At 44.5% G+C, this 144,179-nt stretch overlaps 1 protein-coding gene across 1 annotated transcript; it reads right to left on the bottom strand.

The window, feature by feature from the left end:
• Positions 1 to 8,105: 8,105 nt before the first annotated feature.
• LOC131259011 (protein D3-like) lies at positions 8,106 to 8,770 on the bottom strand. Its single transcript, XM_058260421.1, has 2 exons — positions 8,343 to 8,770; positions 8,106 to 8,256 (listed from the first exon to the last, which is right to left on the bottom strand). Exons 1-2 carry the CDS (start codon positions 8,768 to 8,770, stop codon positions 8,106 to 8,108), a joined length of 579 nt encoding a protein of 192 aa, XP_058116404.1.
• Positions 8,771 to 144,179: the final 135,409 nt, after the last annotated feature.

Raw genomic sequence — 144,179 nt, 5'->3', positions numbered from 1 at the left:
GACGATGATAAATCACGGCAAATATTTCATTAGAAACCGGCAAAGTTCTTTCGGGTCGTCGATTTTTCCAACGGCAGGCTATAGGTTCGTCGTGCGGATGGGAAAAGCAGCAGGAAGTGGCAAAAGTTTTCCACCCGCCCCTCCTCGAACGCCTCTTCAAAGCTTTCGCTCCCGCAAACCTTCCCACCGGTGGCGTAACGGAACGGAGAAAGCGTAGGAAAAATCGAGCCGCGACCACGAAGAAAGAAAAGCGCCTACCGGCACAAGCAACGTCCTACTTCCTTCCGTCCCACGGCAGGCCGTTAAGGGCCGTTCCCAAGCGACAATCGTGCACCATTGAGCGTGTCAATGAGCAGCAGCACGGGCAGGCATGGGCGCTTTCCTTTGTTTTCCCACGATGTTTCCTCACCCGCTAAGTTTCCGGCAAAATTTTGATTGACCGTCGTTGCTCATTGTTTTAGAGGCTTTTTTGTTTTTGTTTTCTGTGTCTTGTTTTGCGACCTCCACAAGAGCGGGATCCATGCTTTCAGATTGTTTTTTCGCCTCTCTCAAGGGTATAAATATAGTTCTCGTGTCTTACTCTCGCCGCATGCCCGTTTGGCCGTATCAGTTCTGCCCTTTCAACCGCACACCATTGGTACAAAGGCTATTCCGACGTTCTGGTGCTATCGGGTAACATCGTCCTCCGAAGAGCATTGCTGCTTTTTTATCCGTTCGCATCTAGAAACGGAACCACCGAACAACGGTGCCCCTCTAATTGGATCGATTTGGGGCGAATTTTAATCGAAAACAATAGCACGGAATAAATGATTTTCTTGTGATAAGCACAGCACCAAACAGTAGCACGGAAATGATTAAGCGAATAGCTCTAGACCTGTTCCCTCACAAACCATGGACCGTAAAATTAAATCCCATTTGTTGTTGGGCTGATGGCACTGTTGATTGCATCAAGGAACACGATACCGTAGCCATTTGGACGGTTCGGTTTGTAAAAATGAACACGATTTGAAAGCTTAACTGACCTAAATTTCGCTAGTCAAACATTAGGAAAAAAACATGAGAATTGTCCAATACATGCAAAGCCCCTTGTTCAGTTTTAAATATCTGCTACAAATCTTCCATCACCTTTGACACCGACAGCAACTGCCTATCAATCTCTCAAAGGACACCGCAAAACCATCCCGCCATGACAGATGGTTGGTCCATCCTCATCCGGGCCAGCACGTAATTAATGTTTTCCAGCCATAGGATGATTAATGGATCCACTTGGAGGGAGGATGACAAATATTTGATTTGTTTAAGAAAAATTAATTCCTATCATGAACAAACATTGCGAAACGGGTGTAGAAACATGGCAGACAACAACATGAAGAGGTACGAAACCGACACAAAAGGATCGATGGATTTTCCTTTTACACCCGCCTAGCCTAGGACCCTCAACCACAGCTTATTAGTTCTCCGGTGGATTAGTGCAGATTTGCCATACAAAACCTCGCTCGAGGATGGGAAAAACGGTTGCAGGAAAAATGGAAAACATAAACGGTAGATAATTTAATTTCTCACCATCCCACCTGATGCTTGTTTTGAAATCGTTTCTTAGAGCTGACTGTACGTTATACTTTTTTATTACATTTTATGTTGCATCCCTCGCTTGTTTGTTACACTCCTGCCTGCCTGAAGTGGCGTTGCCAAGGGGTTTACCGGTAGTTTGTAATTAAATTAATCTCTTTCATTCAGCGGGACACGCTCTGGTAGGCCGATTAAAGTATGGTTCAACTGTTTCAATGATCCCACCTGTAAACACGTTTGTTTGCCGTGCATTTCCCCCGAGTTCCGCTGAGTTTTCCTTTTTTCCCATGGCATTCGCCTAAGTTCTCTTTTTTTCGGAATCATTCAACGCTAGCCACCATGTTGTTTGGCATCGTTTGAAGTTAATCAACCGGAACGGATGGGCACGTCGAACACAAACTCTGCGCTTCAATAAATCTCCGATAGATGCCACCCGAGGGTTTTGTGCGCGCGGTGGCAACCGTGCGATGGTGCCGGGAAAGCGCAGACAGATGCGCCACCGGCCATGATTACTTCCGCCGGCCGGGGCCTAATTATGGGTAGAGATTATAAATTTCATTCTCGTTTCACCGCCAGAACCGCCCTGCCCGGTCGATGGATTCACTTTCCTCCGTGCACTGTGCGAAGGAAAAGTGATAGGGAATTTATGGAATGGGTTCACTTCCTAACAGCTTCGAACGTTCCCGCGATGCTCCGCACCATGGAGATGGGTTTATTTTTTCGTCCACCAGAGCCATTACTTACTCTGCGAGTTGCTTTCCAATGGTAAAAGCAGATGGCCGTGCCGGAGCAACCGGATGGATTTCAGGAGTTGGTAATCATCAAAATAATTAATTACGAACGGTAAAATTTTAATAATGAGTTCGTGCTTACTTCCGCTCCACTGTTCTGTGTGCCGGAAACTCCCCCCTTTTGTTAGGAAAAAATATGGAAGATCTTTTTGCCCCAAACAACCTTACCATACCTTGCTGGGAGCTGCATCGTGCATTTTAAATTCAAGCAAGTCCCAAAGGTGGCCACCAGATTGTCAGGAAGTCAGCTAGGCGCCAAGTGGGGCGGTGCTTTCTATTTTGCTTACCTTGCTTTCTGAAGTTGATGAGGACGTGAAATCACTCTCGATGGTTCGAGCAAAAGTTCGCTACTTTCCTTTTGCCATAGACCGTCTAAGGTGCACCGGGTTCTGATGAAACTTCCGGTCGTGTGACCGTACTGGAGAGCCTCGTCTCGCAAAACCAGTCGCCTTTCGTAATCCTCGAACGGGCTCACTCCTTTTGTTCGCACTATGTTTTCACCCTCTCCAACACAAGCAATCCTTTATTTAATTATTAAAGGAGATTTTCTTTTCGATTTTCACTTTTCGCAGTTGCACTCAACAATCGAAGCTTCCATCACTTTCCATTACCCGCAGGCATACCGCATACCACACACTCTTGCTTTGATTGTGCGCTACGGATTACGACTCACTTGCCTACCTTCAGGCGTAGCTTCATTAAAGCTCCGGTGCAAAAGTGAAGTGCCAGGCGCCTCCACCGCAACCGTTTGATATATTTGGCAGCTTCCTTGGTGAGCGCTTTCCTTTTCTCCTTGGCTCTCACGGCCCCCCCCGGAATACCCCCTTTACGCTTCCACCCACCAACCACAACAGACAAATAGATGGCACACTAATGACATTTGATTTTCAGACCGACCGTAATGAGTCGAGCCGGCATAAACCTTGGCCCGTGCCGGTACGCCCCGATACCGGGCCGCTTGGCAGATTGGCACACGTACACCACCGGCAAACACTGGCACATCGATGCGCCATGCTTCATGTAGCCCGCGTCGCAATCACTGCTTCGCTCCCGGGCGTTTTCTTCGGCATACAGACAAGCGGCAAGTAAATTAACGGAATGACAAGCAATCCACCACCGAGCGAAGTCAAGCCGAAGATCGAAAGATGAACGTAAGCCAGTGAGGCGCTCCCGGGAGTCTGGATCAATCGAGGTTCACCTGTGAACGGAACACAACTCGAGTAATTTTCATCCGGTAGTTCTCGGGGGGATTCTCTGCTCGTCGGATTTCCACGCACTCGGTGACGTTTCACTTTTTGTTTTGTTCCATCACCAACGGCGTCGAACGGAATCTAATCGTAGAATGAACCGATGTAGGCCAGCAGCTAACGACTTGTCTGTTAGACCTACTGTTAGACAATCAGTCGGTAAGCCACAGCATCGGCCAGACACAATCAATTCTCCAAAGGCGGCGAAAATGTGTACGCGCTCCTTTTGCTTCAAAACACACGGCGGCACGACGGGTCGACCTCTTCGGGCAAAGTCACGACGTAAACTAGCCGCACCGGATGCCAGTGGACACCAAGCCAGAAGGTAAAGGACGTCCCCGTCGTTTCCAAGCCGACCATAAGCTTCGGGTTCCGGAGTGACGGAGAAGCAACAACGGCACCAACAACTCGGCCAGGCTGGATCCCTTCGGCTGCGGCAACACTCCGTTCAATGATGATACAAAACGGCAACTTCGGCTCCATGTATTACCCCACGCGGAGCTGATGCGCATGTGCCAACGGGAACTGGACGGCAACTTCCAGTGTCGGTTTGTGGCCGGAGGAGTACGGTTTGTTTACAAAATTTCGTCCTCATCGGGATCCAGGTGTAGTGGTGTACAGCCGTCGGGAAAAGTGGCCGCCAGGCGGCTAGTTGCCATCTCCGAGCGGCTGTCAGTCAAAGGAAAAGGTTCATTTCATCCAGTGGATAACCAAAGAATTCTAACATTTGGTGGCGGCTCATCACCCCATCCGTCGACACGACAAAGATGGAGAAATATACTGAGCATGAAGTGTTCTTTCATTTTACAGTTTGACGTATTTAAAGTGATTCGACTTGGTAAAACGATTACCATTTCTAGATCAGTGAAGAAAAGCTAAAACCGAGGAGCATTGCAAGAAACAAATAACGAATTTTTGTTCTTAACCAAGGACAATAAATAAAATTTTAAGGATTTTCTTTGTACTTTAAAGCAGACAAAAGATAAATATCAATTAATATCATTTCTCCGAACGGTGTAAATTAAGATTAATAAATCCTGACAGTTCTGCTCCGAAACAATGGCTTTCCGGTGCGTGCCTTCTCCTGATAAAATGATGGATGAGATGCAAATTTCATCCGACTTTGCAACACTAAGGTCACCGAGTCACTCCAAAACGTTCTAGAAAATCGATGGCATCCAAACTTGGTAGAATATTTTTTCCCGATTTTCCGCAACTCAAAACGGTGAGACACATAATTTATTATTTTAATGTTACTATCAGCTTTCCATCGTGCAGATACATCCTCATTCCTTTCCAGTCCCATAACATTGACAGGGTGGTTATCGCAAGCGAAAGATTCTACACTGTTTCATCGCAGATAACTCGAACCGATCTACATATGCAAACCCGTGATAATGAACAAACACTCGACAGGTGAAAAACAGATCACGAATGGCAGCAGTGTGGTTCATGCAAACCCCTTGCTGAAAACTCTCGTTTGCATGCTCCTCCAATGGTTCCTTTTAAAATTTTCACTCCACCTTTTTTCCCCGGGTTTGGAACACGGTTAATAATTGCGTTGATGATGTTTAATCTATTTATTCGCCGGAATTCCGCGCTCGAGCGGTTCCATCCTGGATATTTTTTGTGCACAACCGTGAGCTGGATACAAACGATGCATGATAGACGGTGTGATAGCGATGAAGTACGAGGTAGAGGAGAAAAAAATACAAACAGCCCAGCCGTACCGGCATCAAATTTACGAAACATGTCATATCATCCACCGCATTCGCTAAAACGGGCTGTATTTCGCAGAGAACCAAAGGGTTTCTCTTTTTCTTTTGCACCCGGCATTCCCGGTATGCTGCAGGATTGGTCTAGGAAAATGTACGCTCAGCATACGGTGGAGGCAATGATTTGCGGTACCGAAATGGATCTTCATTGAAAGCGATCGCGGGCTTACCGCCAACCGGCATGGGGGTAGTAGTCCATCCTGTGCTAAATCCTAAATCCTGCACGATGACCGAAAAATTGCCCCACTGGTGACGAAAGGGACGGAGGGGAGGCGGGGACATTTTTCCATGAGCACCACGAGCGAAAAAGAAAGTGCAAGATCGCTATCCAGCCCAGCCCTAAACATACTTTCCCACATGACGTACGTACAGTCCATTCCATGTCGGTGTACGGCGTGAAGCAACTTTTCACTCAGTTTATACTTCCCGCGTTTATTTTGTCTATCTCGCTTTACGCTACATTTTTTTGTTGCAGTTTTTCCACCTCTTCTGAAAAGATCCGGGCAAATGGCCAATTACAAAAAGGGGCGCAAAAAAGACATGCCACGTTGGATGCCATCCAGGCCGCTCGCAGCGCGTCCGGCGCTCGGAAGGGATTAACATTTTAATAATGTTACTACATTGGAGTACAATCTGCGAAATGGTACCAATTGAATTTTTTGGCATACCAGAACCCGCACCACCAATCGTGTTCCGGGGTATGGATAAGCGAGGGTACATAGGTGCCTTTATTCGCTGTAACGTTTCGTCGTTATTTTTGATGCTCGATTTTGAACTCGCTCTGTAACGCCTGGGATTTCCCAAACATGTGAAATTACCATAAACGGAGTGTTGTATCATCTTGCTTACGGCTTGATGGTTCCACAGGCGAACTTTGGGGGTAACTAACGTCGGTTTAATAATATAATTTTGAAATTGTTCGGACAGATTATACTCAAAAGAGCTGCAATATAAATCCTTGGTGCAGCTAAACAAAGATCTTATAGTTTCCACTTTTCAAAGGGGAAAAACAACAGCTTAGATACAACCTGTAGTACGTTTAAAATGCGGTATCAATAATTTTACAATTTAGATTGAAAACTATCAATTATTTATATAATTTTTTGAGATATTTTACAGGTTTCCTCCGTGTACACTGTAAGATTACAAATAAAATACAAACTAAACTTAACTACAATTGTTTAGTTATGCAACAACGGTATGAAAAACACAGAGAAAAAAATTAAAACAAGTCGTTCTTAATTCACTTAAATAGTTGTGTTGGATTTGTTTTATCGTTAGCGAAGAAAAATCTTATGAATTTTTATGAAATTTTAGTTTATTATACATTTGACAATTGTGGTTACAGACACTTCTTGCTACACTTAATGCATGACCAGCTTCACATAGTAGATGAAAAAATATATTTTATTTTTATTTCATCTTATCCTACATCTTATCTATTCCTAAATCTTATCCAAAATCTTCCATTAGTTTAAAAAGAAAACGAAATAATTTTACGCGTATGATGTATCATTTCAGGCTCGCAGCCAATCGGGACCCCCCTTCAACCGCCTCCTTCCAATGTAACCTTGTCAATTTGCTAACTCAAAGCAATGGAATCCAATCGTTATACTCTAGGGAGCCGCTGCTGTCTCTTGTTAAACTACATACGCACTGGCGAAAGAACCACGACCCCCCGGCCCCATAGATTGCGTGTATAACGAGTGGAATAAAATCATCCAAATGAGAACGAAGCGCAACATTCGCGTCCCACTGGCGAATCCTCGGTGCTTCTCACAGGGTGAAGCAGATGAGGTTGTGCACCGTGCAATCATGACTCATTGCTGTAATTCAATCAGCGAAAGTGCAACGGTTATCCAGAACGGATGCGAACTCGGGTTGGGGGTCATGAGTGAGTTTGTGTATGTTTATTTATTTTTTTGGTTTTGAACGCACAAATTTGGACAAAGCGCTCGTAAGGTCGACAGAAGGACCTTTGGTGGCGCAAAAGAAAAGCTCCCAGTTTTGCTCATAATCAGGTCAGGTTGAACACAATTAACTATTCCACTCGCTCACCGGCGTTACAACGTTGCAAATCTACCTACAGTTTGCCAAACTTTCCCTGCCCGGCTTACGCAACCACCCGTCGAGCTGAAGGATAAACAGTGCTACGTCCTCATCTCTCTCGGGCGAACCTTGACGCTCTCGCACACTTCGGTCAATATTTATTCGAGTGTTCGTACGGGATTAAAGGTTTCACGATTTAACAGTTTTAATATTTTAACAGCTTGCGCACCGGTATTGAACGGAAACCGCTTGCACAATGCGGTCGATTGGCGAACGATACGAAACATACACGTGTGCCGTCGGTGTTTGGAATGGAAAGCGGATTTTCGGTGCTGTAACCGAACCGTTCGGCTTGGCTTGGCGAGCACTTGGAGCTGAAATGTCAACAGTGAAGTGGTTGTCACTTCACTAGCGCTTCAATCGAACTGTTGTAATGAGTTTTATCGCTACCGGAAACGATACGATCGACGTTCATCGATGCGGCGGCAGAAGGAAGTTTCGGAAACCGCAACCACACTATGAACACGCTGGAAAACGCTCCGCTCACCTCGGTTTGAAATGCACGCGAAAGGTCGAACACAAAATGGACGGCCGGTGGTGTGTTATTTGATCGCGATAATTGATTTCGATCGGTTGGCAACTCGGCAGGGAACTGTTCGCCGCCATCGAGGTCGTCAGTAATCGTCGGAGGGTGGAAATTTGGCCAGAACCACCGGCACGTAGTCGTCGTACTGCGCGATGAAGAAGTTACCGGCCACCGGCTGGCCTAGGCTGTACCGGCGAGCGAAATCTCGCGTGCTGAAGCGCACCCTCGGCGTCCGGTTGCTATCTCGAGGGTTGGGAAAAAGAATCAGCTTTGAAGGCAATGCGGGGTGGGAAAAGCCCCACCCCGCGGGCCACACCGAACATACTTGCTTGACGCGCGCGGTGCCTCGGAATAGTCGTTCCAGGACTGCTGGCGAAAGACGAGAAAGATGTACCGGTGGAAGCCGACGCCGGAGCGAGGGAAAACCGGCACGTACTGGAACAGCGTCTCGCCGTTCTGCACATGCCGGCCCGGGATGTTGCCGACCAGCCAGTGGGCGAACTCCCGGTTCGACGGCTCCATCCGGCTCGGCGAGTCCGGATCGATCATCACCAGCGTGTGCAGCGCGGTCGGGTCGGCGTACCACTCGACCTTCGGTTCCTCGCGCACCTCGGTCGGCGACAGCTCCTTCCCCGCGTCGACCAGCTTCTTCCCGCGGTACACCACCTTCGCGAACGACTGCGGCGCCCGGTCCACCAGCACCGGCACGATGTCGTGCTCGGCGAAGAACTGCCCGATGTCCGCCTGCGCCATCTTCACCGTTCCGTTGCGCGCGATACACTGAGACGGAGTTCGGACGGCGATAATCCAACCCTCCCCCTCGTCTTCGTCGGTTAGCAGGGAGAGGGAGAGGGAGGGGGGGAGCAGAGGGAGACTGAGAAGCGGAACTGCGCTATCGCCACTATCGCGCGATCATGGTGAAGGTTGCGGCCGACAAAACACCGAGCACCAAGTGTAGTGTTTACGAGAGCACTCGGGCGATGTCTGATTCGCCCGCCGGACAGACCCCTCCCCCCCCCCCCCGGGAGATAACCACGCAACCCCGAGCCGTGAGATGCAACGACTAAATCATCATCTTCGTGCGCTTGTGTGCGTGTGCGGGCCGTGAGAGACAACATTTACTTACCCGGAAAGGCGACTAGTTGAGCTGGCTGCAACTGCACTTGATGGAGCTATCCGGCGGAACGATGCGCCTTATCAGCGCTTCCGATCGGCCGGATTTTACGCCTCAATCGTAACCGCAGCCACGAGACAAGCACGGCCGAGGCACGGTAGCACGTTTGTTCGATTGGTTCTATTTTTGGCCCGGCACACCACGGCCAAAGGCGACACTAGCCGCACCGTAGCAGTGAACTTGCTCGGAGTGGACAGGTTATACCTCCAAAGGGCTCTGAAACAAAAACAATGAAATAAAAGATAGATGTTTAGTCACCTCACGGAATTTACAAATTAATCAAAAACCAAAATCAAATAAAATAAATGGTAGAACAAACAAGATTAAACTTTAATTACCATGTTTTATTAAAAAGTATGTTCGTTTACGTTCGGAACAACATCAAATACACAAAAAATATTTAACTACTAGCTTGACGACGCGCGGTGAAGAAGGGGTTGAGAAGAGATTTTTGGTTTTTACTCTTTACATGGTTTTTACCACTACATTTAAAAAATTACAATAACAACATATTTTATATGATTGATATTTAATCGATTTCTCTGTGTTGTATTTTCCCAGTGAACCAATTTACTCAAAAGTAGCTTTTTTGAAAAAAATCTTCATAAATAGGGAATTTACAGCGTCTTAAAAAGAGCGGTCAAAATGACTGCTAAAAGCATTTTTGCGATTTTTTAAAGCAATATATTTTAGTGTTTATCAGTAAACCGGAAAAGCTATACTAAAGCTGAAATTCACCCAAATAGATAGTTCTTGTTTTCATCTACCGTATGTAAATTTAAATCTCACATAGAAATACAGTTAAAGAGGTTACGAAGAACGACAAAAACATAATACATGATGTTATTTTATGATGTTCAACTATGAAAGTTGGTGTTCAAATGGATTGTTCCATCTTTATCTTTATGCATTAAAGTTATTAAAGCCACTGTAATAAATTTTCTAAGATTTGTCATTGCGTACAACTGCTCCAAAAGTCTACGACAAGCTGGAAACTGACGTTAAAGTCAATCTTCTATTTTTACCCCGAACCGATGTCGGTGTCAATATGGTCAATTTCCCATCGTGCGACAACTGCACAGCCGACTTTTTCGCTTTTCTTAATCGTACATTTCTGCCATCGCGAGGTCCTCTCGTCATTTTCCATCTTCTTCTTGTTTCATTCCTCTGTTTGCTTTTCACTTATTTTCGCAAGCGGCTCGCATCGATGGATTGCCGACCAGACCGCTTTACGGTGGCCATGTTATTCGATTAAAACTTTTACCGCCTGACAATACGCTTGTGATTCCGACTGCTTCCGTCCCAAACGTCAAACAGTCGTCGAAAAGTTTCTCGTCACATCTCGGTGTTTGTCCAACCGACAATGGCGATTAGCAGCAATGATGTGCCCAGTGCTAGAACGCGTTATTTTTACGAGATTATTTCCATTCCCCTCCATCGTTGTTCTTCGGCTGGCCGCGCTTCAAGTGGCCAATTTGTTGCATGCATATTTCCCACGGGGCTGCTTGGTGAAAAAACAAACGAAGTTAAACCGCAATAGTCCACCCGAAAATTCCACGACAAAATGGTCCATCCATGGTCGTGGAAACTGAAGCCGGTACCATTTGGGTGACAGTTCCTAGACGAAATAAACGAGTCGTTGCGGCTGGACGGAGGGACACCGGAAGGAAATGCCATGAAAACTCCTCGACGGCTCATAGGTAACTGTCGCACCAGAGCCCGGCACGGACGAATACTAGCAACGCCATGCCGACACAGCATAGGGCCCACATCAAAGAAAACTCTGACGCTTGCGTCCCCGTTCCTCCGGGCCGAGATAAGCCCCCGGAATGGATGCTGAAGGCACTTTTGGCAGTGGGACTCTCACCGACGGCAGCAGCAGAACTTCATTAGCAGTAGCACACAAATGCAGATGAGCGCACGAACCCGGACGTTGGGCCCCGGTCGACATCAACTCTGCAAAATTCATCGTACAAAGTAGACGACCAGGGCCGGGCGGGTGTGCTGTTTTCCCGTTTTCCCAGCAGCCCGCATGTTGTCGCAGTTTTGCGTACCCGTCCGAAACGCGGCACCATTTTCTCTGCATTCTGTTGCAGTGCGGTGCAACTATATCGCAACCCGTTGCCTGCCTGGTGAAATATTATTATCGTTGGCGAGTTTATTTTTGCACCGGGCCCTTTTCATGTTTCGCAGTACACTTTCGCCCAAGGGGGGCGGCCCCATTATGACTCAAATTGTTCAAATGGTCAGGAAAAGGGTGATTGCGCTGTTAAAATTATTAATTTCAAGGTAAGACGTGTGACAATTATGCGGGACCTATGACGTTGAACGTTTGTTCTGTAAAGGGTTGGATCCGACGCCTCCTGAAGGCTACTATAGGCTCTCCTCCCCAACTCCTACTCAATACGTCCGCGACGTACAGAACGGTAACTTGTCGCCTAAATATCCAAGCTTGGGTACACGGGGAAACCCACCCCCTTGGGCGGATGGGCGGCAAGGCTGAATTGAGAGGGGGAATGGACTGCTACTTGCTAGTAGTTCATCCCCGAGCGTCTGTTCTCCATGTTAGGAGCGGCTCGAACCAGCGTCTGTTCCCCATGTTAGGGGCGGCTGTACACCCTGTCCTGGCATCCTACGGGACGTAAAACAGCTAGGATGCGTTGTTCCACCGACGAGATAGGAGGCGGAGGGAGAGGCCTTGCAAGCCACCCTCTGTACAATTGCAACGAATAGTCACCACGAAGAATACCCGTTTTGGACCAATCATGCCCGACCCACGCAACGAAAAAAGGACTACGATTGGAAACTCGGTACATGGAACTGCAGGTCTCTTACCTCACCCGGGAGTACCAGAATACTCACAGAGGAAGTGAGAGCCCGCGGCTTTGAAATAGTAGCACTTCAGGAGGTTCGCTGGAAAGGAGTCTCGGAGCGCCCCTACCGTAGCGATTGCATGATCTACCAGAGTGGTGGAGACAAGCACGAGCTCGGTACGGCGTTCCTTGTTATGGGTGCTATGAGGAAGCGTGTGATCGGATGGTGGCCGATCAACGACAGGATGTGCAGGTTGAGGATACGTGGACGCTTCTTCAACCTGAGCATTATAAATGTGCACAGCCCGCACCTTGGGAGCAGCGATGACGACAAAGACGCGTTTTATACGCAGCTGGAAAGGGAGTACGACCGCTGCCCACAACATGATGTGAAGATAGTCATCGGAGATCTAAATGCTCAGGTCGGGCGAGAGGAGGCCTATAAACCTACGATTGGTAGCTTTAGCGTCCACCAGCTAACCAACGACAACGGCCTCCGGCTCATCAACTTCGCAGCCTCGAGGCACATGAACATCCGTAGCACCTTCTTCCAGCACAAACCTCGTTTCAGCTACACCTGGAGATCACCACAGCAGACATATTCCCAAATAGACCACGTTCTCATAGACGGAAGGCACTTCTCGGACATCATCGACGTACGTACGTACAGGGGCGCAAACGTCGACTCGGACCACTTCCTGGTTATGGTGAAGCTACGGCAGAAGCTCTGCGCTGTCAATACACTGCGTCACCGGCCTACCCCACGCCTAAACACGGATCGGCTGCGAATACCTGCTGTTGCCGAGGGCTACGCGTCAGCGCTTGGGGAAGCGCTACCGGACAACAACGCGACCGCCACGATGTCCCTCGATGACCACTGGCGTATGGTGGAGCGAGTCATCAACAGCACAGCCGAGCAGACACTGGGCCATAAGCCACGTAACCAGAGGAAAGAGTGGTTCGATGACGAGTGCAGGCGGGCACTATCCGAGAAGAACGCAGCGCGCGCCCGAATGCTGCAGCGCGAAACCCGTCAGAACGTGGAACACTACAAACGACTGAGGACACAGCAAACCCGGCTCTTCGAGAGCAAGAAGCGCCGCTTCGAGGAGTCGGATGAACAACTGTTGCAGCAGCTAACTCAGTCGGGGGAAACTCGCCAGTTCTACAGGATGTTGAAGAAGACACGAGGCGGCTACACGCCAAACGTCGCAATGTGTCGTGACGAGGAGGGCAACATTCTTACGGACGAGCGAGAGGTGATCGAAAGGTGGAAGTGCTACTTCAACGGACACCTGAACGGAGCGGAATTAGGGGAGTCCAGCAGCGGCGCAGACAGAATTGAGCAGCACATTAGCCAGGAGGTAGATGACGATGTGCTCCCACCATCCTTGGACGAAGTCACTAGTGCCATCAAGCAGCTGAAACAGAACAAAGCAGCTGGCAGCGATGGGCTGGTGGCAGAACTATTCAAGATGGGTTCGGTAGAGCTTGCCGTCAGTATGCACCAGCTAATTGTGAAAATTTGGGAGCAGGAAAGGATACCGGAGGACTGGAAGCTGGGTGTCATCCACCCAGAGTACAAGAAGGGTGACAGAATGGACTGTGCCAACTTTCGAGCCATCACAGTCCTCAATGCCGCCTACAAAATCCTATCCCAGATACTCTTCTGCAGACTCGCGCCCCTTGCTACAGATTTCGTCGGAAGCTACCAAGCAGGGTTTGTTGGAGGCAAATCCACCACCGACCAGATCTTTACTCTACGGCAGATCCTCCAGAAGTGCCGGGAGCACCAGATCCCGACGCACCACCTCTTCATCGACTTCAAGGCGGCCTACGATACCATAGACAGGATGGAGCTATGGAAGACCATGCGGCAGTACAGCTTCCCCGAGAAGCTGGTTCGGCTGTTAGAGGCCACAATGGAGGGGGTGCTGTGTAAGGTGAGGATTTCGAACATGCTGTCGGATCCGTTCGAATCCCACCGGGGTCTGAGGCAAGGTGATGGACTCTCCTGCCTTCTATTCAACATCGCTCTGGAAGGTGTCATGAGAAGCGCGGGCTTCGACATCCGTGGCACGATTTTCACCCGCTCTCTCCAATTCCTCGGCTTCGCGGATGACATCGACATCATCGGGCGGAACACTAGGACGGTGTGCGAGGCGTACACCCGACTGAAACGCGAGGCCGCAAGGATTGGACTAATGATCAATGCGACGAAAACAAAGTACCTGCTCGTCGGAGGCTCTGACAGTGACAGAGCCAGGCTGGGGAGCAGTGTATCAGTGGACGGCGACGAACTTGAGGTAGTAGAGGAGTTTTGCTACCTCGGCACTGTCGTAACTCCGGACAACAACGTGAGCTGTGAAATCCGGAGGCGCATTGTTCAGGGGAATCGTGCCTACTATGGACTCCACAAACTCCTGCGGTCCAGATGGCTTCTCCCGCACACGAAATGTGTCATATACCGCACGCTGATAAGACCGGTCGTTCTCTATGGGCATGAATCCTGGACTCTGCTCACGGAGGACGCCAACGCCCTCGCAGTCTTCGAGAGGCGCGTGCTCCGGTCTATCTTTGGCGGTGTGTACGAGCAGGGCGTGTGGAGGAGAAGAATGAACCACGAGTTAGCTGAGCTGTATGGCGAGCCGGACATCCTGACGGTGGCGAAGGCCGGCAGGATTCGTTGGTTGGGGCATGTCATGAGGATGCCGGACTCATGCCCCACCAAGAAGGTGCTCACCAGCGACCCGCCCGGCACGAGACGACGAGGAGCTCAGCGAGCTCGGTGGATGGACCAAGTGGAGCAGAACCTGCGAGACATCGGATGCGACCGGGGTTGGAGGGCTGCAGCCATGGACCGAGCTACCTGGAGAACGATTGGTGACCAGGCCATGTCAGCACGACGTGCTCAACTGCGAGCGGGCCATTGAAGAAGAAGAAGAAGAAGATGACGTTGAACCAGTTTGCTTTGTTTTCGTGGGAGGTAAAGTGACTTTAAGCTTATGTTTTTAAATTAATGACAACACTCAAGTAAAATAACAACAAACGTTTATGATAGACAATTTGAAATAAAATATTTGATAGTAACATATAAAAAATAATAATAGATTTTAACCGAACCTCTGTTACTGTTAAGGAATCACTTGTTCAATGTTAGCATAGTAATTAGTTATAAATGTTAACTGAAGATTGTTTTGTAAACTATTTGTTAAAACTGACGATTCATTGGGGTAATTCACCTGTTGAATCTTGAATAACGAATCTAATAATAATAATAAAAGAATATAAAGTGCTGAAATTGAAATGAAACATAAATTATTCGAGCTTGTACAGCAGATGACACATAAAGGCATATGCCACTGACACTGAAATACAATTAAAGTAATATCAGCACCAGTTAAACATTACGCATGATATGTATTAAACGGTAATGAAAACTTCGAAAATGATCGATTGTAAAAACAGACACAATGTAAATAGATCTGATGTTGGTACATTTAGTAATTTAAGTGAAATGTTTTTCATTCCATAAGATACGTTGATACGATCGCTGTTTTGCAGTTCTATTTCCAGTTTCTTCGCCAACACAAATTAACACCCACAACCGAAACATGCTAAAATTCACACTTATTACTGCAAGAAAAAAAAAAAATACACCCACCATCCAAAACACCTTATGTATACTGCCTCTGCTTCAGCGTTCACTTTATTGATGCTAATAATGGAAACACATTTTCTTTGCCTCCTTTTCCTTTCTTTGGTTTGTTCAAAATTGATCTTATTCATTGTCGAAATGTTTTGAAAAAAAATAAATAAAATACAAACGGAGACCCTTTTATAAAATATTTTTCCGAATAGCATGATGCCTAATCGCGTGGGATTCAGAAACGGGGAAGTGATATTTGTGTTTTTTCTTTGAGATTCAACGTTTTTTTAAAATCCGTTTCTTATGCATGCCGGTTCGGTTTCAGCTTAACGAGGAGTCTCCATTTGTGTAAAAAGCGATATGGTTCATCAAAATGCGATTCTAGAGCATGCCATTTTTCTTCAATTTCTAACGAACTATTTAGTTTTTCTCTTCCCTTCGTTTTTGTAGATTTGTATGTTGTTTTCGATATGCTTGCTTTCTCTTGACTAAACTTGAATAGAAAAAAGAACCATACACTATCCGCATGTATTTGTTGCCGCCACTGTTTCCGGTGCTACGTGGTCCTGTTTCCGTGTTATGCATATTTATTCATTTGTCTATTCCGCACCTCCCCCTCGGTGGCCTCATTCCGATTCCCCACCAAGAACCTGATTCCGTGCTCGAACTTGGCAGTGCCACCATCCGTTCTCGTCAGTTGAAATGAATTAATTTATTTTATCTATTTCCACCACCACCCAGCCCAGTCTCCTTCGCGCGTGTGCCACGAATCCTTCCTCTCCGCTGGTTCATTTGCCACACCAACGTCTCTAGTGCCGCCGGTTGGAGGCCAATCTTGGCAAACGGAACAAAACACCAACCCGGCGTGCCCGACTTGCGCCTGGAAATTGTATCAAATCATGGCGGCAACACATTCCCAGTTTTTCCTCAAGCGCGCTAGAGATCAGTCACGCCCCTCCATACACCACCACCATCACCACCGCACCTACACACAATGGTGTGGTTTGTCTTTGTTTAATATTAGTTTCAGAAAACAAACAAACATACACACACGGTCGCAAACGCATTACCCTCGCCGGAGGCTCCCTGCCACCGTTAATGTGGTCTGCAGTGCCACTTTCCGGTAGAGATCCTGGCACTGGTTGCTGGAAAAGAACACTCATCACTTGTTTGCCGAGCACACTGAACCCATTTGTTAGCTCGACCACCCTTCTGCCCGCCCCCCTAGGTCTTGTCCTCGTGTAATCAAATAGCATTAAAACTATTCCAACTCGAACGCCACAAGACAAGGTTGCTCCCGGGAACGGCCGGCAGGTTAGGGGGGCAACTAATTCCGGGCAGATGATGATGCTTCAATTATGTTGCTAGAACATTTAATTTATGATACATCCTACTAATGACCTTTTTCCACCATTCCGGTTGCGCTGGTTGTTTACGGAAAATGGCATGAAAAGACAAGTGGGAAAAGCGAAAGCACCTCTAGGGAGAGAAAGTCTGCCCAACTCAATGAGCCCTCCGTTCGAGGTGATAGCCGAGCATATTAAATAAATCTTGCAAATTCAAACCGAACCTGGTTGGTTCCGGTGCATGGCAAAGGTTGCCGAAATGTCGGCACAATGTGTTGTGGGCAAATATTTAAATTTGTTCCGAACCGGGCAACCTCAACCTCTTGTGAGGTCTTCAAGGAGCGACAAATGTGTTGGCCAAACTTGCACACAAATCTTTCGGCACAATATATCTCCTTCGTGAGAAAGGAACACCCAAAAAATGGGGGTTGGAAAAATATACGAGAAACTTAATATGTCCCAGGCGTCGTACTCTGAACGAGTTCGAATTGGGCATTGTCTACGCACCCTCACTGTGACACTCACCTGGTCGGCATAGACCCCGCTTCGGTCGGAGGCTAGTATGGGAATCATCATTCCGAACCGACGAGAGGACACCAATTTTTCCCACCCTATATTGAAATTCCACCTTGCGACAGCCTCCGCCTGAAGGTTCCCCGAGAATGTGGCGTCAACCAACAACCCCCTTCCCCCACCCTATCACTCAGTTCCAGTCGGTTCTAGTTCCATTCGATGCCAAGGGCAACCCTTCGCCCTAGCTCGAAGGCAACACCACAAAGAAAGCACACCTGGCCACACTTTGGCTACTGACTTTCTGTGGTGCCAGCGCGTTTGGGCCAACCGCACGAAACACCCTGGGGTGGGCGGCCGAAGCAGAAGGGTAAATATTTGACCGAGAAATTTTGCACCATTGCAAACATTCTTACATATTTATGCGTTCACGGTTCTCGTACACCGGCCCGGTTCCCAGCGGACCGAGCGGTGTTTTGTCGCGCGCGCCAAGGTTCTAGTGAGGCGCCCTGCACGACTTTTCCAACTTTCGGTGCGGCACGGGCGTTTTCCGTCAACCCGGTGCGACGGTTGACATTAGCGAGTGTAAAGAAAAATGCAAAACAACCGTAAGCTTTGGCGGTCGGCCGTGTTGACTTGTTAGGAGAGTTTGTTTTCAAAACATTCCATATTGTTTGTTTTGTTTAAGTTTTCCTCTCCCACCATCGCCTTTTTTCTCTACTTGTTCTTCTCTAACATAACTTATCTTATAATTTTTCGATTGCAACCATTTCGTGTATGAAACGCACGGGAGCACTGATATGCGGATTACACGCGTCCGCTTTCCAAACGGCTTCCTGGCCAACGCCGATGCTTCTGTTATTCGCTACCGGATAACAGTTGCCGTTCGAGCAAAAGGGACGGCAATTGATTGTTTCACTATGGTGCAAAAAAGAAACGAAAGCATATGTTTTCACGCGTCCCGTGTCATTACGCTGCTATTGTTTTAGCGTTTATCCGAACATCATGCGATTATGCAGTGACGAGTATTATGATTGCGGGAAAAAATTAAATCCAGTTTATTCGCTCCATTCAATTGTGCTAGGATTAGGACGGCGTGAGGTAAGTATACATTTAATGAAAACCAAACAAACTTCAAAAAAAAATAGTTCCACTATGAACGAAACGCTGAAATTAAATACTGGATACGGTGGACTAATTAGTATTTTGTTTCTCACATCATAGAATCGGTGTGAAATATGAGATGTAATAAAAAGTATATGTTTAATGCACCAGAAAAAAAGAACGAGGAAAAATTACATTTATAAAATATAAATCGAGCTATTTGAAACGAAACAAAGGATTAAATGGTTGGAGTTTAAGTTGTGTATGAACTATGACTCGATAATTAGCGATATTTAAAACTCCGGAATAGTGTTCATAGAAAGTTTGTAAACATTTGTTTGATTTAAAAAGCGTGTCATTGGTTTACTAACAAACAAAAATTAGTTTTTGTTTAATGATTTCAAGGCACTTTTTGTATAAAATTAATACAGTTCTTGCTCTTCATAGTTAGGACGCAGCAAGTGACGCCACACAACAGTGCAACGATAAGCATGCTTTCCCTAGCCATAAGCAAAAGAAATAACTTTTCCGAACAAACCCGCTTCCCGCCGAACCCTCATTTACTCCAAATGAGCAATGGCCGTTTTTGCATCTTGGTTTATAATCCGGTACGAAAATAGAAAAAGGAAAAATCAAACAAAAAAATCAAACACTCCTTGCGCGGGCAGGAAGGCGGACGAATGGGATCCATCTTACACTCGACACTCGACCAACATCACATAACCCGGCCGGGCGGAACCGGAAAGCACTATCTAGCACTAATCCTGCCGGCAGCACATTTCCCCCCCGCCCCCGTTCCACCGCTATTAGGATACGGAAACCGCCAAAAACAATCTATCCGGGACCTCCGGTACGCCGGGACCGCAGTGGCAACCGACGTGAATCAGGAATACTCGCAAGTAGCCCGGTCGGCTATATTTTATTCATAGCTTCATTCCGGAGATCTTTTACCGGTTCATTTTCCCGCCAACCCCGTCGAGTGTTGGAGCGTTACCCAGAGCAGGGTGGGCTGGGAAGAAGCGGAGGGTCAAAAAGAACATGAAATTCACGAAGAAACGCCGGGCGGAGGAAAAAGGGAAACGTTCCGCGTTATGGCTGGTTTTTTTGTTTCTGTTTGGGAGAAAGTTTTTTCTTTCGTCCCCAAAACTGTGGCCGGATTTGGATTTCTTTCTTTCCCATTTGCTCATCTGCGCCGCAAGATAACGACAATGGATGGCTGGCGTGACGGGTCCGGCCGAACCGATGACCGCTGTTTGCGTGGGATCCCACCCAACCCGGGAAAACCAGGGTCGTTTCAGGGACGCTGGCAGCTGCCTTGCCGAGGGTCCAGCGAAGAGTCAATTAATAGAATGACCTGACCTCATCTGCCACAACTTCGGTACCGGGACGCTGGACCGCGGCAACCTAATTGCACACGAAATGGTCCCGACTCACCAACGCACGCACACCCACCGCCTCCTGTCTACCGAACTCAAACGAGAATTCCTTTTGACGACCACTCGACACTCTATTATCATTCAATTAGGTGTGGTGGATTACGCTCGGGCCTGGCTAGGGTTTTGTAGGTGCCTGTCAAATGGTCGTACTTAGGCACGGGTGGCCGCGAAAATGGCGCATCAGTCTCTAGGAAACCACGTACGAGTGACCGTCAATTGCTTAATTGACGGCCAGTCCGCAGGTTCAGGTCAGTTAGTAATTTCGAGCGAACTCAATCGAACTTCCAAACGGCCACTGTGCAATCAAGACGGTACGTCAACATTTTATTCTGGATTCAAAAGTATAAATTTCTTCCGATTGTGGAACATTTTTAAAGTTTTCGTTTTCATGCTTTTTACATAAAAGAACTGTTCAATATGAGTGAACTGATGAACTAGGTCGAGGGTAAAATAAGGCATCTTAATCGTTCGTATGATAAAGAGCACAAATAAGGGTAAGGTTTCATACTTAACAGGTTACGCGACACAATCATTTCAATATAATGTCATGTTGTTAATGATCTACTAGTAGACGATGTTGTAGGAAATTGAATCAAAAAAGTAAATGTTTTATTGGGACATTCATTTTGCGATATGCGACTCGAAAGTGATTACGACTGTTACCCAATCGAAATTAAATTTAATTTTAGTGGTAAGCTTTAGAGCATCATACAAATGAATAAAACATCGGCACAAGCAAATTATTCAAAATTGACTAATGTGTTACAAAAATTGCAGCCGATTTTCGTCAGAAAACGATGTGTTTAAAGCATCGTCTTAAGGCAGTTGCACAACAAATTCAACGAACCGTGTCCCCCTTCCGTGCCGTCGACCTAGTGAGAAAATGAATTTTCCAGCGCACGTGTTTCAACTCGAGAAAAAACCTTATTTCACACGAAGTGACATTTTGTCAGTGTTATTCTTCTTTTTTCCGTAAATTGCAAAGATCGTGAAGCGATAGACCATTGCATTGGCGTAAGACGTGTGATCCACTTTTATAAAATTTGTAACAAGCCAAAATGAATAAAAAAATGGCGTTAAAATGTTGTTCCTTTTCTTTCAAAGCTTCCCATCACTTGTTTCGCCAAGATTCACAATTCCATTCCACACGTAGCCTTTGATCTATGCCACACCATCAGGTGATTTCTCAGCCGCGTCATCGTCTGCATGATGAAGCGCTTGCCACCACGACTCCACAAACACACATGTGAAAAAAGGCAGACCTAGTCGACGCTGACCAACATTCCTTTGCGCGCCATTCGTATGCGAACATGTCGAAAACATGACACCCTTCCCGGCCATTCCAACGTCGACCGAAAAAGTCCCCGAATCTCCGAAGATGTCTCCTTCTTTCGTAGAAGCTCCGTTGTTTCGTTCCGTTTCCGAATGTACCGTTACATGCCACCGTGGCCGGCTCGTGGCAACATTATTTGGACCATCTATATTCTCGTCGTCGGACAAATACGAACGCAAAGGGACCGATATCTGATCCACACCAAGAGACCGCTCCGGGGGATTTTGCGTCGATACCGGAGCTGTGCCAGCCTTCAGCATAACGAAACACAACCCTTTCTGCTTGACCGGGGTTGTTTTTGCATCCGAAAAACGGATGAGCTACGTGTTGTTGCGTTGTTGCGTTTGATCATCGAGAGGTCCGGTGCTCATCATACCAACACAAAACTCACACACATCTTCCACTATGCGATCCTCATGTGTCCCGCCCGTGTCCGGTTCTTCTGCTCGTGCGTCTCGAGGCGTACTTGGAATTTGACGAATTTGACCTGGTCCGGGCGTACCAGGGGAAAACTTCATCCGACCTCAATCGGATTCGAAATTCTCGCTCCGGCAAACTTGTTTTCTGCCATCAGTGGTACCATTCGATCAAAACACTACATCGATCCGATCCCGGTGCGATTTGAATTTTTGCTCACTCTTTTCCGTTTCAGAGTGAGTTTGGTTTTTCCTTTCGCATCGCGATGGATTATTTTTTCATCATATGATGGGCGTAGATTTAAACTTTTGTATTTTAGGTTTAACACGTTTGATCTCATCTGCCATTGCTACAGTTCTTTTGCGAATTGAGTGGGGTGGGTCTGAGTTTACTGATCGGTTTAAAGTTATAAAATACATATCTCGAAATCATTAGTAAAAGCACATATTGTTTTAAGAAAACAAAAACCTCCAAATAAACTTTCTGAAAATAGTATCAACTACAACTGTATCTACAATATTGATGTGTTTTTAGCAAATTAACATGTTATCTTGTTAATTTCATCTTGGATACGTAATAGAACAATCGTTGTTTGGCGATGTAAATAACGATTACACAAGACAACATGATAATGCATCATTGTATCCAACAGGGTTTCGACTGGGGAGTACACCGGGATAAGTCAATGTTACAATCAATTGACATAATCGGCTTACGCGTTGTTTCGTTGGTCTTTATTCAGTCGCACCGATCGATACCGGATTGAAATGGGATTTTATCGCACACACGAACACGTAATTGATAAAGCTATTACTGGGGGATGTAGTTTTAAACGCTCTATTACCATGGGAGGAGCCTGGTCATTTGTAACGAAAAGATAGTTAAAGAATATTTAATTTTCAAGCTCGTTTTATTGGCTCAGGTTTGACGACTGAAATTTAATAAATTTGTAGCTAAATTGTACTCTTATTTTTTTTCTCAAAAACCTTAACACTCTCCTAAAGTTGGTTCGAAAAAATATCTTATTGACTCATTTTGCATCGAAGCCATTTTGCCACACATTTTTCACCAGCTTAGAACTTTTGATGTTCGGTTCGTACTTCATACGCTAATTAACGAGCGCCCTGAGTGGGGAAAATAGAGTCCCACCTTACCACCACAGCATCAAGTCAGTGCCAATGTTTGGTCGAAGTGGTTTATGTCGCGGGGTGGCCCAACTCATACACCACCACAACCACCACCCACCAGTGTGTACTCTCACCACAGCTGTTAATTTAGCAAACAAAACAGCAGCTTCCCCCGGTAGGTTCAAAACTCTACAGAAATAGGGAGCTATTTCCATCTAGTGTGGGTTTCCCGTCGGTCCTTTTCCACGCACCGCTTTCATCGGTCGGAACTAAACGGTCACTTTTCACCGGGTACGCGCATTCTTTTTCTAGGCTCACCGAGGCTTTACGAAACAATCGCCACCGAGAGCCGGGTGAATCGTTCCGTTCGATTTGGCTTTTGCGTGCAGCACCGCACAATGAGCTGACCGCAAATGCCCAAACACACATACACACGCACGGTGCCTTTTTCTAGCACGTGCAAAATTCAAAACCGCACTCACGCTCCACAAAAACACCCGGCAAAACCAAAATATGGACGCCAGTGCTTTTGAAATAAAGTGCATTTGTCGTTTTTTTATGAATTGCTATCATGTGAAAAAACATAACAAAACATCACATGCAAAGTTATGTTGCGTGAACTAATTTCGGTCTTTTTAGTTTTTGTTTGGTTGCCTTCACCACAGCCGATAAATTGGCCAACAGGCTACTTGTCGAGATTTTTCTATAGTAACCCCATCGATCGATGAAAATGTGCAGTCAGTGCATACCAACAATTCATCAATACTACATGTGAGTGCAACCTGCAATTCAGCAAAATTCATATCGAGAATAATTAATAACGATGAAGCATCGTTATACATTTTTCGGATTAATGTCGCTCATTTCTATGGAATCAACAATACATCGGAAAACCACTAAAATTCATTTGAAATGGAAATTGTATCGCAGGTAAACACACAACCTGCGAGAAGAAAAAAGAGAAGGTGTTGCTATTTCTGAAAGCAGATGAAACAACACCTCAAACAGATACCTCCCGCTTTTTCTTCATATAAAACATCTCATCTGCAGCCGTTTCCGTGGAACGACGGTTCGGTTCAATTCTTCCGTTAGACTTCCACCACTAGAACACTGTCAGCTGCAGTCAATCGAGTCATCAGCCGGGGACCGGGGGATCTACCATCAGGCGGCTAACACAGCACAAAACCGCTCTCTTTTATCTCCTTCGGTGATCCTTCAGGTAACTTCTGGCATGACGAAGGCTGGACCGTGACTGTTACTATGACATACTTTTACCCTTCACGAGAAGCAATTCACTTTGCTCCTTCTCGATGCGATCAGTTTCCCGGCGGCATACCCAGCTCACCCGGTTCACCCGGGGAAAAAGCTCGCCCGGGGAGCCACACTGAATCCGCACCATCTGTATCGTACAACTCGTGTGCCTTTGATGTTGCCTATCACCGGCACATTACATCGTTAAAAGCACCCCTGGCGACCCGTCGTTCGGTAGCGGCAACCTTCTTCAAGATGCCTTCTAGTCCTACCTCCCCGGCGCTACGGCTCATATTCTCTCGCACTCGGTATTTGATTCCTTTTTTTTCAAACATTCCCAACGGCCAAGCTACATTGGCTGATAACAGGATTTCTTTGCCAGGAGCAAAGGGAAGCATCTTCTCGTTCGGGCAAACGTTCGTTGCGCAGAGCAGTTAGAAGCTTGTTAGAAATTGCGCCCCGACAAACCAAAGCTTCTGTCGAGAGCTATTTTTCTTCTTCTGGAGCGTGCTTTGATTTACGCCTCGTTTCACTCACTACCTCCCCGCGGTTTACCCTCCCCCCACGATGGAAGGTGGGAAATGAAAATTTAATTAAATATTTATCCGGCTTGCGTACGCCCGGTGTCTCCGGCCGGTAGCGTCGGGTAACATCTTGTAGCCGTTTCTTACTTACTTGCCGTCACACGCGCATACCAACCGACACCGTGGAGTGGAAAGTGTTGCGCTAAGAAGTGGAGAAAAAAAAAGTACTATCACTACTGCTTATCATTATCCGTAACTGCAAGCTCCTGTTGCCGGGGACGGAACGAACGCCGGGGAATAAATGAGCATCGCCGGGCGTCCCGGCACAAAGAGGTGTCAAAGCACACTGACGGACGAACTAACGCAAGCCATTGACTTTACGCTCGGCTTCAAGACGTTCCGGCAGTACGATCCATCCGGCGTAGGATGAGTTCATTATTTTCTGCACAATTTGTATTTAAATGAAGGCTAGGCTTGCGCTAACCCGAGCCCACCAGAAGCAAGTTATTTCTGTAAGTCCTTTTTACGGTTCGTCCAGCCTTTTTTTATGAGGCTCGTTGGTTAGTGCTCCGTTACATGGTAATAGTTTTAGCCCTTCTACTTCTTGTATAAATTCTTTTAGTAATTTTAAAATCTTTTCTCACTGAGATCACGGGCTGTAGGAATCGTGAACTAGAAACTGAACCACAAGGCGAACTACAACAAGTGCACTTTACTGGTTCTTGCAGTTGTTTGATTTTCATCTGCTGTAGTTATCATTGTTTTCTTTCGTTAACGACACAACCGCTCCAACTTTTCGACTATTTGGTGAAAAAGAGATTATAAAGAACTTTTAAGATGGAAAAAGAAATGGAAAACAGTCCGTTTTACTGCCAAAACAAACGGATTACTTTCAACGGTGTCTTCACCCGAAAAATTGTCCTCCCCGAACGAACGGAATGGTCGATTTTCCTATGTCTGCATTGTGTGTAAGTGTGTGTGTGTGTGTGTGAATGTTGTTTGCATTGGATGCACGTTGTTCGGTTTCGGGGAGATCGGAAGTGGCGGAAATGGATAGTATTGCTGAAAAGTGCGATATCCTGTAGCCGGAAATGAGCAGGCTCTACGGAAGGGACAAAAATAAACTTTTCGAAAACACGGCGTATCTTCCCCCCCCCCCCCCCCCCCCACCAGACTCAAAACGTAACAAAGAGGCTGCGAAAAAAGAAAGCATAAGCATTAATGTGCTTTTGGGAGTGGAAGGGAAAAGAAATAGGCACAACACAATGGTATAATGCAGTTTGTGAATAGTTGAGCGGAAGAAGGGCAGCTGGTCCGATGGAGTCACCGGTCTCCGGAGGGTCAAGTGCATCCCGCAGGAAATGAATCCCAGTAGAGGCACACTGGAGCGCCTAGGCCAGTGGGAAAACTCGGGCAAACCCTAGAGCGTCGTGGCAAACCCATTATGAATATCATCAATTTTCCTTTGGCAGTCTCTGCCGGCAGCCGGTTTCTGGTCGAGGACACTCGTTTTTGGGTTTTTGGCAACTGTTTTGAATTTTCCACAAACTGCCCCTCCTTCTGCCGTAACAAGCGCTAGCAGCTATAGGATCGGACACACCGTCAGCCCCGGGGAAGAAATAATGATTGTGAACAGCGAAGAAAGTAGTATGCATAATGCAACACTGCACCGGTGAGACCGCCTTGTGGAGGGGGAACCGGAGCGGAACTGTGGGTTGGGAAAACTCTAAATCTCGACCGCAAATAAATCATGTCTTGGTGAATATCGTTTCCGAAGCGGACTGGAGGTTTGGCACAGCAACTAGTTGTCGCATGAATCCCTTCGGTCGGTCTGGCTGCTCGCAGAAATCCGGAGAGATAATTGAGCGTTTTGCATTTATTATCTTCCCGGGAGACGCCGGCGTTGGATTACTGCTTCGTCTACTATTTATGAAGCTCGTTCATGGAACCGTATTATAGTTTCAAATATATTGTCCAAGGTTCATTGTAATGCTTCAAGCTACGAAACAGTTTGTTTAATTTGGCCTGACAACTCACAAAAACATGGAGCTATTGCATGCTCTTGTAGGTTATCTCTACTCGGTAAATCTTAAAATATTTAATAAATAAATGACACACTTATAAATAACTTTGCTCAGTTTCCATCTGATTGGTTAGACGTGTTTTTAGAGCGTACATTATCTCAAACATTCCATGATCATGTTTCTCGATGGTTCGTTAGTCACTGATTAAGGTCATCCAAAAAAAAACGGTTCACGAACATTCTAGGGTTGATTTTATTTCTTATCTGACCAAACAGATGGAAAAAAGTAAAAACTGCTGCCCTATACACCAGCTATAGGTCACTGCAATCGAAATCAGTATCAAATAATTTCAGCAGAAATAAAACAAACGACCCAGAAAAGAAACACCCTGTGCAAATCAAATGGAAAATAGTTGCTTACAAAAATAAACAAAAGAATGAAATACTCTTGTGTGTCAATATTTTATTCAGGAATCTTTTATTTAACCTCAACAGAAAACGGATTTTGCGCAGATCAACGTGCTTTCGTAACAGTTTTCAGTCTACCGTTGTGTGTTTTCGTTACAACTTGCAATCCAATGAACAATGAAAAGAATATCAAATTACTGTAGTTCCCTTGACTACTACTCGTTCGGCAGTGCACCGATTATTATAAAGCTAGTTTGTATGAAATTTGCAGCATTATTAGATTGTTTCATTAAGCGAACCATACCGTTTTTATTGTTTATTGCAAACAATTAAAGCATGAGTTTCCAACTCAAACGATGGTACAGGAATGTTGAAGCAAAAACTTCATACAGAAAAAAACTAATGACAATAGTGCAACAGTGCAATAGAGTAGTTGGGTGTAGGGAAAAATGTGTCAAAACGATTGAAACACCAAGGGAACGAATTTGGTGTTGTGTATTTTTTTGCGTTGCTTTTCTCCAAATAAATTCAGCCGGCACAACGCAATGCTCATCATCTGCACCGGACCGGAAAACAAGATGTTTGGTTTATTGTGTAGCGGAAATTAAATTTCGCTTGCCTTTCAACCACTCCCCCCGGAAGCGATTTGTGCGAAAAGTATTCCAAGAAATCCGCTTTCGATGGCAGTTTTTCCGTAGAAACACGGTGTGGTATTTGTGAAGAGCAAAAAAAAGGGAGATTAAGCAAGGAAAATAAAGACGATAAGATTCTAGCAAAAATTAATTTCACAAATTTCGTTCCACGGTGAACCGGTTCCAGTTTATGTTCGCTGTCCCATTCTGTTGGGTTTGGAAGCTGCAAAACGTACCGTCGAATACTTTCGTATCACAGTGCGCTTTTCAGATTGTTTAGTCAGCTGTAGTAGAAATAGCCGGGACAATACGTAAAGCGTTGCTGCAACTCTAGCTGGATGCTTCCGGACTGAAACCCTAGACGAAGCGCCAGAGTGTGTCATTAGTTTCTTTATTTATTTGCAAGAAAAAAAAAAGTGGATACTCAACCGCGCACCGTGTGCAGAGTGCTATGCATATATTTTAATCCGTTTTGTTCTTAATACTCAGCATAAGACGTCTTTGGAACAAGGGATATTTATTCAGCCATGCAATAAACGAGGCCAAACATAGCAAGACTTATTTTTGAGTCTTGCAATCTTGAGTGTTTTATATTTGTACTGATAGTTGCGATCTGGCACATGGACAAATGGAAAATGTTGACATTATGCAGAAAATATTTGCTACTACTCAAACGGTCCGATTGCATTGCAGAAATTTATTTAAAAATCTATAGTAAAAGTGTTAAGTCAAGTTTTTCTGTAAAATCACTACGGTTATCAACAATCGTCCATTGAATTTACAAAAACTGCCCAATGTTTTCAGGTGCTATCGGGTTCTCCCAAAGAAACCAATTAAAACTTCTATAGTCGAACCGGTAAAAATAAATTACATCGCCTCCACCACAATAAAACACATACCCACCACATAACAAGCGAACCGCAATTCGACCTTCCCGATGTGTGTCAGGTACGTACCAATCCATTGTTTTCCACGGGTTTTCCTCTTCCGTTACTCCGCGGGCAATCATCGGGAATATGCCAAAAACAAAACCGGAGTAATGAACCACGGGGTGTTTTCCTACTTTTCGTGTTCCCAACGCGATTCCCAAATGATGCGGGGTAAATTATCTTATCCCACCATCGCTTGTGGTTCGGTTTATGTGCCCTTTTCCAACCCCGAGCGATGCTGGAGTTTTATCAGTGTGAGAAATCACCGCCAGCGGATAAACCGGTATTGTTAAATGACGGTTTCCACAAACCGATTGCACCAGTTCACGTTGTTGATTACCGAGATGTGGATGAGTGGTGACGAAAATGTGGAGGTGTCCCACTGAGGACTATGCAGTGCACATGCAGAGACATGCATTCCGGGACGCTTGATAACACCTTACTATACAGCAGAAAGCTCAATCCGTCGACAATAAAGCAACTGCAGCGAAAAAAAAAAAACAGTCCTGAGCCACTGCAAAATGGAACTTGTTAATGCATCAACAAACACCTTTAGGTGCTGGGGCCTATCTCATTCCGAACCTGTTCCGATGCACCTGCTCCGATGGAGAAAAATGGGACATAGCTCGCTTCGAAAGGGGTAGTATCGTTGGACGATGGACTTTCCCTTACCAGCTGTTGCTCGAGGACAACCCCGTTCCGGAAATTCCACTCTCCATCGAACGATGCATGCTGCTCAACCGCATTCATGTGAACATTTTGGAATGTGAGCTTTAAGGTGGACTTGAATGAAGTAGAAAACATTCTAAGACCAATTGAATGGTGGTTGAAATAAGACGATTGAATATTTGAATAACGATTAAAATAGTTATGTTAAACCTCGATAAATAACTTCAGTTAAAAATAAAAGAATCAAATATTTTTCCAATAATCTGAATCTATTTTCTTTTGAAATATTAAACAAAACAGTTTAAGAAACTTTTGCGATATACCTTGACCATCACCAATTGATCCAATAAAACATGCTATCGTGACATCAAAAGTCATTTATTTACTTGTTTTAAAGAACTAAGAGAAATTGGGTTGATATTATATTGGTTTCTTCTTTTATATTATTAGAGAAAAAAACGATAAGGGACGGTTTCCGTGGCAAAAAAACAAAGAAAATCCCTAAGAACCCTTCGTCCGAATCCTCAGATTAACCCGTCCAAGGCCGCCACTATGGATACCGCTAACGGAACAATTGTTTTCTCAGGTCGCTGTCTAAAAGTTGAAAATTTGACGTGAACAAATGACTGAACGAAAACAAAAAAAAATCTGGGAAGGCAAAAGAAAAATGCCAAAAGCTGCCTGTGCGATGCTTGGAAAGCTGGCTATCGCTGTCAAGTGGTATTTCCTTTTCATCGGTTTGATCGGTCACTTCGGAGCGGGTGAACCCGAGCTGCTCCGACCCAACCGAACGCCCGGGCAGGGGAAACGGAAGCGGAAGAAAAAGAAAATCATCGGCATCCTTGCCCGCGGCCGAAGGCTAATGCGTACCGGATCCTTGGCACCGCATCCGGGCGAGGTTGCAAAAATCCAATTCGACATTCCGAAAATCGCTCGGATCCGTTCTGCGTCTGGCAGGCGAAGAAACCCGCGAGACTACGGCCACGGGTTGGCAGATTTTTCTCCCTCACCCTCGGTGAGGCCGGCGGAAAAACCCCGGGAGACATTTCGGTTCTTCGAAAACCTACGGGTGCCACATTTTTACCCAAAATCCGTCCGTACCGTTCCAGGTTCGTCCCAAGCCACCAGGCAAGCTGGCCGACAACCCGCCGGTGGAGGAAAAGAATGTTTTTCCTAGTTGTTTGCTATCGTTTCAATCGCACTGCCGGTGCATATTGGAATTTTGGGTCCGTTCCTCGCAAGGTAGGGCCCGGTTGCCACGAGTACGGTTTAAGGGGTTTCGAGATAGGGGGAAAAAGGGCACTAATGCCGCCACTAAAAACGCACGAATGTATCCCGGCAAGCGGACGAATCAAAAGCCCGACCCCGAGAAGGAATCCGTCCCGTTTCTTGGCTGAGAATTTTCACCGCAATTTAAATCTACAAATTCTTTGCCACGGCAACGAGCGTTGTTCCCGAACTGGCACAAATTTTCAATAGAAGCTGGAAAGAAAGGTTGGTCCATTTGTCGCACATGGAATTGTGCTTAATTTTATGTTGTCAATAGAAAGCAATTGGTCATCGAGATTTTGACTATTTTAGAGAAAATGTACTACTTAACGAATGTAGGAAAACGTTAAAACGATTTATGGAACAAACTGGTCATTCTATTATTGCACTACCAAAATTGCAAATTGTTTAAATAATTCAACAATTAATCAAAACCATATTTCGTTCGTTTCAATTTGGGGTTTAGAAACGATATCATTAGTAATTGAAAATTAATAAAAACACATGCGATCAGCAAAGCAACAGTTATAGAAATTATTTTACTTGGAAAACTCAACCAATATCACTCGACAGGAAAAGCGAAAAGTTGACACCAGTTGGACATTCCGAAATAACTCTTACCCTGACCCCCATTCATCCACCATGTGTACCATCCACGTTATTCAAGAATCCAGAAGCTGGGTTCATAATCATGCCGAAACTCGGTTTATCGGATGAGGTACAAAAAAAAACAAGTTCCGTATCAACAACTGCACGCATTACCCACCACGTAATGAGGGTTCGGGATATCACCGCAGGAAGCAACGGAACGCTACATCCGGAACACCGAAAGCTCCGGGTGGGAGATGATATTTTTTATTCCAATACCAACAAAAACGGACTTCAAGCTGCGTTACGATTACGATAGGATTCTGATGCTGACACCCAGCGGTTTTCCCTCTTCTAGTCCCGGTCACTGGCAGTGTGAATAAATTTGCTCCCATTTTCACAGTTTTGCTGGACGTCCACCGTTGCCTCAAGCAACCACTCGAACATTTCTCCCCGAAAATGTGTGTCCGAATGGTAAACCGTGCGGGGATGGAATGATTTTGCACGAGGAACTTTTTCTGGTTTGTTTTCTCGTTTCTTTTTTTTTTTTTTGCTATCCAACATTCCCATGAAGAGGATTACTGTGAATCCGTTCGAACGTTGTCGAAAAGTTCCATTTGGGTCCACCCGAAAGGCCCTATAATTTTCCTAATTTGAATGAGCATAATGATACCGTTTATTATCTGGGCCCTCCGATCGGTCGGCCGGTTTGTTTCGGTTCCGGAAAACCCCGTGTGATATGTTTCAGTCCTCAGGGTTTTTTATTCACGCAGACTGCTAACGAACCGTGCGCTATGGGCTCGCATGATCCGCTCGCTTCGTGAGCCTCAATCACCAGTAACAACTCGGCCTCGGCAGAGTCGAGCCGAAGTAGATTTCCTGCAAAACCCCTAGCACAGTGAATATCCTATGCAAATCCAGCAGCAAAGCAACCCAGGAAAAGCCGACAGATCACTGCCGTGGTTCGGTGAAATATTCGGGCTCATGTGCGGCCGATCCCAAAACACTCCGGTATCCTTTGGACCTGGCACTGGCTTTGTTTGTGGTGTGGATGGGGAGGGCAGGGGTGATGGGAAATAAATTTGATTCAGCATATGATTTGTGAGCAATCATAAATAGGCCGGAACGGCAGAAAGAATCCCAATTTGTCGGTTTGCGTTCTTTAAGCGCCTTATTGATACCCGAATGGTACGATGCCAATTCAACTATTATAGATGGCGGCACCGAACAAGGCGCACGAGAAGAAACAATACCGGCTTACGGGAGGATTTAGGGATTTGTGACTCGAAGAAAACGGAAGGCAGCTAGCTTTGTGCAGCCGGCAAAGAATTCAGTTGAAAAGCTCCACGGGGACGTATTATTGTTGTTGAAATATACGATTTTACAAATCGACCCTTCAACGGTGCGCCTCAAGTTGTTTGTTTTGTGCTGAAGGATATCGATTAGTAGATACCAGTGGTGGTCAAGACAGAAAAACATGTTTAAATTAAGCAGAATCGTAGGTAGCAAAATCTTTTCGATTGTTGATGATAGATAAATTTATATTTTTAAACAAAATATGAAGAAATGGTATACAAGTTACACGGCAGACGACGGTGAACACGTGGCAGGGCAACGTGACCACGCCAGCCAGCGACCGCTGTCCACCGTGGGAATCGACGACGAAGCAGACCACGCGCGGCAAGCTGAGAACCGGACACCGACCAGATGCTGACGCAGCGGATCTTCGTGCGCGACCGCACCACGGAATAGTTTTAAGCATAATTGTAACTTTAGTTCATTTCCAACCACCGACTTAAGCGGTAACAAAATAAAATTATATTTTTTTATAAATTTGTTACGAGTAAACTCATAACTGGCGCAGCCTAAAGTAACCTCAAGTTTAAAAACGCGTTAAAGGTGAACAGTGGTAAACGTTGCTAAAATAAATAAAGTGATCGTAAAGTGGTTCCGCGGAAGCATCGCAGCAGCTGAGCTACGAGTTGAGGACCCCCCGCCATCCAGAAGCCGTTAAAACCAGAGGAACGACCTACAACCCACAACCGCCGGAAAAGGAAATAGAACTCCAGGAATGAGGATCACAATCATCCTGTAAGTAAGAACAACAAACCTATCACACTTTTTTTTTCTTCTTCCGTTCTGTGCATAAGAGCGAAAAAGTGAAAATTTCGTGATTCGATAGTGATCGGGAAAAAGTTACTAATTTACACAAAGAACAATATAAGTTCCCTCTGTGAATAAGAGTGGAAAGCAATTATATTTTTGTACTTTACCTAATCAGAAACAAAAACCCGTGAAAAAAATATAACTTCCCTCTGTGAACAAGAGTGGAAAGCGATTATATTTTTGTTCTTTACTCAATCAGAAACAAAATCCGTGGAAAAAAAAATAACTCCCTTCTGTGAATAAGAGTGGGAAGCTATTATATTTTTCTACTTTGCCTAATCGGGAAAAACCGTTAGTCTGGACACGAGAGCCAGAAGGCATTCGACCTTTCAAAAAAACAGGAAAATGTCGACCAACGAAGAGCTTCTTGCGCACATCGCGCAGCTCACTAATAACCAGCAGAGTCTCATGGAGGAGATCAATAATTTAAAATCAGCAGCGGTACCGGACCCATTGTCTTACTACAAGACGCCGGACCCTATTAAAAACCTCCCAACGTTTGGAGGCAATAAACGCGAAACCCTCGCATGGGTAGAAGAGGTCGAGGACACTCTCGAACTTTTTAAAGCATGGCAGGGAAAGCCAATCTATCCGCAGCTAATAAGAGCTGTAAAGGGAAAAGTTATTGGGGACGCCCGGGAAATCTTGATCGCGGCAGGTAACCCAAACAATTGGGCGGACATCAAAGACGTCCTACTCCACTCATATGGAGATAAAAGAGACCTGGCCAGCCACATCCAATCACTGTTTTACGTGACACTTGGTAAGAAAACCATTACTGAGTATTATAATAAAATAAAACAGATTGAGACGTCGATCAGGAGTACGGCGAATTCGGTGGACGAATTTAAAGGCGCCACCAAACAGCTAGGAGCGTTCGTGGGCTTATTGAGTACCACCAGGTACGTTGATGGCTTAGGAGAGAATCTCTCCATGATTGTAAGGAGTCACAAGCCAAACAGCCTGGAAGAAGCATATAATTACGCTCTTCAGTACTCGAATGCTGCCTACAGGCAGAACTTAGAGAAAAAGAATAGGGAGCAGCAACCCTTTACTATTCAAAGGCCAACGCAACCCCTTCCGGTAAAGCAATACAACCCCCCAGCCAAACATTACACCCCCCCAGCTAAACAATTCAATAACAAATCAGAAAGGTTTAAGGCCACAGAAAACGCTAAACCACAAATAGGAAACGATGACGTATCGATGCGAACATACCGTTCAAAAGGGCAGATCAACAACCATGAAGATGGCGGAAATGATCCCCCGAACGAGGAACAATGCAAAGATGAGAGTTATGCTGAACTAGACTCCGACGATAACGACTATTTCGTTTCCGGAGAGCTAAATTTTCAGATGGAGGGAAGTCCAGGAAAAGGAAAATAAGTAAAGAGGAAAATAACTTCATCCCATACCTCGAAATTAGTACGACCAAAGGCCCCCTTAAATTTCTGATAGATACGGGCGCTAACAAGAATTACATTTCCTCGGAGCATGTAATTCTAGAAAACTGTGCAGACGAAAAAAACGTAACAGTAACAAACATTAATGGGACACAGAGCATTTCAAAATCAGCTAGTATGGACATTTTTGGATTAAAAAAGAAAATCAAATTTTACGTTTTTACATTTCATAAATATTTTGATGGGCTCATCGGATACCAAACCCTGAGAGACCTGAATGCCACGTTTTTTATTGGCAATAATACTTTGAAAATTTCTAGGAAAACCTTTCACCTAAAGAAAAAATATCCGGATACGCAACAAATAAACTTTATTGAGGCAAACCATCAGTTTGTAAAAATAAAAGTACCCGACACACGAGACTTTCTAATAGAGGAAGAACTCGATTTAAACCACTTTAAAGTGTTACCAGGACTTTACAGATCAGAAAACGGAACCGCAATTTTGGCAATTGAGCGGAAATCCGAACAGAGTTCTTGCATGATAAACACGCATGAATTAATGAGTCACGTAGACTCAAACGAATTCAGAGTGTTGAAGCAAATGAACTACACAAAAAAACCATTTTGCAATACCAAAACGGATAATGACCAATTGAACGAGGAAGAGGACAAGGGAATATCCGAAATCATCAATAAATACAGGGAAATACTTTACAACGAAGATGCTAAGTTAACTTTCACCCACAAAATAAAACATAACATCAGAACAACGGACAATATCCCAATCCACACCAAATCCTACAAATACCCACAGATCTTCGAGGAAGAAGTCCAAAAACAAATTAAAAAGATGCTGAAGGACGGGATTATAAAGGAATCGATTTCTCCATACACATCACCCGTTTGGGTCGTCCCGAAAAAAACAGATGCATCAGGGAAACGGAAGTTTAGGTTAGTCATTGACTACAGGAAACTTAATGAGAAGACCATCAATGACAGGTATCCCATTCCGGAAATAACGGACATCCTAGACAAGCTAGGAAGGGCGTGCTATTTTTCCACAGTTGATCTGGTATCGGGCTTTCACCAAATCCAGCTAGAGGACAAGGATTTCGAAAAGACAGCTTTTTCAGTGAACGGCGGAAAGTATGAATTTACCAGGATGCCATTCGGCCTGAAAAATGCACCAGCCACGTTCCAACGTGTGATGGATTGCATACTAAGAGAATGTATAGGAAAATTTTGCTTCGTCTATATGGACGATATCATCATTTTCTCCCCATCCCTGCAGCAACATAAAATTGACCTCTCAAAAGTATTTGAAAAACTCAAAGACGCCAACCTAAAAATCCAGCTCGAAAAGTGCGCATTCTTTAGGAAGGAAGTCCAATTTTTAGGACATACCGTCACAGACAATGGACTTAAACCCAATAGTGACAAAATAGCAGCAATCAGTTCTTGGCCAGTACCCCGCACCGAAAAAGATATAAGACAATTTTTGGGTATCCTAGGATACTACAGGCGATTTATCAAAGATTTTGCAATGTTGGTAAAACCATTGAGTAACCTGCTACGTAAAGATACGGAAATTATAATAACCCCAGAGATAATAACATGCTTTGAAAAATGTAAGAAAATCCTAACGCTAGACCCAATCCTTATTCAACCCGATTTCACAAAAGAATTTGTACTGACAACTGATGCTAGCGACTTCGCTATCGGCGCTGTCCTTTCACAAGGATCGATCGGCAAAGACAGGCCTGTAGCCTACGCCTCAAGAACGCTAAATAAAACAGAAGAAAGATATTCGACAATAGAGAAAGAATTACTAGCTATAGTGTGGGCACTAAAAGAATTTAGGCACTATCTCTACGGCAGGAAATTCAAATTATACACAGACCACCAACCGCTAACGTACAGCCTAACTAATGCAAATAATAAAATAATCAGATGGAGATTGAAACTAGAGGAATTTGATTATGAAATTATTTACAAACCGGGAAAACAAAACGTCGTTGCCGACGCCCTCTCAAGAGTAAAACCCGAGGAAATTAATTTCAATGATCAACCTTCAGACGAATCATCGGAATCAGGAGACACAACTGTCCACTCCGCGGACACAAGTGACGACTATTTCAATGACCTAACGCTTATTAACCACATTAACATTGCAATCGATATTTACAATAACACAATCCACGATGCAACTAAGGCAAAGCCAAGGGACATCATTTTCAATACAACTAATTCCACTAACGCTGAAGAAATTCTGGAAAAAAGTAATCAACTTCAATCCGCAGTGCGACTGGAGCTTAACAAGAGAAAAAACAAATACGAGGACCGTAACAAAAATAACGAAGCACCAAAACAATTTAACACTGGCGACGAGAAATACGCCAAAATAACACAAAGGCTAACAAAAGACAAAAACCCTTTCCGAATATTCACAGTAAAGAAAGATAACAAATTAACCTTTGAGGATAACAATAATATTAAGATACACAAAAATCGTGTAAAAAACTAACATAAATAAGCTACTAACAATTTACCCACTAACACCTTAACACATTTTTTCTAATTACAGACTACTAACTATTACCAAGCTAACACTTGCTAACAACTATAAGCAAATCTTTAGCAACAATGGAATCATAGCGTTTAAACTGAAATCAGTAAGAATCAGAGTTGGTTATGAAAGAATAATTCACGAAATAGATTTGGAGTCTATTGAACATAATTTAGAAACTCTTCAAAACATTTCGGAAACATATGAAAATACAAGCCACCTTAAAGACACTCTGAACCAAAAAATCCGAATAGCTAACGAAAAACTAAAGAGCCTCCAATTCAAGAGATCAAAGAGAGCACTCATCAATATCTTAGGATCGGCTATAAAATACATCGCTGGTAACCCAGACAGCCAGGACCTAGAAGCTATCGAAAAAAGCCTAAATACGTTGGAAAACAAATCTAATCAAATAATCGAGAACCAAGATAGGCAAATCAAAATCAATACTATCTTACAAAACAGAACAAGCAATATTTTGGCAAACTTGAAGAAGATAAACGCACAACTAACAAATCAATTAAACAAAAACCTAGCAGATTTGGATATAGTAAACTTAATTCTCAACTGCGACAATATCATAAAGATCGTTGAAGATATAGAGGAACAAATAGCTTTCGCTAAACTGAATCTGATAAACAAGAACATTTTGTCAACAGAAGAAAAGAACTACATCTTCAACCAGCTTAAAAATCAGGGCTTAGAAATCAATTTCGTAGACGAAATATTAAAGCACACAAGTGGCAGCATTTCTTTTGGCAGCAAGAGAATCATTCTCCTAGTAAAAATTCCGAAGCTAGAAGAAGACCCATATGATTTGATCAGATTAGAAACAATCAACAGCAACGGCACCACAGTCGACACCCAGTTCCAGCTGATCGCGAAAAATCACGACAAAATCTACGCACAGCCTGCCAATTGCGACATTTGCGAAAACTCCACCCCGGTAAACGACGAATGCATTTTTAACATACTTAACCACAAGTTACCAAAATGCCACACCACCAAGAGTAAAAATGCAACGACCATAAAAGAGATCAAAAAGGGCATCGTATTGATCGATACTAACGTTAGCGTCCTGATAAAAGACTCATGCGGAGAGATGATAACCATAAACGGCCCAACAATAGCAGAAATCACAAATTGCACGATAACCGTACAGAACCAAACATTCTCCAACACACCGCAGAAGAGATTCAAAACTGAATATCTAACACCACTGTACGCAAAAACATTTCAAAAGCTAGAGCCGTTAGTAAAAGATGAAGATCTCGAAGAGTTAAGGAAAGAAAACTTACGACATATCAGCAAAATCCAGACCTACGTACGAGAAACACAAGGAAGTCTCTTTGCTGGAATTACCATCTTCATTCTTATCATCATCATAGGACAGCTTTCCGTTAATCACTTTGTTTACAAAAAACATCATCAGCAGATTCCACAACCCGCAGGAATCTTCCCACAAAACAACGTGACAGGAAGCGATGAGCAACCTGAAACAACCTGCCCAATGGATCTCGAGGCTACGAAGAAAAAATGGACAAACCCTCACGGTCAAGCAATACTCGAAGGAAGCGGAAAGACGGACCCCGAAGGCTCAGCAACGAGACAAGCGCACCTTCCCAGATTTGCGCTCTACAGAAGCCAGTCGAGGACGACCGACAAATCCTAGGGGGGAGGAGTTACACGGCAGACGACGGTGAACACGTGGCAGGGCAACGTGACCACGCCAGCCAGCGACCGCTGTCCACCGTGGGAATCGACGACGAAGCAGACCACGCGCGGCAAGCTGAGAACCGGACACCGACCAGATGCTGACGCAGCGGATCTTCGTGCGCGACCGCACCACGGAATAGTTTTAAGCATAATTGTAACTTTAGTTCATTTCCAACCACCGACTTAAGCGGTAACAAAATAAAATTATATTTTTTTATAAATTTGTTACGAGTAAACTCATAACTTACATATGTGACATGATTTTAAATACTTAAAAATTTTCATTTTAATTGATATTTTTTATTCTCATCAATCCGTATATTTTGGTATAGAATATTTTTCATCATAATGTTGCAATTTTATGGGACTTTCTTTGGGAGTTTTCAGAGTTGGTTTTACGTGAAATAATACCTCTGTCGGGAAGACAATAAAAAGCTGTAAAAAGTGCTGCTGCGTTCGAAAGCCGTTTTGATCTGGATTATATAGTTTTGCTTAGCGGCAGTTAAAGTAACAACAGTATCCAAATATTCTAGAATTGAAAATTTGACATAAAAGCAGAAGACTTTTGTGAATGCAATTTCTCTGAATAAAAATTTCAAAACTCTTATCAATTAATCATATCTAATTGCTAGTTATAAATAAAGTTTTCATCATAATTTGTAGTGTATACATTGTGTAATATATTTCATCAGAAAACTGCACCATTTGCTAGTACAGATAACAAATTTGATAACATTTAGAAACATGTTTCCCAAAATTATACTTTGCTGGATCAAGTCAAGGAATATATTGTTCGATTTCAACGTTTTAAGTACACAACAAAATTTTAAAAACTTAACAAATAGATAAGGAATCATAAAACAAACTCCAAATGGCACAGGAGTTTTGTTCAAAGTTTCAAACACAGATTGGAATTGAGTTCATTCGAAAATGCATCGAAGCAGAAAATCGTGTTTATTCATCCTAAATGAAACACTTGTTTCTGTTTCCAGCCACAACTTATCCCGCAGTTTTCGTACACTTTGCGTTACTCGTTCTTTCTGTAAGTGAAACAATTGTACCGGGGCGTCGTTGCGGAAACAGGCGAACATACCAGACGCACCAGCTGATGCACTTGTCACCACGCCGAAGGCGGAGATCGGTGTAGAAAAAATATTGCTACAATAAATTCAGTTTGTAATTCGCCGACTTATTCGCTTCGTGCTGTTTGCAACTGTTCTGGCTATCTATTGGTCCACTCCGAGGGCGAGGATCCACTCTCCAGGGCTGCTAACAACTGCTAAAATGTTTGATACTATGCGCTTTTAGTGCGAGGGACTGGTGAGAAGGAACAGGATGCTTTCTTTTTGTTAGAATGTGCTTCGTACAAGGGTGGAAAGTGTAACGATTATATTGTGCAATCCTTCACCAACTTCTTACATTCGTACAAACTGCCATTTATGTAGCTCTGGTGTTCCAGAAGCTGGCGCCAGGCTATCCCACCCGATGCCTCCTTCATTCCTTTTTCCTTTTGTTGAACACTTAGAACACTTAGAACCATACACTTTTGAAAAATTTTGCCTCACACAACGCGCATAAGATGTTGTGCTATTGTTTATGGTTGTCAGATTTTTGGCTGCGATTTTTCTCAAAAAAGTGCCAGATTTTTCACTGCAACTGGTGAACTAGTTTTTGCCCTTCCTTCTCCCATGGTGTTGCACAATCATTGCATCGTTAAGAAGTTCTCTTGCGCAGCGTTGAACATGAAGCAAAAATAATACTACTTCACTGACAGAAGTCCGTGTAGCAGAAGTTTTTGAACACCATGCCCGCTCGCGGATGGTCTTGATTGCTGCTCAAACGGCATTTCGCCGATTATTTATGAACTTTCTCGACTCCATACAAACAAAAGCCGCTTGGGAGGGGCGCTGTGTGGAGGGATGGTTTCCTCGTTGCTCTTCGGACGCACTGAAAGTGGTCCAATTGGCAAAGAAGCCCATCAACTTGACGGGCGACAACGCGTACCAACCCGGAATGCGTGCGATGACCAGCTTTCTTAACGAGTTTAGCCATTAACATCGGCGAGAGGATCAATCAAAATGCAAAATAGATAATGTTTTATTCGCTTGTCTTTTAGTGATTGTGCGTCGAAATGCTGAACGAGAAACTGATTTCATTTTTCTTTGTGTGAAACGGGTTGTGAGAATTGAAAGTTCGCGTACAAACAATGCATTCTTTGATAGATTTCTCCGGGAGCTTTCATTTTCTGCTTTGTTTTTTTTTATATTCTCCCTGTATATTATTTAAAAATCCTTTAATTCATGATCGGTAAATTAAAAACATAAGGAAAAATATAAAAAAAGGAAAATATCTTAGTTGCAGAATGACATTCGTGAACATATCTTCTTTAACACTTGTTTTATTAGCATTGAAAACTTCCGAACAACTTTCTACCTCATGTGTGTGTAGATAGTGTGTATTTTTCGTACCCAAAGTTGAATTCCAAAATTGCCCAGAACTTTGCATGAGTACACTTTTATTTTCATTTATTTTCGAAAGTACAATTCAATTTCAGAATTCATATTGCCCCCCGTTGGATACAGTATGTGTACTCTTGCATTTTGACGGTTTAAGGCTATGTTTTATGCGATAAGTTTTGACACCCACATACTGTACCACAAACCATACAGTTCTCCTTCACAAGCGAACCATCTGCGACTGATTCCACCGCACGCCCACCCGTCCCGATTGCTAAGTTTTATCAAAAACGACATAAGATCACGTTCTCGCGGCGGAACAGTCTCATCCCAACGCAGGCAACCTCATTTAACCGAAGTACCCTTTTTGCCACGACCCATTCGCTTCTCCAGCTGGGCAACCTGGTTGGCTGGGAAAACGGGCTTGAATCGCGCCGTCTCGCGCGGGGCCAAACTTTTCCACTTGAATACGAAAGCAGCATCGCGGAGTGAATGAATTTCAAATTGGGTTCGCGACTTTGGCGCGGGTAGGGCGAAACTTTCAATTTGCCCGCTCGCGTCACAATCATGGCGCACATTGTTCCAGATGGATTTGTAAGCAGGTTGAGGACGGATTCGCTTGCCTCATTCTGGCTGGCCCGAGGTTGCGCGCGCGCGCGCGTGGGAAGCAGGTGGATACGGTTTGACTTGGTGTTTTATTATTTTGTTTTGAACCCAAAAAGACAAAATAGTTGTAAAAACTGTTCTCACATCGAAAAAAAAAGAAACCTTCAGTATGAGACATTTAAAAAGTAAACCTACCTTTACGGAATTGTTTCAACCGTGGATGCAATTGTTGCTCGAATGGTAGGGCAAGGGCAAATACTGGTCCCACTGTTACCTGGATGCTGGTTGGCGTGTGGTTCTGTATTTCCCACTCACCCGGTACACACTGTTAAAACTCCCGTCCTCTTCCGGCCGGTACCTGCCACGTTTCCTACGGTGCAAGTGTACGCCCTGGGAAGGTTTTTCTTGTTTTTTCTTCACACCCTATGCTGCTGCTGGTACCGCGGTGTACCTTTCCGCTTCATTCATGTGTACAGCTAATGACCTAAAGAAACCTACGGACGGCGGTGTGGTTGTAGTGGTGCATACTGTAGTGCGTTTGATCGTTGGGTGCAGAAAGCGAGTGCACAAGACGTAATGCAAACACACCAAAATGCACGAAACTTTTAGAATGGTAAAATATCGGTTGTTCAGGTGGATGTTGGTAACCTTGGAGACTAGAAGCTTCATGGGCATTCTTTGGTATTTACTTTTATCCGTGAAATCTTGAATCGCAAAGAGAATGAGATCTACAATTGGTGTATATTTATTTTTGCTTCCCTGTCTCCTAGAATTTTTGGATAATTTTTTCTCTTATATCAAAAATTGAATGATTTTAAATCGTGATAGAACCATAATTCTATCACTGCAATAATACTTCTAGCAATTAAACAATAATGTTCTATATATGAATTTAAGCGATCTGTATTCGAAAGTGCATGGAATTCATTTTATAATTCCGTTACTAAATTCAATTGCAAACAATTTTGTAATGATGTTTTTCAGCTTATGACCAAAAACATGGTCCGAAATTGACTAATTTCAATGTTGAAGTAAGTAAATCCCAAAGCGGGCGGCAATTCAGTCTCCTACAGCGAGCAACCCCATGCCCAGACTCCGGCCAACGATCGTACCAACACAGCCAACCATTCTCCACAATCTTCCGCCAAGAAGCGTAATGGGAAAGGCGGACAAGGGCCCTCCCGCAGAACTGGGTTGAACAGCATGGCCATAAAAAAAGAAAACTCTTTGCTATGCTACGAGCCAGCACGGTAACTTATTTGCTTATTTTTCTTTTCACTGCCCACCGCCTCCACGGGTGAGGGTTGGTTTTTTCCTCTGCTCACTCCCATAACATTCACACACACACACTGCCTTCAGCACTGCCAGCTCGCCAGACAACACTTTGTGATGGCTTTTCTTTGCGTGATTTTTCTCCTTTTCGCGTTAGCGCGCCATGGGTTGGGAGCCAACGCCGCCTTGGATGGCGGGTGGGGGATGCTGGAACACGGGACACTTTTTCTCACTGCCGTACCACAAACAGGCACCGGTACACATACAGGCACACTCTGGCGAGCGGAGGAAGGCTGGGCAACCTACTTATTTGGGCCACATCTTGGGCCCGACTTTTTCTCGGCTAAGCCACGGCTTTGGATCTCACGTCGACGTCAGCACCCCGACGGTCGATCGCCATTGCCACCCTCTGCCGCAAGGGGTGGTTTTCATCGATCACGATCACGTTTGCCCTCGGAGTGCTGAATGCCCAACGCCAACACAATCGAACACGGTTGGAGTGAACGAATTAAATGGCAGATCTCCACCAACATCACCATCAGCATCACCGTGATCATCACGATCGATGCCATAAATTGCTCCACAAATGCGCGCTGCCCTCTTGTGACCCGTTGCATTAATAAAAAAAAACGCACTTCACAAAACGAGTTAAAGTGGCGTGTAATGGGGAATCATTTAGCATTCACGACACCACCATAACACCAACTCGAACACCCGATCTGCTGCGGCCACCGACGTCGGGCGGCACTTGAGAGAAAACACCGAAAATTTCCGTTTATTGAACTCCTCCGAACGTTTCGTTTCCGCCGTTCAAGCCCCGTGAACCGTTGAACTTGGATGGCTTGGGATGAAATCGACGGACCGACACCGCTCGAGAAACCGTTCCGTCGACGACAGATCTTCGCCGCGCACTCCTCTCCTTCTTCTTCCTTCCTCCTTTCACTCACCACCCACCTCGATCGAGCACGTTGGAGGTGCGGTTTCGAAATGTGGCACGTATACGGCGCGACAACACGATCGTACCGCTCGAAGGGGTCCATCCGCGGCGGCCACAACTCCGAACTCCGTCGTTCAGCGGTTCAACTGCAACTGAACCAGCGGCGCAACGGCCATCAACACACACAGCGCTGATCGCGACGGTAACAAAAAACGGCTACAGCTCGACCCGCGCTACGCTGGTGCTCGTGAGTCAAGGCAAAACTTGTTTGGCAACTTTTCTCCTCGCCATAGCCAGTGGGTTCGTTTCTTTTTGTTTTTGTCTTCGCTACCTTTTTTTTCCTGTCCCCCGCTTCGAGGTGGCATTCAGCGGTGATCTTTCGCTTCCCAGCGAGCATCTCGAAGAAACTGAACAAGACACCACCACCATCACGATCACGGTGGAAGGGAATGAAAGGGCAAGGTGCGGTGGACACGGTCGACGCTGTTACAAGAAGCCATAAATGCCGGTTGTAACGAACCACGGCACAAAGCATGGAGTTGGCTAAGACTGGCAGATCATACGAGGAAGATGTTTTACGGCACAACATCGCGAGAGAGGAGAGATTATGAGAGAAAAGCATAGCGAGGCATGAAATACGGTGCTGGGAGTGTAGCATAAATTACATTACCCACAAACACTTTGATGCCGATGATCAACAAGCTGTACAATCGCACGCACACACTGATGGCCGCGACTGGAAGATCAGCTGTTCGCTGGAACTGATCTAGATCATACGACAGGTATGTTCAAATGGAGATAGGCAGCATAAAATGTGAGTCTTATTTCATTATTATTTTTTAAAAAGACACTTTACCTATAGAATAAATTATGTGCGTTTGTAAAATACGGATTCAAATGCGTTCTTATAAAAAATAAAACAAACATTTGTAAACAGTTGATAAAGATTTTTGGCTAAAGCAAAAGAAAGATTGTATCTTGGAATAGGTATAGATTTTCCTATTTGAGGACAATACAATGAAAAGGTAAGAAAACGAAATGGAAAATTGATGAGATACTTATTTTTATGAACTTACAGTTGGACGTCAAATGTTTACTTGCGGTTGAACGGTGATACAGAAGCAGTTGAACGATGCTTACCGGGGCTCGAAAACGGTGTAAGTAAAGGAATGATTTTCTCAAGATCAAAAATTTCAAAGCAAATAACAAATACTTTTAAGCACAATCGCTGCGTCAAAAAAGGTTAAATTGAGTTTCGAACTTGAAAGCAGATTATGTCATTACGTAATCGCTTCATAAAACCTCCAGTAGAAAACCAAAAACGAACCCTCAGATATGTGTTGCTTTCTCTATGGGCATGTTTACTTCTTTTAAAATGGTTCACTTCACTGTCGTCGGAAGGTTTCAGACGAAACCCACTCGTCTCGTTTCGAACCTTTCGGCAAGACTTTGTTCTTTTACGAGATGACCTAAGCTCTCGCAATCTTTCGCTAGATATTAGGTCGCTTCATGGAAATTCAATTACACCATAAAACCGACGCAAAAACAGCGTAACGAAGCAGCATTAAAGCCACGAAACGGAACGAGTAATGGCAACCTTTGCCATTCGACAAGTATGAGAAGAAGAAAATTAATTTACTTTATCAAGTCAAACGACAACGAATGGTCCTAATTCATTTGGGGAGGATAGAAGATCCCTTCGTCGGTCCCTGGGGTGGGCGGAGGGGGTTTGTATTTTTGTCTTTGGCGGACCCGACCTGACCCGGGCTCGACCCCGGGCGGAAAACCTGCCCTACCTTCCCCTCTTTCCGGTCCAGCTGACGATCAAGATATCAAAAAAAAAAAAACGGAAGGCGCTCGAGAGCCGGTACCGTGACGATGGCGCGTTTTGCCGTATGGTTCGTCGTGTTGCGTGTTCTTCCGGATCCTTTCTTCGGAGGAGCAGCTCGGCGTTGGGTTTTTTTTTCGTCCCATCTCCTGCGCGCAAAATAGATTTCCACTTCATTTAGTATGATTAATGAGGATACACACCCTGACCGGTCGGCCGACGACGGTTGGGTGAATTTTCCCTCATTACGATACGAAGGACAGGATGAATATGGCGTTGACCAGACTAAGTCGGTTTTGGGCTCAAAAAACAATTACTAAAAATATGGCGGGCTGCAACCGGCGGAATGGGATGGGGGTTGTCTTTTAGGGTAGATTGTATTTTCAACCAAACCGTACGATTGTTGACCCTGAATAAGAGATATTGGAAATGTAATCATGATTTATATTACCGGCCAAACATGCCGAGAGCAATGAGTTTTACGAGGCTGAAAATAAAAAAGGCCGTTTTGTAGGAAACCCGTTGGAACGTTGAATATCAGCGTATTTTGTTAGCCTTTCTTAAACTATCTAAACTAACAGTGTATAAAATTAGTACCAAGTAGCTTTTATTTTGACTGTTCAAATCTTTTAATCAGAGCTTATTATTATTTCTTGACAATTACTCGAAGAGGCTTAATAATTTGTTGCTAGGGATACACTTTTCATAAGGAATTTAAATAACAAATGGTAAACAAAACATGCACATGAAAATGGAACACAGTATTCGTCAACACAATAAACGAGAGATTTATAATTGAGTGCAAATATCTCACGTCGATACTATATGATCATTCTAGTAGAAAAAGTAGACAACTAATTTACCTATGTTTTAGCTTGTTTTATTCCAATATACACAGTTTGAAAAAAACTCAGCCATTTTGTTTAAATAGTATTACGATGAAAAAGATGTTAGAAGATGTTGGAAGAGTTCGTCATAGCACGTCTTGATATTACCGTTTTATAAAAGTGCATCCTTATTAAACATAGCTTTTTCAAATAATTTTGAATACTCAAAACATTCAATCGTTGGTACAAAACGAGAGTTCCGTTGATTTTATTTCAAAACAATTGAAAAACATTTGAAATTACGGAAAATCAGTGAAATTAAAAAAAATTCAACAATAACTAGTAAAACAATTTGTACTTGCCAAACAATAATTAAAGTAAAGGAGTTTTTACCCCTTCCTAAAAGGACATTTCTTCATCAGAACAACTAATAAACTATTCGCTAAGGAAAAGCCAACCCCTTTCTGGATTAATACGTTCGCGTCTTTCATTCTGAGCCATCATAAAATCACACCGAAGGCCCGAAAGTGTAAAGCTAGTTCGAGCGGGAGACAGAGGAAACAGGCACTGCCAGTGGAAAGCTTGATAATAAATGTTAAGTAAGCGCAAATAGAACACAGGAATACGTAATAAGCATGCAGATGAGTGTGCTTAGGGTATCTCGAAGGAGCGTGGAATCCAGTTAAAGCTTGCACCTCTAATGAAATCCTCGACTTTACGCTCAAACCTTCATCAACGGTCCGTTGCTTTTCGTCCTCGCCAGGGCAAAGCACAAAGGGTTTCTTCCGTACGCTGTTAAGAACTTTAGTTTGTTGCTCAAAGAAGATGCAAGAAAGGCTTAACACAGAAATGTCAACAATTTCCATCCCCTCGGTGGGGTGGGGGACGAGTTCGTTATGGAAAACATCGTCGGGTCTGGTCGGTTGCGCGCCTGGGTCAGCTCACGGAGGCGCTGGGATTTTCCACTGCTAACGGCGTTCACCCTTCGGTTAATTCCACGCCTAATGATGATGGAATGTCCATTTCCGGTAGGGAGGGGAAAATGGCGGATGGTCTGGGGGCTGAGAATTATTAAAAACTTGCTTTTGCTTACATAAACAGGACCAACCGCGTTTCCAGCGGTGACTTGCGCCAGGCCACCGGCTACATCGACCAAAGGAGGGATAAAACTTTGATGAGCAAATGGAGTGGAGCAAAGGATAGGATTAGCAGAATGTACGGCCGACAGGTGCTTGGCCGGAAGTTTCGGGGCACTGGTGGCGGTGGGCATTAGAATGGCCCTTTTTTCACCCATTCACGGCTACCTTTATTCGCTGCTAATGCTACCACGTTCGTATCGCGCCGCCCGGAAGGCGTTCCATCTCGCAAATCCAAGGTCCTCGGGAGCAATTAGTAGCAAATGTGGCAACGGGTTTTGGACTAGGAATGCCACCAAGGATAGCGATTAAAAGCGTGACTTAATGAGTGTTGAAGTGCGGAGCGTAAGGACTGGCTGTAACACCGGCCAGCTGGTTTGTCAGACGGGCAAGTTCATGAGACCGGCAAGGATGGTTAATGAAGGCAGAAATTAAATGCAGCTTTCCCCACCTTAAAGGGTAAGAATAAAATTTAAATTCAATTTTACATTTGATTTGCAGGAAACTAACGTTGAGAAGTAAGGAATATCTTGTGATTGAAAACTAATTTACAGAATGTTAAATTTTTAAGAATGTTTGGACATAATTCATCAGCATCTGCAAAATGCATAACTTCTGCATCTTTCTTTTTTCTCGAAAATTACCAAAAAAAGCGATCAAGCTATTATTCTTCCTAAATGTTTTTGTTTAATTAACGTGAAATTTAATGTTATCATGATTTCAGAAATTTTATAATTCAACCTTATGGTTGCGTTTTTGTTTTACGTCTCTCGGAAAACGCCAGTTCTAAGGGACTAACCTCTGCACAATTCGGTAGCTAGCCAACAGCTTTCGCCCACGTCGCTGTATCGTGCGGCAATAAATTCAGTGAATCCAATTAGGTCACAGTACTTTATGACAGTTTCCACCGAGATAAGCGCCCGAGGGCGAAGTGCATCACGAATAAAACCTTCCAAGTCAGCTGTTTCCAAGCTCCGAGCGCGTCCGTATTGGCGAGCTTTAAAATCTGTATCGTTCAGCGCAAAACTTTGCCATTGGCTTCGGCTTTCCAAAAACGGCGAGTCCGGACCGCCCGGTTCTGCATTCAGAATCTTGAAAATATCTTGGCATCACGGGAAAACACCGTCCACCTTTCACTAGACAGAAAGAGTGTGGGGGGTTGGGAGATAGGGGTGGGATGAGCAGGAAGATAAATGCGACTGTATCATATCCGGCTACTCGCCGTCGTCGTCCTGCGTCGAAATGTGGCCCGCGGGAAACTTTGGGCCAGCCAACAGGCACGTTGGCGCCGAAAGTATTGATGCGTTCCGATGATGGCAATGATCGTGCTTCGCGTTGCCAAAGGACGGCGCTTCCGGTGGGGTGCAAAATCCAACCCGGAAGGAAGCAGCGAAGGCAAAGATAAAACTTAATAAATTACCTTCACACCCGGCGGCGGCAGCAGTGGCCAGTTTTCGGGACGCTGGCGAAACCTGACGATGGCACAAGAAACACAAGAAATAGATCCGACCGAGGGATGCAAAAAAAAACGAAAGACACACTCCTTCAAATCCAATTCGGTGCATGCGAGGTTTCCCCAAGAACGCGAGGAAAAACGACGAAAAAAAATAAACGGTGAAAAACTAAAACGATTTTCGCTTTGGAATCGTTTTGCTGTTTCACTTTGATTCCGGCCAACGAACGTTCTATGCTGGGCGATCGAATAGAGTTTTTCTTCGTTTAACCGCGTTCGAGAGGAAAGTTTTTTGTGTGTATGTGTATTTTTTCGCCTTCCCGAACTCCCGGGTCAGGATGGTTCGAGGCGATAATGCCGGTTTCAATGGCACGAGTGCGGCACGGAGCGATTGATATGCGAAATTCCTCGACAGCAAAAGATGATCCGGGATGATTTTTTCACGTTCCAGCCGCCTTGACGTGCCAAAAACGAAGCACACAAAAAAAAGGAGAGTGATGCATTTTTCCCGGTTGGCTCCGGGGAAGCTATATATTCACCATCCACAGCTCCGTCCCGAAATGATTGATGAAGTGAGGATTTGGCACTATTATGAAATTTTCTTTTTTGCGTCTGTGCTTAAAATCCGGATGAAAAGCTTGAAAAAAAAACTATGCATTTCCAGTTTCTTAAGAAACCAGATTTAAAGTGAAATTAATAAATGTTTATGGAAAAGAAAAGAATTGAAAAAATATAAAAGAAAAGAAAAACATACAATATGAAATATCAGTCTTATTTGTTTACCACAAGAATAATGAGGAATAGGTTTGATGAATTTAAAGGATGACATCCATAGGACAACATGCCTTTATTTGCAGTCATGCTTAGTTAGCATAAGTTGTTGTGCCATGTTGATTTTAAACCCAAAAGTTCCGTCGACAATAGTAAAAATATCAGAAAAGTATAACGAAATGATGTTGTTTTCCATCATTTTCGTTGTACAGAAAAAAAACGAAACATGATCATGGGTTATCGTCGTATATCAGAGATAAGCCATACGCATTAGAAACATCCATAAAATAGAGAAAGGAATCGAAAACGTATGGTCGATTTGTCTCTATTAATTTTTGATTACATCCATTTGACGCATGTAGGAGCTTGCCGAAACACTGCCAGCTTGATTGGATTTATGTAGATACTGCTGGCGGAAACGGAGTTAGGTAAAAAAGGAAAAGCAAATCCCTTGCAGATGAACATTGGAAAACATGTCTGTTACTTCCGGCCTCCCGTCGGTCACCATCCTATTTTTTTGCGAAGGAAGATGCACACCTTCTTAGCCCCAACGCTCAAACAAATCGCCCAAACGTGAGTGGAAAATAGGTTGCTAAAATGATAGAAACGGTTGTAATCCGATCGCTGGGGTTCATATGTTGTGGTGGTTTCGGGGGATTAGGACCAAAAATTTGAAATCGATGACACTGTATTGCAAATTTTGTTCTTCTAAAGTGGCCTTAATGTTTGCAGTCGTGTATTCCAACACTAAATTCAAGACAAGCTGATATTTTTGATACTGTAAAGCAAGATTCAATCTTTTCGAAGGCCATGAAAAAGGGTCTAAATTTTATTTTTATGCTAGAGAATATATATTTTTGTTTGATTGATTTAAATGTACAATTTATATAAATAACATATACGTAAAGACATTCATAAAAGGTGTAGTTCGAATTCTTTCGGCGTACTTCAAATGGGATATTTATGTCATTCTTATTTGCTACGGAAGATCAATATCAATGGCCATCGTAATTGAAACGATCAATTGGAAATAAAAACTGTCAACATCAGAAATCAAATCCCCAAACCGGAAACACCTGCTACCAACAGAACGTGTGTACCGAGCGAGCTAATGACATCACGTGTTTTCTCGTACTACCCAAGGAGCAATAGAAAATTACATTGCAGTCTCCAATTTCAATCGTGTTTCAATATTGGTTTTCATCCTTTATTTTCTTAGCTTATGAAAAAATACTTGTGGAATCGTTCGGATTATTTTCAAAATCTACTGACTACCCGAAAAAGACGTCGTGAGACGCTGTTAGATTGTACATGCATTAGCTAAGCATTCAGTAATTTAGGTTTTCAATCCGCATCTGTGTTTTCCAAGAATGTGTGAAGTAGAATCCCCATGTCGGAAAAGAGAGAGAAAAGGCTTTGAACGCTGCCGGAAGCATATTTTGGTATCAACTGTACCAATTCTCGGCAAACGATCCCCAGGGAAGTGGGGCCGCCATTAACGGGCCGAGCAGCGCTTCAACCCGTCTTGGGAAAAAAAACTCCTTATTTCTTTTTCCGCACGCTTCCCAGGAGTCAAACCAAGAGAAAAAAATCCTAATCTTCCGAAATAGCTTACACAATTTGTTCAATCTACTTTTGGCAGCAGCAAGTTTTCTTATTTCTTTCCATTTACCGAGCGACAGTTACACGGTTGAGGGCAACCCCACATCCGGTGATCGTGCCGGTTGCCGCAAAGATCGGTTGACGACGTCGAAAAGTTTTAATTACTTTTCCTACCCTTCCCGATTATTGACTGATCCTTGGGCGGTGCGAAGAGGGTTAAGGACCAAAAAAGTGCTTGTGTTTTTCTTCAGGTAAAAAAAAAATCTTTGTTGAGAAATGGAATCAAATGTGGTATAAGTGTATATGAGAATACCATACCTACATGTACTATGTATATGTATACTACAGAGTACAAATTTGTTTAACTATTCAAGGTATATTTTTTGTGTTATTTTCCATCATCACTAGTGGAAATCGTTTCGTTATTATGAGTTTCAATAATGAACAATTTTAAATGGAATAAAATGTAAAAACGGTAATGGATTAAAATGTAGAACCGCATTACAAAGTGTATGACAAATGGTAATAAACAAAATTGAAAAAAAGTTCTCACAATGTATTCAGTTTTTCCAGATCGAATTAAGCTCCATTTCGCATCCGTTCTTTTCCATGGTTGAAAAAATACCGCATTTCAACTCGGTAAAGATGATTCATCCATGCCGGTTCATTCCACTCAATACTTTTCGCGTATCAACAAAAGACGCTTTCCTTGGTGACGAACGTCCCCCGGATGCCCTTCCCGCTTCCATCGCTTCATTCAACTCAGCCGGTACCGACAAAATTCGTCATTCTCGCATCTGTTCGCGGCGTGAAATTTGTTTGAGTTTGAATTGGATGGTTGGATCGCGGGCCGCCCGGTCGGAAACGTCTCTATTCCAACCACCGCTGTACCGGATAAACACAAATACATACACACACACACGCAAACACAATCCACTGCTAATGGCAATACCGAATTCCGGAGCGAAAATGCAAACGACCGAAGATCACAAACTCATCCCGCTGAGGGAAGCGGAAGGAAAGTTTTCCAATTGTTTGCCGGCCACCGAAGGTGGGGCCGGTGAGCGGGGGTGGGGGGGGGGAAGGTGCCGCTGCCACCGATTTTAATTTACGATTGCTTGCCACCATTTATTCATTCATTTGCTCCGGCAAACAATGAATACGTTTCGCCTGGATGAAGGTGAAAAATCGTACCATCAAAAGAGGAAAGGAAAAGTTTCGCCACCGATTTCTTGCCGCGCTAGTGGATTGTATTTTCTCACGGTTACTTTACGCTCATCAAAAACTCCGAAAAAAAGCAAAAGGGGAGCAAAAAACAAAAGTACACTGAAATACAAACAATCAACACATAGATTAAAAAACGTTGTACCTTCAGAAATTCATGACAGCCCAAATATAAATACGAGTTCCCGGGAGGCCCGCAGCGATGAAGCGCCGCTCCGTTTGAGCAAAAAGCTTCACCGGGTCCGGGTCGACATTAAGGAAACTTTTAATGAGTTTCCTTTATGCTGGACCAAGGGCGAAGGACCTACGCCGCAGCGTTCATATTCTACCCGTCGATGGCCGCCGACCGCGGGCTTTCGGGAACAATTGATTTCATTTTTCAACCACGCCATCCCAACCCGCCAGTGTCTCCGCATCGGCCGGGTGTAGAATTTTTCCCCGGGCAGCGGTGACATCCCTGAGTAATGATCCCGGGCTGAATGGAGGTCCCTGTTGTGGTTAAAAAAACACAACAACGGGAAGTTAGGGACACAATCTATTAAACGTCGGGCGCGGTTTTTCTCCGTTCACTTATTTTTTTTTGTTCTCTTCCCCTACAAGCAACCCAATTCTTCCCTTTTCAAGGTCTTGTTCCACCGTTTATTCGTTCGGTTACTGAAGTTAATTGTGGGTTCAGTGTTTTTCGGAATGGGATGGTATTTCGGTCGGTGCTTTGCGTCCAATTTATGCTGTTGGGGAAAAAGAAATTGACAACGAAATTCGAAACAATTCAATCGACCCCGGCGTCGTCGTCGTCGTCGTCGTCGTCGTCCCAGCGGAAACGGGGTCGTACCATTTTGAGGACTATAAATCTTGTATGAGAAAAACAACGCAGCAAGCGGGTAACGGGCGGTCTGACGAAAATCGTCCATCCATTTCAAACTGAAAGCCTACCACGCCATCTTCAGTCGCCCCGGAAACATAAAACAAACACTCGCGATTAGATATCGGTGACAGGCGAGGAGACGATAAATCCGCTCGGGATCTGGGCACGAGCTTGCCGGCAAACGCAAGCTTGTCACCAATGGGTTCGGTGTTTTCTTTTTTCATTTTTGCGTACCTCCGGTTAAATTGCTAGGACTGGAAATAACATGGCGGGCGGGGTAGAGGCGGGCACCGGAAGCACGTTCGTCCAAAGGGAGGTAATAGTTGATCCTGCCGCTTTCCAAAACCCGAACAGCCGATGGTGGATTGTTGTAAACATGAAGGATTCCGAAAGTAGGGAAAATTTCAACGGCCTTTTGTAGGGGCACACGCATACACACACACACACACACACACACAAACACCCACTCTGTTCCTCAAACACATTCCAAGGAAATCCAGCCTGCCTACATATTTTGCTAATACTTTCCTTTTCATTCAATCCTCCTCCAGTTGTTTTCGGTTGCTCGTAGCGCCTCATGGTGCAAATAGAGTGGAAAAAAGATTTATGAGCCCTCGAGTTCAAAGCCCATTTAGTCGTGCAGATCCCCCATCCCCCCCCTCACCGCATGCCGGGTTGCCGGGTGGACCGTATTCGGTCGAGGCGGCCAAGATCTAGGGCGGCCAAAAACCCACACCAAAGCTCCGACGTCGGTGTCAGCCTTAAAAGGGTGTCAAAAGGATCATGGACGGAAAAACAAAATACTGCTCCAATAGGCCAAGGAGCGGAACTGGAAGCACGAGGAACGGAGAAGAGAAAACAGCAGCCGCTGAGGAAGAGCAAAACACCAAAAGTATGTCCAATTTGTTACACAACCACGGGAAACACAATACGTCGAGGGCTCGTGGTGGGACGTGGAGGGGCTAATTTTTCCTTCACCTCCACCTACCCGTCTCTTCCGGCCACCCTTCGCTGGTGGCATGTTGACTTAAACAATCTGCTTCTGGGGCACCACTTGCGGCATGTGCAAGACACACAGTTGAGGTGACAAAATAGCCCCGACACTTGAGAGCGCCCTCCGGCCGGGGGGTGGGGCGACGCAGGGAGGCGGATCGTTTTGCTAATCTTTTTATTGCTCTTTTGGATCATTTTTATGGCACATTGTGTGAAAAGTGAGCAGCGACCGGGCGAATTGGCGAATGCATATCGCCTTTTCCTGGCTCTGGAGTCAATTTGCAGCCAATTTCATGCCTTAATCGTATTAATAGGTTCCCTGAGCGAATATCGTTCGGGAAGATTGATAGAATGGATGATTATGGTTTTGTTGGTTTTTTACGACAAGGTGTGATAAGAATTACTTGATTATTTCCGGCATGTTATCATGTGTTTTGAATGTGTTCTGAAATCATTTGTCAATCGTCGTTTCTGTTGAATCTGGATTGATTTCATAGATTAAACCAAACAATTATCATACTAATCGGTTGTTGTTTATGCATATCGATTGACATCTTTCTTGCACAAATAATTTTTACAGTTATTAAAATTATTATATTGAATATTGAACAGTTAACATTCCTACTTCTTTTTCTTTTGGCTTAATGATAGTTTTCGATAAAGCAGAGATCGTTAAAGCAAGCATTCTCGTTAAAGGCTTACTATTCTTTTTCTAAGTAAGTTGTCTCGTAGGAATTCGAAGACACGCCATCGCCAAAGGGATGCATCAACAAGCTGGTTAACTACCTGAATAAATTATTTTTGTATTTGTTATGTGGATCATTTTTACGTGCTTTCTTTTCTAATACGCATTTCCCGTATGAGGTAACCCTGTCAGTTTGCTACGGTCAACAAATTGGGTCGTTTCTTTGAATTGGATAGAAATTTTAGAGTAAAATCACGTTATTGTTAATCAAGCTTTTTCCATCATCGCAGATCCTTCGTCCTTTCGGAAATCAATGCTATCAAAAGCTTCAGTTGAGCTTTTGCCAACGTTCTCTGTGATATTTCTTTTGCTATTTAACGAGCTTACTAATTTTCGTCATTGATCTAAACACTTTTGTTGAGACGCATTTGGTTCGCATTTGATTTCATACTTCACGTTTTTCACGAAGTTTGAAAAGCTCGCCGTGAAAAGCGTTTGCTCAGTTTATTTCACGTGTTGCGAGTTTGGTTGCTGAAATGTAGGTTTGATAGCTAAATATACGAAGTTCCTTACACACTTTTTCAATGCTTTAAGCTAGTCAAAAAATACTGGATCTAAGCGCCCAAACAAAGAGTGTTACGAGTCTCCATAAACCTAGCTTGTATCAGAGACCATCACTTCACGGTTTATATTTTGATCGAAGTGGCACAATCAATCCTAAATCGTTTCACTCCTATTCCTAAGTTATACTATCGAGCAACTTTGGTTAACGTTATAGGATGCTGCGCATTACAAATTTTCGTAGTACACATCTTTCAAAGAGCTTGAAAATAAAGTTACTTCTATCCGCCGCTTTAAAGCTACGAAGTAAGCTCGGATAGCGGCCCAACGCGATGGAATACAGACATTCTTCTTGCTAGATTTGTTTTTGCGGAAGGAATTGGCGAATGCATATCGCCTTTTCCTGGCTTTAGAGTCAATTTGCAGCCAATTTCATGCCTTAATCGTATTAATAGGTTCCCTGGGAGAATATTGTTGATGATTATTATTTAGTATTATTATTCATTATTTATTTATTTATGGCCTTATTGTTTTTTTTACGACAAAGTGTGATAAGAATTACTTGAATACTTGCGGCATGTTATCATGTGTTTTGAATGAGTCTGAAATCATTTGTCAAATGTCGGTTTTGTTGAATCTGGATTGATTTCATAGATTAAACTATGCAAATATCGTACTAAACGGTTATTGTTAACGCATATAATAATGGTTAAAAACTCGAATAAATTGTGTTTTGTTTTATTATGTAAAACAATTTTACGTGCTTTCTTTTGTAACACGTAAGTCCCGTATGAAGTAACCCAGTCAGTTAACTACTGTCAACATTGAATTGGATAAAAGTTTTAGAGTAATATCACGTTATTTTTAATCAAGCTTTTTCCACGCGGATCCTTCGTCCTTTCGGTAAGCATTGCTTCCAAAAGCTTCAGTTGTGCTTTGTGCCAGCGTTCTCTGGGATATTTCAATACTATTTAACTAGCTTACTAATTTTCATCATGTCCAAAAATGATTCAATAGCTTTTGTTGGGAAGTTTTCGGTTCGCATCCATTCATGCATTTGATTTTAACACTTTGCCATCTACGCTTTCCACGAAGTTTGCAAAGCTCGACGTCAGGCACGTTCGCTCAATTCATTTCGCGTGTTGCGAGTTTGATTTCTAAATAAACGAAGTTCCTTACAAACTTTACCAATGCTTTAAGCTAGTTAAGAAATACTAGATTTAAGCGCCCCAAACAAAGAATGATACAAGTCTCCATAAACCTAGCTTGTATCAGAGACCATCACCTTACGGTTTATATTTTGATCGAAGTGGTAGAATCAATCCTGAATCGTTTCACTCCTACCGTTGTGTAAACGCTGAATCGGTAATGGAGCTTTTGCTCGGTAAACTTTTACTTAGGGCCAAATGTGGGTAACGTTATAGGAAGGTGAGTATTGCAAATTTCCGTAGTACACATCTTTCAAAGAGTTTGAAAATGAAATGACTGCTATCCATCGCTTTAATGCCACGCTTTCAAAACACTTTTTTGTCTTTTTTTTAATGATAGTTTTTGATCATGCTTGCTGGTTAAAGGTTTCCTCTCCTTTTTCGCTTTGTGTAAGTGGATAGTAAGTTCTCTCTTGGGAATTCAAAGACACGCATATATCAACAAGCATAAATCAACAAGCTGGTTAACTATCTGAATAAATTATTTTTTCAATATTTGTGTCAAATATTTACGTGCTTTCTTTCTAACTCCTATGTCCCGTACGAAGTAACCCTATCAGTTTACTACTGTCAACAAAGTGGATCTTTTCTTGGAATCGGATAGAAGTTTTAGAGTGAAATCACAGTATTAAAAACCAAGCTTTTTCCTCCATCGCAGATCCTTCGTCCTTTCGGTAAGCATTATTAACAAGAGCTTCTTTTGTGATTTTGCCAGCGTTCTCTATGATATTTCATTTACTATTAAACGAGTGTAGTCATTTTCCTAAAGGGCACGGTTAACGAAGTGTAATCGCTGGTCTGTCGTGTATCGTCGATATACGATACAACTTCGAAGAATATACGATTAAAGAGCAGCGGATTTACACATTTACGCTTCGTTTCCCGTACCTTTACTGTCTAAAAATGATTCAACAGCCCTTGTTGAGAAGCTTTCGGTTCGCATCCATTCATGCATTGTGATTTTAACACTTTACCTACTACGTTTTTCACGAAGTTTGCAAAGCTCGGCGTCAGGCGCGTTCGCTCAGTTCATTTCGCGTGTTGCGAGTTTGATTGCTAAATATACGAAGTTCCTTACAAACTTTACCAATGCTTTAAGCTAGTTAAGAAATGTTAGATTCAAGCGGCCAAAACAAAGAATGTACGAATCTCACGGTTTAATGGTTTATTTTTTTAATGGTCGAAGTGATGAACGAATCCTGAATCGTTTCACTCCTACTGCTGTGCACACTGAATCGGTAATGGAGCTTTTCTCGGTAAACTTTAACTTTGGAGCAACTTTGGTTAACGTTTTTGGATGCTGCGTATTACAAGTTTTCGTAATACACATCTTTCAAAGAGCTTGAAAATGAAATAACTTCTATCCGCCGCTTTAAAGCTACGAAGTAAGTTCGGATAGCAGCCCAACGCGACGGAATACAGACATGCAAGGTTTGTGCAAAATGATTCGGAAATGATGCTCACATCAATTAGAATGATTTCACTGCGTGTTCTTGCAACTGTGTGCATGTTTACCTTCATCTTATTTTCATCACCAATATTTTTGTCACCACTTGAGCTTTTATGTTGCATTTATGATTTTCCTGAATCTGTAAAACTGAATAGAAGCATATCTAAACTGAAAGTCCTTGTGCACAACAGTTGCTTTCAAGTGTTGCATGCAAATGGTTGGTGTCACGGCTCAACCTACAATGCAGTGATTCAATGTGATCTAGAGCAGTGGAACAAATTGATTGATGTTTAAAAAGTAATGTCATGGAGTTGATGATAACTACTGCTTTTATTATGTTATGTTTTTTTTTTTTTCCGAGGTTAATATGCATCTATTGCCATTTTCCGGTACCCAAACAAAAACTAAATACATGTTAACGGCTGACGACTCTAACCGCTTGAACGCTTGTTGAACGCTACTTGCGTACAAGAAAAACAATGTTATAGTAAAGCTTAATCGAAAGACATAAAAATTATGATTTCGATGTTTTCTGAAGATTTTCCCAACAATTTGCTTTTGAAAAAATACCGTTTATTGTACTTTTTGAACATTCATCGGCTACACAGTTACAACATCAAATTCAAAACTGCTTTCAAACACATTATGTGGCATGCTTTATCAAATGTGTTTGTTATTCTGTAATAAGGATGGGCATTAGATGAAGATTTATGCTTCGGTTTTATTCATCCTTCGTGTTTGTTATACTGAAAACGAAGCGCTCATTTCACCAAGCAATTCCATTCAAAGAATATATACTTCAGCTATTAAAACTCGGCTGAAATGATTAGATTACCCAAGGTTGTAAACTACAGCTATTAATTACTCGCGAGCCAGATGATGGTGCACAATTCACTGACAGTGGATCCCGTTGGAGGTTTGGCCATACTTTAGTGTAGTTTAGTCAACGTGTTATTAATTGTGTCACTGCCACAATGCTTATTGCAATTTGGACTGCATTGTAAATTTTGTTTTTTTTTTGTATGTTCTTGAGTGGCGTAAATTACAATATAACTCACGAACATGTACAACGCCCAAGAATGTATCACTTAGATCGATGATTGTTTGCACCGATCCCTTTTTATAATTTAAATTATTTCGAAATATTCCTGTTAAAAATAAGAAATAAAATGGCTCGGCTAATTTATTACATCGATAATCTGTGTTAAGCATGTTTTTAATCAAATGAATACAAGATTAACTCGGTAGATCGTCAACAAACTGAAGTAACAAATAACAGCATTGACTTTCCGCATTCCACTATTGGTACAAACGTACAGAAGAAATCCGTTACTGCACAAAGATGCACTATTTATCGATAGTCCATTGCCATCGATGCTTTCGCTTATCGGTTCTTCTTTGCCATCGATGCACGCTGCCTGGATCGCTCTATTGGTGTAAACCCGTGTAGTATTTTTTACTTTTTTTAATTAGTCAAATGGCTACCTCGAAACAGCCTCCGTTGAAAGGTACGGCAACGAGTTGCGTAAAACTTGCGCCCCGACTCTTAATTTACATTTTAATTTGCCTGATTACGACGATACTTTATCAGAAAGAAGTTGAGCTATGTTTTTGTTTCCTGCTTTTTTTTCTTACCGAGTTTTGTTTTTTTCCTCCTCTGCATTTCGTCCTTTTTTAGTGTCAACTGCCTCTCAGCATCTTGTTCGCGAAGCCGGAGAGTGACGTTGTTATTGTTGTTTCGCTTTAACTGTTTTTTTTTTCTGGCCCGCCTTAGTGGGATAATTTAAAGTTTTTCCAAGATCCGACTTTTCCGGCCTGCACCAGTGCCTCGCACCGTTCGCCCACGGTCAGCAAGGAGCGTGTTCGCTCCTCGTTCGGAACTTTGATTAATGATATTCCAAATTTTGCATCGTCCTTCGTCGAGCTTCACGATCTTAGCCGCTGGTCCCACCGCCGGTTTTGTGGGAACGGCCAACGGCGTTGCGACGTAATTAGGCGCTGATAATAAGTTTTAATTTCTTATACTCGTTGCCGCCGCGGGGCTCGAACGTTGAGAGCTCGGGTGGGAAAAAGAGATTACTTCCTCTAATCATACCGATGCCGGAAGTGCGAAAATACCCCAAAAGTGGGTAGTCAAAAGGAGATTAAACCATTGGGGCATTGTTATTTTATTTCTCAGCAGCTTTTGGTGTGCTTAAATTGATGGCTAATTTTAGAACTCATTTCGGAAAGCAATTGTAACTTTTAATTTCCAATGATGCGGGTTTTCCCTTTTTACTGTCATCTTTCGAAACTGCAACACTTCATTCACTTTGACGGACTCCATTTTGAAAGAGAATTTGCCAATCAACAGGATAGAATGAAGCCTACAAAGAGTGTCGGCGAAAATTATGGTAGGAAGTAGTGTACGGGATCTTTAGTTTTCCAGCACTTGTTCAGCCAGAATGCCTTCTCGCACGGTGTGTCCCCTTGTGGGTAGAGGCAGCGCTTGAACCAGTTCAGCGTTATCAGGTGCATCGATTCGGGCAGGAAGTCTTGAATTTTCACGTAGTGGAATTCACCCTTGTCGTTCACAACGCCCGCCTGGTGGAACAGACAGTTCATGTAGCATTTCAGCGACTCGTCCTCATGAATGTCTTGGTCGCTGAATCGCTTGATTGCGTCTGTTACGATTGGGAAATGGTAATTAGAAATGAGCGCGAAAGAAATGTTGCCAGTGTGTCGGTGAAATATTACCTTCAGAAACACCCGTTTCCGCAACGCACGCATCATGCATCGGTTTCATTTTTTCGAGCAACTCCGGAGGTGGATACTGTGTACAGAAAATAAACACTGTAGCTACGATGTCCGTGTTGTCGGCTTCCAATCGGGCTCAACTTACGTTTGCATCTCGTCTCGGTTCATCAGCCCGCACCTGGTGGCACAAACATTGAACGATCAGCAGTACTACGATCGTTCGCATGTGTGGAAATTGTTTTCCAGCATGGCGCCACATTTTAGGTTGCTTAAAATAAAGCTCGTTTTCTTTTAAAGTACAAACACACTTTAACACTTAGTCAAAGATCGATGCTAGCTGGTGCTGCACTGAGACTCCAGTTGAACTTGCATTTATATATAACCCCTATCGGAGCGAACCCTTATGAACGATTTAATTGGTCCTCTGCTACCGAAGTTTGATGACACGGTGATTAACACTTAAGTGCATCCATTACAAATTTCGTTTGATCATCGTGCCCTTACGCTGCTCTCTCTGGCCTTTCTGTCGAATGCAAGTAGCAATTAAAAACAGTGCAAACATATAGACACCCTAACAAAATGCATGACTCTATGAAAAGTTTTATGATTTGTCATTGCATGGCAAAGGTGTTCTGTATAGTATTTAAAGACAATTGCAATCTGCTAATGCACGATTTCAGCAGGCACAAATTCTCCCTTTAATGCAGTCAGTGTATATTTTGAAGTCACAAAAACATTTAAAAGTTTGGCAAAATTTAAATTTGTTAAACAATAAAAGTGGCGTTGTGTTAATAATTTTCGTTGATTAATGTATATTACGTATTGGATCTTATTTTATTATTTTATGAAAATGATCAACACATTGTACCGTATCGTTGTTGAAATGTAAGGAAAAATTAAAAAATTGTAAGGTAAAAACTATAAAAATAATCATTTTGACGGTGTATTATAAATTGAAAAATAAAAAATTAGTGTAAAACGGAAGTTACTATCCGAAATTAGTTAGACTCGCATTATGAAATAGGCGTAGTCCATGAAAATATAAGGCAGTATTTAATTTATTCCGCAATGCAGAAGTTTTAAATTTGGAAATAGTGAACGTTTGCAAACGGCAAAGCCACTTCAATTTGAACAGTTGTAAAAACTAATGGTGTGAACTGATAGATATTTGCCGCAGTTAATAATATTAAATCGGTTTAAAAGAAAACAGCACGGCCAACTAAGGTTTAGAAATTAATAAATCATCAACTCTATATTTTTAGAATTTTTCGTGTTTTACTATCTTTACAAAAATCCTTGAAGATTATTTTAAAATAAAGAAACATTCAAACAGATTCTAGCTTTTAAATCACCGTAGAAATGTGCATCAACCCTGCGCTTGTCTCGCCGTTTCACTCGAAGTAGAATGCATTCGCGGCATCTTGTGAATGGAATAACAAATCCTTCTCCATCGTGCGCATTGATCATTATCTGCCCCAAACGGGCACGGGAAAATGCACAACAAATCCACGCCAGCGCGCGCCAGCCAGTAAGATGTACGGAAGCAGGTCGAATAATACTTTCATTGCAGCGATAAAAATAAATCACATCCTTTATTACGCTCTCTCAGGTGCAGACAAAGCCGCAATCCATGCCACACCCTGCTGTGTCCGGTTACTCCTTGGCCGAGGGGTGGAAAAGAAGGACGATAACACGACACGAGATGGGTCCCGGAGCGTGCTTTACGGTGGAAAACTCTTGCACGGTAGTCATCCCACGACCTGTGGTTTTGATGCAAGAAGGAGCTAGAAACGGTTTTTTCCCCGGAGTTTCTCAACCAACCCCGGGATTCGCAAGCGGATCTGCAATGATTTCCCGTTCGCTTCGTTCATCAATAAAAAAAACACGAAGGATAAATAAAAAGCGAATCCAATCGAAACGAACGAAACTGAAGCTGGCAGTGGTCGTATCGCGCCGGAAAGCAGTAAAACTGGAACCGTCTTCATCATTCCACTCGATAACGATTGTTGCTGGTTGGAATTGCGTTGGCGTTTGCTTTTCGGAAGTTCGTGTCTTGTGCGGAAACCGTGATGAGACGTGCACACTGGAAACATAACAACACTCGAATGGGAGTACTTTTTACCGCGCTTTCTCCCGTTACGGTTTTTACAATAATCCCCCCCCTCATCCCCTGAAAAGAGACCGAGCTGAGGGCAGGAAAATAAAGCCATTTGTACTGATCAGAATAATTAGTGGTTGTAATTCATCAATCTTTTCGCTCGTCTGTCGAGCCGGTGAGGATGTGGGTGACCGCAGCCACAAACGGGTTTCCTCGCACACGGAAGCCAGCAGATCTGGCTTCTACAAATCGTTGTCAGGATCCGAGGCAACCCTCATTTGTTTTCCCCGTCCTTGTGGATCGTGCGCATCGGGGGCAGGCAACGGGGGGCAACGGTACTTGAGGCCACCCCAGGATAGGGGATATATTTTTAATTAATCTAAAACTTCTGACAATTCCCGACGTTGGGGATTTCGTTTACTTTTGGATTATTTTATTTGGGTAGGTACAAGAGGCGGCCTTTTTCGGTACGTTTCGGTCCGATCCTTCCGTCCATCCGGACCCCCACCACCCGGGACCCGGGTATCGAACGTTTGGGAAATGAATCCGAAATCGGTGCTGCGAATCCGGTAGCCCGGCACGTAACCCGGGGGTACCGGGCAGTGACAATCCGTTTACGGTGGCATTTTTACCCAGCTCGTTAGCCAGACCGGGAAAGAAATCCTCGATCGACAATGAATAATTACCACCGATTAGAACGGAGCCGGAAAAGGATTATCCGGGCGGCCGGATACTTGCACTTGGAAGGCCATTCCGCTGGCTGCCAGCGAGTGGGTCGGATTATCGTCGAATCGTCGTCGTCATCGTTCAAAGAATATAAATTAGGATTATAATACAACTTGGGTTGGAAATTTTCTCGCATTCGGTAAATCGCGAGGATTCCAAGGATCGTTCAACTGCTGACGATTATGTTTGTATTTCTTTCGGACGGGCGGCGGCACACCTTTTTTCATTGAATGTCCTTTGGTAAGACTGTAACATTGGGTCGAAAATTAAAAGCACATTTTACAGATAAAATCAAAACTAATTTTTTTCACTATAATAAGCAAGACAAACGATTGTTGTTAATGTTTAAAATTAAGTGGTAACTTTTTGTAAGCAACGTTCATCTGCAATTTTCCCTACGCAGGAAGGATAGATAAAGAAAGATGTAAAAAACAAACTCGAATGAAAAACATAAGAAAAATCTTTAAACATAGGAAATTCAAGAAAAAATATAAACTACAATAACGCTGCTCTATTGAATTGAATCATAGTCGTGAAAATTGTGTATACTTTTATCAGATCAATTAATTTATAATTATAAACTAAGACACTATTTCAGCATTGGTAAGGGTCTTTTCGTTTGGATATTTCAATTGATAAAATATACTAATATTCAACTACATTTACCTAGGATTAATTTGTTTGGTATTGATTATGTTTTCACAACAAATCAAATTTATCGTCTCATATTTTCTACCTTAAGTGGTTTCCTTCCGTTTGGTAATTTTAAAGGAGTAATGAAAAATTATTCACAACTACACACTAGGAACACTTTAAAAACTAAACTCTTTCTATAGGAAAATTGAGTCTATGGACACAATTTCGTTACTTTTAGTATTACTTCACGATCCTTTGGCACTGCATGGAAGGAATTAAGCAAACACCAAATGAAGAATTTTTACTGAATTTCGTTGCAGGAGTTCGCTGTTTTAAACGAAACCACCTAACGGTAGGCTAACTTTATAATCTTATCTCAATTATAAAAAAAAAAATCAAGGTAAGGTAATAATTATCTTTTCTTGAACACTAAAGCTGACGCCATTTGTAACAAGGTTTATTCAATTCTTTATAACAATTAAAAATTTAAAAAATTGATTGCAAAAGAACACAAACGAACCGTCGCTTATAAGCGCATGATTAAAACACATTACCGAGCAGACATGCAGGTGTTACTGTTTAGCCACCGTTTGCGTGAGCCGGGGACTTTCCACTCGGAAGCATAATAATCGGGCGCATTTTGCAGAAGATGAAGAAAATTAAAATACCATTTAAAAACTTTATCTATACGCCAGGCTTCACTAGCACGAGGTTAATTTGCTGGCAGTGTTCAGGCTAAACTCACTCGGCTCGTGCCCAACCACGAACACATTCGCACACACACACACACACACATGTATCTAGTAAAGCCCATGGCAAGTGGTGACGGAGGGGTTTTGCAGCTTCGTGCAAAAGTGCAAGCGGTTCGCAGTGTAGCATGAAAGTTGGTAATCGTGAAAACAAGTGAAACAAGGTGCGATGTTGCTGATGGCTTCGAAGGAATACCGGGTTCGAAAAGTTTGCGTTCGGTGCCGTCGCAAGGCCCGGTATGGGGTTCGGAGGGTAAAATCGCCTGTCGGTTGATTTGAAACGCTGCCGGAAAATGCCCAACGCAGCACTGCACGTGGACAACAGGAGAGCGGAGGTTAACGAAATTAAAACTATAGCTTGCAGCCGCCACAAACCAGCCCGACGGTCCCATGGAAGGGCCCAGGAAATAAGTTTCATAATCTAATTTAAATTAAATGGAAGCTATTTTTTGGTTCCCTCACGTGCTTCTTCGTGGGCTCGGCTTTCTTCGGAAGTTCCGCCCCGAAGCCAGTTTGATGACTTCATCAGGAATCGCTGCGACGTCTCGCATGGCCCTCGGAACCCGACCGGAGTGTCTCGCGGGACCGGAGACCGCCACGCCAAAACGCAACAGCAAACAAGCGCCAACGCCGTTCTCCGGTTCGTCTCCGGTTTATTATCCTGTCGGGAAGCAATTTCCTTCGTGCCGCTTTCATGTGCCGGGCGGGAAAAACGGGCGCTGGGTGTTGATCGTTCGGCGTTTCGGTGCTTCAGCCGCTGGCGCCCGGCCGACGGGCGGATGTGACGCTCGAGTGCTACCGTCGAAGTGCTTCCGTATCCATGCCTCGATGCTCATGTAAAAGTGACGCTGCAGCCGGCTTCGGGCGTTGAAGTCGCCGAGGAACGGGTTTTCGGGTCGGTACGACGCATCGGCTGCACCGTACTGGTAATGCGCTGAAATTATGCATGCAAAACAAGATTAGACGTCGTAAATTGCAATCCAATTACGAAAATAGATTTGATTTGCCCCGTTGTAATGCGAAGCGAAGCCGAAGCGGGGAGAGTTTGTGTTTCTACAAGGGGCGGTTTAAAACCGTGGGATAAACTATATTCCCCCGGCGCTCCAGGGAAGGGATATTTTTAAATGCACTCAGGATGTTTCGTCCCTCGCTGGCCGTCCAGGTCTTATGCATTTCCTAGACAGAGGGGGGACTAGCAAAAGGGTCAATGTAACGATTGAAGCAAATTGAGTCATTACTTTTAATGTTATTTTGTTTTACCACGACTTGGAGTACGTTCCGGGGAGCAGATAACGAAGAAAAATCCTTTTGTCCATTTTAAAAATTCCCTCATGCCTTCTAAATAAAATTGTGTTAGAACTTTATATCGTTTCTTTTGGTGGAATTGATTCTCTGAAAATGATCGATTCCAACAGACGCCAACCAAAGAATGCATTCGAAAAGAGTCCCGAAGTTGATAAATATAAATCGGTTCCTGGCTTTGGAACTTACGGCACACCAAAAGAGTTTTCTTTTCTCGATTTGGGGCCCAGAAAATTTATTTAGGATACTTCTACTGCCAGCGGTGGAGACATTCAACTGCAGAACTAAAATAAAAATAAGACTGCATCTGGAGAAATGGCTTTACAAATAGTTTTGCTAAAGTTTTCGGAGAGTCGAAGCTGAAATGTATGTATGCCTTTTTTTTCTCCTACAAACTTATTCGTTTTGCTGGCCACGGTCAGGTTGGTTCGGCTTTTCCATAAATTATTGGCCATTGGAAAGAAACGGAAAGTCGCCTAGGCTGCCACATCAAACTCTTATCTATACCTGGTGTACCGTTTGCCTGCCAAAACTGAAAGGTGACGCTGCATACCTTTGCACTGCACTGAGTCTTTGTGCTGCGAGAGTCCTTTTAGAGCTAGTATGGATGTTTTCTTTCCCCTCAACCTTTTCTTACACATCCCACCCCAAAAACGGCGTGCATTCGATGCCGTTGCGATCTTTCCCAGCCCAGGGACGGCATCTCCCAGCATTTGGAGCCAAATTTCCCCAAGACCGCAGCACAATAAATCATTCGAGGTGGGGATATTAATGACGCACGGCCAAAGAAAACCCATCACCAACGCAACGTGCCACGGAGCGCAGCTAATGGTTGCGCCGGTGTTGGACCGTTCCGTTCGCGCCGCCTAGGCTCGCGAAATACACGCGAAATACGGTTTGGCCAGCGGCCCGGGAGACCCCGGGGAGTGTTCCCGAAAGTGCAATAAAACAAAAACTTTTGCCACCCTTTTGTCTCCGGCGTCCGGGGCGCCCGGCCCCCCGTTTGCCTTACGCGTGTTTTCCCCGTAAAAATAGTGCCCCGCTTTTCCGAAAAGGACCATCCTCGAGCGAGCGCCCGGAAAGCGCTCCGTGCAGCGGCTTCCGGGTTTTCCATTGTAAAAGTGCAGAAGTTAAAATGAATTTCACCAAAGTTTAATGAGGTGTACATTGAGCAAGTGGCGCGGGAAAATCTTTGACAGGGCGTCGGGCACATCCACACAGCCCTACCGCCAGCCCGGGGGGTGAGGTGGTTTCGGCCGTTCCACAGCGCAAATAAGGAAGTATTTGAGAGCAGAATTTCCCCGTCCGGCCGACCAGTTGAGTTTGGTGGCAAAAGCCTGCCGTGCCGAGAAGGCTTCGCGCAGAGGAAAAAGGGAATCCGATGCCGATTATCTCGATCGAACGAGAGAAAAAGAGGGACAGAGATCGAGAGAGAGAGAAAGAGAAAGAGTGAGTGTAAGCGAAAGCGAGAGAATAAAATGGGAAGGATGGTTGTGAAAGGGCGGCCGCATCTTTCGTTTCCGGTACTTTTCCTGGCGCAGCGGAAAATACAATTGCGGTAATGCGGTGGCTCTAATTCATGTGTGAATGTGCTTTCACGAGCAGCGCCATCTAGCGTGCGAGATCCTTGCCCCGCCACCACCACCCCTGGCCCCCCTTGCTTCCTCCTCCCTTCAACCGATGACAGCGTCGATGGCACAGGGAAATGCTCCAACTTTCTTCCTGCTGCATCGTTATCGGCCAAGGAAGCCGACACCACCACCAGCACCACCACCACCACCATCCTTCCCGACCCCTCCCGTTGCGATACGGTGCGATGCGGAACGATTTTCAATGGAATTGTGCATAGTTTATCTCGTTTCTCAACTGGCTGATGGGGAAGAAACTCTACGGTCCGTGCAGTGGTTGTTCCGGGCGGACGGCCAACACACGGCGGCAGTGGCGAAAGGGGAAAATTGCATTGTAAATTGGAAGATTTATACATTCCATTCAATGGGATTCTGCTTCACTGGCACCCGGGCGGAAGTGTATTGCAACCGACATCATTTTGTTATTCGCTTTACGGTTAAAACCCGAGCTGGGAAAGCTGCGCCCGTTCGGCGGTGTTTCGAGGTGCGCCTCCCGGTGCAAAGTGCCCACTTTCGGAAAACTTTTCCTGCACACAAAGCACACACACACATGAGAGAGGCGGGGAAAAAGGGTAAGAAACCACACAGGCACGTGGGCCGGGTTCGGTGCGTTATGCTTCGGAGGTTCGGTAATTGAATAGGTTTAAGCGACACACTTTTGTCCACCCGGATTGGATGCGCTGCCTGTTCACTAGCTGCGAAAATGCAGCTCCTTTTTTCTTGTATTCCTTTTTTTCCGTTGCTAAGGATTTCAAATTTTCGAACACACACGCTCCGTCGCATCGTTCCGAACCGTGCGTCAGGGTTTTACTTGGAAGAAATTGAACCAAACCGATAATATGTGCCCGCCTTTCATGCATACTTCCGATGCTTTATGTAGGCAGGAAAAGCATCCTTTTAGATAACGGCAGATTTTATGCTCGAAGTTTTCAGAGTTTTGTTGTGAATATGACTAGAAAATGGGTTCGTTTGAAACCGTTTCATAAATTATTTATTTCAGATTGAACCTCACTTATTATAATTTTTAGCAATTTGTGTAAAAAAGTTGAAAAATATTTAACTGAAACTTTTCACAGATTAAGTTTAAGCAGTGTAGAAGTTATTGAGATTTGTTGTTATGCTGTCCGGAATTTAAATTAAATCTTCTTAATTTTATATTTGAAACTTAAATAGCTTTGCTAATACAAACAAAACAAACATGAAAGATCCCAACAGTGCCAGAATCGCAGTACATCATAAAAATGTGTAAAATGTATATTTGTGTTGCACAAACCAAAGATATACCAAAGATGTATACAAAACTATTGTTTAATGAAAAACTATTTACTAACCGTAGCAGTTTTAGAATATTCATCAATATTAACCTCAATTGAAGCTCATACATGGGTTCTAATAAAAATTACCCTGAATCCGCGTATGTATGCATGGCTGGATAATCCTGTAATCCAATGTCTGCGACATATGTCAATGTGTATCCATTAATATTTATAAAGCAGGGTTTATTCAAAACGGGGAAATCGATAATATATCAATCAGTTTAGATATGCCATCATTAAATTTGACCTCTCAAAAGAACTAATTATCATAAATAGAAAGTTAAACTCAGAACAGGATTTCGACCGATACTTCCTGGAAGTGTTTCAAAAAAAGTCTTGTTCGAAAAGGTCAAAGCATAACTTTAAAACTAGCGTACAAAAATAACTCTCCAGTAAAGAGTTAAAAACACAACTCTTTTCTCCACCGTTCTTTACCGAGCATTGCCAGGGCATCAAGATGGTCTAACATATTTTTTAAAACAAACCATACAATAAGTCATGTAAACGCCATGGGTATTCTTTCCTAAGGCAACGCTAACGTGTGCTTTTATTGGAACTATAACTTTATGAATCCTCCATAATACGTGCCGATGTAAAAGATCATTTATTTTGAGAAAACCGTTATTTAGAAATGCAATACATGCAATAAATGGTACATGCCAACAACAAGTATTTAATCGCTAAAACTAACTTATTCTAGTAGAATGCCTCCTCAACATACGATCCGCATTCAGTTTAGCCATAAAGTTGCGTGTAGTGTAGTTACAATCTATTCGTAACATCCTGCGGACGACCCTGTTAATGCACCGCGCTCCAGGAATGTCCCGCCGGAGTTATCCATCGTCATCTGTCAACAGGCGGCAAGGTAGGGTATGCATTCGAGTACCTGAGTGTCTTTGCCGCAGTTCCCGCGCTATGACGATCTGCAGAATAATTCCTCGAAAGCGCTGCGACATCGACGGCCATTTAGGATTCAATTAAAATTAAAATAATTGAAAATCACTTCGCTTTCATCGGCCACCTCGCCAAGTGTGAGGAAGCTGGAAGGGAGGGGGTGGTGGGGTAGGCGTGCCAACGGGTGGAAAAGTGTCAGCACGCGCGGCCAGCCGAGTGTTGCTCACGGAACCAGTGTTTCGACGCCAGTAGATCGACGACAGCAGCGGCCAGCATCCGGACGTGTTCGGAAAAACGACTCCCATCCTGCGCCAAAGCCGGAAGTTGACCTGCGAACGTGTCGCAGCAGCTTTTCAGCTGCATCCGGACATGGCCCCGGCCCCACTGTGCAGTGGCGTTCCGTCCCAACCCCGCTCCTTGGCCACCCCGGTCTGACCCCAATCGATTTATGTCGAATGTTTTTCGGCATTCGTCCCGGGTGGTGGCCACCGCTTGCTCCGTCCAGGGAAAGCTACAATCCGCACGCAGCTGTTGTCACATCGATAGAAAATAAATTTAACACTTCAATAAGTCCAATTAAAATAATTTTCAATCAATGCTGGTGCGCACCGGTGTGCCGTGTGTTGCGGTCCGCACGAAAAACTGCCCCCAAATGGCCTGCATTCTGGCCGAGGGTTGCTGCGTTCGTCCATTCGCTCATTCGTTCGTCCGTTCGTACGTTCGTTTGGAAACCGTTTCTCACATAAGCGAACGACATTAACTCGGCTGCGTTCGGCGTTTGGTATTGTCCTGCGCTGGACGAGGACTTTTCCTGGTGCGAGGCCGTCCCGGATGTCCCATTGGCCGAACACCCCTTACACTCTACGAGCAACATCATCATCACCACCAGCGCCATCATCGTCATCGTTGGCCTGTATCCGGGACCTGAAGGAGATTTAACCGCTGTCCGTACAACGCACTCCGGACGATTTATGAAACGCTCGCAGCCGACAGCCCTCGTCCGGGGCACTATTCGTTTAATTAGAGAAATCAAAAAGTTCGACATCCGCGCTGACAGGCGACTCACATGGGCGACGGTTTTTGTTCCACCAGCCCACCAGCCGGACCGGTACCTGTTCGGTCGAAGCTTTTCAAGAAGCGGTGGTGTTCGCCAAAAAAGGACACTCACCAACCCGCCCCCCCTTCGCAGCCACCCAATGTTCCGGCGGTTCCCCGACGAGCGGGGACAGTTTTGTTCGTGTGCAAATCGCATGCGAAATGCAAATGTGACAGGCACCCGGTGCGAGGATGCTCGGAATCTTTCGACGTGTTTTAATAATGGCATACATTGGAACCGACGCTACTGGGGGGGCAAAAGGGGGAAGGGCAGTGGCATCATGATTTGGAGACATTAGACTGTTGGCGAGCGGGAGCCAACAACGATTGCAGCCCGCGAAGGCATTGCATGAAATCGTTTCCGAATCTAGGTAAATATTTGAATCCGTCAGCGAATTCATGTTTTGTGGAATATTTTAAATTGAAATGGTAGCCTGCGGAGTGAATGTGTTATTTCCTAATGCAAATGATTCAAAATAATCAACATTCTTTACGGGAGATGATTCCGGGAAGGCCATTTTGGAAATTTCTACTACCATCTGTATACTTTTGGCATTTAAATTCAGGGACGAAAGCTGCACAAGACGATACGTTCTTTTAACCATTTTTTAGTATACCTGGCTTTTTAACACGAAAAATATTCGTTAGTTTCCAGCTCAAGAAGGACCATCGTCTTATTTCTGGCAGAAGCTATATGAATTCCACTCAAGAGTGTATGGAAAAATGTTAAGTTCATATTTTCTTGCTAATTTTAATAAGTTAAGTTTTAGCTATTTGAAAGTTGTTTACTTTCTTTCCGCATCCAGAAGCGGTTGCCAACAAATGCACAAACATACGTCGGGCTGTTATTATAGAAAAAGCCTCAAAGGCTCGTTAAATCTATTTTAATCAAACTTATTTAAGGTTATGGTAAACATTCTTTTTCAGCCCGAGGTGTACGGCAAAACATGACAATGATGAAAAACTGAACACAACTTCTGATAAATTATGCACTCTCATATTCACTTTGAAAACTTCTATACTTACTATTTTTATATAAACTCAACCGATCATTATTTCAAAACCATAGTTTGGCCGTGAATCCGGTTCCCCGATAAGAATTTTCCAACATCCTCTTATTGGAGATCACCTCTTTTTATTAAATAAGACAAGCTTTGATAAGTTCTTCTTCTTCTTCTTGGCGTAACGACCTTGTTGGTCATGCCTGCCCGTTAAGGGCTTACGAGACTTTTTTACCCTATTGTACGTGGATAGTCAGGCCTCTCGTACAGGGGAGGGTCCGGTCTCGGTTGGGATTCGAACCCACGCCGTCGAGGTGGTGAGCCCCGGCGCTCATGGGCCGATTTTCTAACCGGCGCTACCGCTAACCGCTAACCTTTGATAAGTTATAAATAAGAAATAAGTTTAATTTTGTTAAGCAAAGAAAAAAAAGCTTAAAAAATAATGTTAAAAAAAAAGTACAGGGAATTCTTCAAAGTAAACGATCCATACTTGTTTCCTTTATGAAACCACCAAAAAATATGTGATAAGAAAAAAAGTCTAGTAAACAATTTTCCCAGGCATTACATTCCAACTTTCACATAAAAAACTTTTCTTCTTTACACTAGGGGTAAAGTGCCAATTTTTGCCCACTTAGAGGAGGAGAAAAGAAATAGTTGCACTCATTGTATCGACCATATAACGATAAACTTTGTATGGTAATATAGAGTAGCATGCACTAAAATTCATATTTTTGAGTTTATTTTATGTTTTCACTGACAAATTTTCAATTCCCGAACACACTTTTTGTCGCTATGTTGACACACTTTGTTTTTATTTTGGCCCACCTATGCACCAGTTTTGGCCCACATAAAAAATGCTTGTGTTATGTGTTTTATGATTTTAATGATCTTTAAAATAATTTATAAACTGTTATTTACTTTTACCATTCTTAAATAAGTGAAATTAAATGTTTAATTTGATATTTTAATTTCCACTTTTTTGCAGGATGATCGGATTTTGGTTTAGAAAGTTTCTGACAATCAGCTGTCAGTGTCAGGATACACAGAAATGTCGTTTCAGTCGAAACCAGATTTCGTTGCGTCTATTTTGGCCCACTTTTACATTGAAATTAAAATTATTTTTCGTGTTCAAGAAATTCAAGTAACGAAGAAATTCAGTAACGTAAAACACTCAAAGCTTAAGAAAAACATTACTTCTGTTTTTTTAGGCAGTGGATGCGTACATTTCAAGATGAGCGAACAATCTGCTTACAGCTTGATGGGTTTCAAAGTGACAGCTTCGTAGATTTTAACGATTTTCTCGAAAAATATTGATTCAATCGCCACCAAATTTGGTTTTTAACTAGAATAAATCAATATTAGTACTATAAAAAGGGTTAGGGCGCATTTTTATTTGAAATAAGTGTTATAATTGCTCCATTCTAATGTGCCAAAGTCCTGCACTAACCGTAGTTTTTTACTCACTAACCCCGCACAGTAATTTAAAAAAGTTACAAATCTGCCATAACATTTTTCCACATCACAAACGTTGCTTACAAAACTTCACGATCTGTCATTTTCCCCTTTTTTGCTGGGCAAGAAAAACGCCTTTAGTGCCCTGATAAAGCGTACCTTCGTCAGGTTCCTGTTAATAGCATCAGCCCGAACCGGTATGGAGTTTTGATGAATTGAACCCGGCTCACTAATTGACTTTTGAGCTTTCAGGACTGAGAAGCTGCCGTCAGCGTAAAGTGGATGCTAATTACCCACGAGAGGCTTCTTACCGGCCGGTGAAAATCGGAAAATCGTAGGCCAGCCCACGTCGGTGGCAGGCATGCTTGTTTGCTGCTAGTTTGCCGAGGCCGGTTAAAAAGCTTTTGCAGGTGAAGCGGTTCGCTATGCCGCAACAAAAGCGAGCGAGACGAGAGGGATGAAATTTTAATCAACCATTAACCTCAACAACTAATGGCGTCGGGTGCAGAAATTGAAATTCCATCCATTCCGTATCATGTCCTCGCACTGCGGTGAGCAAGTGGATTTCCTTTGCCACCGGAGAACCGATCTTCCCCGCCCCCCTCCGCGCGGGATTCCATTTCACTCTGCATGCTTGAGAGTCGCATCGAAGGATGAAAATAGAAAGAAATTCATCGCCGCATGCAGGGTGGTTGCAAAAAATTCCTGTTAACTTATTGAGCCTCCTTGCGATTTGGCGGATCCATCTATAGCTGGTGCAGGGAGATGAAAAAAGCGAATCCGAAAATGGATCATAATTCCCGAATTCAATTACGTAGCTGCCACCGCTCTGAAAGGAATGATTGGATTGGTTTCAAGTGAGTAAGTTTTGCTCCCTTCCTTTCTCTAAATTCGTTTGCAGTTTTTGACGTTTAGGAATAAACACTTCAGCAAGAAAGTTAAGGAGGAAAGCAAAAAAAAAATAACCATCTGCTAGAATAAATGATTGCAGATGCTCGTAGGTAAGCGCGTTAGAGAAATTGCACTTGCCAAAAAAAAAGGTGAAACCTGCACAAAAAAAGGTGAAGGACGAGCACAGTAGAAGACACGTTCCGATGCACGATGCACGCACGCAGGTTCTTAACTCTGATTATGATAAGCTTTTTTGAGGCTTTTCAAAAAAAAAAACAAAAAATAATACAAAGATATTTCCCGGAACCGCAGCACCGTTCTGTAGATATCCTTCGTCTTTTCTTGTGCAGCTCAAGTGACGAATTGTCGATTGCTTCGCAAGCCCCGGTTTCCGGTTGCTTCTGTAAGCCAGGTGGGGGTTTGAGTTTGAGAAAAAATACCTACCCAAGAGTTGTCCCGGTATCAGTCGTCGCTGTCACTCGCTTCAAAAGAATGCGGTAGTTTTCCACCTGATCCGACAGCAAAACTAGCACAAGATCATTCACTTCCAGCACAAGATTGTTTTACTTTTTTTAGTTTTCCTTGTGAAGTATATTTTCTTTGAAGGCATGACGTTGGCGTGGAAGCCTTCCGGTAAACTTTCCCAGCACTTGCTTCCCAGCTACCGGCGGGGAAGCGAGAAAACAACGGCAAGGGGCATACTTATCTCATTTCGTTGAGAAACGATCCTGGCCGAAGGTGAAGGCTCTTGAACCGGGGGGTGTGTGTGTGTGTGTATCGGAAAAGTCAATCGAACGAAGCAAAGACGGTATACAAACATTTTGCACCCGTTCCCTTCCATCGTGCCGTCCAACGTCACCAGCCGGCGGGGGGCGGGATATTTGCTGGGGAGAAGCTTATCTATGTCGAGCTACTGAAGGTACAATCTCGATCCATTGTTTGCTTTCAGTCAGTGCCAATCGTAAGTTTGGAACTTTAACCGAAATCGAATCAATATTGAATGAGGCGCTCCGGGGCATCCCCGGGGGGGAGCAGGTGGCCGAACGGAAAACGAAATATATTTTTACCCCCTCCATGGACCATGGAGTCGTAGACTCTCGCTAGCCCTTTGCAGCTTTCTTGGACTTTTGATCCCCCTCCCCGCAAAAGCGAGCACTTGAAAGTGAGCGATTCCTAACCGTCGCTCCGGAAGAAATATGATCCATATTCTATTACAGACTTTTCTTCCACTTTCCCCCAGCGTGCATTTCAGTACGTGCGGGTTTTGCTAGTTCCTACTGAAGGACACTTTTCTTCCTTTTTTTTTGTTGCTGTTGAAAATGAGTCCAAATTGGAAGCTCGTTGTGAAGGGTTTCTTATGTTTCTAGCCTTTACAGCCCACACCGTTGCCTACATCGACCCGCGGTCGTCCAGTAATGACCGTTTGTCAGCTCATGTAGCCTTTTAGTGTTTGTTTTGTCCTCCCCCCTCCCGTTAACCCCGTCCTAGTGGAAACATCAATTTGTGCTGCACTTTACCGCACGTAGCTGCATTCACTTTGGGTACCGTTTGATGGAGACTCAGGGGCTGACCGTGGGTTGGGCGGTTGTGGATATTTTTATCCTACCCTAGCATTCCCGAAACCGTGGCGTTTTCGAGACAAGCGGCCAGTGTGCCGGCTACTTCTGCTGACGTGTTGACATGTCGAAAACAGCGGCACCGACAGCGGCAGCATCTGTCGGAGTAAAATAAATCATAACCTTTTGTGCGGCAACGATCCTCGCGCAGTGGACACATTCCCCGACGGGCGGGGAAACGGGTGAACGGGAAAAACCACTGCTATAGAATGAAACATTTATCATTTCAAAACATTTTGTCACCCATATTTCCCTGCACTGCATCTATACGCGCCCGCTGCCATGGCCACGGATGCCAAGCACCGGGCCAAGGATGTACGTGGTTCTCACATGTCAACTCTCATCGAAAATCACATCACACGGGGTGTACTCGTTTATTTCTTCTTTTTCTCTCCGTCTCCTTTCGGTTCATATTTTTCCCTTTTATTCCATCCATCGTTGGGAAAGCGCTGGACGGCCACGGCATATCGCCGCTTGTAAAAAGTCAACCCGTGGAGCAACAGCAGCAGCAGCTGGGAATAAGCAGCTTGAATGCTTGTAAATTGTATTTTGATACCCGGTCGCGTCAGGACGAAAAGCTGCGATGATAAATTTGGAAAAAATCATATTCCGCCCACCTCGCCCGATCCCGCCGGTGCGTCCGCAGCCCGCACGGACAAGTGGACGGATTGCCGACGGTGCAGGAAATTCTGCCAGCGGGAGAGCGAACCGGTTCGTGACCCAAACACATGCACTTACTGCGGCTGCATGTTTCACCAGTTTCTTTGGTGCAGTTGGTGCGAAGAATGGTGTTTCCGATGGAGGAAGGTAATGCTTTTGCCGGGCACGAAGAAACCATCATGCGCTGACTTTGAGCTCGTATTTGTTGTCCTAAAATGTCATAAAGATTGCATTTTCATCATTCGATGTTGTCGAGTTACGTCGTTTGAAGAATTTTTATTTGAAAACATTGATTTTAAACCCCCAGTATAACATTTCAAATTGTTTAGTTCTATCTCTTTAATAATGCTAAAATGCTAGATGTTAATACAGTATAAAATTATTTCCTGACTATAAAGTTAACTAAATAATTCGAAAAGAACATTTGTATTGAAGCAAAACTATCCTGTTTTCTCCAGCAAGTCTTATTTTTGATTTTGTCTAGCTTTGATTAACCAAAGAAACATAGAACGAAACACGATCGTGTATATGTCAAAGTAGCAATACATATTTTTGAATATTTTAACGTTTCGTTTCACCGTTCATTACATTAAACATTAAAAGTCTAAGAAACTAGTTATTTCAAGTAATTTTTATTATTTTGGCAGAAACCTTTTCATAAGAACTATTTTGAAAAATAAGTACCCTAATAAAATTTATTGTTTTTGAAAAAATATTCTTTTATATAATTTTGTACAGTGAAATGTTGTCTTTCAGAAATATTCACAAGACCTTTTGTAGAAATTTTCTCGTACAATAATCCATTTAAAGGTTTCAATTAGCGCTGCAAAAAATGCAACCTAACGTACAAAAGGAGGAAACAAATATTAAATTGCTAAAATTAGGCTTACCGGAGATTAGCGGTACCGAAACAACATCATTACCGAACACGTATAATAGACTAACGGCAGCAAATACAGGTGAACTTTTTTTATTTATTTAGTTCGTCCTTCTAGCACGCCGCTCGTAAATCCGGCTTTACGGCACAACTTTTCCTATTATTGTTTCGTCAAAACAAGCAAAATCCATACGTTAATGAGCGCTCTTTCGCCCAGCGGGAAGCGTGGAGGAAAATGTTCCCAATCGAAACGGCGCATCGCGAAGCCGTTATCATTTCTTGGCCCTTTGCGCGCTCGCGCCCCATTTACCAGTGGGGGACAAAGTGCAACTTACTCCTTTTTCGAGGAGGGGGGGGGGGGGGGGGGTGGCGGATCGTCGTAAAGATTTCGCCGAACGCAAGAACCATTTCGCCAGCCAACTTTCGCAGCGTCGCGGATAACGCAAGCGGCACCATAAACTGTTCGAATTACAGCCGGAACTTTCAAGCGTAATGTACTTTCGCTGCTTTTCGGCACACAATGAGAAGAATGCGTTTCGATGGGCATAATAAAAGTGGTGAAGAATGAAAAAAAACCAACACGCTCACATCAATCGGCTGATGAAGTGGGGAAAATGTATATTTCCGTCCTGAGATTCCACTCACGTCGGGCACAGAAGCAGCAACAACAACACAAAAAAAAAACATCGAATAAAACAAAAACATAAAACCAAACCTGGGCAACCGGATACCCTTCCCCCCTGCCCATCTCCTGGGACCGGTACGCACCTTGAAAAAGCCATTTTCCTTTGGTAAAGTATTTCCCCCAAACGTGACGCTCGGCCGATCATCAGCCGGGATGTGGAGGTGCGTGCGTGCGGGTGTTTCACCATCGGAAAGATGAACTTTCCCGAGTGCTTTACCCCTCCCCCCTCTCCCCCACTTGCCGCCATCTTAGATGCAGGGGAACGGGAAACTCTACATGGGAAAAACTTTTTAATTTGAAAGCTGTTGCCTAACTGGCACCCGAAAACAGATTCACGCTCCGGCCCGCCGCTTGCACGACAGGACGTAACGCATTCCGCAACAGTAAGAACAGCCACGTGAAGCTTTATGAAGCGGGGCTTACTACCCCGGGGGCTTACCAGGTTGGCTGCTGCCGGAGAACGGAGCGGAGGGAAGGAGTGTTGGAACTTTTCGATTTAGATTTTGCACCGAAAGTGTCACCCATCCTCGCAGAGTGCTACGGGCCGAGAGATAACTTTACAATTCTTCTACCTTGAGTTTGTACCTTCCGTCCTTCATTTTCTTGTCCCGGGCATCCCCACATAGTACATTCCAGCTTTCAATTTTCGGCTAAAAGCAACGATAAGTGTACGTGTGTGTGTGTGTATGTAGGTGCCGAGAAATAGCAAATGGTTACAAGTTTAAATGGAATTCAAATGATGTATGCGATGATTTTCCGTACAAACTGCTGAAGGTACTCAGGAATTAATGTGTTGGAAATGCATTGTAAATGTTCCCTGACAAAATTTTTGAAAGCAATTCCAGCAAAAAAAAAACTGGTGCTTTTGAGCGAAATTCGGAATAAAAATATACGTTTCTAGTCAGTCATAAAAAGCGATGATGTAATTAGTGTGTAATTTTTTAAAATAAATTATCCACAAATTATATGCTTGCTATAAAAAATAATTTGTGTATTCACGATTCTCTTTTACTCACTTCTCATATATTTTTATTTAAAATACATCCAATGTATGCTTAACGAAATTTATTCACTCCGGCTCGTTGGCAGGATAACGCCATTGAGCATTGAAATATTTACCTTTATCATAGTCCTGTTTGACGATTGTTAACTCGACAACCCTTACGTTCCTTTTCTGCTAGCGTCTCGGTTTGCCTTTTGGAAGCTGCAGAATGTCACCTAGTGTGGCCGGGTCGGAGTCGTTTCTCGCGCTAACCCCGGTAGCTAAATCGTATTCACCAATCCGTGCCATAAATATAGATACATCTATTTGAATATGTTCGGAAATAAATCCGAATCTTTTCGCTGCCAGCTCGTTCCGGAAACAGTCTTGCAGTCCCAAGACAAGGCGGAGGTGCGAACGGTTACCGTGGATTTCGGTGCTTTCTTTCTTTGGGGGTCGGCAAGGAAATCGTTTCTCATAAATTATTTATTCAAACATTATCGTATCCCGGTGCAATTTTGGTCTATTTCCCGGTCCGGGACACCGTGTGTCGCCGCCAGCTTTCCGTTTCGCAAAACCCGTGTCGTATTGTGACCCATATTGGGTCACAGCCGTTCTCTATCACTTACCATTGATATATTTATTCAGGATAAGATTACCGGATTGCTTCTGTCATCCGTTTGGCGTTTGAGTGACTTTTACCAAGTGCAGAAAAACAACGGTGCAATCCCAGTGGGCAGCAACGGGGCCATCGTTTTACTTTATTTATCGCTCGGCGAGTGGTTATGACGACTTTACCTACCGTCGTCTTCAATCAAACGGTAACATTTGCCTGTCGTTATCGCACAACTAAAACGAGGGGAAAAAAATCAAAATAAATAAATAAAAAGGCACACGGATGAAATCCAAAACATGTGGAATCAATCCACCCGAACAAAATGGCAGTCCAATTCAATTTAGAGATTTATTCTTCCCATAAATATCCCTCTTTCGACTACCGTTGACCGTTGGCGACTTACCTTCGCCGGGGCCGTGCTCAGAACGGTACGGTATATTTGGATTGGCCGGGAGAAGACGAGATTTACCGCACGGCAATGCTTTCGCCATTTTGTTTCTGGTGCAGACAGCCTATGGAAATGCTGGCGAGGTGGAAGGAATACTACGTTACTACGTACTGATTTATGGGACGCTGGATACGCTTTTTTTCATATTTCGTTCCTAAGTGTGGGAAATCTGTGTGGAACGATATTTTCAACCTTGCGCATATGGGTCAATTCATTATATTTATTTATGAAGCTCTTTGCTCAGAAAAACCTCTACAGAAAGATACAAAAGTTTCCTTTCAATGTTAGCCGTGCAAGCTGTTACTGACTTGTGTTTGTTTATAAGACTGCATTTTATTCAATCCAAACATTGATTATCTTCCAGGAAAAAGCATAAAAAAAATTTCGTAATTATTGCAGCAAAAAATAAAATAGCAACCAAAAGAATCTATGAGGAATTTTCAATCTACTCTTTTATCTGCTTTGTTAACTATTTCTTTGTACTACAGGGAAACCGCATAACGACGTGTATAAACATGAATGCATGCGCACATTCAATGACCAGAACCAGTATTGAACCTGTTAGGTGAATAGAGGAAAAGTGAATGCAGGGGAAATAATTTGATACAGTATCGAGTATTCAACAACATGCCACCTAAAGCGAAGCGCATCTCATTCTATTGAGTTGTAGGGGATTCCGAAAAAAACCTACCTCAAAAAAAAAAACCAACCCCAATGGAAGATGTCCATTTTCTTCACTATATCACCTCCGAAAGGTTCCGGTGAGTCCGTGTTTATTAGTGCTATAATGGAAAAATTCGGCTTTGAACGGGCGAAGGTGAGCGAGCCACTTTGGCACGATGGTGTGCCGATGCGCTTCCGTGATGCCGGAGAAGACGCCGTGCGGAGAATATGCAAAGCGAGCGTAGCTTGTACTTCCGGAACGTGATTGGAATGCGTTCGGCCCGAAGGTGTAGTGGTCCGACGGTCGATGTCGCAAAAATTTGCATCTTCACGAAACACAGCCAGGCGCAACACGGAACGGTCCCCCGAAAGTGCAGTCGAGTCGGCCATCGTGTCATCGTGTTGGAGCGTTCGGCCGTTGAAGAAAATGAAGGTATTTTCGTGTCTAACGCAACGACGGCACGGGGTCGAGTGGTGGAGCGACGGCATCGGCATCTTCATCAAAAGCAAAAGCGGGGTAAAATTCAGATTCCTAGTTGCGGCGGGTGAAGTGGCTGGGAAAGGTGATGTTGGACCTGCAGCGTTCAAGCGTCGCTGGCTGTGGAAACTGGGGTTTTTCCTGAGGAAACCGTGGCACAATTCGGATGCGCACGTCCCGGGCGAATGTACGAGTCGATCGAACTTGCAACCCCTCGCTCGCACCGAATGCAATGAAAAGTCGATTATTTCTTTGTTCGGCTGGTAATGGAATCATCCGAAAGTCCCGGCGCTGGATGGACGTGACTTTTTAGCAGCCCAACGCCGGGCTGCCAATTTTCGGCCGGGATCCTGCCCGCTGCAAGAGGTTTATCCTTCTGCCTTACGGACGAATGGATACGTGGAGGCAAGAAAGGCAAAAAAACACACACACACTCCGTGAAATACACACAAGAAGATAAAAAAAAACCCCTATTCATTCTATACATAACGGAACCTGGGAAATTGTGTCTTTCTCCCGATACGAATGCAAGGTGGAACTGTTTTTTCGGTCACCGAAACGACGGCAAAGACGGCGACGACGACGACGACCTGGTGTCCCCGAACGACGTAACCGAGTTGGTGGACTCGAGCTGCCATCACCGCCGTCGGCTAGTAAGTGTCATTTTGCAGAATCGTGACCTGCGAGTCAGCAAAAGGGAGGGAAATTAAAGCCTGATAAATAAATCAAGTCCATCTTTTCATGCCGAACTCGAAAAGACATCGTCAGCCAATTGGACGACCCGAAATAGAGCAGTTTCGTTTTACAGGATTTTTGTTTTTTTAATTCTTCCCGTTTTCTCATTCAAAGAGGAATGGAATCGAGCAACAGCTAGGCCAGAAAGCAGCAGGACAGAGGTTGCTAAAACTGTACGATCATTGAAATGCTTCTGTTCAAAAATAGGCTAGTTTCTATGAAGCATCACGAAAATGTACGCTTACAGAACTGCTTTCCTTTGAACAGATACTCTACTTTTCCCGCTCACTAAGTCAAGGACGAAAGCGATAATAATACAAGGGAAAAATCATGGTATAAACTAGTGGAAATGCGCAAAAAAGGCATAAGAAAGGCCGAGCTAAGAGCTTCAAAAAAAAAATTTTAAACTAAAGAGGATTTTTTCCATGAGCTATTCATGTATACAAACTGAAAATGAGTACAAGACTTAGTTGGCAATTAACATTACAAAGCCATCAACGTTCTTCAACGAAACTAATCAAATAGGTAAATAATAAAACTCTGTGAATTCTGTTCATGTAAAAGCGCGTTTACTCATTTTGAGACATGTCTCGTGATTTTTAAGTAAAGTTTTTTATGTATTATTATGTTGTATTAGAATATAGTATAGTTTTTATTGGATTAGTACAATATCGTTCAAGCATATTTATTAAGATTTTTTTTAAATGTCGCTATTCACAGCAAAAATTAAACCAAAATCCTCTATGCATGTATCATTATGATAGATTAAAAACTGTTCTTGCTGGATTTGTTTCCATAAAGCACGACATCCAACGAAATGGTGGATTTGAAATATATTCAAGCTCCAAGCCATGAGTAAAGGCAGTATTAGTTGAAATTGGTCCTTTAAATTCAGTACCAATTATTCAACATTAACTGCTGGTAATTGAACCAATCTAATAAAACAAACCACAATATACAACCGCAAAGATAGTTAAGCTGGAAACAAATCTAAAGTCATTAATTTATTTTAAAAATCTTCAAAACTGGTACCACTCCCCGTTCCTGCATGATTGCTACAGATTATCATTTCCATTTTAAATTTAAAGCGAATAACAAAGATAAATCGTCTTGAGGCGCTATTAGCTGCAGGATTAACAACAAACGAATTGTTCCGAAAAAGATCAAAGTCCCTCAATCGATGGCGAAAGCTATGCTAATCATTGGCACCATCTTACCCTTCCAAGAAAATTGCAATTACTTACGCTAGACTCAAACACCTTCAATACAAATGGAATCTTCTGCCCTTGCGTTTCTTCAAGATGATCGTTTTGGACCCGGTGTCGGTAGGCGCAACCTCATCAATGGAATGAAATGGAATCGTGAATAAAAATATAACTGCTGTGCTCCACCGTTTGATGATCCTTTTGTCACCGGCTTCGATTGGCTCATTTCCCCGTTCACCGCCGTCAATTGCAAGGACGAAAAGAGGTGCTTTGCGCACCGCAAAAATCATTCCGTCCCGCCCTTATCAATATTTAAACAGCGAACAATTGTTTTCACAATCGAAATTGGTTCGAATTCCGAGAGCGCAGTAATTAGCGCGTGAACAAAAGCAACGGCCCATTGCTGCGAAACTTTGTCGGGCGAAAGATGGCAGACACTCCTGATGGATAAGCAGGAAAAGTGCTCTCGCTAGCCTATAATTGCCCGTGAAAGAATCTACCGCAAGCATCCTCGCACAAATTAATCGGATGCTGGAGTCGTTTCCCGAAACACCACTCCGCAAATGGACTCCCTCGGTCAGGCCGCGAAGTGACGGAAGTTAATCAAATTTAATTACAACAATATTCATTTCCAAATAAATATAACGTTCCCCAGCCGCTTATCACGCCCGAACGGGAGCTGAATTGACTCGGATGGAGACCGAGGGAAAATGGTAAACGGGCCCGGTTGGTGCGTTGGTGTTTGCGCTGGGAAATGTTTGATTCTAAAGCGACACCAGATGAAAATGGGTAAGCGTATCGTTTCCTCCCGGGAACGCCGGAAGAAGAGCAACAAATGAAACGATGCCTGCCATCCATCTCGACCCAATCCACATCCTTACGCATCTCGCACCCGACAATGCGCGGAAATGGGGCCCTGGATCGCGCCAGCATTCCCTCTCCCCCACCCTCGGTGGAAAATAAATAAATTAAATCCAAGTGAGAATACAATAGAATTTAATATTCACACTTCAGCACCGTTGACTTTTGCGGAGCGCGTTTTCGGCGGAAAACGGAAAAAGGCTCCAGAGTACCGCCGGCGTCGACAGTGACGGAGATGTTCCGGGTTGAATCCTTGCGACACGGACCCGCTGGGAGCCATGGGATGCCCCCATTTAAACAGCGTGTGAAGTGTCCCGGGGAAGTGCGAGTACGATGGGGAAGCACTTGAAAGAAAATGACAAAGCTTTTTAATGTTTTGCCTGATCGCAATGATAACGATGATGCCACTTGAAGTGCACAGCGCCCTCCGAGGGCGAAGATGGTGCTATCAATCGTGCCCCGTAGACAGGCACGAAGGGAAGAGAAGAAATGGGAAAACGCGGAAGGATGGGACGATGAAGTGTCCTTAGAAGCAACCAGACGAAAGACAAACACCTCCTCGGAGCGTCACACAAGAGGGCATCCAAATATCTTCACCACCACCTCCGCCGTCGCCGCCGCCGGAAAAGTTGACAAAAGCGGATCCATTCCCACCCGTTTCGACACAATAGGTGATTGCTTTTGGACCCACGCACCGGCACCATGGGCTCACCCACCTCCCTCCCACCGCAGGCCGCCCACGGGGTGCGCTAATCAACAGACAATGGCGGACGGCAAGCCGGGCAAGCAAGCCTGGGTTTTCTCCCCCAGTGGCCAGCCAAATGAGCTGCTTCCGGCTCGGAAACGATTCGGTGACTGTCAAATATGTCCTGCGGAAGCTTATCGAGATCGCGGGGCGGGCAGGTGGCATTCCATTCTTCTTCGTAAACAGTGTGGCGCGAGAAAAAATAAATAGATACCGCTGAATAACGACAGCCACTTCCTTAAGGACCGGTCCACAACCAGGGGAGGGCGCCGGTGGATGGCCGTGGATGTGATTGAATGTTTTATTCATTCCACTCCTACGCGCCCGAAAGGGACGCTGCTGATGCTTCGATAACAACCGAGCTTTTAAGAAGCGAATGTTGCATCTCAAATCAAGGAATAATGGACAAAGTTATTCTCGACTTGCGAAGCGAAGATAATTTGGTCGCTTGCGCTTCTTTGTTTCGTCTGAGCTAGCCTATACGAAATGGATGGGGTCGTGAAGCTTCTGGGGGAAACTGAGCCTCACTGAATGAAAATCACGATCGACTCAATGTTCTTTGAAAAGGATCGGTAGGAATCTTATTACATTGCCAAAGTATCTATGATGATTAAATTAAATTGTTACTTTAACAGCAGGGCGTGTATTAATTCATTTCTGAAGTCTCTGCTTTTCAAAAGTTTGTTTGAGGTGGTTCTACCACAAATGTTTACTCCATAACCCTACATGAAAAACCTTATGGTTTTTTATTAAATTAATCATTGATCTAGCTTTAGGCAAATTAAAACTCTTATACAAAAGTTGAAAAAATGCTTCAAAAATAAAGATGGGTTTCGTTTTTTATTTGTCATAAAACTGTACTTGTTTCAAATAGGTTAACAATGTGGTATAGAATACAGATGCTAAATTTTGAGCTTGGATTACAAGATGTCTTGCTAAATATCACTCTCACTTTGAATTGTATATTGTAATACTAATCGGAAAAAACGAGAAAACAAATTGAAACATGCAAGCCGAGATATTTTGAAATATAATGTATTGAATAATTCAGATTTTACTGTTCCACTAAACACATTAAAAACGATGTTCCACTCTCCTAAAAATACATATTTGATGGAAGAGCATTATAGTATGAAGAAAAAGTGCTTTATTGAATTCATGACATTTTGACAAAACACTCATGAATTGTGAATCCCGTTTGTAAAATACATCATTTTGACTTTCAATAAATATGAATGCAAGTATTCTGATGAATGTAAACATCATTTACCCCTGTTATCACGTAGACAGACTTCCTCTAACAGATCAGACATGCCTTAGGTATTGGAAGGAATGATTCCAGCATTTATTTTATAACTCCGTCCAACGATTCACAGAATTCCCATCCGAGGGCGTTTAGTTCAGCAAACGTTGGCTTGACTCAGTCATCGTCGTTCAGTTTAGATTCGAGCTGCTTTATTTTGGACCGGAGTCGAGGGTCATGAGCATTATGAAAAAAAAATACATCGCCGGTGCCAAAGAGTTGTGCTAATGTTTGCTCTGAACCGGTCAACATCGATGTTGTGGCAGCTATCGCGCATACCTTCGCCCCATTCATAACGCGGGCGTGCTTCATAATTTATGGTTCGCTTTATTTAAACGAGTCCGAAACCGGCAAATTCTACGAAATGATTCGTTTTAATAAAAAATAAAATAAACTCAACTCATCTTCGTTTTTTGGCCGCACATTCTTTCGCCACGGCTCGAGAGAGAGATCGTATAGAAAAACCCCCGTTAACGGATGGTGCCCATGGTGGCGCGCGTACGTATGCTGCCCGGGCGATCGTACAAGGTCAGCATAAGTGCCGAGATGCTGGGTGTCGAAGCTGCCCTTCGGTTCACGCACTGCGCGAGCATTGAATGGTCCAGCGCCGTGCTGTAATTATCAAATTATGCGATACATCATGGACCGCCGCCAGCAAAAACGGGATTGCAACCGATCCCGCGCCGCCATCGGATCGCAAGGGGCGATTTTGGAATTGCAATTTGTTAATAAATTCACACATAATCAGCGCCTCCACTCGGCGTGCTAGTGATTTGCAGTACGCGCAGCCCCTGGACCGGCGTGTTTTTGAGGCTTTTTTTAACTTTTCGCCAACAGTTTATTAACACTTCGATCGGACATTCCACCGCAAAAAGGGGACGAAAAGAAACCCAAAAAAAAAGCAAGGTGCGCACCGGCAAGGACGTAATGAAATATCGTTACACAGCGACGATACGGAAGGGCTTCCTTAAAACGTGATGAAACGCGAAAGTAAAGGGCACGGCTCGTTTCTGTTTCACATGATTCTCATTTTAATGCTTTTTCTGTTTTTTTGTTCGACATGGCCGGAAATTGATGATCTTCACGCGATCCTGTTAACTTTACTGTGAGGTGGAGTTTGGTTCAAAGTGTTTACACCGTTGTGCATACATTCTTTGAAAATCATGACCCGGGATCATACCTTTTTTTACCCCCAGAGAATTTGCTCCCAAAACTCGCGCTTGGCAATGTTTGATGTTTGCTTTGGAATTTGAAATGCAACTTTTCAAGTTTCCACTTTTTGCAACAAAAAAACTCCCACCACGATCGTGCGCTACGGACTGACAAGATAATGGTCGTCTCTGAAAGATCAACAAAATATTTCATTTGGATTTATTTTAGAAAAACATGGCTTCAACGTGACTTGCACATGGGTTCAACATAACTTAATTTTTACACATTTGTTGGATTTCATTGTAGCAAAGGTATTATATGTTGCTAGATTTACGTACATTTTATTTAGATTGTTTTGTAGTAAAATTACGATTGAGTTTCTGTTTTGTGATTCGATTCAATTATTAATTATTGGTAAATATGTTTTTTTTATACACATGTTTCGCCGGACAACCACGAGTTCCCCTCGAAGCTCCGGCGAGGCTTTTAATTTTTGTCGTACTCTTTCCATTTTTAACAAGCGGAGCAATCATCAACTGGTGCTTCTATCAGCCGTTTATTCTTCTTTTGTCTCCATAGCTACCACCGCAAACGAAAGAGAGGTGCACTCTGCGAAACATTGTACGCAATATAACATGCCATTCCGGGCGGGTGTCATAAATAGTTCGGGAAATATTGCCGAGCAATTTATCATTTTTCTAATCGAGTTACATTGTCCCCGTGTTGTTAGTTGGCGAGCGCCCGGAGAGGGTTAGTTTGCCGATCCCGTAGCCATGCTGATGCTGTGCACTTTCTACCGTCTCCGTTATGTGTCCCTGCATGCATTCGGCTGGGAAGGTGTGGCACAATTTGCCCATGTGCAGGGCCCGTGTAACTGAATGCACCGTTAGCAACACGTCGCCCTGGTTACGCAAATCATCGCTAAAAGGCGGTTTGAAAGAGTAAAAGTGTCCTGGAAGATGCGCTGCTTTGAGGATTCTTTTGTGCGGTCCTTCGATATAGGGATTCCTATTATCAATGTTTCCTTCTTTCGTCATCACGGTTTTCCACTGTGCTTCTGTAATGCTGGAATGAATCACAGAAAAAAATACAATATGAAGTTTATCAGAAGCATTTCGTGGAGTATTTTTCCTGTATGTCTTTCTTGGGCACATTCTTTAATTTAAAATATAGTCTTCGAAACACAACAGACAACTAGTTGTCCTGTGAAAGGCTGGCTGCGTTCGTCACCGTTGTCACCGCAGCCATTGGAGCATATTGGAGTGAACATTTGAGAGTTCCTAAATTTAAAGAGAATGAACAAGCGAGATCCTGTTTCATCGATTTCGACGAATCACGTCTCACCTCGACTCACCATCAATTCATCCTAGTTTACTCACCAAAAACTTGTCTCAATTCACAAGCTTCTCATAAGAACAACTCTCAATGCACTTGATTTACAACATTTATCTCTGCGGCACGGCTTCGCTCTATGCTCTATGCTCAACGAAACCACGTGAAGGAAATATGCTTTCTCCGAATCCGTTCGCAGCAGGCAGCATCTCCGATGTTGATGTGTCCGCTGGGCGGGAGAGATGTCTCTCTGGAAAAATATATTCGATCGGGTGCCGTAGTTTCAGCCGAAACATAACGAAACTGAGATATGCTTCGTATGGAATATTTCTCGGAACAGCACTGTTGCCGAAAAACGATTCAGTCGTTGCGCGATCCTCGGTTGGATGACATGATACGTGCAGAAAGTACGGTGAAGTGGTATCGCTTGGAGAAGACATTTTCCAATGATTGATTACGATTTATTGCGACACTGGCATCTATGCGAAGAAGTGCGTAACATAGACCAATCGTACACAGACCAGTCGTTGGACTGAATGGAAATTATGATGGTTTTGTGAATCGGTTGAAGACATTCCGTTACCAGTTTAGGGCAACATTAAATTGAGAGAGGAAACAGAACCAGGAAATTTCCATCATGTTCCACGCAAACAACATCGGGTCAAACTAAACAGAAACCTTTTTTCTAATTTTTGAAAGTGTTAGTTTTCACTGCAATTGTTATTGACCCACCCCCACCGGGGGTACCGCAATGTTCCGCAGCTTTGGCGCATGGGGCTTGCTGGCAAACAATGGTGGTCGTATCTAGGGCAGGCAGATGCAGATTGTTGAAAAAGTAAATAAATTCCCACCCTGGGTGTGGGGGCAACCGTCCACGTGGCAGTACATTCTTTATCAAACACTGAAATTACAGAGCAATATAACGTTGGCTGGTCGGAAATTTTCATCCCAACCGTTGGATGGGTGGGATGGGCTGGAACAAAATCGAAAAAGGGGAGGGAAAAAAGTTTTTCCCGTGCACATGACGTGACACGAGTAATATTGTTCGAGTTTCCGGTCGGGGCAGCAATGCAGCTGAGGAGACCGGGTTGGTAGGACACACCGGGAGTGTTACATTGTCCGTGAAGAATTGAGTGCCAACAGAAGGGTGATAGGGGGAGGGGGGGGGGGGGGGGGAGCCAGTGGCAATCTATTCCATGGGGGTCGAGAAAGGAGGTGTTGTGTTTGCAATTCCTGCTAATATCGATTCGTTGAGAAGCAATGCATCGAGTGCCAGCTTTATGATAAAACTAAATTGAACATTTGAATTCCAACAGAGAGCGGAATGTTACTGTATCTTTTAGTACTGGGTTGGATTGCAGGGTGCGAGAGAGTTGCACTGAAACGTGTGTGCCTTTATCCGGGGAGGGATATACGCCCCAAAGGGAATAAAAACGGACCGGCTGCACACGAATGCATGGTCGTATTTCACTAAACAACCCGTCGACAAGGTGCATGTAAATGATGCGCTCTGCAACCCGGTTACGTGCCGCACCGAGCTGAAGCACACTCCACTTCGGTGGAGGACTTTGTTCGCGTGAAGGAGGGAGTCTGTTTCAGAGCCCAACGGTCATAATAACCCAACACGAAAAATGACGCTGAAGCCGATGGTATTATTGTGGGGCCGGTGTGATGCAGCACTCATTAGACGGTTGAAAATGACACCCGAGTCCGTGGCGCATCTGCCCCTCGACTCATCGCACTGCGTTTCCATTACGCTACCATAAATCTTTCGTGTTTCATCCCCGGCGAGATTTTCGATTCAAAAATTAAAGCGCAAGAAACCGGCTTCGTGGTGGGGCATGCGGACTCGGCCACTCGGTCGCGTGTCGCGCCATACAGTCACGCATGCAATCAAAACAAGCACTACGGAATTGAGCATCAGAATGGTTCGTCCGGCCTCTCGCCCCGGTCATATCGTCGAAAACACACACAGCGGGACATGGAGCGACCAAAACCCGTAGAGAAAAAAAAAACAAGTTAACCGTTGACTGACAGCGGGACCTCGGCGGCATGATTTTGCTGCCGTTTTGACAAAACCTTGGCCGCGCACACCGTGTGTCGTGGCGCACACGTCACGGCGGAGGGCTTTTGTGCAAACAAATTAAAAATAAATAAATAAAACATGCTTTTCCCTGCACGGACCACGGAAACCATCGTGTACACATGTGTAGGATGAGCTCGATGATGGGCCGCAACGACAACGGTGATGATGATGACGATGATGATAGCCGGTGCCGGTGTCAATGAATGTGGGGTGCGTCCTGAAGAAAAAAAATGGTGGAATAAATTACGATGACTGGCGAAACATTGCGCCTGCTGCCGGGTTTGTTAAATATGTTTTTGAAAGGGATCTCAGCTGAGCTGTGTGGTCCCTTCCTCCACCCCCTTATTCGAGTGCGATGTTTGATGCTAAAAGTACCCAACATTTAAAAATCAATTCACAAGGTGAATCAAGGAAGGTTTGCTCATCACCACCGATCACTGAAAGGTTGGAAGAATTGATCGTTTTGAATGGATAATTAGCACGATTTCACCAGCGGTAGATGAAACATTTTGATCATCGGCACACTACCGAGTGGAAAAAGTCAATGATTAATTTTACAGGAGGATACTTCATCTTGAGACAAGTAGGATTGATTAAATAATGTGTTGCTAAAAAATCCAAACTAAATTCAGGTAACGTGTTTGGGTGGAGTCTGCTTCCACAGTGTCCGATTTTTATCTCTCGCTCGTGCCACAACATTCCAAACCGAAAACAATTGTTCCTCAAGGTGGGATGGTCTTTTCCTCCTAAGCACTTTATATACCCGCTTTTTGCGGATGGCAAAATGCTAAAACAAATCCAGCAAAGATTAATTCGCACTTTTGTGGGTGAAATGAAAAATGAATTCATTTTTAACTACGCTGGAAACAAAACGGCAAAGCCCCGAAACTTGAACGTGTCGAAAGCACGCAATGAAGAAGCTAAATTCCACCGGGAATAGAGCTAGGGTTGGTAAAATGAAACACCAACTTCAGCAAAGCGCACCCGGCGATGGATCTCATCTTGAAAGTGCTTTCAAAAATATAACAACTTTTTTTATGATTAGCCATCGAGGTGATGTTTTTTTTCTCCTTTTTTTTTTTGTTGCTGCAATTACGAAGCCGAGATACATGCCGAGAGCCGTTTGCCATGCCGCCGCAATTCGCAATCCTTGGCCACGAACGTGTAACCCAGCCCTCAATCAGGCCCCCGGGGGAATGCGAATCCACCGGTGGAAGCTATATTTTTATCTTCCACCACCATTTCGGAACCGCTCATCGCTGTAAAATGTGTGAGAAATGGTTGCCGATAAATAAAAGCCCAAGGCCCACTCGTTCGTTTTTGGGAGTCGAGAGGAATGGGCCAGCAGCGACGCAGGGGAAAATGGCATGGAATGTCCCTTTTTCTGTGTGTTTGTGTGTGTGTTAGCTGACGGGGATTTTTTTATGTTTTGTGTATTCTTCATCCTGCCAACGCATTTAACTTTTATGGGCCGCAATATTAATGCACATTAAGAACAAACGCCAATAACTCAAAACACAAACAGCAAGTTTGTTGCCAAGCCGGCGGATGGTGGTAGCGACATAAGGGGTGAAGACATCCCCGGTGGGGATTTCAGCGAGAGCATCCCTGCACTCCCCACCCCGTAAAGGAAACAGCGAACGCATGGTTGAATCCTCCCGCCGTCTAATTATTCGCGGCGACGAACACATGTCGGAGCACTCATAATACCGTGCGTGCACAACATAAGCTTTACGGAAAGTGGAGTCGCAGGCTCCAAAAGAGGGAACAGCCATGGCAGTAGCAATAGGGGGCGGACACGGGCGGCAACTTGTAGCAGACTGCCGACAGCGAAGAAGTGGTACTAATGACTAGAATAAATATTATTTCTTCCGGCGGCCTCGGAGAGCGAGAGTGGAAGGAAACGCACTTTCCCTTACCTGGGCCACCAAAGATGTTGTGGACAAAAACGATACGTCGTTGGTGCGGTGGGTGAGTTGGTTGATTGCGTTACGTTGGCTTCCGCGAGCTTGAGAGCGTTCGAAGTAAGAAGCTTTTGAACATCATTTTCGGTTAAGTAACGAAACTGCACCGAAATTCTTAATTTGGTGTTTTCTCAGCAGCTTGTTATTCCTGTTAAGACTCTATAGATTTTAACTAAAAAGGACTCACATTGAACATTACCATCTTCTGTTTTTGTTAAAATATAACTTCAAACTTTATTAAAATTAAACTTCTTTGTGCAAATATTTAGTAATAATCATACATATTTATGGTAAAAATCTCCAATCAATCCTACAACAAAAAATCCTAAAAACTTGTAAAAATAATATTCTTCATAGAAAACAAAAAGAAATTAAATCTGAATGAGTAAGGAACGACCCTAATTTTTAATTTGGTTTCTGATGCAAACAAATTCGAGTAATAAAAGACTCAAGTTTTGGTTTTTTCCCCAACCACAGTTGAAAACTTTCTAAGATTTGTTAATTTTACCGACCGTTTGTAACAAATATGTTTTTCGTTAAATTAAAAAAACTCTCTGAAATGAAATGGTTTAACGGGAATAGAGCATTAATCGTTGTTGCTTAAAGGCTTAAATATACATGTCTAACCCAAAGCCTAGGACAAGTAGCAGTCTTCGCTTTCGAACGTGATTCCCTGCAGTACCGATACAACAATCGGTGGCTGCACGAACAAAGCATATTTTGTAGAACAAAAACTGAAAAGGAATTCTAAAACAGATACAAACCACTTGCATATCTCAGCAGAAATGATGAACAAACTGTAGAAATAGCACCGCCAGGAAAGTTCGCAAGGGAATGCAAAACACAGAAACTCTATACTCCAAAGGGGTGGAACTGAAAACAATGCCACCGTCCCGCGACCAAAGGCGGTTCGGTAAATGACTCCTGCGCGTTCCCGGTCCATCCGCTTGGGAAAGGCCAAGGGGTGGTCGAGACTAATTTCTTTGAAATTTAGGTTCAATCCATTCGCTTCCATTTTGCCACCCTTTCGGCCCGTCCGGCTCCACCAGGAATGCATTTGCCAACCAATTCGGTTGTCAGAATAAAGTGGTGCCATTGAACTGGCCGTTTTGTTTGCAATCCATTTGAATAAGTTAGCAACGGTAGGCAGCATAAGGCAAACGAAGGGTTCCGGGGAAGAGTTTTCCAGCGGGTCACTCCTGCTCGGGCACCAGGACCCTTCCGGCTCCACCTACCGAAGGATGCTGAGCATCGGCAGTGAAACAATGAAAAGCTTTTAGGTTAGCTCGATCTCAAAGCCGGACCCGTTTTGCCATGCCCGCTTTCCGCAATTTCCCAGTGACAGTGACGACACAATGGGGCCCGTTAGCAGCAATCAACTCGACGGACCCGGTCACTTCCCCTTTCCCCCCGATCGGCCCGTGCTGGCGGGCACGCGGAAAGGGTTTCTGCCGGAAAACTATTCCTGGTTGCCGGGACGCCGGAATGCGCTCGTCAGCAACAGTTTCCGGCTTTGCCGACCGGCAAAACTGTATCCTCGGACAACGGGAGCGACCTAAATTGGCCGGTTCTGTCCGTCGGTACGGGCACGGCGTTGTTAGGCAAAACTATTGACCAGGGCTAAGCGCAGCGCTTAATGTAACTGTAGCTCGATAGTTTTCCTTTTGCCAGCTGATTGAAGCACAACCCGCTCGGTCGGACAACAGAGATGTTTTGTGAAAAGGAATTTGGCTTAGTTCAACTAAAGCGGGTACTGGAATGCGGATGGATTCATTTCGGTGGACATTAATCAAATATTTTACTATTTGACGAAAACGCGTCTATGTGCGTGAGCGAAATGAGCTGAACGAAATAACATAAAACATTCAAAATATTGTCAATAGATCATATAAAGAACCGTGTTCTCCAGAAACGTCGATATAATCATTGTTTTAGCTTATCCTAAGAGTAAATAAGTTTTGAAACCCCGACCGTCTTACATGGCTTGTAATTTATAAGTAATACAAGTGACTTTGCTTCAAACGTATGCATCGGCCATATAAAGCAGTATGCATCGGCCATATATATGTCTGGTTTGTTTTCTTCCAAAAATGAAGATTAACAATAAATATGAAGAAGGTTGAAAAAGTTTAACAATAACATTTCAAATATTTTATCTTTCACAATTTTTTCCAACCCTGCTATTTACAAAGTTGATACTCCATTCAAAAGGGTACTACTTTGAAAACATTACATCATCGTTCAAGGTATCTGGCCCACGTTTTCGGTTTCCTATTAATCATCTTGCCCTTTTTACGATATGTATGCCGACTATCTGAAACGAATATTTCCAGAGACCAAAATTCGTGCTTGTGTATAACCTGGATTTGTTTTGGTTATTTGGAAAAAGAATAATTTCCTACGGTGAAAATGTTGGCCTGCACTGAGACTCAATCATGCAGCAAAGAAACTAATTTGATAAACCTTGATTTGATTTTGAAACCTTAATGAACCCATTGTATGCAGTTATGTTTTTTCCTGTCTTATTGCTTCAATTGACATTCAAACTATTTTCCATTAAAATATTATGCCCACAGGCAGTTAATTTGAAATCCAGATTCCGAGAAGAGTTAGTACATTTTTATCCGGGTTTCAACAGACAGGAAATAATAAACAAAGAACAAAAAAAGGAATACCTATTATCATTATTCAGAGCGGGGAGGACACATTTTCTATGAATTTCTGTACAAACTGTATCGATCTATTCGCAATCTCAAAGTACCTCGAAGGGATTAAATCATTGAGATGAGCAAGAGGCCTATCTGGCACTCTTTAGAGCTACATATGTTCCCACAACTAATACTACCATTTAAGCATGTTTCTGCTAACACTTGGATGCATGTTTTGCTCAGAGTCAAAGCCTCCCGAACCTTTTTTTAAAGCCGGAGCCTACGGAGCCCTTTTAGTTAAAAGTAGTTCTGTCTGTCATACATGACTTTATTGTGAAACGTTGCGAAAAGGCAGCGGAATCCCCACCGGATACGAGTACTTTCAAACATACGATCGAAAAGGTAAGGGATGTAGTACCACAGTTTTCACGTTCACCTGGCGAAAAGATCTTTAATAATAACGCTGAAGACATACTTCTCCATACAGCAGGGAATATGGAATTTGCATCCCCACAAAACCGGGTGAAAAATGAAGCCGACGACAGGAGGATTCTTCCTTGAATTTTAACCCAACGGAGATTTTTTCAAGTCTCCACCGGGGAAATCGTCTTCATTCCGCACGGGACCGAGAAAAGTGAAGAATGTCTCCACAATATCTCCCAAGGCATACGTTTCTTTTTGTGCGGTGGAATAAATTTCCGTAAATCATGGTCGTTTTTTTCTGTTCCCTACATTTTTTTCCTCTATCCTGTGGCCTCTGGAGCTCACCGTTATGGTGGTTTTTGTCAGTTCATTCCACTTCTAAATGAACTCCCGGTTGGTTGGCCCCACTTGCATTGGGGGAGCCTTGTGCGTGATTTGTGGCGTTTGTCGACGACTCGCTGGTGAATAGAATTCAAGTCAGCCTACCAGTCGCCCAGATCAGCCTTCCTCAAACGAGGGAACGAAAACATAAACTTCCCTATCACTGGAAAATGCTGTGTAACGCCCCACCATCTGACGGCCCGGCGACAGATTCCGAGAAGCAGTCCTATGGGCGTGAGTGATTGTGTTTTCACATGGCAGCATGTAGGTTTTATTATTTCTTCAATTTTCTTTTTTCCGTCCACCCCTTCCCAATGTCACAACTTTTTCCTTCTCGAGCATATCGAGCACGAGCCTCGCGAAAAACCCAGCCCACCGTGCTCGCACTGCTCGTTGCGGATGGTGAAAATGATAATTTACCCGTGAAGATACATCCTGGCGATATGTCATCGACAGCTTCGTTGACGAGCTTCGGGTACACTTGGGGACCCACAACCACATACACCCACACACACACACACCCAGGCACACATTTTCTGGCCCGAGATTCGCTCTTACCCCGCTTTTCCGGAAAAGTTTGGCAAGGCCCCGCCCGCTCGGTTCCGGTGTGTTCCAGTGGGGAACTGCCGCGCCGATGTCTATTTGCATACAATTTGCAATTTATCTCCTGATGTCAGCTCCTCCGGGCAGGTGATGCGAGACGGCACCATTGTCGAATCGTGACGAGGTCCCGGCCAGCATCTCCACCCACCAGTGCGTGAGCGGAAGCGGAGATCCCTTGAGAGGAATACCGGACCGGGATGGATGGGCGGGAGAAGGCCGTGATTGGGAAAATTTGTGTCCCGCTTTGTTCTGGCGCCGGGAAAGTGTTGATGCTGGCATTCATGCCCCGATAATCTGACAAATTGAAAACCGGTCCAATGTGTCTGGGGTCTGTTCGGGGCGAGAGACACTCGCTTCCTCGAAATCGATGGTATCAAACTTCAAATTAAATCCTTGAAGAAACACTCCCCTATGGGAGAGCTTTTTGAAATCAATGTCAATCGATAGTGATGTTTGTGCACGAAAAAGGATGTGAGAGTGGTCTAAAAATCAATATTTCTACACAATTTTTAATATGTTGCTCCATTGACATTGCCATAAACTATTGACAGCAAGATTCTTTGTTTCAGGAATCAGTTGCGTTTCGTTTGTTTTTTTCATTAATAGAAGATCACTTTGACAATCAACTGTAGATTTATAAAATGATACAACATCGATTTCAATCTAGGCGACCACTCCAACCTTTCTGTAAAATAAAAAAAATAATTGATCCAATAATAAATAACATTTGTTTACTTGGCCTTTATTTCCTCACATTTCAGGCAAATTTAGAAGTTTAATTTAAAGTAAAGAGATAATAAACAGGAATGGTAAAATAGCTTAGATGACAAGTTCTTTGTCAGAAGTGTTCGAAAACATTCTCCAGAAGCATGGCAACAAAACTCCGGCTATCAAAACAAAGCCAATAGATAAACACTTCCCATTTGATGCCGGTGCCAAAAAAAAAACCAAACCCATCGCCAACGTTCGATCGGTCCGTAATCTTTAGATTCAATTTATTTGCTTTATTTCTTGCAGCTGGTAGCAGATGGCAGCAAACTCTCCGTGTCGTTGCCACATTGCTTTTCCCATACGACTGAAACCAGCACATTTTCGTACGGTTCAGCAAAAGTAAGGGCGGGTGGGAGGGAGAGAGGCAAGGGGGGGGGGGGGGGGGTAAAACTTTGGACCTAAACTGAACGGGTTGTTTCTTGGCGGATGTCTCTTACTTTCACTTCTGCCAGGGGTTTCTCGCACGGAGCCGACGACGGAAGAAACAAATCAAACCCAGAAAACCAAGGAGGAAATCTGCGACTCGTCCTGGACACTATTGTCTCGAGGTGTACCCGGAAAAGTGTGTCCGTGAACGACCAACGTCTCCTGGTTCGATCCCGGAGGAAGTTGACCATTGGAAAATGGAGTTGCTTTTTGCGGTTTTCGTGTGAACTTTCCAGTGCCATGCCGGACCGTCTGGCGAAGGACAATAAAGTCGATCAACTTCGTGCTGATGGCAAATATAATTTTCAGTGCCATTTTCCCGGGCAGTGAAAAACCGTCCAAGGAGTACGGGTGGGAGAGTAAACACACGCGCTAGTTATAGTCAAGTTCCACTATGGCAAATGGACAATGACGAAGTATTCCATTGTTTATCGACTGCACATGGGAAAGTGGTTTCAAATAAAGCATCCCCAAAAAAAAAAAGAATGTGCTAATGAACCCTCCACCCGTAAGTGGAACTATATTTCCTTCTCAATTACAATGTTTATTTCGTCACATATCTCACACGAGGGGCAACAAAAACGACAAGCTTTCCATTTCGTAAGGTAAACGCCCGGTGCTTAAAAAGCAATTAAATATTCGACTCGGACCGCCTGCTTTCGTAAAGTATTTTGTAGCCTCGAGGAATAAATTGGAAAATTTAGACCATTTTCACCAACCCCAGCCAGGGGGGGGGCTTTTCTTTCGACCCCGTTGGTGGACGTGTAAAATATTCGTGCGGCCGTCCCTACCTGGCTCCGCCAGTAACCGAGGGGACAACTTCCCACCAGTCAAGCTTCGTGCGAGCGAGCTTCGGTCCGGCCGAGTCCGTTCTTGTCGAAAAGCTGAACCTGATCATTTATTTAAGCCCCGGAGTAAGTCTCGGGTTCGGAGGATAAACCTCGGACTCGTAAGAGACGCAAAACGGGCCGCCGGTCCGGATGATTCTCCGACGGATGATGATGTGAATAATTCAACGGCCCAAAACTCGACGCCCCGAGCCCGAGAAGTTAATGAGGGGGAAAATCAATTTTCCACAGAAAAACGTCCCCCCTGCCCCGGAATGGAGCTTTAAGTAAGCAGATATTAATATCCTCATTAATGAAATGGCACCGGGTTGGGGTGTGGGGAAGGTTGCCGTTTTATCATGTCGTTTAAACTATGAATATATATTTTTGAGGACCCACATTCGGGCAGAGAAATGAGAAAATCCCGAGGGCGGGGGGCAAAAATGTGTGTGTGTGTATGTGTGTTCGGGTCCTAGCTGGATCTATTTAAATGCGAAAGAATAACGACAGAGGGCGGATCCGTAATGAGAGTAACCGTTTTCCCTTGGGGGATGCCTTCGTTACTCGCCACCATAAATACATGCATGGGCAGAATTAAATGATTGAAAGAGTTGGAGCAAACACAGAAAAAAAGGTACAGAGATTGGATCATTATGCTTTGATTCATCAGAACCATTTGACCGTGATGATCCGGCGTCGACTCCCCGGTGCCGATGTCTAATTGAGCGGAAAACGACCCACACATTGCGGCATGTACCGTCGATGCGTACGGTGCGTTTCGAAGGACCAACGAAAGAGGGGGAAAAAAGCGAATACATCCAAGTGTCCCGCCAGCCCCGAAACAAGACGTCACTAATCGAATCATTGCACGTCGAGCATCAAGCAAATCAAACACTCATCGCTTAATTTCTCCATTCTACCAACACATCCCGGGCCGGCCGACTTCCGCCACGGCATGCAACGGAAGGGAAGGTTACCGTCAACGGAGCAACGAGACGAGAACGGGAGGGAACGCAACATCTACCACGGACTCGAGCTGGGGATATTCTATTTTTTTTGCTCCTGAACACTTCGAGCCAAGCAGCTACGGGTCCATTCCGGATCCTGACTGTATCCCATGTCGACTGAAATTTCCTCTCCCGAGCCAGAACCGAGCCGATGCCTTTAACGACATTCCTATTTTCCAATCGATTTGCTGCCAACGCCGGCGAGTTTTCTTTGGTTCTGGCCCTCGTTCCCGGTTCCCCCGATTCGTCACGAACCCCAATACGCCACGCTGGAAGCTGGAGAAAGAGAGTGTGGAAAACAAAAATTCTTTTATCTCGCCCCGTAAGCCCGGGGGCGGTTTTACCACCCCACCCCCTTCCTCTCGGACGGCTCGATAAACCCGCCACGGTGGTTGGTTTTGTTCGGAAACAAGCTGCGGCTCTCGAAAAAAAAAAAATCGGCGAAAGAAAAGCGACACAAGCGCACTTCCTTCACTCGCCAGCGAAAGCAAAAGCGGTAAATTATCGCTGTCTTTTCTACCGCCGCCCCGCCCCCCGAGGCTCACCCTGCTTCGGCCGCTGTTTCTCATTTTCGAACTCATCCCTCTTTGTCACCAGTAACCGGATCCGGTGCTTCGTTCCGCCGATGAAGCTCGGGCACATTCACACGTTCGCTCGAGTCTGGTTTCGGGTTTCTGGAAGCTCCGAAAAAGCGAAAAGCATCGCGTGGAAATGCTCCGACGGGGAGATATGTTACGCTGCTCGCAAACAAAAAAAAAACAAAACCCAGGAAGGGCAAAGAAAGTGGTCCTTTTATCGATATTGACGTACACCCGTAGCTCTTAGTAGTGGTGCCTAGAGGAAGAGAACCTCGATACGGTTCACCGTGGCGAAGGGATGAAACGAGAGTGAGGATTGAGGATTCTATTGGCTTTGAATTCCAAATCGTCGTCCTAGGCTGGGGAATGTTTTTTACGTCTGTTGATCGCATTTTCCTTATATTTTTCCAATGCTACCACCACGCTTCTAGAAACACCCCAATAAAGGGGCTGGGAAACGATGGAGGCAGGATCTTTGCTGGAGACACAAATAAAGTTTCCAACGTTTAGCACTCCACAAAGCGAACAGTTATCGGCATGCGGGACGTGTATTGGCGACAATAGGGATGTGGGATCTATCGCAGTTCGTGGCGATAAGTTTACCTCCCAATTAATCAGTTTGCGAACATTTATGTACGATCTGTTCTTGGGAGTCATAAGAAAACTGAACTGAATCATAGGGAACCTGTAAAAAGGCCGTCACGTATTGTATTGTTAAAATGCTTATCGCTGCATTACGTTGAATAGTGGTTGGGTATGATTAATTTCAAGATGTTTTATCGAGCAAAACCAACGTCCACATGAATCTACTAATACTCACAACAAGCTTCGTTTGTTTACATGAATTTGTCTTTAATGTTAATCAATTGAAAAAATCATCAATCAATTGAAAAAAAAACATAGAAGACGGATTTAAACAAATGGTCTATAGCATTGCGTTTATAACACTAATCCTAATAACATACACAACATAAGTTCTTCATAACAAAACTTTCCATGTACCATGTACCTCACGCATTAAGTAAAAGTAATTATCAAATTATTGTCAAATTACTTAGAATTGTGGTCGGTAAGAATAGATAATTTGAGTATTATTAACATAAACCAAACCTATCCTAAATGATAATAATATGAGTAGAGAGTCAGATGTTCAAGACCGTATTTCTGATGCCTCTATTAAACTGAATTGGACCATGCTTTTATGCACATTTAAAGATGTAAATTCTTAAAAACGGGTCACACTATATGGAAGATATTCAAACAAAAAACAAAATATTACTAACGAGTAACATAATGACATGACACTTCTGCTTTTGCCAACCTTTGACAGACTAGACGCGGTGAATGGAATTTCGAATCGCAACTGCTAGAGCACACGAGAAGCAAGGAGTAAATTGTATGCTCACATCACCTTATTTTCGGACGCGTCACACCGGAAAGCTATTCATCTGATACCGGTGTACGCTTGCTACCCTGCTTTGCTATTCAAAAATTTCCTTCTGCTCTTCCAACACGAACAACACCAGCAATCTGCCGGCGCCCAGCCAAAAAGCCACTGCTGGCGTAAGCGGTTTCTCCCTCGCACTTCGGAACGGAACGGATCGGTGCACTCTTAACATTTGATTCCGTTTCTTCTCCAGGAGCTCCCTGGAGGCCACCGAGGCACTCCGGTATAATTATGTAAATGAAGTAGTCACACATGTTCACACCGTGAAGCGATCTTCGTCGGTCTCGGCATGAGACGCTTCCTCCGCTACACGGCACGGCGAACCAAAACTATGCGCCACCAGGCGCCTCCATGAGCCTTCGGGGCGTTAAGTTTTGCGCTGAGTGTCAGATAATCTGCATATCAAGAAAAAGCGTCTAGAGGCGTTGAAAGCGAATTTCTTTTAGCTTAATTCAAATTTTGCCAACACGCGAAGCCTTGTTAACGTACTCCGGCTGCGTGGGACGCATCTTACTTTTAATTATCTCCCCGCGCGACTCCGTTTCGCCCAGCCACAAACCCAACGTGGGCGCGGGATTGTGAATAGATACGAAGCGACATTTAAAGCTGATCTTGGCATGAGGGCTGAGTCCGCTTCATGCACCAGCGCGTGTCATTAATCTTCATTAGTTGACACCGACAGGGACATAACTGCGAACGGTCCGCCGGCGGGACCGTGGTGAAGTGTTGTATCGACGCAAATAATGTTGCTGACCTTCCTTAAACAGACACACACGTGCACAGCGGTGCAGCGGATGGCTCTGCATTGCACTTGCCACATGTACCATGCTCAATTTAACATCGCTTTATTGGTTTCCATGCTACTCGAAAGGACGGAAACGGACAGGATGGATTGGCAACGAGGAAAAGTCAACCGATCTGCGTCGGTTGATAATGTCACTACTTTTACACCGAATTAATCGATAACTGATATTTGCGATGTTGTTTTCCTGTACCAAAACCAGTTAGTACATAATGTACGGATCGGAGATCGCCTTTACTATTTAAAACATGAAATACGAAATGTGACGTAGCAGGAAATTTTTTTAATGTTATAGCTGACCAACTTTTTTTAATGCTTTTGCCCCTAGTCGGAAATAAAACATTACTTATAAATTAACACCCTAAAAAATTCGCTCAGTAGTGGTGATATCAACGTATGTTTATAGCTGCTGAATATCACCCGTTTTTTTATTTACTCGGGATTGCATAATGTTTCTGCTTGTCTATGCGACCTACACAACATATTTTTTATATTTTGATTCAGGGGTATCTACGACTCGTTTTATCGTGGTTTGTGTATTGTACAGTGTACTTTATTCTTGTAAAAAATATCCGAACAATGTTATTATTATTATTATTATTACTATTATTATTATTATTATTATTATTATTATTATTATTATTATTATTGATAGTAGCTGCTGCTAGATGCTTCATCCTACGTCAATTTTTCAAAGCTCTAGCTAACAGCCAAATTAAAGTTAGCTACTTTGAAACGCTATAAAATAAAAATACTTTAATATGACTCTTGAGCCATGCCAACTGCATAAACTAATCGTTGTAAGCCGGGCGAATGAAACTAAAATAAAACAAATAAAAAAAACTGAAAGCGCCATGGTTTGAAATATAGCTTAACTTGATTCGCACTGAAGCGATTGTGTATAAGCAAGCATTTGCACTCTTTCCTTTCTTTACAAAACGACTCGGTATCATATACGACCCATTATTTGCAATCTTCATATGTACTTTGTCTATTTTAAAGATTTATATTTTTTTTTCGTATGTCGTTTTTCATCAGTATCATATGCGACACAATTTACGCATCTCCAACACATCTCTTGCTCATTAATTTGTATGTTCTTTTTTGTTTAGTCGTATATGATTTCTAATGCACGACCTCATATGGTATTTGCTATATACATTGGCCGTATCATGTAAAACAACAAATACACAATGTTCGAACATTATTTATCTATATATACGATTCCAATTCGGAGTATTCTGATTTAAGATTAAATTCATACTACTTAACTAACATACTAACTATATACGACTTCACGTTGAGTATACAAGCCTTGTTGTACGGTTTCGAAGCAAAAAGCGATACACCACCTCAAAAAGGTGCGCTTAATGCCTTCAAGAACAACCTATTTGTTAGTTTACTATTTATATTTGCCGGAGTGTAAGAAAGGTGGCTTATGTTTGCAAATATCACTTATAACAAAATCATCACTGGATAGCCATCGCATGCTGGGTTTCAGAAAGCACTTGCTTTCTCTAGACAAAACACTTTACAAACCACACGATATCGCATCATCCTTTATTGGCTACATTTCAATCCCTCCCCTCCCCAAAAAGAAAATCCCATTTAAGGTCTTATCAACGCATCGGCCCACCGCATAGCGCAGCACTAAACAGCTCATAAATAGTGCAATGCAAAATAATGCCACCATCTGAACCGTCTCTCCTAAAACGCCAACAGTTCGAAAAGCTAGCAAGCGCCTCCATCCGGGCGTGTAATAGCGATAGCATGGGTTTTCGTTTATGCTGCTTCCGTTTATGTTGTCGCGCCCGTCGCTTACCCAGGTTGCCATCCCGCCGGATTGCACCAGTGACGGCCGGGTGTTTGAACGGCACACAATGACGTTCATAAGAGATAAAGTTTAATATTATGTTATGTGCTTGTTTCCGCGCTTTCTCGCTGTTTTCACTTTGCTGCGGAACAACTTTTTTCCCACCCCCACACACATACACCATGCGACGCGTTTCTGCTGGTCTTGCCTCCGTCTATTTCTGCCGATGCCAACGTGTGGCCACTTTGGCACACAAGTTTTTTAAACAGCCAGACTTTTGTGCCATGCTTGTGCGGGTTGGCAGGAGCTTCTTTTTGTGTTTCCCTTTTTTAAAGTTGCCCGTCCCACCCATTTCCCCGGATTTCCAGGATGTTTATATCCCATCGCCTTCCTTACCTGCCGTACACCAGTTGCTTGAAGCGTTTCTACTTCGATGATTTTTTTCATTTTTTTTTTCGAGCAGTTTTTTAATACTTTCTCAACATCAACGATTGTTGCTGAAAATTGTTTGAAACCGTACTGGATCGTGACGTCGTGAACCAACTAATCTCAGATGAAGACATTGAGAGTGTTGGAAGGGATAAGGTAGATGAGATAATGTGAAGGGTTACTCATGTTTCATGGGTTTGAACATATTTTTGCAAGATGCTTATTTTTTTGTTTGGCCGAACTAAAGATTTTAGGAAGATAACATTTTAGGAATGAAAAGTAATCAACTAAATGAATCGAAGCGATCATGTTAATGTGTAAATGAGTATTGTTATCCTAAACAATTGAGCGAAATTGGTTACATTTCTCCTCAACGCTTGAACCATTTACGTGCAAGTCTGCTGCAAGGATTGGAAAAAATTAAAACAAATCTCTGGTACGGCTTTAGCACTTTCATTAAAGCTCAGAAATTCATTAAAAATGCATGCACAACCCTCGAAAAGATTGTCTCCCGTCGAAATCTCTTTCACAACACCCTAAGTACCCTCGAAGCAATAATGAATCCCCACCGTATCCGTCGTAGGTTGTAGTGCATGCGAAAACCTTTTACAATTACTGCGATGCGCCCGCTGAATGGTCTGGCCGGGATGCCAAAGGTGTGTTTAAGTGAGGGCATTCAGCTCCATTCAGAGCCATCCTCTTGGTGCCCCGGGACGAGATGAATGTCGTCGCATAATGGCGTGTAGCTTGCGAGCGGGCGACGATTGATGGCAAACGCGTCACGAGTGTCGCAAATGTGGAAAGCGCGATTACATTCACGTACATGCGCGCCGACTCCATGTTTAGGTTGAATGTATTTTCAACAAGGCATGTACGGTGGACGGCCCGAGCCCAAGGGGCGACATCGGGTGACGGCAAACCAGCATTATGCTACTCGACTTGCGACTTTATTTCCTAGCATCTACGTTACACTACGACGAGTGCCGGATTCAAAAAGGAAACGCATCGCTCTGTTTGTGTGCAACAAAAACGGCGACACTAGATAATGCGCACGTGCTAAATCTGATTGCAAAGGATGGGTAGCAACCCTACGGTCACGGTGTTAATTCTACAGTGAGTTTTTATTCGTTTCTTTGTGCTTGTGCTCTGAAACACTTCTTAGAATCGTTCCTCTAAGAAAAATCTGCCAACTTTACTGTACATGAGATTTGACTTTTTGTACCTCAATGGCTCGACGGGGGTTAAGCATCTCACTTTATTCTACCGTGTGACGCACAATTGGTTTGCTTCCTTTCAGAGACTGCACTTGTACTACTCCATACACACCTAACATTTGTTTAGTTTTTCAAACTGAAGAAAACACCACTCACAAATGCCATTTACCCTCTCGTCTGGCTGGTGTACATTGGCAGGATTTAATGACACTTGCTTTCATACTTTTGTGTCACACCGAGCTGGAAACTATATCGAAAGCAATAGTGACACAGTAGAAAGTAGGTTCAATAGCCTTTGTTATGATTGTTATAATCAACTAATTGGTGGAAGTATATCTTTTTTTTTTGTAAATATAATGAGTGGTTAGACAGGCGAAAACAAAAAGTTACAAATGAATTGGTTTTATGTTTTTCTCTTACAATTAAAACCTTTACTTATTCCGAGTCACATTAACATGTTGGCCGCTGATCAGCTTTCGTTCCGATGATCCTCCTTAACCCGAACACGGCATCACTCGATAATGATATCATTGATAGCTCATTACACTTTGTTGTTTCTATTCTATACTGATTTTCGTTATAGTTTTGGTAATGTGTGCAGCATTCAATGATACACTGGATTTTTTTTGTTTTGTGTGACGGGTACGCTCAATATTGTGAAATTTTTTGCACTTTGATTGCATTGAACTGAACATCAAAATGATCGTTCGCTGATAAATGAAAAATGCAATGCGTAAAACAACAAGCGAGATCATTATAAATTTCTCAACCCTTAATACACGCTTCCAATGAATTTACTAATATTCTCTCGAGAATTTTGTTTCCGGTTTTCAAAAAATTTTGTTTTGCTGATTTGTTGTAAGCTTTCAATGTTCTACAATTAAATGACTTTACCGGATGCACCAAGCTGTAGAAGTGCACCAATATCAGTACTTAAAAAAAGTTTGATCCGCCAGTACCTATTTACGAGGCACAACTTTAGCAGTAGGAACTTTGAAAAACTATTGAAACTCACTAGTTCAACGATGTTGATGATGTTAATCCATGTAACAAAAGTTATAACGATGTTTTCCCTCATTGCTCATTGCATTTTTATGGTGCGTTTGGTTTTACAAGTGTTGTTTTTCTACTTTTTCCGAATGCCCGAATGTGAACGTGCCTGTGTGCTGTGGGAAAGTAAGCGCCAGTTTACGCCAAAGCGATGAGTTAAACCCCCATTCAACCAGCCGAGACGTATGTAGCAGTCGAATTTCTTTGAACTTCTGCCACCGTCGCAGTGCGGTGCCACCGTTAAGCCGGATCAAGCTTGTCATTATTCATTTAATCCATGGTGACAAATTGTAAGCACTCCCCGAATCCTTCGACTATCATCATCGACATCACCGTCGCCGACAAGTAATCATCATCTCGTCGCCACTTGCGACGGCAAACCCCCGTGCCCCGTCCGATGCAGCTGGAAACGTAGACTGTCGTTAAGTTTTATGCTGAAATTACATGTCCTCGCACCGTGTCTGGCGGGTGGAGAAGGCGCATCCTCCGAGCGAGCGCTCGGGTGCTCGGTCCCGTCGGATCGTTTGTGGCACCGTCCTAGTCATCTTCGGGGGTAACGTTTTGATGCCTTCAATGAATTCTATTTTATTGCGCTCAGCTTTTCCCATCACCCAACCCCGCCGGATCCTTACCCGGGCGCCCCCCGGTTCACCGGCATCGACATCCTTCACTCCCATGCCAAAGCAACCGAGAGCCAACCGAGCCCAGCACGATAGTTCGGTCGTAAATTTGGCACCGTCGTGCCCGCAAGTTTTATGCATAGTTTGGGCGCGCACCAAGACTATGGCCGGTACACGGCCGGTGGCGGGAAATTTTCGCTCCCATTCGACATAACGACGGCGAAGGCTTGCTGGTGGGGAAAAACGCTCCTGCCCTGTAGCTTTTTCGGTCAGCGAGAACTTCCGGTCACCGTGCGGACACAATGGTCGGGAATGCGTGCGCCAAAACTTTGCCCTTTCATGCTCCGTTTAGCAACCGCCCTGGGTCGTCGTTCGAACCTTAGCCCGAGTCGATTTTCCACCCAACTCTGTCACCATCACGTCGGCACAGGACCTCCTTTCTCTCTCTCTCACTTCCCTTTCTCTGTACCGAGCATAAATTAGAATTGTACTTTTCTCGGCAACTGTCCCACGCCACCCGCCGGCACCGGTGCCCTTTGGCATGCTTTCAAAAGGCGATTATTTCACCTCGCAATGGTGCTGTCTGACTATCTTCCCCTTTCGGGGGAAAACAAGGAGGGATGGAAGAATATATTACAGTCGTAATGTATTTATATGGGTGAAAATTTATTTGCCCTTTTTTTGCTCACATTTTTCGCACACATTTAAGGCAGCTCGCTCCTTTTGAAAAGTGGCGGCATGCAGCTTTCGGTCGTTTAGTTTGTAATGTTTTTTTATTAAACCCAGCATCCAATAGCAACCGTTACTGGTGCTTTATTGAACCAGCGTTTTCAAGAAACCCATCGGTTCACTTGCTACTGAAAGAAGGCATTGTCGCCAGCAAACTAGCGGACAAAAAACTACCGACTGAAGGTTATCTCTAGCCATTTGTTTGCTGAACCGATGCGACTGCCCGCTGACCTCGCACTATTGCAGTCTTTGAAAGTTGATTAAAGCTAATTTAGTGCGAAGGATTTATGATAACGCCACGATCGGACTATATTCGGGTTTCGTACCGAATTTCCCAAAATGCGGGATTTAATGTTTAGCCCATTCGCTAGCCGATTATTTTAAAGTTTCAGTCAACTGGTAGTTATAAATATATTTCGGTTACTAATATGGAATCAAACGAGAGAATGTCAAGCGATTCTGACAAAGTAGTGTATTGTTGTAAATAAAATAGAAAAAGTCACAGATCTTTAATGGTAAATCAAATGTAAAATAATTAAACAATTTTAAACTTTTACATCTTTTACCTTGTTCTAAATATTTATGTTTCTTTTCAAAAATGTTCCAACGAAAGAAACAGTCTTTTTCAACTATCGAATACATAAAATCGAAATATCAGAGTTGATAATACAATTACATTTAATATCTGTAATCTTTCCAAGCTTAAATTTGGGATTAACTTAGTTGCACATTGAAACAATGCCTTATGTCTTATATTATTTCATATCGATATTAAAACACAACGAAATTTTAACATATAAAATCAAACAACGATTGTTAAAATGTAGTTGGTATTGGGCAAACCAAAACAAGATTGTATTGTTGAAACTGGCAACGGACAGCACAGTAGTAATTGCAAGCTACGTACCACGAACCATCTGTTTCAAAATAGCTAGAAAAATATTGATAAAACAATAATTATGTTAACCAATAAAAGTATCTTAAATATGACCACTTGCACATGTGCACTTGTTGAAAGTTAAGTGAAGGTGTCGGTGGTCATTTTGTAATTTCAGTCAATCAATCTCACGTCTACGAACCGTCCGCAACCGCAAAACCGTTCGCAAAATCGTATAATTAAATTTTCAAACTCTTCCTCAATTTATGTTCCTTCTCGTGTCCTTTCTCTTTCCCTCTCGCTCTCTCAGTACAACCACTTCAACTTTTCGTAAGTAGCCTCAATTTTGCGTATCGTTGCCTGCGGTTCCACCGACGAATGTCGGCCACTTCCGGCCAAGCGGTGGCGACATTTTCTCACCGATGAAGAGATGACACCGACCGACCGACCGAAAACTTCTATCGTGGGTGGCTCATTTCCAACCAGGGCCAGGTCCACCCCTTTCCATCGAGTGGCTACGTTAACTCGACATGATGCACACACCCACACAAACCCCGGCCGGGCTGCTGTCCGATGCCAGAACAAGCCTGATTTAAATTCCAAACCAAGAAACTTTACTTTTCTCTAACGACCGGCCGGCGGCACCCGAGGCGGTCCGGAAAAGGCTCGAGTGCGAGAGTGATCCTCACCGTGCGGTCAGAGCGATGCCCGTAAGAAATGGAACCGGACGCTTCCCGAGTCGAGAGGTCTTCGCACGACTCGTTTGTGCTGATGAACTATGCGCAACCCACACGGGCAGCCAAGGCAAAGGCGGCATCAAGTTTGTTGACCACTTCCGGTCCAGTTTTCCGACCCGGAGCCTCCCCAGCCCCGGGCCGGGTTCCGAAAATGACCGAAAGGGGTAATGAAGTTAACGAAATACTTTTCCCTTAATTGATCTCAAACCCTTGCCGGAACCGGAACAACATACAACAAAGCGCAAACCGGTTTCCACTCCGCGCCCCCGGGAGCGCCCGAAGAAAGTCAGGGAATCTCAAGCCGGTCACAATGGCGCGAGAAAAGTGCTCAAGGAAAACAAACGGAAAAACTATCGAATTCCGGCATGGGGCAACTTTGGCCCTCGGTACCGGACTAGCGCCACTGGTCAACGTTCTTGTCCGAGAGTCGGCAGCATTAACCCCCGGCCGGCGGAAGTGAATGAGTTCGATGCTGGCGGTTCCCGGTTTTCGGTATTTCCTACCCTTCGATTCCTTCTGCTCCCGATCTGCCACTGGCGGGAAAGGGCGGAAAAGATGGTGCGCGACCGGAGGAGAAAACTTCTACCATCGATCCTTCCATTCGGCGGGTCGGCGGCTGTATGTCCTTCGACTGATTTCCTGCCCGGGCGGAAATTGGTTTAGTTTACAGGAAACTTTAGCCGGCCGGAAGGAAAGTTTACGAATTGAATTGTTTTACACGAAAATGGGATCAAGCGGAGGGCTGTGTTGTTTGTGTGCGGTGGGCGGCGGGCCGCGTCGGTTGGGGTCTCCCCAACCGCTCTATCGCTGCGCCAACCCCCGGGCCGGAATCACGGGCAGAAAAGCATCGCCCAATGGATATGACGAGTGGAGTGGAGTGATTTGTAACGTTTTTGTTTCAGCTTGTTGGTTTTTCGGAAGGAAGGCCGGGCGTGGCGTCCCTTTGTCCTTCCCCCAATGCCGTATGAGAAACCCATCAACGGATCTGGCTGCTCCCAGCCCGAATTCCCACGAAGAGCGCTATCTTCGAGTTGATTGAATCAAGCGACGAAAAAGCACGGGAACCGTTGCGTTTCGGTCTCGGTTCCAGATGGTCGAATATAGAATCGGTTTTATTTTAGCTTTGCAGCCGAAATGACAATAGGATTCTCATACAGATCTTCCCGGAACTCAACCTCAACGGAGCTCTTGGGTGGACTTAGGTTCTTTCGTGAGAAATTCATCACTTAATTTCGAAAAACACTCTCGTCCCAATAATAGAGTGCAAATTGTTTAAAAAAAGCTGTTGCGATGACGTTGTACTCGACTGGCCAATAATAGGTTTGTTTTAAACCGTACATTATTTAAGTAAAAGAAATTGATAAAATTGGATTCCAAAAAGAGTGTGTTGTAATACTTTACTCGAGGATAGATTTTACATATTTTCGTAGCTCCTATATTGTCACATGCACTCAGTGGCGAATTTACACTCATGGGGGTCCTAAGCGGTAAATGCAAGAGGCCCCTAAACAATACCCGAAAAAAGACAAAATTTCGTCTTGTTGATGTGGTGTTTAACAAAATCAATGTTAGCTATTATTTTTATCCTAGAGTTAATAAGTTTTCAGGCGGACTCCTCGATGTTATATTTGATCAATTTGGCTAACAATTCCTGTTCAATAAATAGAGTAGAAAAAAAGTTATACATTGTTACTTTATCAATAAAAATATTTCGTATAAAGTATTTGTTTAAACACGTACCTCGTTTTAAAAGGAATAACGATTTTCAATTAGCATGGTTTTTTATTCAAATACCTGCTTATTAAATAAATTAAATTAAATGATGATGATGAGTGCTTACCCCTACATAAGTTTCCAAAGTTTTATCTGTTCCTCTTCTATTGTGATTATGTACCGGACTATTTTTACATTATTTCGTTAAGGTTCTTACCATTAATTTTTATATTTACAGTAAAATGAGCTATTATTGTAAGACTGACGACGTTCCAATTTATTACCTATAAAGAAGGTTGATAAATTGTATATAGAATATTTGTCCAAGAATAATCCAATTTTATGAAGAATGACCCTAAAATAGGATTCAACCCCTTCACATTCTCAGTATTTTTTTTAGATTTTGATCAATACTGTGTTAAATTTTGTTTAATTTCATCGATTAGTATCGCATGAATGGGTTAAAATGTACAAACATGTAGTGACGTGTTTTTGAAGCAGGTGCACTTAAAATCAACGTCGCACAACGAAAATAGAAACAAAATAGCCGACAAAAACTGCCCGAGCAAAACTGTAAAGGGATTAATTACACAGTACACGAAGTATAATTTAAGCATAATTTGTTTTTTAAAAGTTATAATTTTGTTATCAAAGATATATGAATACTTTCAATAGGTTAATTAAAGCATAAAACTTCCACCATTCGTGTTTAAAAGTAAAAGAAAACATCCACTCGATTTGCTTACCGGTACCGTTTGAACTCAGCTAGCTTAAGATCATTCGAAATATTGAAACGTCGCAAACATCATCTTCAGTACAATCCTCGGGCAAAGCAGCTGCCGTGGTAATCGAAAACATCATGTTCTCAGTGCATTTGTCAGGGCCCAATTTGGCTAAGCATGTTCTGGTCCAAACCGGCGGGAATCGATATTGATTTTTGTGCTTTGCTGCTCAAGAAACCGACCAACTCGAAGCTATCGTCTTCTGCGAGAAGTGAAACATAAAGGATACCTCAAAACGGCTTCCCGTTTCCATCTGCAAATCTTTGACGTCCTCGAATGCATCTTTTAAAACAATACTTCCATCTCTGGTGCTGGGTTGTTACCCGATAGGAGGACCGGAGGTAGTCCAGAAACAACGAACAAAATCTGCACACCGGAGAGTGGATGCCTTGAAACGTGCCGATCGGATCGATACCGTTACCATGCCCCTCGTTATGTCCCCCAGAGGGGGAAATGGAGGAAAGATTCTGCTACTTTATCATTCGTACATGCTCGATTTCACTTCAATTTATACGAGCAAATCGTATGCGAAGTGAATTTTCCCGTTCCCCCCCGGCTCCAATCTCCCGCTCTGGTGTACCGCGTGGGCAGAAGGAAATCGAAAAGTCCAAAATAACGAGACGTTCTAGACCGTCCCGGCAGCATCGGGAAATGCAAAGCAGCAGCTACGGCACATAGTGGGACATGGACGGAAAATCAGCCAGCGTGGCACACCGGAAAACTGCTAGCGCACCGGGACGCTACCGTCGGGCAGTCAGTCAGCCAGTCAGTCAGTCAGTCAGTCGAAGGAAAGCCCATTTAGAGGAAAAAATGGAGCAGCTTTCTTATCGCGAATCCACTAGCCGGGGTTTGCCGTTGGGAAAAGAAGCAACGGATGGAATCTTAGGGATGAAAAGTCAGCACCGCATGAAAGGTGGCGTCTGAACTGCAGACGATTTGAGTAAAACGTTCTTAGATTTAAAGCACACGGCCATAAGGTGTTTGATTTTCAAAAGGAAGAAAATGCTCAGAAAGAATCTACCCGAGACAGTTCAGGGAAAAGCGATGCTTTGTACATTGTTTTGGCATTTAAAAATAATTGATAAACAAACAGGGATATTGTGATTTTGTGAGCTTGTTAGCGTTTTGTTTTGCATGATCTTTAACAGAGCCGTCTAGATAATTGCGTTCGTTTAATAAAGTTTTGATAGCACAGAGGTTCTTGCTATAAATATACCTTTCTCTAAAAATGTTTACGGCTTGTTTCAAATTCATCTATTGGACAGCCACCTTCAAGTTGCTTTAATTCGTCGTTGGTAATACCGCTTCCATTTTTGGATTGACTCCTTCCTAACGGGCAGGCAGATTCGAGTATTCATCGGAACTGTCTTTTCTCTTGCCTTTACCAACAACTCGGTAGATCCGCAGGACAGTACTATGGGCGTTTTACTTTTTAACATTTTTCCCAACATTGTCAAGGATTTCCCTCTGCGCAGATGATTTTAAAAATTTATGTTCCCATTGATAACGTTTCATCCACAGAGTATCTCCAAGCCTGACTAGACGATTTCAATGTATGTTGCTCCCACATTTGCATGTCTTGCGTTAATGTTAACCAGTACTGTATTATCTCCTTGACTAGAAAGAGCCACCCAATCTTGTTTCAATACACAGTAAGCGGTATGCATTTGGACATCATTTGGACAGCAAGCTAAATTTGAGACAGCATTTAGATGCAACCATTACCAAAGCTCTTCGTACGATTGGTTTTGTTCTCTGAGTTTCAAAAGATTTTAAGGACCCTTTTTATCTGGAATCCGTTTATCGTGCGCTGGTTCGTCCGATCTTTTAGTTTGAGTCTATTGTGTGGTCTCCATTCCAATAAGTTAGGATAGATATGATAGAAGCTATTAAAAAAACGTCTGATGTTTAATCGTTTACTATGGTTCAGTTTAGAAATGGTTTCCGAAGAACCGTATTTGGAGGTCACGGTGATTTCCGCTCATGGAACTAACAAGGGCTTATAGTGATTTAGGAGACCTAATGGACTTTCGAGAAATCTCGCCTTTGGTAGCACGGTTAGGTACTATTAATGTAATGAGCTTAATGCAGGCGTTTTATTTTTAAATTTAGAATTCCGGTCATGTAGCCCAACTGGGTTAGATAAGTTCAATCCACAATAAATGATAAATAAATAAGTAATAAATTTTGAAATGTATTCTAAATTGACCTAAACCCGTGAATCTTTGCTAGTAAGTATTCGCTCCATGGCATTCGACACGCAAAAATTCAAGTGCCAAAATTAAAAAAAACTGATCTGAAAACATAAAAAAGATAAATCAGATAAAAAGGCGCAAATCTTCATGGATGTTGTCCAACACGATCATCAGGAGAAATGTCTAGTCGTTTTCTAAAAGAGTGTTCTATAGTTCACAGTTGTGCTGCTTCAAACAAGATTATCATACTTGTAATGCCACTTAATATTATTAACACACATATTTCAACCAATAGTTGAACATTCCGAGTAATATAAAAAAAACACTACAGACGATTTGTGGCAAAACATTATCAGCTTCTATGTCACTGAAAAGTACTCGGAATTGATTGTGATTCTTCAAAACATATGATTTGAAAACTTTATTTAAAGTTAATTTTATTAGTACACTTGCTTTCGTAAAGCAAATGAATAGAATTAGGTCGTCCTTCACAACCCATTGATACCGTCGGTGGAGTCGGTTGCAAAAACAAAAACATGCTTCGCTCCACAGGAATGCAACTGCAACGAGATCGGAAAGTAGATCAAACGCTGAAAAAAAGTGGGCTGCCCATTAAACTATTTACCCCCTCGGGAGGACTTAGCAGCCGGCGCTAGTGCACCAACAATCGCCCTTTAAGGAGCCCCGCGACGCACACTTACACACACACAAACACACACCAACCCACGCTGCACACCGCGGACGGTACATAATTCATGCAAATTTATCTTGCCATTAGTGGCAGCGCTTTATAATCAACTTGCTTCGACGGCGCCACCGCTGCCGATGGTATTTACGCCCTTTCCAAATCCCGCTCCCCTTACCAGGCCCCCCTTCTCTCCCGTGGTGGGTACTCGACACGATGCGGGGTCAGCTGAGAGTGTTATTTCTGAGTTCCGGTACACAACCGAGGGCGTACAGTACGGTGTAATCTCGCGCTACCGGGACCGAGGCCCTGCATTTGTGTTGTGTGTCTCGGGAAAATCTCTTTGAACCGCGGAGGGCTGGGCATGGCACGGAGGGCTGGAGGCAGCAGCAGCACGGGAACGCAGGAGCGTAAATGCTCGAATCTTTTCGAGTAGCTTAACACGCGGCTCGCGGGGAGGGAGAGAGCACCGACGGAAGTGAAGCGGCGGCCGGATTATGCTGATCCCAGGTAGATGAACGGCTGGCCTACCCGCGCCTCCTGGGCCGGGTGGAGGCCGGAACCCGTTCCACCTTCCAGTGCGAAGGTCATAAAATAAATTTCTAATAAACATTAACATTAATTGATCCATAAATAAAATCCGCGCAGTAATGTGGCCGCGAATGGCGATGTGTACTTTTGTGTTGTTTTTCGTCCCACTCTCCACCGTTCGCGATGTGGGCGGGGTGGGGAGCGGCAGGAGGGTGTCTGCCGCCCGAAGGACGAACAATGTTGGATGCCTTCCGGTCCGGGGCGGCCATTGTCGAACAGGCGGCTCCTGCACGCGCTCGATGGGTTCGATTTTTAGCCGGGTTTTAAACCGAGCAGCAAACGCATCCACAAAAAGGGCATTCTCCCCGGGCCGACCGGTGCAGCCGTGTGCAGCTTGCTGGAAAAGATCATCAGAACAAGCTCAAGGTTACACTCGCGCGGACTTTGGGTTCCGATCGGTTCGGGAGGATCGGTCCCGCATAAACGATAAACAAGCGAGTGCATAAACATGCAATTATGCTTAATCTCCCTAGCGTTGAGTGTGTCCCGGACGCGGGGCGACGGGGCGGGACCCGGTTGGTGTGTTTGTTCTGGCGAATTGGATTCTCCCACCCTTGCCCGACGATATTCCAGCAAATCAACCACGGACAAAAGCCAGCCTATAAACGTCATCATTACAGCCACGGCTGGAAACGGTTACAAACGGCGTTCGATGTTCGGACACCAGAACCAACGCACAAAAAGAAGACCCTTCGTTTCAAATGTTCCGCTCCCAAAAGCGAACGGCGTGTGGAGCGTTGGCGAGCCGCCGGGAGCATCCCGAAACCAAGATGGACGAAGCACTGGCGGGAAGGTCGCGGGTGCACGGTTGCCTCTTCGCGCAACCATTGGAGGAAATTAATGGCCCCTCATAACCATCACATACCAGCGGGGATGACCTCGCGTCCGGCGGTGGTGAATGGACGACCGCAGCTTCGAAAACCTCCCTTGCCTTGGATATCTTGGTGGACCGACGGTGTCCGGGGCAGGATAATTAGCTGTTAATAGCACAAATTGCAGCCCTTTTGTGCTGAACTCATCGAAAACGTCTTCTCAGGCTCAATTATGACAGATCCTTCCTTCGCCCTCCTTCATCCACCGGATCGAGTGGCGAGCCGGGAAATGTCACGGGCAGCACACTTTGCGCCTTGGGGTTTGTCCCGAGTCGAATGGTGTTTACTTTTCGCTCGCATGAACATTTATCGGCGAGTCCAATTTATCGCTACCCAATCGCCAGAGAGGGAAGCGCTAAATGGTACGCTAAGAGCCGGCGGGTCGTCGCCTTTCATTCCCTACGCGATGAAACGTATCGGATAAAGCATGTGCATAACCACGGGTTTTATCTTATCCATCGGTAAAAGATTAACGCTACCCCGAGAGATTAAACAGTGGGTTGGGAAGCAGCTCTGATGGCTATCCGTATTTTAAAACGGCATCGAAATAAACCATTTGCAAACGTCTAGCCCCAACGGGGTGGACTTATAGGCACTTCTAGCGAGCATCGAAACCGTTGGTCCTACCCCAAGATCGAAAGCATCCCAGCTCGACGACTCGCCCGTTTATTAAACGATTGCTATCGCGTCGGACGCAAAATCGATTCCATATCCCGCGGAAAGAAACGGCAAGAAACAGCAGCCAAGCCGGGCAAGAAGAAAAGCCTATCCATCCGCCGATCGATCGCGATTTGGCCAAATTTATGCCAACGCAGTGGAGCCGCTGAGCACCGAAGTTTTCCACCTTTTTCGCAGCGATGACCGGAGCTGCACTTAGAATTCCTTCATAATTGAAGCGCTTTTCTTTTTTTCCGTCGCCTGCCGGCTTTTCCCTCCGGCCGTGGGCCGTAAATCACTCCACCGAGACCTCGGCTATAACGCGAGAAGTATGGCCTAAAAGTTGCATCGTATAAAAAACAAAAAACTAAACGAAAAAGACGGCCCGAGGACGGAATTCATTACGCCACGCTAAAGTGCCAAAATCGAAGCATAATCGACGAGCGAGAAGGGCGTAATAAACGCCACCGGTACGCGAACCGTACGTCAATGGGAGGCCCTTGGGGTGGTTTCGCTGCTTATGCTCGTAAAAGTTCGACGAACGAGATGAAAACAAAAAAAAAGCGAACATACACACACACATACCCTGGAAAATGAAACGCAGTTTGAAGCAGCCAGAGATCGTTCCGGTTCGATATATCGAAAGTTCATCGAGCGCTCGCGTCTCCGCAGCATTCGAAGGACGGATCCTCGTCCGGATGGGACAGCATGCTCTCAAAATGGCCTCGAGGACGGATTTTATTGATTGATTCTTATGAAGTGATGCACACAAACACACTCACACACACCAGCTGGAAGAACTGACCAGCGAAAATCTCTGCACGATGGGATGGAATGACTTCTTCTCGGGAACGTTGAACTACGAGTAAAAAAACCGTAGCATCCGAGACACAGCTAAGGCGTGTGTCCCATCAACAACCATGTCTTGCTGCTCGGCGGAGGAATAGAGATTTTAATTTAAAATCTGTCCATCTCGGATGCGAAAAACCTCCATCCAGACATCCGGTGAAGGGAATGCGTTTCAACGGGCACTACAAAACACAATGGCGTAGGCACAAAACAAAACCAAAGATTGAATAGCACATTCGTTAAGGCTTTAGGGTTTACAAACCCTCAAGGATGCGTGATTGATTTAAATTAAACGGCATTACGCCGAAGCGTAAGTACGATCGCGAACGATAATCGGCTATATAGCTATCCTGCAGGGAGCCAACGATGAACACTATAATAATCGTCCATCTTGGGAATAGACTAGTCAATAGCTGTAAAGTTCTGCGTAGGCCATGATGGAATGAAGGATCTCCCTAGCAACGATCCCGTGATCGATGTTGGTGTTCACTCTTTTGCGTTTAAAACTACGACACGAGTAATCTGTCTTCTCGCAGTTTAAAACGAACGCTCAATGCAATCATGATGAGAACTTGTTGAACTAAACAAAAAACCTACCTCCAGAGACAGTAATGGGAAAATATAACGTCACTTTAAAAATGCCCTGGGCGCTGCCTGTTTATGCCAAAGCGAAACCCACCTACAGTTTGTTTGGACAGTTTATGAGCGCGATCGCCACGATATCACAAGGATGTTTGCAAGATATGGCCTCACGATCGTTCCCAACAACTAGGAGCGTTACAATACGGCAAACCGGCCGCAGATACAATATGTCGCTTTCCATCAAGGCTCTCGAAAATCGTCCGCCGGCCCGGACAACGGTGAGAAACAATCTTATCAGGTCGTTTTAGTCGAGCATAGTTCACGGTGTCTTTCGTGGTTTCGTCCCTCTAGTTGTTTTATTTTTTTTATCTCTCCTTCTCTCTCCCCCCACCTGTCTCCCTCTGTCAAACTGGCCGCGCAAAACCCCCTTGTCTAATTGCTTGCAAACAACTGCTGGCGAAGGAATGTATTTAGCATAAATTAATATGGAATCGTTACATTAGCATAATCAGTCCGAATGCGATAATGTGCTCGGAAAACGGCACAAGCCATTAAACCCGGGCCAGGTTGCCCGACATGCTGGTTGCAATGTAGGTGATCTTTGAGATCTTCCACCCTCCGAAAACGAAAGAAAACCGTGCAAGATGCTCACCGGCTCCGTCCGTTGGCGAAACGAAGAAAAATACCAACAAACGCACACCGACGAGCTTGTCCAAACACCGGTCACCGAAATGCGGATGATCGCATCCATCAGCTCGGGTCGAGTTTGGGGAGCATGTTTTGTGCGAGGATCAGGAATTTGGCATTTCACAACGTGATGGCCGACGTGGACGGTCCGCCGTCGTGACCGGTTTCTCATTAAAATAAAAATCGTTATCACTCGCCACCGATCCGTTTGTTTCGTTCGGTCGAGGCTTGGAGCGGTACGGATTTCATGTTTGAAAAATTGAAATACCAAAAACCTGCTGTGCGACACCTGTGCCTTCGGCCGGTGAACATTCGCGCCCCGGTCTGTCGCCTTGTCGGCCGGATGATGAATTATGCACCGCGGATTAAAAAGGGGAGTAGGAACAGGTTAATAATAAAGTGAACGACTTCATAAGCATGGCTCGCAAGCTCGGCAGCTTATCGCCAGTGGCTTATGGCCTCCACCGCCGTCCCGTTTGGTGAGACAAAATGTAAACAAAACCGCTATCAAATCGATATGCTGAGCCCATTTGTATTAGTTGGATGGACAACGGCGTCCATTATATACATTTTTATTGGGGAGAATATTTGACAATTTTCGCCAACGTGGGGAGTTGGTTGTCAAATCTTGTGGAACAACATATCGAAATTAAAGTTCGTTAGAAATGGAATAAAATATTGATGGCCAATTCAATTCAATGCTAACAAACTCTACACTCTACGAGGGTATTTCTTCATGAATACTGTATTTTTTCTTTTAGTAAAAAAACCCGTTTACAGTCAAACTCATCGGCACTGGGAGTGAGTTAATCGTATCCAGCGATAAGTGAGCATTCCCAGGCGCAAAGCGTGCCTTTTTGAGTAGATCACCATTCCTAATTTAAATTCATTCCCTCGGTCTTAACTCTATCCGTCTTAGCGCGCTCCGTCGCGAACCGGTCGTACTTATCCCCGGTGTCCTTTGTATCGTGTTCATTAAGCGCTACCAGTTTATCCCAATACTTTTCTGTTTGCTTCCCATCGTTTTGTGCTAAAAATCCCTCCCATCCGAACGTTCCTTCGCTCGGACCGGGTTCCATTCCCGTTTGGCGGGATTACGGCTCCACTCGACGGGTTGAGTATTCAAATTACCACCATCACCATCACCCGGTTCGCGACGAGTTTTGCCGAGACAACGTTCAGTCCCGCGCGGGCTTGGAATAAACAAACAATCCAATACACAATCACGGCACTGCAATTAAGATGCACTATCCTGTTCGCCGGCCGGGGGGAGATGCGAACTAAAAAGGATTGCAGCCAACGAAAGGGTGCCCCCGAGACGGCACTCCGGTTCACGGGTGATAGTCTGGTGCTATTTTTCTGTCGTACCGTGGATTGTTTTCGAAATAGATTAGGGAAAACAGGGTTGGGGCTCAATAGTTGGATGTACTAAGTGATGGAAAAGGACAACAAAAACACCACTTTTCCACCGATCGTACGAGAGCCGATGCTAAGTGGTTGTCTGGACTGGTGGAAATCCTTTTACCGTTTCGCCGTATGCCATCTAAGGCACGGTACGGTTATCATCGGTGGTGTTTGTCAAGAAACTGTGAAAAAAGCACACAGAACAGCCAACTTATTTAATTGCCCCAAGTTGTGGTATTCGTCGTAAGTTTTCGCAAAAATTTCCCAGATTACAACCCGAAGTGGTCCACTTTCTGCACTCCACAAAGTTTGGCTCTCGTTCCCGCGCATTGTCACCAGTGGCTGTTTCCGGGTCGGGAAAAACTTCCGTCGAGAAATCCGTCCGGCACCATATGGTAGCACATATGTACATCTATCTGTCTGCCACTGAATTAGGTTACCGGCTTCCAGGGAGGGAAAGTTTGTCATCGCCTGCGCATCTTGTACGGTAACTTCCGCGGACGGCGCTCCATCCCCCGCGTGACAGATGATAGCTCCCGCTGTCAAATGGGCTCCCCGCGGACCGCGGCCCCGTCGAAACCGTAATCGAAGATAATTGATGAATAAATAACGTTACGGGACGTGTGAATAACGTGACTCCATTAGTTTGCTTCCCGGCGCGAACGCTTTTCACTTTTTTCGCACAATTTTCATCCACCTCCAAACCTGGGTGGTTCGGGTGGCGGGGGAGGGGGGATGAGAGTGATTCATTGGGCCGGGTGCAGGAGTGGAGTCGGGTGAGCACTTCACCGCCTTGCTTATAAGCTATCATTACTTATTATCACCTCGGCGCACTTGTACGGAGTGCCGTGTTGCTTGTTGTCGATCGTAAATATCCACGAGTATCGCCATGTCTGTCGGGCCCGAAGGAGATCCTCCCTGGCACACCAGCTAGCGGAAGCGGAGAGCGAGCAGCGAGTTCGGGGGGGATGTCGGTTGTAACGGCAACTTCCTTGGCAGATATCGTTACTCGGGAATCTTGTTGAATGTGGCGCCCGTTGACAGTTCCCTTACGTAGTTGCGTCCCCGGGACATCAGGCAAGGCTTTCTTCGATGCTCGCGCACTTAATGTGCACCACCAGCACTCCTCCTCCAGAGCATCGGTACTGCCGTCTCTTGCCGTGCGCTGAATGTCCTCCGTAAGACGACGCACGGTACCTTGATAATGTCATGATTTTTCACTGCTCATAAGGGGATCAGATAAGCGGGCGATGGCGAATGTGCAGAACAAAGATATTGGTGGGTCTGGGAGCACAGTGAAAGAGACAAACACACGCTTTTACACAAAGAGGCTAAGCGAGAAGGAAACACACATACACACACACACACATCGGGGCCCCGATGAAAGCTGCTCTTTAATGTTTCGCTGGGATCGTTTTCGTATTTCACGTCGGATAATTGAACGTAATTTATGCTGCACTTTGAGCGAGCGCGCGTTTACAGGGCGCTACGTTATGCGGGCAACCTAACGGGTGGAGGACTTTTCATCCCCTAACCCCCCCCCCCCCCCTCCCCCCTCACCCATTCACCATCTTGATCGGCAACATTCGCAGGTTTGGCGCTCAGTGCAGATTGGAGCAGAGTGTTTTATGATGTGATGGTGGGAAGAGTTCTCCTGAAGGGGAAAAATGTGAAAAATAACCTCTCGGCTGTAAGAAATAAACCCAAAAAACGAAGGAAACCCGCTGGAAGGAATAAAGGACGTAAATTGGAATCGCATTCTCAGTAGAACCAGATTTTTAGCTTTAAAAAGTGGAACCTGCATAACGAGCGAGGTGACATTCAGCTACAGTAATGTTGTAAAGAAACACGAAAAAAAATCCAAGCGCCACCAAGCGATGGAAAAACTCGGCCACGTTCTCAGATGTACTGCAGAGAAATCGATATTGAATGCCTCACCGGAGAGGACGGAAAAGTGAACCCCATCCAAGGAACGGGTTCAGGTTAAGGCCGCTCGAGCCGGCAATTAAATTCAGTTGTTCCGTCGAGACGCCCGTAAGCCGAACGACTTCCCGAGCCGGGGCCGTTTTATTGATTCCTCACTCAATAACCATTTGACATTTTCCATTCCGGGTCGAATAAATCGCTCACCTGGAATCAATGCTGGCCCAGCTAGCTTTCCTCCAACGCTGTCCGGCCGTGTCACCGTGCTACCTTGAAGCAAACCCGGATCTCCTGCCCAAAACCCTCCCGGAACGACCGGTGGCCATCCATCACCGGTGTAGGCCTTGGCAGGATTTTCGTCCGGTTCGGCGTTCGGCGACGTGCAGGCGAGGTGCAGAGTGCAGGGCCAAAGGAAAGTTTGTGCAGCTTCTACTTCCTACACACTAGCGCCGCTTTCCCCCCACGTCCAACGATGCTGGCACTTCGGGGCACGATAGAATCGAGCTAGAATCAGATAGGGCGGTAGAACAATTTATTGCAGCGTCCTAAGATCGGGCGCAAAGTTTTGGGGGGCAAAAACTTTCCCTCAATCAGCCCGCCCACGTGCAGACTGCTCATGCTCGAGCATACCGATCAGCTGACCTTTGTTGGGTGGGTCGGAAGGGCGAGGCAACGTGGCACACAGTTCGATAAAACCGGCCAGGTCGCACTCGGCCACCCAGCTGCTTAACTGATTGTGGAGGTTGCTCTATTATGCAGATACTTGGCATTTACTGACGTGACGTGACAGCCCAGGGTTGTAAGCATGGGCAGTGCAATTTAGCTGTCAACGTGTGATTTATTTTTCCACCCTGATCGATGTGATGTAGTTCCGAGTGTCGTTGCAGATGGTTATAATTGCTGTAATTGTACGATTGCTCTACGTTGTAGTTCTGAAATTTTCATTACTGTAACAAGCAAAGTATAATGTCATTCAAACCATTCAATACGTGGCTAACTCATAGAAGCAATCAAATAGGAACTAATTGTAGTACTATCATTTAAATATTTGTTCATTTAATTGAATTTAATTTGTTCATGTGAATAGTTTGCAATGGAAAATCAATCATTACAATGCAAATTGTTATTTTATGATACAATATTGGCAGAATTTTGAATTTGAAATTGAACGACAAATCGGATCATGTATTATGTCACTTCTATTTTTTACTTATGTTCAAATGAGTAGTTTCTATCCGGAGATTGAATGCAATTTCATATTCCGCAATAGTCACCATTCGTAAACCAATCTGCATAATTTTTTTAACAAAAGTTCACTACATTCAGTTTCAATTGAGTGCTTCATTCTACTTTCTGTCATATTTTCTCAAGAACAACAAGCGTTTGGTGCGGTGTGAAATGGATAATGGATAGTTCAAAACCTTCAGAAAACAATAGTACTTGTCAAATTAGAAGATGATTGATAGTCAGAACTGGTAGTATCAACACATAGTAGGGGTAGTTGGGGTTCTTTGTGTTCTTGATAGTGTCATCACATCATCAAAGAATGGTAATTGGCGGTGGAAACTACAAATACCTACCCTACTCCGGAATGTTTGCTGTCCCTTTTGCTAGTAGGAAAATCTAAGATGTACCTTTTTGTGCAATGGATGGTGGCCATTGTATGAAAGGAACAGAGTTGTATGCCAATGTTCTGGAGAGTAATGTACCAATGGCCCCGTGTCGTTAGATGATATAGTTTAAATATCTTAAGATACCTTCGTCCCTCTCAAACCTATGTAGGGTGGCAGGACTTATCATCATCATCATCATCATCATCATTGATAGCTGGTGCAGATATTTTTGAATAGGTTAACACATATTTACGACACACAGATATGTGAAGTATACTTCAGCCAGTGTTGTTTTACGATATTAATAAAGTGCTTTAGTAGTGAAAAACTAGAAAACAAATAAGTTTCATTTATTCATTCAATTCAAAGATCACAGACAAAAGCCAAAGATTTCTGCCAGAAAAGCGCTACCGAAACACCAGACGCAAGCTCAGAATCTCGAATGCATATTTAACGAAATAACTCAAACTCTGCCACCAATCGGCACCAACGTAAATTGAAAATCTTTCGCAACATTCGCCGCATAATTGATGCTGTTGACTTTAAAACTCCGCTGCTCCCAGGGCGAGTCAATGAACCAGACCAAACCTGATGACGGAATCCAATTTCAAAGGGTTTTCTTGCACGCACATCCCAGCCGGCGGTCGGAGTAATTGAATTTATACACAATGTGCTACGGTTGAATTTAAAACCATTTCCATCCCCCCACACGCACACGCACACATCCACACACGGGTCTCCTTCGAACGGGTCGGGGTGGAAAATTAACTGAACGGAAAGCGCCACCGGCAAAAGGTCAAAGAACAGGACGCTGTCAGAAGGCGTGTTGCCAGCGTGCCATAACCCAAAAACCCAAACAACGCCAGCTCGCCACGAAATGATAGATGTCACGCCATGATCTATGGACCACCGGGTGGTGGTCGCCGCCGGAAGGAGGAGGGGGAGACGGGACGGCGAATCCCAGAGCAACCAAGCTGTTCGTGCGTTCGGCGAACAGGAAAATCCCTGACCCTACCCAGAAACCCGTTCCAGTCGGGCGGATTATATTTGTCCACAAAACATTTCCGACCGCTTCCTTCCGGTGGCCTGAACGCAACGGCGTTCGCTGCCTGTCATCTTCTCGGCGCTTCGTTCTCCCACGTCCCACGCCTCTCGTTCAGTCGACGACCTTAGTCGGTGATATTTGGACATCTTAAAATTTCCAAACACAAACTACAGCCCAAGCCTCCCCCAAAAATAGCGTTTCCCCGAAGCGACGATGAAGCAATCGAACGAACCAAGACCACTCCGGCTCCGCGCTAGACCGAAAGCCGAACACATTTTCCCCTCGTGGCACAAGCCCCAACACATTTCCCGGCAAACTCCCGGCCTCATTCCTGTGCAACCGTGCACGCGAACACTTTCGGAAACAAATTAATCCTTTAGGTGTACTTAGAAACTTGATCCCACGCCGCGCCATTTGGGCCACGTGGATGAAGACTCCCGCGTCCCCGGGGGCGTTGCAGGAAGCCAACATTAACGTTATTTACGGTGGCGTTAACAGATCGATAGAGTTACCTTTTTTTTGTTGTTTTGTTTTGTTCCCCCCGTTGTTGGTTTTCGTTCGCTTCCCTCGGGCGGGAACGACAAAACTTCCAGCTCACAGCAAACCAACTCCTCGCAACTCGCACGAAAGGCTTAAGTGCGGCCTGCAGCTCTTTCTTTTATTGCTTCTTGTCTTGCTGGACTGCTGGTCGGCCGTTCCGGGGGCCCCCGGGGTGGCCAGCCGGAAGGGAGAGAGATGTTTTGGCTTAGGCGTCCAAAAACAGTGATCCGAAATCGATACCCGCCAGCGGCCGGCAGCGAGCGGGCGGGGAATGCCGATGATGATCGTACGCTGACGGGGTTGACGCCTTGGAGTTCCCTTCGACTGACCCCTTTCCTTGACGGAAGGCGAATGACAGCGCCTCCAATGCGTGTCGGATCGAATTTATGAAAGTGCTCTCTCGCTTTCCACGGATCAACGGAACGGGTGGTCGAAGGGAAGCGCTGAAGCGGGGCGGTACTCTCCAGTGAGGGCCGAAGCCGGGTTAGAAGTGGCGCTATTCAATTTACCGATATCGCACCGACCCTCGCCACCGCCACCACCGTCACGGTGGAATGCGTGGCAACGTGCCGTCGAGTGTCGGATGCTCTCGAGAACACGCGGAAACATGTTTTGCTTTTACATCATAATTATCGTAAACCCGACGCTCCCCAGCCGGCCCAATCCCCGGCAAGACCCGCCCTTAGCCGGGTCGTGCTTAAGCCGGGCCCGCTTCAAACTTCAAGGGCCACCCTCACGCCCTCTCTCCTGTTTCGGAGCTCGAGGATCGGGTCGGAAAAGCTCTCGGCACCGAGGGACTCAAGATGCGCTGGGCGCTACAAGTGCCATCATCATCACGTCCCTATTAAAACTTACTCTGCCCAGCCTGGGCCGGAGTTTGACGCCCGTCGAAGAATCAATCGTGAAAATCCGTTCGCTGCTGGCTACCCCCTTTTTCCTAACAACCAACCCTCCCCTTGGGGGGTGGGAGATGGGGATCCTTTTTCCGGTGGGGAAATTTTCACCGAGCAACTTTTCTCATTATTTTATTAAAGTGTGCGTCTGGCCGTCGAGCGGTTGAAGCCCTCCGCCGAAGGTTCAGACATTGCTTTTTGTCACCCGGGGTTTTTTTTTTCTCCGAGTACGGCATCCGGAACATGTCGCCCGGTAGGCTATCGGGTCATTTTTGCTAACCACTTCCGGGAACCGGGAGCATCCGTCCTTCCGAAGAGTGCGCTCCCCTTTCTTACTAACGCAACCCTCAGAAGTCAAAACCCAAGTCACAATGGCGCTTCGCTGTTTTCCTTTAACCTTTGACCGCTTGACGGCACCCGGGAGGGTCAAGGGCCTACGGAAGGTGCTTGGACGTGTTTTTCCACTTCCGGAAAGGGTTCCTCCGATCCCCTTTTCCCGGGTTGGTCCCATTTTGAGGTCAACCTCCATTTACATCATCTTTCTTGTTTCTTCCGCGTCTCGAGAGGCAAAAAATAGGTAAGTTGGAAACCAGAACGAACATCGGTGCCACAGTTTTGCTTGGTATGCTGGCTAGACCTTGGTTTCCGCCCCGCCCCCGGCGGGCACTGTTTACGTACGTGAGGCAAACGGACAAAGAAAAGTTTGCAAAATAAAGTGAAAAATATGCTACCCATCGAACCATCGAAACATCGATTTTTTATTTCTCGCGCGTACCGGGGTTGTCTCCTTGGCGTAGGGGATGATGCCTTCCGGGGACGTGCCGATGGATTGGCCGAGCCGTGCCCTTGGCTGAACGTCGTCGTTGGCGTCGGGGCGTTTGATGGAAGATGAGGTCGCAATGAAAATAATAAAAAAGTAAATAAATAAAGTCGATTCTTCTTGTTTAAAAAAAAAAAAAAGGTCACACTCTGTGGCGCGCCAGAGGGCGATCGTCAACGGACATCGAACGACGGGCATCTGGATCGCCAGGACGGGGCTGGTGACCGTCTGACCATTTGCTCGCTGCCGGGCGGTATCGTCCAACTTCGACCGAAGGTTCCCGAGGTCACCACCGGGGGTTTACTTTCACTCCTTTCGCTTCATCGCACGTCCGTGACCTCGGGGCGGGATCTTCAGTGTTCCGAAATCAAATTTATGTATTTAATTTACTTGTTTATGGTTGTCGCTTGTTTTGCTGATAAATTCGTCCCCGATGCGCCGATGCTGTGTGTGCATCCTCTGCTCGTGGTTTATTTTTTCCCTCTTTTTGCAACACTTTTGTTTACCCTGTGCTTAACGAATTGACCGCCACTACGGTCCCTATTTACAGTATGCCTCCCAGCACTGCACAGTTACTGGAATACGGAAAGAACATCCCACGAAGGATGGCGAGAAACTGGCATAAATTATTACCTTTTCAACTACATGCTTTTAATCAAACCTATGTGTGGCCACATGATGGAAATCGGGCAATATATTTTTGTTGCTCAAGGATGGTGATAAAATGGAAATATTATTTATTTAGCCTTTGCCCAAATGATCAAACAAATTCAATACAGAAAACATTGATTGAAATTTTCTACTTCTGACCACAATATCAAATTATCATACACATTTGTGAAAGTCTTTTAAAATGTTCAAAGCTAGGACTTAACGCATTTCTTATGACACAATGAATGTTGTATAATTATTGTTTCTAGCAACTATGCAATTTACAATGATGTTTAGTCGATTTCATACATCAAAATAGGAATATTGTAAGCTCTTCTTGGTAATATACTTTTCCGTTAAAGATAATATACTCTATAAACACTTTTCATCAACGTCGGTCCTGGTCTTCAGGGAATTATAAGTCAAGACAATTGGATTACTCATCCTTGTCGGAGAAACGTTTGTTGAAAATTCGGACCATTCAACCAACGCAACCTTATCTTAATCTCATTATTATAACTGTGCCATTTTCCTAATCTGTTACATACAGATGATGTTCGATGATGTCCAACGGTGCCAAGGCGCTTGAGCATCCCACCCGGCAGAGCTAAAGCGCAGGCCCTCCGGGAGTGTTTATACATCCGGATGTAGGCGAACGGGAGATAAGTAGAGCACCATTTTCCTGCCACATAGCTCATCACAAGCAGAGCCAGGTTCCCACCGCTGTGGTAAAATCGAAGGCTCACCCAATAAACCTCCCCTGGTCGGGATAAGCCTCTATCGCGTCGAGCATGGCGTCGAGTATTGCTAACCATTTTAGGCAATTCATTTTCTATCGCCTTATGCTAATTGTGCTCACGCCGATGGATGGCGAAGAGGGTGGTGCCCACTAAGTGCTGCTCGTGTGTCTTCGCTGGGAAATAGCTCGTGACCCAGCGTCGAAAGAGAAACAGCGGATCTGCTCTCGAATTTGAATAAGTAGCTTATGCCCACCCGCTGCTTCCCTCGAAAGCACTCGAGTTACATTCCGTCGAGTTTTTTTTTTTCAACACACCTCCTTCTAGCACGCTTCCCTGATAATGTAAAACGTTCGTTGTTCGTGAAAATGTCTTCTAGTACAAGTAATTGAAAATCCATACATAATACATAGATTTTTCGATACTCTTGTAACGTAAAACAAAATGCTTCATTTTGCCTCGAATGATTTCTTATTTGATTACAATTTTAGTGTGTTTTTCAATTCTCAACATGCCTAATATGAGCTTGTGTAGCATCATCGACTTAGGCTTTTGACCCCAAAAACAAACGTTTTGTGAGAAATATGTTTTGAAACTATTTTTTGAAGACTTCGGACCCATTACCATCGCAGTTTATCAACACCCAATTTTAAACAAGCATAATTTAGTATTGAAAAAATGCACTCTTCTTCTGCATAAATTTAATTTAAATTAAATTAGCTCTCAATCAGATCTTTTAAAATATGAAAAAACATTTTGTGCCTCCCCAGAACTAGACACAGTTTTTCAAGATCTTTTTCTGCAAATAATATTCATTCAAAAGGGATCCCATAAGCATACATTAGTTTTAACTGATGGGAATAAACCAAACAAAAAAAAAGTAATATGATTCATAAAGCGGAGCACGCTAGTACTACTGCACTGGTAAGAAAAGTAGTTTGGGTATATCTTCAATGAACAAGTTAGATAACCAATAGGTGGCTAAATCCGCACTTTTTAAAGCATCCACAATATCATTTGAAATTGACGTTCGCGTCATTTTAATAGATTAACAACCAAAACCACATCTTTCTCCACTGGTCAACAAAAAACTCTTTCCGTTTCCTAGAAGTACTTCGGATTATTGTACATTTATGCCTTCAATTAGCCACGCGGGAACACGGCTTGGCGTCACGTGGCAATCAATTCGTCCGTCCATCCTCGGCACTGCAGTCACAATTCCCATTTCTATCCAATCTCGGCCATCCGCAGCTAGCGTTTAAGTGCCCGCCACGCCATGCGAAAATAAAAGCCCTACAAACGGTGGCCACCGGAAATGTTGCACATCAAATCCGTCACCGAGTGGCAAACGGAACCCAGTGGCAGACAGACAGCAGAGGACACCATTTGCGTGGAAAGATGTTGTCCCCCGTCCCCCGGTTGGCCGAATGGCGTTAGGTGTTCGGGTGGTCCGCGATCCGCCGAGCGAAAGGGCGTGCCTGGTGGGGAGACATTAAAAATTTAGTTCAATCTACTTCGGTCTCCTATTGACAAACGTGTCGGTCAGAGCAAATGCACTTTGGCGGATGCGCGCCTCGACGCACCCGATACCCGATGCGTTTTTCCCCACCATCCCGACGTCCGGCGACCGGTTTTCAGGTGTGCGGTTTGGCAAACGTGCGAGATTCACACTTTCGCATCCGCGAGAGGCTGCCGCGCTACCGTCGTACCGGTATCCGGCCTCCTTTCGCCCATCCACGGTTGCCACATGCTTGAGTGCCGGGGAGAGAGCGGGACCGGGCTGGGCGAGACGGTAGATACGATCACGACCACACGAACCATGGCGACCGGGCAAAGACGCAAATTGCAAACGACAGCTAATTACGAACGAAAGCGCGCTCATAAAAGCAACACATCATCATTATGGCACCTCGAGCCATACGAAATGGGGGGGAATCCTCGCACAAGGGGCTCGCGGGAAGGAAGGAAGCAGTGAAGAGAGAATGCCGTTGCACTGACACCGTTATCAGCTGCATGCAATCAGCAAACTTTAGCACCGTACCCAAGCAACGCACACACACACACACACAAACATATATGCGTGTAAGGACAGAGCCAGAAGTGCATGTGGAGAGCGCCCTCTTGACGCGCGATGCTCTCGGGCTGCATTAGCATGCACTTGCAGTGAAGGCCAGCATCCCGTGGAAGACCAAGGCATCGATGCCTTTACACTCGACCATCGACCAGCCGAAGTCTTCCCTCGGGGGATGCGGTTCGAATGCCGCCCGACTTGACGAAACTCCCGCCGCAGGAAGCAGACACCATCCGGCAGCAGGATATCTAAACCATCTTCCATCCCACCATCACGCAGCGACTTCCACACACGGAGGGGGGTTTGAATTTTCGGAAGGCTTCCTATCCCACAAACCATCTTCACACTTTCGGGACGCGGCACGTCTTTTCGTTTTCATCCAGCGTTCTTCTCGAGGCCCATTAGGCAGCCGCGAAACTCGTCGTACCGGTTGGATGCGCTGCCGCGTGTGAAACAACACTGCAACAGGAACTGGCCGAAATAATAATCAACCGTCCGGAGAAGATGCTTTCCCACACCTCTGGTTCGAATCACGCACCGATTTGGCCACCCCGATATGGTAATGCACACGATGGCCGTGCAAAGGGAACGAACGGAGTGGGTAAGAAATTCAGAAAATAAAGGAAACGCATCGATCCACCTAGATGGTCATTTATTTGGAAACAGTGGTTTAAGTACAGTAAAAAAAAACAATAAAGATAATATCCGATATCATTCAAATCGATTGAATCCATTTGCAACATGAAACTTAAAGGTAACTAGGTATAAACTTGAGAAAAAATTAAAAGAAAAATTGCTTCTTTACCGTAAAAACCCCTTTTCTTCCTCGCTAGCGATATTCGTATGTACGTCATGATCAACTATAAATTTAAAAAAGTCCAATCCCATCAGCGTTTTTTACATGCTAATCTTATACTACAACAAAACTAAGCAAAACATTATAAACGATTTACATGAAATTTTACTTGCTCCAGTAGAGATCATTTTTCCCTACGAATATCTGTGTTGCACCAAATGCTGACATCCCTATCCAACTGATCTGAGTTCATTTTTGGCATTTTCGACTCAAAGACGCTTTGGAAGGTTGATGGGCGTTTCCTAGTTACTACCGTGCTGGCGGACATCAACGACTGTGCCGTAACGGATGTCTCCCCAGTTGTCACAACAGCCGACGAGTATTGCAAGCTGCGTGGGACGTTGGTAATATCGCGCCACGATAAAGACGACGGTCGAGGGACGGTCATAAGTTCATCGAATGCCCACGGTGCTTTGAGAAACCGTGCTAGCTCGCTGCGACGGTAGCAAACTTCGGATGGAATTTTTTGGGCCATAATCGTACCGCGCATCACCGCCTCGGAGACGTGCGCCAATAGAGGAATCCACACGATAGTTCCCGGCAGCATGGGCTGGGTAGAATGTTGTGCCGATCGCCTGCTATCGATTAGTAGCTGCGATACCGCTTCCTTCACGAGCTGACTCACGAGTAACTTAGTACGAACCGAATTACCAGCGGCCAACACCGGATACTGGCACAGGTAGCAATCTAAGGTGACGCGCAGCTGACTCGAGTCGGCCTGGCTACCCCTTAAAATCGCCTCGGACGCGGTTTGTGCCATGGCAACTTGGAGACGATCGGAAAGCGGGTGTAACTGCAAGCCACGCAGTAGTTGCTGCAGCTGTTCACGGCGTTCGGCACTGGACCAATCCGGTGGAAGTGATGCTTCGGAAGTTATACCATCGGGACTTTTCTGACGGCGGGCTCGCAAAAAATCGAACTCGATCGGGATGCGTGCGAACGATACAAGCTGCTCTCGGGCCACCATGTAGCGAACACGGTCCAACGCATTGTTGTACAGTTGCACGACCGCATTACCATTCTGTCCCACCAGACTGTAGGGACCGCCGTTCATTTCCTTTTTGCAGGTATCCTCCAGCCCGGACCACCACTCGGAACCGACAGTATTGTTGAGAAAGGCGATTAACAGCCGCATGTCGAGCCGGCCGGGGTCTTGGAGGAAGTCGCGCAGCTGGTCACAATAGTATCCGGCAAGGAAAACGAACGCACCCCGGAGAGGATCGTTATCGGTGAGATTACGCCATCGGAATACCTTCCACCGGGCGATCGTCTTATCCAGCTTCAATTCCTCGCCCACATTGACCGGTTGGCAGTGGTTGGGACAGTAGTACAGGACTGCTATCGCCTGTCTTGTTTCGGAGGTCAACGATAGGAAAAGGTCAAACCGTTCCCTTACCTGGTCGATTGGTTCATACACGTTCATAATAAACAGCAGCCCGTTGCTACGATCGTAGATCTGGCGCGCATCGTCGGGACTATCGATGCCATCCCGGACGAGACGCACGCAGATGGCGGCTTCGGAAGATGAACTACGACGGCTGGCAAAGTACAAACACGGATGCTCTGGTTGCTCACCGTTGACGGCGGCATCCCTCTTGAAGGCGGCCTCCAGCAACCACCGATTGACAAAGCTATTGAAGCAGCACCTATTTTCGTCTTGCATTCCGTCGTCTGATGAAATCAAAATTACCAGCTTCCAATAGTACGGTTCACGTAGACCAGCACCTGCGGATCGAACGGCACAGTCAAGGATCCCGAACGGTTCGATCGGTTCCTCTTTGCTCACTGTCGCACTTAATTTCACACCCCTGCTCCAATTGTTGGACTCTTGACCGGTTGGTGGCTGCGTTCTGAGTAGTAAACGGCAACGAACAGCATGCTGGAGGTTGGCTACCCAACAGTTAACATACTTGCGCGCCAGATATTGCTTACGCCGTTCTCGATCAACCGTGGTCAACTCGTTGCTAGCGAACTCCAACTCTTCAATTTGCGTCTGCTCAGAATTGTATGTTACGAGATGTTCCAATACTTCCTTCTCTTTGAACCTGGACTTTGAATTGACTTGTTCTCCATCATCCTCGTTACACAGGATCAGTTCCTCACTCGCTAGTTTGTTGGTATTGGATTCCATCACCACTGCATTTTTCTCACCTTTCTCGTCGCTGCTCTGCCCTTCTTTCTCATATTGATTCAGATATTCGTTGAGCGCAATATCTTCCTGCTGATTCTCAATTTGGAGTTCACCGGATGTTTGTTTTTGCGGATAAGCGTCTTCTTCGTGGTTGTTTTCTGCCAAAATCTTCTTGCTCTGTGAATAATCGTTTTCGTCCTCAAGACCTTGCACTTCCCGCGAAAAATGACCCTGGGTCGGCTCTTTTTGGTGTTCCATATTATCCTGACGGATACGATTTTCAAGGATTTTTTGCGTTTGAAGGTGAGCCTGATTTGTGAGGCGATTATGTCCATTTCTGTTGGAATTTTCTTCCCCAACCTCCAAGCCAACTTTAGTCCCGACAACACATGACCTATTAACCACACCTTGAAAGACATTAGCAGAGCATTGTGAGGAATCTTGCTCTTCACTATTCTCCTTATCTCGCTGGAAGCGATCCAATTCCTTGTCTTGGTTGTTCATATCCTCCTCTTGATTTCGATTTGGCCGGATACCCAGTTCTCGGAGCTGAATCTGATTTCCGATGTGATCCTGCACTTTGTTGTTGTTGACTTCCGAAGCCCCCAAGGGATCTTTAATTAAAGAATCAGATGATTGATGGGTGTCTTCATCATCGCTAATCACCACTACCTCCTGCAGTCGATGCTTATCCTGATCTTCATTGTGATCCACATTTATTTCAAAGCGATCTTCAAGAAAGGTATCACGCGGCCTATCAATCGGGTACTGAACCGAACGACAGCAGGACGTATTAGTTTCTTGCTCTTTGAAAACTATGTCAGACTCCACGAGATGTTCACCGTTGATAGCATCGACATCATCCAGTTCATCCAGCCAGCTACCGGTCGAAGTGGGACTACATGGATCATAGGGTGCATCACCTGGCTTCCGTATATGCAGTTGTTCCGGTAGACTCTCTCGGCTGTCGACCGTGAAACAGGTTTCACTTACACTGCAAGGAGAATCACCTCGTTGTTCCAGCATCTCTTCAATGGAGGTAGACGAATGGTCGAGCAATGAGTCACAAATACTTTCCGCTGGCGGATCACACCTTTCCCGCAATTGCCATACGTTGTTTGAAAATGGTCTCCGGCCCTTCGGGGATGAGGAATCTTCGACGGTATCGGAATCATGATCGAACGAGTAATCGGGGGGAGAATCGATGTCAACAACTTTCTTGCCGGGCACTGATGTCTCATTCAACTTGCCCCATGCCTGTGCCTTAGGTTGACCATCTTCCTTTGCTACGTTTGCATGGTTCGCGCGATACTCTTTTTCCTCTGGAACCCTCAGGATATCTTCGGCTAATGTTAAACCGCAAAACTCAGCACTTGGTACTTCCGGTGTATCTTCAATTGGCTCTCGCTCATTGATACGCTCTGGCTGCGTTTCGACAGTTCGCATCTCCGGTTTTGCTCGTTCACTGAGTTCATGACAGTGGTGATCAATTTCCTTTTCCTTCGGTTCCTGATCAAAGGTACACTCCGAATTGCTGCACTCACTGTCACTTGAGATGTATATAACTTCATCATTGGCATCATTTGATTCAGGGACAGAGGCACGGGTTTTCTTAATATCCGCTAGTAGATGAGCTTTGAAATATCCCTGCGAATCGAAACTCGAGGAGTACCTGATGAAGGGGAACCGAGCACCCCACCGCTGCAACGGAGAACCGCAGATGAGATCTACGACGGGGCAGTATCGTTTCTTCTCCACCAACCATATGTCCGTTCGGCAGCAGTATGGAGTGTGTGGTTGATAGGACACGGCGGTTGGTTCGAACACCACAATGCCGGTTGTACGTATCACACTGAAACCGTAGTCGTTGAAAAACTTTAACGCATCCTTATCGGTTTTGAAGCTTAGTGCGTCTGTAAGTTTTGCCAGCTCAACCCGGGTTGGTTTATTGCTCGGGAACGCCGCGCGCATCGCCGAGAGTGCCGTTTCACGCATTAACGAGACGTACCGAAGTAGTATGCATGCATTGAAGTAGTCCGTGGCGTGGAGGAGAGCAAAGAAGCGTACAAAGTTTTTCTCCGATATCGCACAGCGCGCGGATTTAGCAAATTTCACCACCGGTGTATCGAGCAGCTCAGAGGGCATTTGTTGCAACTCCTGCGTAAATTCTTCATTGTTCAGGTAAATCAACAGGAGGAAACCACGAAACTTGGTTTCAGTCTCGCAAGGCGTACCCCGTTGAGCTATAAAGGAGTACATGTGCTTTAGCTCCCTCAGACATTCGAGTATGTTCTCGGTGTTCTTCTGTTGATCGAACTCCACCGTCTCGTCGGCGGGCATTCGGGCCGCGCAGTAGATGTAAAATCGGGTACAAATCTCCATCAAATTGATCGTCGTGTCTGTGTAAAGCTCCCTCTCCGTTATTTCCCAGCGAATGGCACGTAGCCGATCGTCCAGGTAGTTGAACCACTCGCGCAATATTACTCTTTCGTCGGTGTCACACATGCTTATTACGTTTTCCAGCAGGAAACGCATAGAACGCCCGAGAGCTTGCTCCGTGCGAAGTTCGCATGGCAAAGGAAGTTCTTCTATGTTGTTGTGTAGTGAAAACTGCTTGATGGCCTTCCTGTAGTCAAGAAGGCAGAGACTACGATCGTTGCCGTATAGTCTCTCGAACGGCGGTACTACGCCCCTCAACGCGCGCAAGTAGCGTTCTTTCTCGGGGCACATATCCTCACATGTACCGATTATGTTAGATGCTTTTCGGCTAGTCAACGTGGGCTCCAAACACAACCTAATGTAACGATCTCTTGCCTCCAGCACCCTGTAGCGATCCCTAACTCCGGTACAGACTTGGTTTGCCAATTTAATAAAATTATCGCGCACTGTTGACAGCTTCTGCTCGGTGCGTGCTGTCTTTCTACCGAGTCCTAAATCACCAGTAACATTCGATGTGTGGGACGGCGAAGTCTCACGAGTGCCAAATGGTATTTGAGACAACCGAATATGAAGAAATTCATTTTGATACCTTGGTCGGTAGTTTAGAGCTAGCAGCGCTGCCTCGGGTTGCTCGAAAACAACAAATAGTGTCCGCTTGTATACATCTGCGAAGCAATTCTTGACTGTTCCGTACCTTGCAAAGTATGCCTTTGCGATCTTTTTGTTCAAAAGTGCCGCAGGGACGTCTCTGCAAACTATGGCATTGCATTTTCTCCCCGAATTGTCTTGTATTTTGTGACAATACATCCTGGTACAGTATAATAGTAGATTGCCAACGTAGGCAATTGCTGCAGAAAACCAAAACACAACCAATTTGATCAGTATACTCTTCGAATAGTTATTATTTGTTGACGAGACTTACCCCAAAAATGTCCGACCGTTGAAAAATGTGATGTTTGTGTGACGTCTTATTTTTTTTTTCTTTGCTGTTGCAACAAGTCCCCCATTGCATCAACCAACGCGTTTATAAGCCGACGGCTGAGGTGTGGTGAAATATTTCAAGCGTATTTTGAGAACATAATTGTAACAATTTTGTTTCGATTCTGACATGATTCGTCGGCAAGTGTATTTATTTTACTATGTTACTCAAAGTGTATAGTTTTTTGTAATATTTGGTGTATTATTTTTGCGAAACAAGAAATGTTCAATCAAATTAAGTTCTTTAACTACTTTTTATAGCAACTTGCTGCGTGGGAGCAATTTGATTGACAGCGTTTTGGAGTGTTTACTTTAAACAGTGTGAAAGCTAGTGTTTTTGTTTGTTCAACTACTATTTAGCATACGATGATGCTAAATGAACAAGTAGAATCGGGGTTTTCACGTTTATTATAAAAAAATCCTATACGGATTTGTGCAAGATTGTTTTATTTAATTCAATTCTTCCTTAAAGTTGTGCGAAACAAAACGAACGAATGTTCCAGTCGGCTTTTGCTTCAAAGGGTTTCAAAGTGGCACATTCTTCGTGGTTCGTTGCGTGCTGTAAAATCTTCTTCGCCACAACCAAATAAACTTCGACCGTGCCATCTACAATCATCTTTTCGTTTGCGTGCCTAACGTGTGCGTTTATGATTTCCTCTGGAGGAGAGGAAAGTGAGACAAAAAGAAAAGAAGTATCCCAAAAGAACCGTGCTTTCGTGCATCGATGCTGGACAATGCGGCTGAAGCGAAAAGAATTAGAAAAGAAGTTCCGAATCCGACGAAACCGAGATGAAAGAAGTTGCACTGCCACGATGATATCTCAGCGGACCGTATTCTTCATCGCGTAGCGTCAATTGGTGAGTCTTTCGTTCCAGCTTTGAATGGCCTTCCCTGCGTCAACATTCCTCGCCCAAGGCTGTACAACATCCCCTTCACTCGCGTGTGTGTGTGTCTGCAGGAAAGCAACGAAGGGACCGTATGGACTCATTTAGGGCTGGGCTCCAAACAAGCGCGTCAACAAGAGCGCCTTTTCACCGACGCGAAGCATCGCTGGCTCATTACGAATTCAATCTGATACGGGAAAAGATCCACCGGTATGCTCACCTAGATGACCGCGAATGCGCGGGTCGCTCTGGTATGACGCGCACTTTCTACCCACCCGTTGGGATGGCGGGTAATGGTGCGGGGACACTCCAGCCAAATCGCTCATTTCGAGGGTGTTTGTATTGACACCTTGTCCAAACAATGGCTCGAACATGAACGTGTTACCCATCGCTTCCTCGAGGATGGCGGCCACAGGCTGCGCACGGTTTTACGGTCGCGAGTCAGCGTTAAGTCTGTAGACACGTGCGAGATGATAAGCGAAGCGGTTGAGGGTCGCACGGAGATGTTTATTCATTGCATTACTGAGCATGACCAAGTGGGCAGCACCAAACGGGTAGCCTGGAATGTCTGAAGTGTTCACACTTTCCCCGCACGACATGGCGCATCGTTTGCACGCTTGGTGGTAGGAAAATCGATGGACACAGGCAGATTAATATGCATGATGTCTTAATACGAAGCCCGTGCATAGGCCTTAAAGAAGAGGGATGCTTTATGTACCGGAACTGATTAGAAAGAATTTCAAGGTACCGTCGTAAATCGAAATCCGCACAAAGTACAACAAAAGGGTACAACTGATTGCTGGTTTTGTCCTAAATAAATTGAACACATTGTATGGGTTTCTATTAAAGTTGTGGTGGGCAAACTTAGGAATATCTTACCGGGGCGTTTTAGGCCAAAAAGTAACTAATGATGATTTGAAAACTTGCAACATTAGCACCCAAAAAAGGAACTATTTAGATGGGTTTCTTTGCAAAAAGCTTTGTTAGCACACAATATAACAATATGTTCGACGCATACCGTCTGGGTTTGGCCTGATAGTTGAGGCTTGTCAATATTCGAAAAACAACAACATTCTGGTATCATTAACAATTTTCCGATATGTATCTTTTACTGATAAAAAAACGATTATCTTATAAAACTGACATTTTTTTAGATGTATATACTTAATCTACATATCTGACAATCTAAATATCTTGAATAGAAAAACACAGCAAAATTATTAAACCTGTAAAAGATTATCCTAAAAATCGAACAGGCTTTCATTCCATTAGGGAACAATCTGGCATAGCGCGGTCCACGTGATCCCACGAACGTTTAATCAAATAATTTACCAATGCGACAGGATCAAAGTATGCCGCCATTAGGTATGATTTTTATGGCATCATCGACGGCCGGTCCAAATTGATGCAACCCGTGGAAGGGCGAGGCTCATGCATTCCCTCAAATATTCATCCCGTGTGGCAGGCCTCCGTAGTTGCAGCCTACCGATTGATGTTGGGAGGGAAAAATGGCTGAAAAACGTGCCCAGTTTGTACTTTCACCCTTTCCATCTGTTTAACCCGAGGTGTAGATTAGTGCCACTCAAGAATAAAGAGCCTACCAGCGCCCGAATTCAATTAATTTAGCGGAGTTTCACCACATTTTGGAAGTGGTGGCACGCACATCCCCTCGAGTCACCCGACACGGGCAAGTGTGTGTGTGTGTGTGTGTGTGTCTGTGGATCGTTCGCTTGCTGAAATCTACCTAAATCGGTCGACTCGAAAAAGGGATGCACGCTGCGGCATCGAGCGAATCGTGCGTGCCACTTGAACTAGCTGGCGTCGATGGCGTTCAATTAATTAACGGAATAGATTTATGAATAATCTGCCCTTTCGGCGGACGCATAGCCACATGTCCCTTTCCGCTGTCAGGCGCTTGATTCAATCAAACATGCTTTTCCCCTCTTCTGCCGGCTTTCTTCCCGCCGTTAGGGCGCGACCCGATCGGTGTGCAATGAAACATGTCAACAGTGGTGGCAACGGGCTGGTCGGGTTATTGATCGTTGGCGAGGAAAAAGTCTAAACTAAATCACTGGCCAACCGGCCAAACTACTAACCTCCCTCCAGTGTTCCGCGGCGTTCTGGGTGGGATGGCGGAAAAACAGCTCGTTTTGTATCGGACCGGGTGCAAGCCAGACAAATGGAATTGAAAATTATTTCCTTTACACTTCCTTGCTTTTTTTCCTCCCCCCGCCCGTTCCTTGTGTTTGTTTGCGTCTGGTTTTAGATTATACTCCCGCGTGCAGCGAGGACCCGCCTTCAAGCGGAAAGCGGAAAATCGATCGAACGCCGGAGCTAATATTTATTCATTTATGTTGTCGAGGTTTATTTTCCGTTCGAGTGTTGTCATCGGTCCCAGTCCATTCGGACAATGTTGGCGGGACACCGGGGGGCAATGTTGGTGGGGGGGGGGGCGACGCCTGGCGGAAGTGGCAATTCGCGCTCGCTTACGATCGGGTGTTGGCGCGCGATTCTATCGGGTCGATAGGATGAATTATCCACCCGGTTCACTTTTCACGGGACAGAGGTTAGTCCGTTTTTCCACCCTCGGTGCACCCGAGGGTCGGGTTGGAGATGAATTTGCCAATATTTGCCCACGCTGGGGGGACATAATTTGTTTCAAATGAGCATTGTTCGGCAACCGATCCGCGAGTCGGTGGAACGAAGGGAGGGGCAGCCCGCTTCACCAGTCCGTGGGTCCGTCTAACGGTGGAGCGCTCGAGTGCAATAAATTCATAAAACATAGATTTATTAATTTATTGCCCGGCGATAGATTCCGAGCACCCGTAAATTATTTACTAGTACACGAGGTTATGTAGTTTCCGCGGGACTTTCTGCGATGCCCTCGCTCGATATGCAGCTCGTTGCAACTGCAGCATCGCCATCGGATGTGAGGCTCGGATTGGGTTTTGGGGATTGAGGTTTTGAACGTGATCATAATTGATACATATGGTTTGCCATTGCCCTCTGCGCAGACCCCGTACACTCTGTCCCACGCTCGGTTACGATGTAAATGTATACCAATGCACGGCACTTTCAAGACGAGTGCAGCGTCCGATGCATGGTTCATATTGGCAGACGGTCAGAAACACAGGCAGACGTTCTCGAGATCAGTGAACATTGGAGCATGGGGTTGGTTCTTTGTGGATAGAGCTCTGGTTTACATCAGAAGGCATTGTCCAGTTGAGAAACAGATGTAGCAGAATAGAAAATTTAATATGATTCGATTGATTCTTGTGTGTGCCAGAGCTGGTTATTACAATTTTCCACAATGTAAATGTAAGTGATATAAGCACCGGTAGAAAATATTTAAAAAATGTTTAAATTCATTGTTTTCCTCCATTTCGGAGTGGATGAAGGAATAAATTATAATGGTTCAAGCAGAACACCTTGTCAAAATAAATAAAATGTTACAAACATGGGAACGATTGTTAAACGCATCAGCTTTGTGTGGTAGGTTTGTTTAATTTTTTTAACAACAGTTCTTTAAGAGACAAATGTGTGCCATCTGAAACAAAGAACACAACCTTCCGTTCTGCCCGGACTGGCAACACTCCAACTCAGTTTGTCAAACGCGTTTGATGCGAGGACCCACTATTGCCACTACGTCGTTCCGTGCACCTTGAGGTGTCATTTGCATTTTATATTTCCTCGCCAACCCATCCGAAAGGGGCGGTTGGTGAAAGTTTACGGCCCCACACAACAGCACCAACAAACCCGCCCTCGAGCGTCACCAGAACACGGTAACACATTTCTGCCGTTATTCAAATTTACGACGTGTTATTACGCACACTCATCGCCTCGCGCCAAATGGGGCCCGCCACACGGTAAGGTCTTCGGGAACCTGCAATTTATTAACCATCCCCTTCCGCTCCCCAGGTCGCCGCTCGGGGGGCTAGAGTAAAAACGAGGAGCCCAAAAAGTACACTACAAGATAATTCACTGTGAAACATCCTTACCTTTTTCTCGCATGACTCCCGAAGGAAACCCTAAGGAAGCCGGAAGTGGGTTTTCCTCCATCAAACACGGTCAACCACAGCGTCGGCAATTTGTTTCGCATCGCGTTGAAAATGTGGACAAAAGGACAGCACGAAACACGGCCAGCAAGAGGATAACGGCTAACTCCATTACGATACTCATTACCATGGAATTAAAATTTCAATCACTCAACTCGGCACGGGTCGTCTTTAAGTGCCGCCCGGGGGGACGCCGGGAAGCGCGATGGGGCAGTGGGGGGCGAGAGGTCTAGAGATTAATTTATAGTACCTCATAAACCTGTGGT

This window comes from Anopheles coustani, chromosome 3, assembly GCF_943734705.1.
Source record: "Anopheles coustani chromosome 3, idAnoCousDA_361_x.2, whole genome shotgun sequence".
Taxonomy (NCBI): Eukaryota; Metazoa; Arthropoda; class Insecta; order Diptera; family Culicidae; genus Anopheles; species Anopheles coustani.
This window is presented reverse-complemented; position numbering and strand designations above follow the sequence as displayed.

Bases quoted from the DNA above. Each gene is read 5' to 3' on its own strand.
- LOC131259011 (XM_058260421.1), bottom strand. From the start codon at position 8,770: ATGGCGCAGGCGGACATCGGGCAGTTCTTCGCCGAGCACGACATCGTG. The intron at 8,257-8,342 runs GTATGTTCGGTG...CCCTCGAGATAG, and splicing joins GCACCGCGCGCGTCAAGCAA to CAACCGGACGCCGAGGGTGC.